At 39.2% G+C, this 141,892-nt stretch overlaps 14 protein-coding genes, 1 long non-coding RNA gene, 3 other non-coding genes and 4 pseudogenes across 31 annotated transcripts; 10 read left to right on the top strand and 12 right to left on the bottom strand.

Moving 5' to 3' along the window:
• The first annotated feature begins 4,766 nt into the window (after positions 1-4,766).
• On the top strand, positions 4,767-5,706 carry LOC116201214. Its single transcript, XR_004155841.1, has 2 exons — positions 4,767-4,892; positions 5,388-5,706. It is a non-coding gene; the product is annotated as an uncharacterized LOC116201214 (long non-coding RNA).
• Positions 5,531-8,810, bottom strand: LOC116201213 (protein RETICULATA-RELATED 4, chloroplastic-like). The gene is given in 9 exon segments (XM_031532354.1): positions 5,531-5,947; positions 6,046-6,171; positions 6,417-6,556; positions 7,040-7,084; positions 7,184-7,237; positions 7,331-7,431; positions 7,508-7,565; positions 7,949-8,017; positions 8,101-8,810. Coding segments are annotated over 9 exon segments (1,332 nt in total). The 5' UTR covers positions 8,803-8,810; the 3' UTR covers positions 5,531-5,910.
• Positions 8,811-24,887: 16,077 nt separating this feature from the next.
• Positions 24,888-26,664, bottom strand: LOC116201824 (phospholipase A1-Igamma3, chloroplastic-like). The gene has a single exon (XM_031533240.1). It carries the CDS (start codon positions 26,584-26,586, stop codon positions 25,018-25,020), a length of 1,569 nt encoding a protein of 522 aa, XP_031389100.1. The 5' UTR covers positions 26,587-26,664; the 3' UTR covers positions 24,888-25,017.
• An 8,075-nt stretch (positions 26,665-34,739) lies between these two features.
• Positions 34,740-39,303, top strand: LOC116201848 (cinnamoyl-CoA reductase 1-like). Its single transcript, XM_031533277.1, has 6 exons — positions 34,740-34,970; positions 36,366-36,535; positions 37,922-38,113; positions 38,203-38,365; positions 38,481-38,667; positions 38,967-39,303. Exons 1-6 carry the CDS (start codon positions 34,847-34,849, stop codon positions 39,109-39,111), a joined length of 981 nt encoding a protein of 326 aa, XP_031389137.1. The 5' UTR covers positions 34,740-34,846; the 3' UTR covers positions 39,112-39,303.
• Positions 39,304-39,872: 569 nt separating this feature from the next.
• Positions 39,873-40,414, top strand: LOC116201849 (photosystem II 5 kDa protein, chloroplastic-like). Its single transcript, XM_031533278.1, has one exon. The coding sequence runs from the start codon at positions 39,873-39,875 to the stop codon at positions 40,197-40,199; it is 327 nt and encodes a 108-aa protein (XP_031389138.1). The 3' UTR covers positions 40,200-40,414.
• Positions 40,331-44,668, bottom strand: LOC116201847 (sulfite reductase 1 [ferredoxin], chloroplastic). 2 transcript variants are annotated; one of them, XR_004155955.1, is made up of 9 exons: positions 44,342-44,668; positions 43,058-43,840; positions 42,686-42,982; positions 42,318-42,515; positions 41,969-42,103; positions 41,763-41,879; positions 41,511-41,669; positions 41,089-41,404; positions 40,331-40,465 (listed from the first exon to the last, which is right to left on the bottom strand). XR_004155955.1 is itself a non-coding variant. In XM_031533276.1 (8 exons), the coding sequence occupies exons 1-8, from the start codon at positions 44,510-44,512 to the stop codon at positions 41,198-41,200; spliced, it is 2,067 nt and encodes a 688-aa protein (XP_031389136.1). In that variant the 5' UTR covers positions 44,513-44,668; the 3' UTR covers positions 40,856-41,197. The 2 variants fall into 2 exon arrangements, 1 of the variants encoding a protein (XP_031389136.1); XM_031533276.1 differs by lacking the exon at positions 40,331-40,465 and having other exon boundaries at positions 40,856-41,404.
• A 3,117-nt stretch (positions 44,669-47,785) lies between these two features.
• Positions 47,786-49,003, bottom strand: LOC116198896. The gene is made up of 2 exons (XM_031529164.1): positions 48,642-49,003; positions 47,786-48,304 (listed from the first exon to the last, which is right to left on the bottom strand). The coding sequence occupies exons 1-2, from the start codon at positions 48,952-48,954 to the stop codon at positions 48,045-48,047; spliced, it is 573 nt and encodes a 190-aa protein (XP_031385024.1). The 5' UTR covers positions 48,955-49,003; the 3' UTR covers positions 47,786-48,044.
• An 863-nt stretch (positions 49,004-49,866) lies between these two features.
• Positions 49,867-53,636, bottom strand: LOC116198905 (annotated as a pseudogene).
• An 11,720-nt stretch (positions 53,637-65,356) lies between these two features.
• Positions 65,357-66,922, bottom strand: LOC116199029 (cyclin-dependent protein kinase inhibitor SMR13). Its single transcript, XM_031529317.1, has one exon. The coding sequence runs from the start codon at positions 66,283-66,285 to the stop codon at positions 65,887-65,889; it is 399 nt and encodes a 132-aa protein (XP_031385177.1). The 5' UTR covers positions 66,286-66,922; the 3' UTR covers positions 65,357-65,886.
• A 5,329-nt stretch (positions 66,923-72,251) lies between these two features.
• LOC116201257 lies at positions 72,252-74,267 on the top strand (annotated as a pseudogene).
• Positions 74,268-74,282: 15 nt separating this feature from the next.
• On the bottom strand, positions 74,283-76,229 carry LOC116201258 (heterogeneous nuclear ribonucleoprotein F). Of its 4 annotated transcripts, none has more exons than XM_031532415.1 (3): positions 76,037-76,229; positions 75,609-75,682; positions 74,283-75,452 (listed from the first exon to the last, which is right to left on the bottom strand). In XM_031532415.1, the coding sequence occupies exon 3, from the start codon at positions 75,437-75,439 to the stop codon at positions 74,678-74,680; it is 762 nt and encodes a 253-aa protein (XP_031388275.1). In that variant the 5' UTR covers positions 75,440-75,452; positions 75,609-75,682; positions 76,037-76,229; the 3' UTR covers positions 74,283-74,677. The 4 variants fall into 4 exon arrangements, with proteins under 4 accessions (XP_031388275.1, XP_031388276.1, XP_031388273.1 ...); XM_031532416.1 differs by having other exon boundaries at positions 75,641-75,682; positions 76,037-76,228; XM_031532413.1 differs by lacking the exons at positions 75,609-75,682; positions 76,037-76,229 and adding an exon at positions 75,540-75,564.
• A 10,952-nt stretch (positions 76,230-87,181) lies between these two features.
• On the top strand, positions 87,182-89,513 carry LOC116201047 (extensin-2-like). The gene has a single exon (XM_031532119.1). It carries the CDS (start codon positions 87,257-87,259, stop codon positions 89,270-89,272), a length of 2,016 nt encoding a protein of 671 aa, XP_031387979.1. The 5' UTR covers positions 87,182-87,256; the 3' UTR covers positions 89,273-89,513.
• A 9,388-nt stretch (positions 89,514-98,901) lies between these two features.
• LOC116200549 lies at positions 98,902-106,957 on the top strand (annotated as a pseudogene).
• A 1,547-nt stretch (positions 106,958-108,504) lies between these two features.
• TRNAL-CAA lies at positions 108,505-108,588 on the bottom strand. The gene has a single exon. It is a non-coding gene; the product is annotated as a tRNA-Leu (tRNA).
• Positions 108,589-109,893: 1,305 nt separating this feature from the next.
• Positions 109,894-113,526, bottom strand: LOC116198524 (aldehyde dehydrogenase family 3 member F1-like). Of its 2 annotated transcripts, XM_031528689.1 has the most exons (10): positions 113,216-113,525; positions 112,819-112,887; positions 112,512-112,608; positions 112,194-112,400; positions 111,938-112,062; positions 111,511-111,615; positions 111,182-111,354; positions 110,732-110,822; positions 110,480-110,629; positions 109,894-110,347 (listed from the first exon to the last, which is right to left on the bottom strand). In XM_031528689.1, exons 1-10 carry the CDS (start codon positions 113,411-113,413, stop codon positions 110,105-110,107), a joined length of 1,458 nt encoding a protein of 485 aa, XP_031384549.1. In that variant the 5' UTR covers positions 113,414-113,525; the 3' UTR covers positions 109,894-110,104. The 2 variants fall into 2 exon arrangements, with proteins under 2 accessions (XP_031384549.1, XP_031384550.1); XM_031528690.1 differs by lacking the exon at positions 111,511-111,615 and having other exon boundaries at positions 113,216-113,526.
• A 3,134-nt stretch (positions 113,527-116,660) lies between these two features.
• Positions 116,661-120,276, bottom strand: LOC116201992 (tRNA-specific 2-thiouridylase MnmA). Its single transcript, XM_031533491.1, has 11 exons — positions 119,843-120,276; positions 119,645-119,719; positions 119,407-119,460; positions 119,165-119,243; positions 118,958-119,085; positions 118,546-118,629; positions 118,373-118,456; positions 117,971-118,122; positions 117,694-117,841; positions 117,067-117,336; positions 116,661-116,970 (listed from the first exon to the last, which is right to left on the bottom strand). The coding sequence occupies exons 1-11, from the start codon at positions 120,182-120,184 to the stop codon at positions 116,920-116,922; spliced, it is 1,467 nt and encodes a 488-aa protein (XP_031389351.1). The 5' UTR covers positions 120,185-120,276; the 3' UTR covers positions 116,661-116,919.
• Positions 120,277-120,371: 95 nt separating this feature from the next.
• Positions 120,372-120,453, top strand: TRNAS-CGA. The gene has a single exon. It is a non-coding gene; the product is annotated as a tRNA-Ser (tRNA).
• An 838-nt stretch (positions 120,454-121,291) lies between these two features.
• LOC116198981 lies at positions 121,292-123,254 on the top strand (annotated as a pseudogene).
• A 3,089-nt stretch (positions 123,255-126,343) lies between these two features.
• On the top strand, positions 126,344-129,046 carry LOC116198768 (transcription factor MYB83-like). The gene is made up of 2 exons (XM_031529000.1): positions 126,344-126,846; positions 127,879-129,046. The coding sequence occupies exons 1-2, from the start codon at positions 126,560-126,562 to the stop codon at positions 128,468-128,470; spliced, it is 879 nt and encodes a 292-aa protein (XP_031384860.1). The 5' UTR covers positions 126,344-126,559; the 3' UTR covers positions 128,471-129,046.
• A 1,923-nt stretch (positions 129,047-130,969) lies between these two features.
• Positions 130,970-131,051, bottom strand: TRNAS-GCU. The gene has a single exon. It is a non-coding gene; the product is annotated as a tRNA-Ser (tRNA).
• A 129-nt stretch (positions 131,052-131,180) lies between these two features.
• LOC116201288 (pentatricopeptide repeat-containing protein At5g27110-like) lies at positions 131,181-135,974 on the top strand. 9 transcript variants are annotated; one of them, XM_031532466.1, is made up of 4 exons: positions 131,181-134,043; positions 134,381-134,561; positions 135,010-135,726; positions 135,834-135,974. In XM_031532466.1, exon 1 carries the CDS (start codon positions 131,245-131,247, stop codon positions 133,834-133,836), a length of 2,592 nt encoding a protein of 863 aa, XP_031388326.1. In that variant the 5' UTR covers positions 131,181-131,244; the 3' UTR covers positions 133,837-134,043; positions 134,381-134,561; positions 135,010-135,726; positions 135,834-135,974. The 9 variants fall into 9 exon arrangements, with proteins under 9 accessions (XP_031388326.1, XP_031388329.1, XP_031388324.1 ...); XM_031532469.1 differs by having other exon boundaries at positions 131,181-134,007; XM_031532464.1 differs by having other exon boundaries at positions 131,181-133,999.
• Positions 135,975-136,017: 43 nt separating this feature from the next.
• On the bottom strand, positions 136,018-138,129 carry LOC116201290 (chaperonin-like RbcX protein 2, chloroplastic). Its single transcript, XM_031532473.1, has 5 exons — positions 137,457-138,129; positions 136,945-137,036; positions 136,595-136,652; positions 136,447-136,512; positions 136,018-136,351 (listed from the first exon to the last, which is right to left on the bottom strand). The coding sequence occupies exons 1-5, from the start codon at positions 137,823-137,825 to the stop codon at positions 136,229-136,231; spliced, it is 708 nt and encodes a 235-aa protein (XP_031388333.1). The 5' UTR covers positions 137,826-138,129; the 3' UTR covers positions 136,018-136,228.
• Between the last annotated feature and the right edge of the window lie 3,763 nt (positions 138,130-141,892).

Genomic DNA, 141,892 nt, shown 5'->3' on the forward strand with positions numbered 1-141,892 from the left:
AAAAAAGAATTCTTGGGTTTTTTCAAGAATTAGTTTTCGTTAGAATTTTTTTTAATACACTTTAGTATTCGGAAGCCCAATGGACTACGACTAATTCAGTCGAGTCGGGTTGATCCACTAAGGGATAAAACTCTTATAAAGTATATTTTCTCAATTTACAAGACTCGGACTTGAGATTTTATTTAAGAAGAATAAATATCAAACCTTTTAAATTAACTCATATTGGTTTATAATTGAAATTTCAAAACATGGTCTGCTTCACGAGTGTAATAACCGAATTTAACCCCAAGAAACTAGCCTACGTTTACTAGTATGAGTTATATATTTATTAACATATATAGATAAACATGGTATTTGTTACATAGCACAAATTAATAAGAAAATATCCCTCTTGGTCGGGCTTGGTAGACTTCCCAACCAACCACCACCCGCCAGTTGAGGTCCGCAGCAAGGGAGCTTCTCATTTTTCTCTTTCAAAATTTTTTTTTAGGTGGGGGTCAAATTTATAAAAGAAAAAATTATCAAAATTGAATTTTTCACTAGTAAGGTATCTCCGAATTGTTTTATGATATCTACAATATTTTATCCATCGAAAAGAAAAATACTTATGATATTTTCTGAGGAACTATTTTTTAATATAATTAATCTATGACTAGAGCTATTTTCACCCCAATTTTGGCCAATCTGCTCCATTTATTATCCACGGTACCAAATTGCCCTTGTCTTACATTAATTGCTCCAACAAAAAATGGATAAACCCCTTAAATCACCATCCAAGTTCTCATTCCTTTCTTAATCTAAGTATTCAACTTATCATTTTAAAATTTTTTCTCTCTTTTACTATAGCCTACTTACCCATAATATTACTTAAAAAATTTCTTTATTCTTGTGGAATGAATGAAAAATAATGATATTATCACTAAATACCAAATGTCTTTTCTCTAGTATCCTATTGATGCAAGGAAAAAAAAAAGAGACATGATCAATATTTATATCTACAAAACTAAATTTTTACTTGAAAAACAAAAAAAAAATCTAGAACATGTGTGCCCTTTACGAGACGGTGTCCTGACTCCTTAGATAATTTCTCCAAGAGAGATAATTTTTAAATGGATTATTAACTAAAGATGATTATTGAATGTTGTATTTTCCATCCTTTATTTTGATTGTTTTCTAATAGGAAGGATAATATTAATTTTTTTATATAATATAACTAATTTAGTATACACTAATTATAAGAATTAGAAATTTATGATTAGTACTTCAATCGATATTGAACAAGTTAAAAGATCATAGTGTAACTAAACGAAAATCAAAGAAATTGAAAAACATGAGTACAACTACATAAATCTATTATTTGGAAAAATATGAATACATTATCTATAGGCATTCTGAAAAAGTAAACATAACTGAAAATAAAAATACAATTAATATTAAAAGTAATAAGTTGAATTAAAATTTTTTAATTAACTTATGTGATCTTGATTTTAATATCTGTGATGAAATTCATTTTATTTAAATTTGAAAATTTGGCTCTTTTTTTTTCTTTCCGATTAAGATTAGAGCAATGGAACACTAATAAATGGGATTTCATTTTGCTAGCGTTTGGTAACGAAATTAACTTTAATTTAATTTAATTTAACTTGATTTTAGGAGACTGAGACAAAAGTAGCTTGGAAAAGTATATGAGAGAATTTGAAAAAAAAAAGATAAAAAAAATAATAATTGTATTGTTAAATTGAGTAAAGTGTTAAATAGTTGAGAGAATTTAGTATTAAAAAATTAATGGTAATAATAGATAAAAAAAAATATGAGAGAGAATTTAAAGGAAAAGATAAAACGGTAATGATTTTGTTATTGAATTGAGGGAAAAGCAAAGTAAAGTTAAGTTAAGTTAAACTTATTTTCGTAAACAAACAAACAAACCAATTTTTGCTCATTTAGTATACAAAGGTTAAAAAATAGTATTTTAAATTATTTTGAGTAGCGGATACATAGAGTAAACAGAGATAATATGTTCAAATGGAAAGTAATCTAGAGAGTAATTTAAGGATTCTACCATATTAGTTAAAGTAATTAATATATATATTGCGGGTATTTTGATAAGATGAACAAAGAAGGGGATGGATTAGCCAATAAGGGGTAAAAAATAGCCCCAGCCATAATATATAAATATAGTTGCATTGTATATGATATTGAAGTATTGCCTATAAATGTTATATTGTATGAATATAATTTCTTATGGAAATTGGGTTTACTACTATTCCCTTACCTAAAACAACATTTGGCCAATTGCTAAAATGTGTAATATATATATATATATATGTGTGTGTGTGCGCGCGTGCGCATGTGTATATAACATAATCAGCTGCCTACACTGTCCTTCATATCGCAAATCATCGAGATGACTAGGGCCAGTGCCATGCCGCCTTGCGGAGCATCAAGTACATGGAAAGTTATTGTTCGATTTAAATTTTATAGCAAGAGCTGTGCTGTTTCTATTCTGTTCCATTTCCATTCCGTTATACCAAAGACCACATCACAGACCATAAAATTGAATGCGATGGTTCGGGCCTTTGTCGAGGTTTGACCAATGGATGAAAAAAATTCATGCACAGTGAAAGAAAAAACAGATGAGGAATGGGAATGCTCTTATAACGCAGGAATGTCTTACAATGCAAGGATCCAAATGAAAAATGAAAAAAGTTCGGGGCCAAAGATGCAATAGAATGCATGCACATGCTCCAATCCAGAGACATCCAAGACAGACGTGCATGATAAGCCAAAATCACAAAATAGTAAAGTGAACCAAAATTGTAAATGTACCCCGTGATTTGGGTAACCTTGGTGGCCATGCTATATAAATGCAGTCTAAGCATCCTAATCAATGATCTACATGAGTCAATTCTGCCCGATTCTATAAAACGCCATCCATTTCTATTCAGGAAAAATTGCGCGTTAGAGACAACGTGGAAATCCACCAGAACATTTTAATCTCTTCATTCAACGTCACAGTTAATTTGTATATGGTGTGGCCTTAATAAACTAGGAAAAATTTCCTAAAAAAAGATGAAGAGATATATGCCCTAAACTACGTTAAGCAAATATGATACATGGGATGGTTTACATATTTACAAGATTTTCCCTTAACGAAGAAAATCTTCCCATAATAATTTTTTCTTAATAAAATCATTAAAATGGCTTATAGAAATGATACTTGTTTCATTTCACGTGATAAGTATACTTCTCGAAAATGATTTAGGACTTGATTACATTAAATTCCCAGAAACCGTAAAGGGGTCGTTACATGCAAAGTTGATCCCTTCGGCCGTATCTTTCATATACTTCAAAGCTTTCATCAGTAACTCCCATCTCTCCCTGCGCTACGCTCGCATTCGGTCTCTCCTTTGCGTTACGACACTACGATGTCGCCGGATGGTGGGTCCCTCCCCAGTGCAGTGAAGCAGAGATTCGGCCATCTGTTGCCAGGAGGCCCGCGCAGTGCATTGGCTGTTTCGGGCCTGTTGCTTCTGTTCTACGTATCCTCCTTCAACTATAGGTATAGCCAGGACTCTTCCGATCTCCACCGGTCCGTTGCACTCAATTGGCGGGCCCTGTGGCCGCTTTCATGCAGCCCCATGGCTAGTGCTCCAACCAACCTCAGCCACATCGTGTTCGGGATCGTCGGTTCCTTGAATACGTGGAAAGGCAGGAAGGCTTATTTGGAATCCTGGTGGAGGCCGAACGTAAGCCGGGGGTACCTCTTCCTGGATGGGCCTCCGGAGAATGAGTCCCTTCTATGTCCTTTCACGTGCCCCGCTCTCCGGATTAACGAGAACATCACACACTGGGACATTTATCCGAAGATCAAGTATCCGATACAGATCCGCATGGTCCGGAGCATTGTCGAGGCGTTCAGGCAGGGGGACCAAGACATCAGATGGTTCGTGATGGCAGATGATGACTCGTTGCTCTTTGTGGACAACATAGTAGAAGTGCTATCGAAGTACGACCACACCAAGTACTTCTACCTTGGTGCCAGCTCGGAGACGATTCTCTCAAACGCTGTGTTTACGTTCGAGATGGGCTTCGGGGGAGCCGGGTTTGCCCTAAGCTACCCATTGGTCGCAGCAATGGCTAAGAAATTGGATGGCTGTATTAAGAGATATCCACACTCGCGGTCTGCTGATTATCTCACTTATATCTGCATACTTGACCTAGGAGTTGCTATATCTCCGCAAAAAGGGTTTCACCAGGTATGAAAACGGTTTCCGAGTTTTCCGATTTTTACATTTCCGATTTTTCTATCTTCTCTAATACTATGATCTATGAACTTATATCCCTGACAGATCGATCTTCGTGGCAATATAGCTGGCCTATTGTCATCCCACCCGCAGTCTCCCTTCCTTTCCCTCCACCACATCAACATTGTTGACCCGATTTTTCCGTCTATGAACCGGTCCGAGTCGATCAGTCACCTCATGAAGTCCGCGAGAGTCGATCAATCCCGACTCGCACAGCAAACCATATGCTACCAGAGGGAGATGAATTGGTCCGTCTCCGTCTCCTGGGGCTACTCAGCCCACATTTACGAGAGCATACTGCCTCGATACATTCTTCGGAAGCCCATTGAGACTTTCAGCCCTTGGAAAGAGAAAGCAAAGTGGCCCATGTTTATGTTCAACACAAGACCCGGCAACAGTACTAACCCATGCGAGGTCCCACACTGGTTCTTCTTCGAGTCCATCGAACGCCAGAATGAAGATGACATTGTTACGACTTACAGTAGAGCAGCCAAGCATGGGCTCGGCCCTTGCTCACTCGGCGGGAGCCATTCTGCAGATCATATCAACAGACTTCAGGTTTTCTCTCCCGCAAAAACACGCCTTGAGGTAAACTAGCAATCGCTGAATTCATCTCTCCATGAAATCAAAATTCTTTTATGCCAATCGTTAATACGAGTTTGGTTTCGAGGATCAATATGAAGCGACTATGAAAGGTGGGGTGGGACCTGGTTCTCGAAACCAAGGATGATATACCGATCCAATCCCAGCTCTATATTTCGATCCGCTTCACAAATTTTAGTCGAAACAACTTCAACCTTAAGTGCGTTAGCCCCAGCTTAATCTTTTGAGTTTTCTGTTAACCCCGTTTAATGTACCTTCCTATTAAAGGAGATCCAAAACTGGACTTTGCAGACAGCAATTTTCCGCTATCTCCCCACTCATAACATGAGGCTCCGACGAAACTGATCCTATACATAGAGGAGGTTACCGATACCAGAGGCTATGATAATATAACTTAAGTGTTTGATATAATTGTAGATCGATCATTATTATGTTAATGACAGGCATTTGTTTTCTGGTTCATGCATATCATTTTCACAGGCAGGAAGAACAGAGTGCTGTGATGTATTATCAATAGCAGAGAAGAATACCACAACGGTCAGAATCAGGCCTTGCATGGAAGCTGAAGAGATTGCATAGCACCATATCTATACATATACAGATAGAGATAAACAGTAGAGATATTTGCTCTTTTATGTCTCTTTTTTATTTTTTTTCTTTTTTGCTGGGCAAAAGTAATCATAGCAATACAATCAATTAAGAGTAGAGGCTTCCAAAATCTATCTAAATCAAATTGCAAGGGAGCGGTAGTTTCTAATCTGAAATGAAATTTCTCCCAATAGTGCTCCAAAATCCTCTTAAAAGTCAGACAATGAAGACAAAGACAACACAAATTCCAGTTGAACAGTTCCATTCAAGTCGACGAATCAAAGCCTATAGTGATCCCGGACTACCTGAGGGAACACAAACTGTGTCTATTCATTCAATGTATAAATACCTGCTGTGTCTTCCAGGGTGAAACTGATTTTGACTTTCCTAACTGCAGCCGGTCACTTTTGGGTCTCTATTGGACTCCGATCCAGCGAGCATAATCAACCCATCTGCAATAGTTACGACGATGTCAATGGCTAGCCACTAGAATAGGGCAAGCTAGAATACACTATTAACAATATCTCAAAGGTTTTATGGAGGGTCTCACAGAAGAGAGCCAAGGAATGTATTTCCAGTCCGAACGGCAAAACAAAGAGCACTCAGCATAAGCTTGTGCTGGTGCAGCAATGGCTCCAGAACTCGCTGCTCGATTACACCAGCTACCACTTGGTACCTACACAAACACGACAGTCATATATTTTCTTAGATAAGCTTGGCCATAAAATTAAGTTCTAAAGGAAGCCTGGATTTCTATGTATCTACTAAAAATTGACAAATAAGATGAATGAAAACTTTATCAGGAAATGGAAAGAGTGTGCATGTACTACCAGAAGGGGAGATGGACAATGCTTCGTAGGAAAAGTGGTTAATATGAATCAAAGAAACGAGGACTGGTGGCCATAAAAGAAGAATAGATACCTGAGGTTACTGGAAACAGCCATGTACACACCATAGGCTGCACTGGTGGATAGTATGGGAACATTTTCCACTTCACCTGCTGAAGATTTATCGACAACCTTCCTTGCATTAATTAAGGCATTTGTCACTGCCGTCCCAACCTGAACCAGAAGAAAATAGAACAGTGTCATAAACAGCACGACGCCGATTCAGAGGTGATTGTAGGAAAGCAAACACATGCAAACTGTTTGCCATCTTATATGGTACCAAACAACCAGAACATTTACTCGGTAGAGTTCACTGCTATTAAACCTATCCAGGTAGATACAGATAATACTTGCATTCATTCATCCCATTAATCTGCAACATTGTTCTGAACCAGTATCATGTGTTAGTTCATCCAGAAACCTTGTAGAGAATAATTGATGCTGCTTCAAAGAGAGGACACGGTTTTCAATCTTAAGGAGAGACTTCTAATGCTGATCTTATTCATGCATCCTTAACAAGAACACTACTAAAGGAGTTATAATTTGGCATGGATGGGGATGAGTCCGCCGACAAAAATGGAGCAGGATTAGAGCAGTGCTAAAATCTACTGCAAACATCTAAGTAGAGGATCTCTGGGAAAAGAAATGGAAACTTACCAATGATGAGGTGGTCCCAACAGCAAAAAGCTTTGCTCCATTACGCTACATAAAACCAACAGATATAATGTGAGACGTGTATCTATATCTTCTGATTTGGAGTAAAATGTAAAGTGCCCACGAAGAACAAGCAGAGAAACTCACCGCTATAGCACCCAGCCTCTGTGCAAGTGAATACGAGGTTCCACGGAGAGCAATCTGCAAAAAACCTGAGATACATCAGTATCCGTGGGCCGGAGGAATTCAAAACCTCTAAAGAATATTCAAATTACTGCAACGAAAGAAATTAACCTGAAATGCATTGTCAGGGCAGTTATGGAAGAACTTTGCAATGGATCCAGCATTCTAGAGCAATCAGCAAAAGAGAAATAAAGTAAGTGACTCGGAGGAATCTCAACGGCAAACCGAAGCAACAAAAGATGACGGAATGATAGAAGAAAAGAAGAATGCAAGCCTAGGAAGATCAACGGTAGGGAGACGGTAGAAGGAGATAAACAAGCATGAAATCTGCAATTACCGCCATTACCTGAGAAAAGAAAAACCCAAGTAAATGTATCACTGGAAAGTGAAGATGCCAAAGCTAAATCCCATGGATCTTCTAGTTGCACTCCGCAGAAGAAAGGCGATCTTCTCCTGATGAAGCACTTTCATAACATTCAAAATAAACCAACCATATATTTATCCACACACTGAAACCTGAAGATCTCAACCCCCTTAATGGATTCCAATGCAGAATGCCATTTCGCAAAGTAACATTTAGCACATGGACATTAATAATTTACGAATGGGTGCAGGGCATTTCGATGATGATATGCGTATCACACGAGTTGAGCTGACAGGCAGGCAACAATGGCTAGAATACATCAGGACCATGCTAATGCACGCATTAAAGAAAACCATAGACCGTACCACATCTGCGAACACGATCTCCAGCTCCTTGAAGAAATTCTCTCGGCGGCGCTCATACTCTGCAGCAGTCTACAGTCAAACCAGAAATGTACATTATGATATGAACCGGAGACGATTAATTCACCCAACAGTTGACAGAGGAGCTAACAGACCTTCGTGAAGATCCCAACGCCACATTCCATGGCGACCTTTGCTAAGAACAGATCATCAGCGAGCAGCCTCTCTTTGAATCCGCCGAACTGCATCAGCCACCGGAGCATCGGGGACTTCTCCAGCTCGAAGAACCTCGAAACCACCGATCCGGGGATCCTCCCGGCCTGGATCGCGGCCGCCAGGTCCTTCGGCAGGCTCTCCAGAGGCCGATCGGCCTCCGCGAGCACCATGAGCGCCTCCTTCCTGTTATTATCGGCGCCGCCGTCATGATCTCCGCCGCCTCCGCCACCGGAGGAGCCGCGGTTGCCGTTCCCGCCGCCGCCTGCGGTAGCGTATGGCACGACCAGCGATTGGAGGTTGCGAGTGCTGCACAGAATCAAAGGAGCAGCTGAGGAGAAAACAGAGGTGGCGGTTGGGGACAGAGAGAGCCGGAGGTGGGACGAGAGAGGCGGCGGGGCCGACGCGGAGGCTCCGGGGAGGCAGAGAAGGGTAACGGAGGGAACGTGTAGAGAGAAGGAAGGGGCGAGGAAGCAGGTGGCGAGAGCCATTTTCGGTGTCGGGAGCTTGGCAACTCGCGGCAGCGTACGGTGGCGAGTGCTAAATACGCGCTCCCCCTCGCTCTCTGTCGGACGGGTCGAGCTGGGGAGTGCGAGTCCGATACTCTCTGCCACGTCGACTGGTGCACCCGGGTGGATCCACATTGACTTCTCTTTATATACTTGACGAACACCACCAGCTTCAACCTTAATAAGTGGCTGCCACGCGCCGCTGATGAAAGAAAATCTATGGGCGATTAAGGGATAATTTTATCGTATAACATGTTATTTTAAAATTTTTCATCACATAGCATATATCATTATAATTATACTAAATTGCACGATATTTTAAAGTTTTTTCTCGACATAGCATGAAATACAATAATTTCATCGTATGGCACAAAATTTCAAAAATAATTTCATAGCATAGCACGATATTAGTTTTCCGTCAATGACCTAACGGAGATCTGACGTGACCGTGTATGGCTGGGAGGAACGAAGGTGGGCCAAAAATGTTGGTCATGTCAGATCTCCGCTAGGTCATTGACGAAAAATTAACATCATACTATGCCATGAATTTTTTTGATATTTTACATTACAAGACAAATGATCTATAGAAATAAAAATTAGATATATTTAATTATTTTATTTCTTAATCTATACTTTTAAAAATAAATAAGATATATTTCTCTATATATTTTGTTATTTATCTCTAAATCATTGCTTTCCAAGACAAATAAAATTGTCTCGCTATATTATAGTATTTATCTCTAATACAATTAATTAAAATAATTATTAACGTAGGTATGAGAAGTGGAGACTAATTTATATGCTTTTAAAATGTATCAACATATAAAGACTAATATAGAGTTGCTAAATTGAATTTGAAAATTTTATTTTTTGAAGGTAAAAATTTTATTGGTTAAAAATAAAATAATAATGTAATTCGTGAATTTTACTTTATTTATTTCAATTTTCACTCTTTCATTCTCTTTTTTTTCCTAAGAACCATTTCTCGTGTGCGTGTATATATATATTCTTTATTCTGTCTTTTCTTTAGTGCAAGTATTTTTTTGTCATGCTTTTCTTCTTGATTCTTTATGCTCCTCATCATATCTCTCTTCTCATTCTCTACTTAAATTCGACAACCACTTACCCAATAAATTTCAGCGACCATTAGAATTTCTAGTTTTTTCGCTCGACCAACAAATTATTTACAAAAATTATATCCGAAATTATCCGATATAATTTCAAATAGAAGTCTATAAAAAATTTGTCTTTAAAAAGATAAACTCTCATAAAATAATTTATTGGAATAAATATTATTATTTTATAGGTTACCTATATATAAAACTTAAAAATACAAAATATTAATGATCTATTTAGAATAGAAATTTTATCACTAAAGTATAATAAATAATAAAAGTCGTAAATTTAGACAAGTAAGGAATATTGGTGCATTGGATTTAAGAAATACTTTCATTTATTTTTAGAGGCAAATCATTTGTTTCTAATTGAACTAATTAGAAGCAAATAAAAATTTGTTTAAATTTTGTATCTAAAGATCTATAGAAACAACACTGATCAATTAATTTATTTGTCTCCAAAGGTTATAGAGGCGTATAAATGGCCTATAGAGACATGTAATGCCGTTTCAATAGCTCATTTGTGTCATATAGTGAAATTATTGCGTTTCGTATTGTGTCGTGAAAAAATTAAAAAAATATCGTGCAATTTAATTAAATTATGACGATATTTTCCATGTGGTGAAAATTTTCAAAATATCGTGTTGTACGGTGAAATTAACCTGGCGATGAATACGATCGTTTTTTTTTAATTAGTAGTAGAATTTTATTGAAAATCAAACATAATATAAATACGGCAATCCAATGTAAATACGATCATTTTAAGTATGGCTGTTGGTTATGTAACAAAAAATAAATATAAATATATATATCTATACATTATAAAGAGAGCGATCCCCCTGGCGTAACTTTTATTTTTCTAAATTACCCATAACACATTGTGTTTAATTAATTATAACACTAGGATAAAATGATATTTTTATTAGTTAACTACCTACCCCATTATCTCACTTTTTTTTTCTCGTTTTCTTTTCTCAAAAAATACTCTAAATCATCTTATCTTCAAAAAAAAAAAGTCCATTCCTTAATGAAGCCGTTACTACTTTCATTTTTCATTTCATCAATTTTCATTATTCTAAAATTTTTATTTAAATTCATTATATTTGTACCGAACAAATTTAAACAATTTTTTGTTTGAACTTAAAATTATATAATTCTATACAATTTCTTCTGAGGTAATTATGCTATAAACATATTGTGTGAACATAAAATGATGACATAACCGTATATAACACGAGCATGAATTACGTGCAGCATTACATGAAGTAAAAACATCAACTTTAAATATAGAGTATTCTATCATATTATTATTATTATTTCATTAATTATCACCTTTTAAATAATATTATAACTCTCTATGACAATATAAATTAAAAAAAATTAAAAGTATGTACACTCTCGTGAATAGTAAGGACACAACATCTACTACATAAATAAATATATATATATTCATCAGGGGAAAAATAACCATTGAAAAAAGAATTTATAGTAGATTATCAAATTAATAACACGTATTTTGTCATAAAACAATCACTTTTCTGTGTATATGAGATAATTCTTTCTTATTATCGTGGATAACCAAACGTGATCCGAGAGAGTGTATAGACAACCAAACTTTAGTATGGGTCTTTCGGTTTATTTTTCGGTTACAAATTTAATAATTGTTATTTTATATTTCCTTTTTAGCTTCTTGAGATGTAAAGATAAGAATCAAATTTTCATAATCAATTTCACCTAACATTTCCTCAAATGATGATACAATTATTAATCAACCTAAACTATTGTGAGTCATCCTTAGATTTTAGTAAATTACCAATTTTTAAAACGTCATTCGGCCGGAGCAAATATTGACTTTTCCAACGAAGAGAAAAGAGAACTTAAAGGAGAAACAAAAAGGATACAGAAGTTGATTTGTTCCCCAAAAAGAAAAGGGGTGATGATCAAATAATATAATATATGACTTTATGAATTGGTGCGAGAATAAGGAGGAACAAGAATCTGTTGACGAACTTCATATTCACAGAATACATTATATATTTATATTCTTCTAAAAAGAATTATTTGAATAATAAAAAACAAAAATCTAAAAAATATATAAACTAATGGTGGGAGAAAATTTGGGAGAGAAATATTTGGGAATCGAAAAGAATTAATAGGAGAGGAATCCAAGAAAGAAGAGTAAAAAATGACTCAATGGAAGAGAGAATAAATTTAATATAATAGGTAGTTTACGTGACAGATTCTCCTCGCACGAAAAAGCTCGTGAGGCAGCTCCTCCTTGCTTGAACGAAAAACTTTCATGAGAGTAATCTGAATTACATAATATATGGATATATGTTAGGGTATTAATTAATAGAGACTATGGCGAATAATTGGGATTTGTGAAAAAAGCGAGGGAAAAAAAAGAGAACTATTTTGGGTTGGTGAAGAGAAAAAAAAAAGAAAAGATTGACAAAAAATTAGAAAAATTGTTTTTTGCTAGGGAAATTCATTTTCCATTGAATATCTCTATTTTTAAAATTGTCCCTTTTTTCCTGCGGAAAAGAAAATTTGTTCCTGTTTTTTTTTTGAATAATTATGTAACTACACTATTTGATAGAGAATTCGACCAAGCCGATCTGGATGGTCTAGCATAGTCAATTATTATAAGGGCTTTAAATTTATACATGTACTTTTTCTTTCTAAATTCTATCCACTGAATCTTGCAAAAGTAGAGATGTTATATAACTAACTAGATATTTCACAAACAACGTCTTACAAAATTGTCACTTCTATCTACTTTCACATTATGTGAATCGGAGGATTTAGCATAGCTCTAAATTACAAACTAACTTTTTCACACTATAATAGTAGATTATCGAACTAATGAGGTATACAAGACTCTTCTTGTAACATGGGTATATTCTAGTATATATAAAAGAGATTTCTTTCTCATATTCATAAAAAAAAAAGTTTTCTTTCTTATTATTATCATTATTTTAAGTGCAACCCAACAGATCGTGGGACCTAAAATCAATTTTTAATAGTTTATTTAGCAAAGTTAAAATATTTGAGTTGATCGAAGGTTTCACCATTTTTCCAAATAAAAAAAAAACTTGAAATAAATTTTTGCTTAAAATTCCTCTTGCAAGCTTTATGTAAAGTTACATTATAATTAATTTTATTAAGATATCTTTTTTTAAATAATTATCTAGCTAATCTATTTTATTTTTTTTGTGATATCTTGGATTTGCAATAAATTAAATCAATTCTGAAAAATCGTTTTTTGGGCCTAATCAAGCTGAATTTTCTAAAGAAGAAAGAAAATTAACTTAGGTAACAAAAAGCTTTAGGGGCCTCGAGCAAAAGCTTTAGCCACCTTGTGGTTGAGCAGCTCATGTGGGTATCAAGTAAACAAAGATACTCGAGACATAAAAATTATACTAGTAAATAATAACTTATAAAAAAAGACCTTTTTATTTAACTTTCGTTTACCCATATTGTGCATACTAAATATATTTCAAGTAATAAAAACCATTGAGTTAAAATTTAAATTATAATATATTAATATTAATCAAAACTATCAATTAACCTCTCATTTTGACCCTCCTAACTCTCTCACATCTCTTCTTTTCCACACCTTTCTTTTTTTCTCTGTTCTCTTTCATCTGTAATTCTTTTTTTCTTTTTGCTCGTTCCTACTTTTCCCATGAAGTATTTGTATTTGATTTATTTATTTTCACATAAGTAATGTTTTTATAGTTGAATATCAATTTCATGTATTATCTAAGTAAACTGATAAAAGTCATTACCGCATGTACTGCGTGTAAAACTCTAGTTATTATAGTGATAAGGAAAATAGTTTGTCCAATTTACCCCTCAAAGAATGATAAAATTAAGTGTAAAATGTAAAGATTTCCCTTTAAATTCAGTGAAATGGTACTCCACCCTATTTGTTTGAAAAATGCGCATTTAATCAGAGTTGACCAGTTTGATCAAATCTATATCTTTTGTAAAAATTACAAATTAAGTCATAACTTTTAGATTTATTTTTTTAAGGCCCTACAATTACTTATTATTGAATGAAGCTGCCAATTTACATAAAAGTTTTCTATAAGGCCCTTCATATATTTTAAATATTTTCTTTAGTTTAAGAAATTAAAAAAGAATAAGAAATAGTTACCAAAAAAAAAATTGAATGCATCAAACAAAGAAGAGAAATAAAGGAGCAAAGGGCGGCGGAGGTCCGCTACCGTCCATCAGAGGGTGTCGGAGACCTCGTCAAGCAGGTCGTGGCTCATGCAACACTGTCGAGGCTCTCTCTCTCTCTCTCTTTCTCTCCTCAACTATTTTTACTATATTTTTGTTTTATTTTTTTCATTTTTCATATGTCAAGTTAAAGGATTTTTTTAATAAAAATAAGAAGGGCCTGATATGAAAAATTTATGTGAACTGTTGCCCTTATTAAGTAATATATATAACATGGCCTTAAGAAGAAGAAACCAAAATATTATGACCTAACTGTTATTTTTGCAAAAAATTAAAGATTTGGTCAAACCGGTCAATTTAGGTGAAGTGCATATTTTTCAAATAAATAGGATTAAGTGCCATTTCACCAAACCTCAATGAGGTTTTTGTATTTTTATCCTAAAATTAATTAATAGCATTAGATTAAAGAACGAAATAGTAATTTAGATTTTTGTATACCTATCCACTTCTCAACTCCATCAATTCTTTTTCCATTCTCTTTTCTCTCTACCTTGCCGTTAATTCTTTCTTCATTCTCTTATTTCTTTATCCCATCTATTAATTTCTTCTCTTTTTCTTTTGATGACCTAGGTCTAATCCCGAGGCTCTATGAACCCTCAACCTCACATGGAACTGGATGTGTACTGTGCACAACAGTACTCGTATAGGGGGTGGCCTCCAAAGGTTGTATTCATTACTGGATGGGATTAACCATGCGGCCTCCTGGGAGGCAAGTTATACTCAACCACCTATGCTAATAAACAATCATTTTTTATTTCTCTATGGAAAATCTTTATATATTCGAAAATGATGAAAAAATAATTAATTATATCATAGCATTTCAAGGAGAGTGAGAATTTCTATTTTTGTAGTGATCATCTCATTTATGTTTTTTTTTTATGTATATTCGGAAGCCCATCAAGTTCCAATCCAATTCGAGTCAGGTCAGCCCATTAAAAGGGTAAAACTTTCATAGCATTGATTTTTTTTATTCACAATACTCGAATTTGAAATATTACTTAAGGTAAACAAATGTCGAACCCCTTAAACTAATTCATATTGGTATTTCTGTTCTTTGCAATATTATGATAAGTTCTACTCTAATGAATAAAGGAATTCGCTACACTTCCATTTTTAGCTTTGCCCGCAGGAAAGAAACTGGAATCGTTTATGGGCCAATTCCTTTGGAGCGACATGATCGATTTCGGGTGAAAATCGTCTTGAAGTTTAGCTCAGGAGAGCAGTGTGGGACACGCGCTCAGTCAGTCGCGTGAAAATTGTTTACAAGCCCTGTTGGGATCCGAGTGGGGCTTCAATCGTTAGATGATGCCGTCAGTCAACCTTGCTTTTGGAAAATTTACATATTCAACCCCCATTTTCTTAGGTTCTTCCATTTTGACCCTCGAAAGATTTAATTTAAAATTCATACTCGATCAGAAGGGTAGACGCATCACGATCACCCCCCCAATCAGATGTGAAAGGTGTTGGGAATTGGTGTATGCCCTAGAGGCAATCTATAATCAGTTTTGTAATATGATATCTATTTCATTATAAAACGAGGCATATCTGTTATTGTGTAGATTGCGCTAAATATGATTTTACACAATAATGTCCTTGGAATAGTAGGTTCAATAGGCATCAAGTGTGACTTGATTGTGAGATCCTATAATTACTGAACATTATTCCTAAATGTCCATAGTCAAAGTATTATCGTTAATTAGGACAACGGTAATACGGTTAGACTAGTGTGAGTGTTGATTGATGACCAAATCTCATAGGTCATGGATATGGAGATATCAAATCACACCACATGTATACATTAAGAGTAATGTGTATTGGACTGACCCGCCATGAGATTGCTACATGGGTTGTTACGTGACTGTCATTAGCATATCTCAAAGTAACTATAGTGTAATGGTCCTTTGACTTGAGGTCACCATGGATTCCTACGTGTAATGTCGTATATTTTGATACTGTCAAACGCCACCGTAACTGGTTGGTTATAAAGATAGTTATTGGGTATGCCACAAAGCATGGAAAAGAATGTGAGTGACCAAGATAGGATTTGTCCCTCCTACGAAACGGGAGCGATATCTCACGGCCACTTGGTGGTTAAGTCTAAAAGTGTATGCATACCCAAATGAGTCGATATAATGATATCGAGCTCATTTGCTCTGATAGACTTACCCGGTAAATCAAGAAAGAGAGATATTAAGCCATACAAGGATGTCATCGACCATGCCTTGGGCTCAATGGAGATATAGATGACAATGGATTATATTACACGGTAATATAGGTCACGATGTTCGTCGAGAAATTGACTTTCCGATTACTTGAGTAACAGTGATGCATTGCTAGATGCCGCTCACTGTTTGTAATATTAAAATAGAGATTTCGATATTACTATCAACGTAATTGGGAACCTACAGGGTCACACACTACGACTAACTTGACGAGATATTTTGAAACAACAAAATTGTCTAATAAAGATTAGATGATTTATGGTGCGACCGATTAATCGGATATTTAATGAGATTAAATTTGCCGATTAATTAGACCCGATTTATTAGATTTAATGGTGTGCTAAGTGGTTATTTTTATGGAACCACTTGGAGCCAATTATAGAAAGAAACATGGGCCAATTGTATGATAACACTTAGCTATACACATGGACTAATTAAATGATGTCACCTAGACTTACACATGTCACTTGGAGCCTTGATTCTCCTTAATCCCACATCGGTGGGGCTTTGAATTTGTCTTCCCCATATTGCTTATAAAAGGGGCAGCATGCATGTTTAGATATAAGAGATATATATACATGTATATGGGTGTACGTGTATAAGTGTAAGGAAATTCAAGTTGAATTGTTCAATTTGAATTAATCCTACTAGTCTAATAAATTTCGGGTGTCGCATCGGGGTGTTTCTTTCGAGTGTTGGTCGCTAGCACCGCCGATCTCGAAAACTCGTCGACAAAGTCGGTGTGGATACCAGTAGAGGCGTCACGCGTGGGGCGCTCGGTCGACAACTTTAAATATTCCAGGTACGCTTTTATTTACTCTTACTCTTCTAGTAGGTCTTGGAATTAGTTTCACGGGTAAGAAATTTTGAATTTCTGTTCCTTTTTACGCTTCCGTTAGCCCCGTGGAACTAGCAATTGGTATCAGAGCCTAGCTAGTTAGAATCTGAGTAGATAATAGCATAAAATATGATTTTATGCTTGGTACTGGTATGATTATGTTTGATATTTGCGGTGCATGACTGTTAGACATGGACTATGTCCTAGTTGTGTTAGTATAATAGTTATGCGTTTGGACTATTATGTAATTGTTACATAATAGTGTATGGTGAGATCGATTAAATGTTAATCAAATCCCTCAAAATATTAAGTCCATATCCTTCCACCGTGTAACGCTCGTCAAGACCAAGATCGATGAGTGTGTAGACCTTGCCTTCGCAGGATGCCCTTATCTATCCTAGTAAGACGTTGTGTTTACCAGTGGGTCGGACTTAACTGAGCAAGCCTAATAGGATTAGGAGTTCAGAGGCATGTAGTTGGGCATCGATCTATAAGATAGATTTGAATAAGGAATTATTCACTCAACTAATCAAGAGTTGCATGTGATGCAATTGGGAAAGTGAGTTCCCTACCTAAATAGCCAGTTCTGGGTGAATCAGCCCTCGCTGACTCAGAGCTTGGTGAGATATGGATCTTGAGCTACTATGAGAATGATATTCTCTGAATCAATGTTGAGGGTCATTGATTTGATATAAATAGTGGGAGCAATATTTATAAAGTCCTCATTAAATATTGATGTGTCATAATACTTATTTTGTATATTTCTATGGTAGTTACCATGGCAGGGAGCACTTCTAGTACTTTCTGTTTGCGATCCGTCCTTGATAAGGACAAACTGTCAGGGAATAATTTCCTTGGTTGGTATCGAAACTTGAGAATTGTTCTCACCCAAGAAAAGAAACTATATGTCTTAGAGCAACCTCTTCTTGCGCCACCACCTGACGATGCCCCCCAAGCTGAGAAAGATGCTTATAGTAAGCATCATGATGATGCCGTAAACGTCGGATGTCTCATGTTAGTCACCATGGACTCGGAGCTTCAGAAGCAACATGAGAACATGAAGGCGTACGATATGATCGTGCATCTCAGGCAGCTCTATCAAGAGCAGGCCCGACATGAGAGATTCGAGATCTCTAAAGCACTTTTTCAGGCAAGGTTGACTGAGGGTAGCCCGGTGGGTCTTCATGTACTCAAGATGATTGGGTACGTCGAGACTCTGGGAAGACTGGGATTTCCTCTGGGTCAAGAGTTGGCCACAGATTTAGTCCTACAGTCGCTGCCCAGCAGTTATAGTCAGTTCATCATGAGCTATAATATAAATGACTACAATAAACCATTGCCTGAACTGCTTAACATGTTGAGAACAGCTGAGCATGATATCAGTAAGGGGACGTCTGTTCTAATGGTCCAGGGGACCAAAAGAAAGGGCAAGGGCAAGAGTAAAGGCCAGAGGGCTAAAGGTGCATCCAAGTATGACTTGGGTGCGTTGAAGCCTAAAGCCAAGGTGGCAAAGAATGATTACTGCTTCCATTGTGGCAACACTGGACATTGGAAGCGGAATTGTAAGGTATACCTAGAGGAGTTGAAGAAGAAGAAGGGAAGTGAGACTTCTACTTCAGGTATCCATGTTATAGAGATCAATGTATCTACTACTTCTACATCTTGGGTATTAGATACCGGGTGTGGTGCTCATATTTGTGGAAATATGCAGGACCTAAAGAACAGTAGATCGTTGGCAAAGGGCGAGGTGGACCTACGAGTTGGAAATGGAGCAAGAGTTGCTACATTAACTGTAGGGACTTATCACTTAGTTTTGCCTACTGGGCTAGTATTAGATCTTAACGACTGTTATTATGTACCTGCTATTAGTAGAAACATAATATCTGTTTCTTGTTTGGACAAGAAGGGATTTTGTTTCACTATCAAGAACAAGTGTTGTTCTATGTACATGAATGATGTATATTATGGTAGTGCACATTTAAGTAATGGTCTGTATGTTCTTGATCTAGATACGCCTATTTATAATGTGGAAACCAAACGGCTCAAATCTAATGATTCGAACCCGACTTACCTCTGGCATTGTCGTTTAGGCCATATTAGCGAGAATCGCATCTCTAGACTCCATAAGGATGGATTACTGGACTCGTTTGATTTAGAATCGATCGAGACATGCGAACCTTGCTTAATGGGGAAAATGACTAAGGCCCCTTTTACCGGAAAAGGTGAGCGAGCTAGTGATCATCTGGCTCTCATACATACTGATGTATGTGGACCAGTGAACAAGCTTGCTAGAGGTGGGTATCTCTACTTCATTACATTTACTGATGATTTCAGTAGATTTGGATATGTGTATTTGATGAAACACAAATCTGAATCCTTTGAAAAGTTCAAAGAATTTAAGAATGAAGTGGAGAATCAGTTAGGTAAGAGCATTAAAGTTCTTCGATCAGATCGAGGAGGTGAATATTTGAGCTATGAGTTTGCTGACTATCTTAAACAGTGTGGGATTTTATCTCAACTGACTCCACCTGGAACACCACAGTGGAATGGTGTAGCTGAGAGGAGGAATCGAACTTTATTAGATATGGTTCGATCTTTGATGAGTCATGCAAACTTACCTGACTCCTTCTGGGGATATGCTCTACAGACAGCTGCTCTCATATTAAACAATGCTCCGTCGAAATCAGTTGAAAGGACACCATATGAGATGTGGTATGGGAAGCGTCCCAAGATGTCTTTTCTAAAAATATGGGGTTGCGAAGCTTATGTGAAGAGATTGTCTTCGGATAAGCTTGGCCCTAAATCGGACAAATGTTACTTTGTGGGGTATCCTAAGGAAACTCGAGGATACTATTTCTATAATCCCATCGAGGGCAAAGTGTTTGTCGCTCGAACTGCGGTATTCCTTGAGAAAGAGTTTCTCTTCAAAGGAACTAGTGGGAGGAAATTAGAACTTGGGGAAGTTCTACCACAAAATGACATTGACCAATCGACGGGCGATGTTGCAGAACAAGTACCACAAGTTGTTGTGGCACAATCTTCTACACAGGTGACACGGGAGCCTCGTTGGTCTAGTAGGATACGTCATGAGCCCGAGAGATATGGATTTCTCGTGACTCAAGACAATGACGTATTGCTCATAGATAATGATGAGCCTACAACCTATGCGGAAGCCGTAATAGGCCCTGACTCTGAGAAATGGCTGGAGGCCATGAGATCTGAGATGGAGTCCATGTACACTAACCAAGTATGGACTTTGGTTGATCCACCTGAATGGGCAAAACCCATTGGGTGTAAGTGGGTCTTCAAGAAGAAGACTGATATGGACGGTAATGTGATTACCTTTAAGGGCCGACTTGTGGCAAAAGGTTTCAAACAAGTTCATGGTGTTAACTATGACGAAACTTTTTCCCCGGTGGCTATGCTTAAATCCATAAGGATCTTGCTTGCAATTGCAGCTTATTATGATTATGAGATCTGGCAAATGGATGTCAAAACTGCTTTCCTGAACGGGAAGCTCCTCGAGGATGTGTATATGACACAACCTGAGGGTTTTGTCGATCCACATAGTGCCGGAAAGGTTTGTAAGCTACAACGGTCTATTTATGGGCTGAAGCAAGCTTCCAGGAGCTGGAATCTTCGTTTTGATGATGCAATCAAAGAGTTTGGTTTCATTAAGAATGAAGATGAACCCTGTGTTTACAAGAAGGTTAGTGGGAGCGTAGTGATCTTCTTGGTGTTGTATGTAGACGACATACTTCTGATCGGAAATGACATTCCTTCCTTACAGTCTGTGAAGACTTGGTTGGGAAGGTGTTTCTCTATGAAGGACTTAGGCGAAGCTACCTATCAAGATCTATAGAGATAGATCTAGGAGACTCAAGATCTATAGAGATAGTGCATACATAGATAACTGCTTGGCCTAAGTCAGAGTGCATACATAGATAAAGTGCTTCGGCGTTTTAGCATGCATGATTCTAAGAAAGGGTCGCTGCCTATGTTACATGGCATAAGCCTTTCGAAGGCTCAGAGTCCTTCTACTCGAGAGGAGAGGGACCGCATGAATAGGATTCCATATGCGTCAGCTATTGGATCCATCATGTATGCTATGTTATGCACTCGATCAGATGTCTCGTATGCTTTGAGTATGACGAGTCGATACCAATCAGATCCAGGTGAAAGACACTGGATTGCAGTAAAGAACATCCTTAAGTACTTACGAAGGACTAAGGAGATGTTTTTGGTATATGGAGGCGAAGAAGAGCTCGTTGTAAGAGGTTACACCGATGCTAGCTTCCAGACCGATAAGGACGACAGTAGATCGCAGTCAGGGTATGTGTTCTGCCTGAATGGAGGTGCTGTGAGTTGGAAGAGTTCCAAACAGGAGACAGTAGCCGATTCTACCACAGAGGCCGAGTATATTGCTGCCTCTAACGCTGCAAAAGAGGCCGTTTGGATCAAGAAGTTCGTGACAGAACTTGTTGTGGTTCCTAGCATCGCAGACCCAGTGGATCTCTATTGTGACAACAATGGAGCCATTGCGCAACCTAAGGAACCCAGGTCTCACCAGCGATCCAAACATATACTCAGGCGCTTCCATCTCATTCGCGAGATCATCGACAGAGGAGATGTGAAGATATGCAGAATACCAACAGATGAGAATCTCGCAGATCCACTTACGAAGCCTCTTGTGCAGCGCAAGCACGAGGCTCACACTAGATCTATTGGCATAAGACATGTGCCAGATTGGCTCTAGTGCAAGTGGGAGATTGTTGGGAATTGGTGTATGCCCTAGAGGCAATCTATAATCAGTTTTGTAATATGATATCTATTTCATTATAAAACGAGGCATATCTGTTATTGTGTAGATTGCGCTAAATATGATTTTACACAATAATGTCCTTGGAATAGTAGGTTCAATAGGCATCAAGTGTGACTTGATTGTGAGATCCTATAATTACTGAACATTATTCCTAAATGTCCATAGTCAAAGTATTATCGTCAATTAGGACAACGGTAATACGGTTAGACTAGTGTGAGTGTTGATTGATGACCAAATCTCATAGGTCATGGATATGGAGATATCAAATCACACCACATGTATACATTAAGAGTAATGTGTATTGGACTGACCCGCCATGAGATTGCTACATGGGTTGTTACGTGACTGTCATTAGCATATCTCAAAGTAACTATAGTGTAATGGTCCTTTGACTTGAGGTCACCATGGATTCCTACGTGTAATGTCGTATATTTTGATACTGTCAAATGCCACCGTAACTGGTTGGTTATAAAGATAGTTATTGGGTATGCCACAAAGCATGGAAAAGAATGTGAGTGACCAAGATAGGATTTGTCCCTCCTACGAAACGGGAGCGATATCTCACGGCCACTTGGTGGTTAAGTCTAAAAGTGTATGCATACCCAAATGAGTCGATATAATGATATCGAGCTCATTTGCTCTGATAGACTTACCCGGTAAATCAAGAAAGAGAGATATTAAGCCATACAAGGATGTCATCGACCATGCCTTGGGCTCAATGGAGATATAGAGGACAATGGATTATATTACACGGTAATATAGGTCACGAGGTTCGTCGAGAAATTGACTTTCCGATTACTTGAGTAACAGTGATGCATTGCTAGATGCCGCTCACTGTTTGTAATATTAAAATAGAGATTTCGATATTACTATCAACGTAATTGGGAACCTACAGGGTCACACACTACGACTAACTTGACGAGATATTTTGAAACAACAAAATTGTCTAATAAAGATTAGATGATTTATGGTGCGACCGATTAATCGGATATTTAATGAGATTAAATTTGCCGATTAATTAGACCCGATTTATTAGATTTAATGGTGTGCTAAGTGGTTATTTTTATGGAACCACTTGGAGCCAATTATAGAAAGAAACATGGGCCAATTGTATGATAACACTTAGCTATACACATGGACTAATTAAATGATGTCACCTAGACTTACACATGTCACTTGGAGCCTTGATTCTCCTTAATCCCACATCGGTGGGGCTTTGAATTTGTCTTCCCCATATTGCTTATAAAAGGGGCAGCATGCATGTTTAGATATAAGAGATATATATACATGTATATGGGTGTACGTGTATAAGTGTAAGGAAATTCAAGTTGAATTGTTCAATTTGAATTAATCCTACTAGTCTAATAAATTTCGGGTGTCGCATCGGGGTGTTTCTTTCGAGTGTTGGTCGCTAGCACCGCCGATCTCGAAAACTCGTCGACAAAGTCGGTGTGGATACCAGTAGAGGCGTCACGCGTGGGACGCTCGGTCGACAACTTTAAATATTCCAGGTACGCTTTTATTTACTCTTACTCTTCTAGTAGGTCTTGGAATTAGTTTTACGGGTAAGAAATTTTGAATTTCTGTTCCTTTTTACGCTTCCGTTAGCCCCGTGGAACTAGCAAAAGGTTGTTCTAATATATCATATAGTGAAAAAGCAAATCTCTCAAAAAATGATTTGACGGTTGGAGTAGATTTTTCAAACTCGTACGTAGCTCTTAATTTCAATTAAGACTCACATTTGTTCTAGTGTATCGCTCCAACCATGTAAGATTTATATTTTGACTACCTAAGCCAACTCGTTATTTTGATATTTTGAAATGTGTATCCATGTGTTATTATTCATGCACGTAACATGTGGAAATATTGAAAAATCGAAGAAAGTTTGGGTAGAAAAAAATGCATGCAGCAACATTCCTCATCGATTTAGAATCAAGAGATTTTGGATTTAATTTTCATTGTTGAGACTTTTCGCTCTTTATTTTCCCTTCTAGAGGTCTATCAATTAGGTCGGTAAGCTCCTCTTATAAAATAAAATAAAATAAAATAAAATGAAGATATTGTCTTCTTTTTTTTTTTTAATCTTTGAGGTATATGTATAGCATGTCTACTATTAATTGGAGAAGAATTTTGGTTTGTTACTTTGATATGAGGCATTCTATAAATAATTAAGGGGGCATGTTATTTTGCGTCACGACATCTCAGAATCATTCTATCAATACTTTGATATTGATGTAACTAGGTGTCATCATCCTATCATTCAATTTATGAATCTATTATTGATTATTAATTTGGTGACATGCAGATAAAGAATTGATTTTATGTTTTGCACGAACAAGTTCCATAAATATAGCGTGATGGAGACATTCGATATATATTTAGGAATCTGCTGGAAGACATCATAAAATCGTCCCCTTAGCTCTTTTAGAAACTCATCTGCAAACGGCCTTACTCACCGCATCATTCCTCGATCTATCATGGCGTAAATATGTTTGCACATGTGCATGTTCTTCCTCGCCAGTCGTCTGGACCATGACCAACCACGACCAACCACGACCTAATTCGTGTTTCCAATTTTCTCTCGTTTTAAATTTCATATTATTTTCCCATTGTGGACAGGGATTAAAAAAAAAAACAGAGAGAGAGCTGCTTTTGTCGTGACAAAATATCGCCCATGCCTTTCAAATACGCAAAATTATTAAGGCAGGGTCAACCTGTCTCCTTTAGATCAGTTTGTGGTCGGTTTGAAAGGAATGTTATGAAGTGACCCGAGTAGTGGAGTCTTCAGCCAAAGCGAAAAGGTGGTGTCGGTTTGGTGATCCATCGTGAAAAAACGAGTGATATAGTCCAAAGGTGTTTTTTTTTTTTTTTAGACAAAAAGGTGAAAATTTATTATGCATCATAAAATCTTTTTCAAGTCAAATTTTCATTTGGGAAGATAGAATTTCGAAACATTTTCTTATTTAGAAGCGTGCTGACACATTATAAATATTATTAGGAATTTCGTATAGACAAAAGTTGTGACATAGGTTTTAGAGACATTTATATGTCGCATTTACATGGCCTGGACTGCCCGGAACTATAATTCCATCACGTACCAATTAATCAAAATTCATGAACAACAAGCATGCTACATATACACGGATCGACTGGCTTCTGCGGAAAGACTTGCTCGAGGTAGCGCGCTGTATCTGGTGGATGGGCATCTATCATCGGCCTCTCGGGCACTACCCACCGGCCGTCTTTGCTCCTGACCATCCCTTTGTTCTCGACCTGCCACCAGTTTGGCGGTATGTCATACTTGGTTTTCAGGAAATCGCAGCTCTTATTAACGAGCGCGATGTCCCTTTTGGTTGCCAGATGAAATTTCCATCCCTTCCCGTGGTAGCCATCGACCAAATGTAAGAGCGCCTCGAGGTTGTGTACGCAAACAGGGTCATTGGTGGGCTTCAGGAACGGCGAATGCCTGTGGTCTAGGGCGAGCTCCAACCCAACGTGAGCGTAGCTCCATGGAAACGAGATCATGTTCTCTAATTGCCTCTGGAGTTCCGCATTCTTCTCATTCGCGAAGAGACCTGGTACTGTCGGGACCTTGTCATGCACGTTGATCACCCTGAGCACCTTTATCCCGAGCTCATCGCACCGCTCTTTGAACCTGAGGTTGCCCACTCGAGGGCCGGATAATGAAAAGACCGTGATCGGGATTCTTCTAGCTGAGTCCCCGTCCTGAACAATGTTCAGTCCCATCTCTGCTATATCATAGGCACTCAATAGTGCAAGGGCTGCTCCCAGGCTATGACCGGTGATCGTGATGCTGATCTCTTCTCCTCTATAGTATTCGATGAGCCTCCTTATTTCGGCCAATACTTGTTCGCGAGCCGAGAACGAGCAATACTGGCAACTCTTCTCCTTCTTGGTGTAAAGGTCGTAGAACCCGGCCTCGATCTTGACTGTTGGATCGTCCCTAAAGTGCGCGGGATGGAGGATGTCTTTAAGATCGCAGAGCCATTCGAGGTACGTCACGGTGCCTCTCCACGCAATCACGATATCTCGCCTTCCAAGCCGCCTAATCTCCTCCTCATTGGTCGCGACGGCTATATAGCCCATCCAATTCGCGTGCTTGCTCCACACTTTGCTCAGCCTCGAGTGCTGGAAAAAGTTGGGCAGGTTAATGTTTGAGGTGGCGTAGAGGTACCGGCTCACCTGATATCCTCGATCCGCCATGCCGAGCTTCTCAAAGAACTGTGCTCCACGGTGCTTGCACGTGCCACAGTATTTAGAGTGCGGGTCGAAGTCGAAGGAGTCGTAACATGCCTGCGCGAATTCCCCATAGCGGATGATCTCCCGCCGGAGATGGGAGTTCATCGGGTCAAGAAGGCCATCCCAATTATCAGATCCGTGAATCTGTCTCCACACTTCACATAGGGGGCGTTCATCTTCATGAACAAAGGCGGCAGCGTCGTCGTGGTCCTCTAAGTTGAGAACACGATCACTAAGGTGAACATATGAGCATTTGATGGGAAGAGATATGGACTTGGATGGAAAGGGTGTGTGCCTAAGAAGTGGGAATTTGATTGTTGATGAATTTTGATTGTGCTGCCTAGGCAATGGAAATTGGGCTAACGCGGTGCTCTTAGAGTTGATGTTTGGAGAATATAGTAGCATAGAAGCCATAGGAGGGTTCGAGAATACTTGATCAGTACGCACAATGGCAATCTGCGTGTGTGTAGCTTTATAGCGAAAGTAATGTGTAAGTGAAAGTAAAAGGTTGAAATTAATTGCGTATTCCACGAAAGGGAATTTATTGTACGAATTGGCTTGCTCAACGGGTAATCTCGCTCCCACTTGGTGTCCGTGTTTTAAATTCAGTTCTTAACTGTTTAGAGTTTTTGTTATTAGGCGATATTTCCGGAATTTCTATGTCCCACCTTATTGCTCTTTAATTTTCTTGGTTCTTTGGCCCCGTTAACTTTAAAAAAAAAAAAAGTAAAAAGTTGAAATGAAAATTCACATTTTGGGTAATTTCTAGTTGCTTCTTCCCATTAAAAACTCGAAAAAGAAAATGTCCATTTGCTTTCTCTGGTTTCTCAGTAAATAGAAGAAGCTACAAACGGAGATTTCATTTATTCATTGGGTTTGAAATGTGGCAGTTTTTTTCTCAGTGGCAGTTAGGATAGTTCTTTTGCCTGCTGACGGTTAAGTATGGACGTTGAACTGGAACCACCCGCCCCGGCGGGTGGTGACCGGCCTTCTGCTGCCTCCGATGACTCTTCTTCTTTTGGAGAAAGTGGAATGACTCTCTCCAGAAGACGCTTGTCGGACGAAGAAGCGTCCCAAGATGGATGGTTCTCGGATCCCTTTTGAGGGAGAAGCACTGTTTGGGAAGACTGTGATTCACACCAAGGAAATTCCAAACCCTTCTCAGGGGAGGGTCTATTAAGGCAATCAGATGGCACTGACGTGGAGGTTAATGGGGGACTGGCTCCAACCAAACGGTCATATAGGGAAGCTAACTTTTGTGCGGATTGAATATAGGGAAGCTAACTTTTGTGCGGATTGAACGGCGAGAAGGACTCTGTAGATACCCCTTCGTCTTCATTTCTGTTGGCATCCACCTTTTGCATTAGGATTGCTGCTTTTCGGCGATATTGTTGGACTTCCATACCCCGCCTTTATTATTCGTAATTTGTTCGCGTGGAAGAATAGAGAAGAGGATTATGCAAGTCTGTCCGTCAGCCTCTTATTTTGTATGTAACGTAAGGAAATATATTATTGGACTTTTCTTGATATTGACATCTCTCCTCCATTTTTTATACCTTAGTTCTTACGAGGAATTTGTGAGAGAAAATATTATTGGGACATTATTAGGCATGATTCATGTCCGTACGCGACAAATAACATGTATGTAATGCGGATGTATATAGACATATGTACACTATATATTATGCAATTTCTCTCTTGATTTCAGAGTCGCGTAGTGGCATATTTCGACCTTATTAGGAACATCCGCAGCTAATTCAAACGCTTGAACAAGGGTCCCGAAATCTGCTAGAAATGATAAAATAGATTGATGTTGAGCGGTTGTTCCCGCTTCGTAAATATCACGATTAATCTCGATTACCTTAGTCGTATATTTTCCTTCGATTGTCGGGAATGAATCGAATATCTGAGCGCGATTGGAATGTATACCTTCCTTGCCGTCATCCCGTTCCCACCGGCAAAAAAAAAAATAAAGGAGCCTTTTTTTCCGAATAGATTAGAAAGTTTCACACACAAGGGAATAATAATGGTGTGGGTCTCTCATGTTGCGGCCTATATGAATGCTAATTTGATGATGCCTCAACTAATACTTTTGCTTTTGACATCATATGGGTAAACGCTGTGGACATCTCTTATCCCCGTGATCTCACTGACATGCCGAAAGAGAGAGCATAAAGTCATCAACCAACCTCTGTGATATTGTGATGTCGTCTTTCGAGACAAGATAGTGTATCGTGTCGCTGTACGCTTTTACTTTATAATCAAAAAAATTTTAAATTCGATTTTCGTATTAAAAATATCTATATATAAAATTTTTATTTCATTGCATTATTAATTATTTTCCATGTCGGTCGTTTTTTGTGATCGGTGCAATAAAATACTTCAGACAATGATTCGGCCACCGCCTGCATTTAAGATATTTTGTCGCCAACTGGCACTCTTTTTCCCCTTCTGATTAATAATTATAAAAGTTTTTCTTTTTCAAAAGATTTTCGTATGGATGGGGCCTTGCCCTTATCAAGAATGGTCGATCGATCTTCTCGCGTGGATGGGTCCGGCTGGGGCCCAAGCCCTCCAAAAGTGTCCATTAGGCCTCTTCATGGGAGACCCAAGACTTGGTGCAAGCGTCTATATGGATGCAGTGAAATATATCCTTATTATAAAAATCAAAAGATTCATGTTCGATTATCGCTAGCGAAACTTTTCTTGTTCCTTCATTTACCTTTCATGTATCCATCTGGAGGATGGTAGTGTTGCAGTTAAAAAACTATAGGCATAGACAACTACACGGTTGTTTACAAAGCATAACCGCACGTGAATCGTTATGATGTGGATGCGGTTTTTAAGCGTGCCACGGACACGGTTTTAAATACAAAACCACGGATAAAAAACCGCAATGCATTCTTTATATATCTTTACATTTAATTTAGATTCATTTCCTAATTCCTTGTTTAAATCCAATGGAAAGCTACCTTGATTTCTTAGCTTATTCAATAAAAAAAATCCATATATTAGGGAGATAAGATTTAGATTTAGGAAAAATTTTCGCCTGATTCTTTAGATTTCATGTGGCTATGGATTTTTAGGATAAATTTGCTTATTATAAATATAATTCACGGAGTCGTACGCTGCAGTGTGAATAATGACAATTTCTTAGTATGAACCATGATATCCATAAAATTCAATTGAGCCTCATTAATCCGGTCGAGCTGGGTCCAATCATTATCACTTTTAAAAAGTGCTGTGAAAATTGGGGGAATACTGGGGGTGATTTTATAACATTGAGAAAATATGATTCTCATAGTATATTTGCATCGTATTTGCACAAGTTGCCATCCCTATTTTAACCGGGCCATTATTGTTATTATAATAATTAATACTAGGGAACATGCCCACGCTTCGCCATGGATACACTAATTCCCTCGAATAATTTATTAGATAGATGCAATATTAAGAAATTATTATTTTTATGGCCGCTTATTTATATATGATTATAATACTTTAAAACAATAGGTTTGAAATGTTTATAGGTCTTCTCGTGCAAATAAAGGTATAAAATTATTACTTGTAATTCAAAAGGCAAGTGTATGATATCTCATTATGCTTTGCCTAAATTTATATTTATATTTATAAAGCTATGTTCTATATTATTAGATCATTTTCTTAATGGATATTATTAGGATATTGAAATATATAAAAATAATATGTCTAATAAAATACTTGTGATATATCAACCATTATTATATAATAAGGATGCATATTGAAAAGTATATGGTACTCAAAATAACTTTCAAACATCAATTACTATAACAAAAGTATCAAATGAACTAAAAAAAACCTCCACTATATTTAAAAAATCTTATTAACTCTCAAGAAACCACATATATAATCACTTATTAATTCATTGAAAAAGAAATAAAAAAGTCCCTCTCTCTTAATATCTTAAACTTAGATTAGCCTAGAACATATATTTCGGTAAGAAAAGGAAAAAAGACTTGAAGTTACCCTTATCGAACCACTTCCCTTTTTATAAACACATATATCATTATAATTTTATTTATGACATTAAATCAATCGTTATTTTTTGTCATTATTATTATGATATATTCTTTAATGATTTTTTATATTACCACGCATTGCACATAGAGCGTCGGTTGTGAGTCCTATGATTGGAGATTCATGATTATGAGAGATTTATTCCTTAGTGGGTTGACCTTGTTGGAAATCTAAATTAATCGGATCTAGGACGTTTGAATATTAAATGGTACACACCAAGAAAAAAATCACAAATAAAAAGAGACTATATAAATTGGTGAGTAATTGTTGAACCTAAAAATTGGTGGGGAATTGAAATAGACTTTTTTATCAACATGGGTTGGTTTTAGGTGACTCGGTGCTTGTTATCTTTAGGTAAGACATCGGATACAACTTTTATGAATGAAGAAAATTCACGATCAAGAAAGGTTTATGCCTTAGTGGATCGATTTTACTCGAATCTAGATTAATTGGGCATATTAAATTTCGGAATATGATGTGGTACGTACTAATGTAGTACAAGACGTACCAAATCAGTACCTTGAGAAAAACAGATTCTGACGACCCTGTCTCGAGGGAAACGGTCTCTAAAACACAACTCATTGCCTTAGGCTATGAAAAGACGTAATTTAGGCCGAATTCGATCATTTAGGCTCTCAAGCGGATAATTTTATGTTATTTGGATGTTTTTGCAATTTTAGAAAAAAATTATTTCTTTTGTGTAATTTAGGCATTTTTAATCCTATTTAAGCGATGTAAATCCTAGGGCTAAAAAAATATTTTGATCATTCAATAAAGTTTGGAGTTACCGTGCTCTTTCGCCCATTCTCGGATTCGATTTGAGTTGAATGCCAATTTCCTAGGAATTCGAAGAATCAATAGGGGATTGAAGGTCGTAGTTTTGGTATTCTATAGAATCAACGAATCTATGACAAGTTGTTCGCGCATATGCTATGTCACGTACACACCGGGAAAAAAAGGGATATGTATAATTAAATTTAATAAAAATTGAGATTTATAAAAAGAAGAGGATGGGGGTGCAGATGGGAAAAACCCACACACTCTCCCCATGGGTTCGAAAGGGACCTGTTATATATATATATATATAGAAGATAGATAGATAGATAGAAGATTGTACATGCATTAAAATTAGTTTTCTGCTTGTGCCGTTGCACGACTTTATCTTCGTGTGTCTCATCTCTAATATTAAAAGGTGCATTGTAGATGTTAATATGAATATGGTTACTTATTTATGTGCTGTTTTGCGGGTTCGCAGAAGAAAATCGGATTTATACATATGTTTCAACTATAATTAAGAAGCATTATCTTGTAGTGAGGCATTAAGAATTAACAGCCTAAATTTTATTTCGAATATATACATATGTTTCCTTCCACGTAGAATTTTAAGCTCCTCATATAATTTTTATCTCTTTATATAATTTCCATTTTTTAAAATTACTTAGCTTAATTAATTTAAGTAGCTACTAACTCATTTCATTTTCATTTTTTTCATATTAATTATTTCTAAACAATTAAATATTATCGGTCTCTCATAAAAAATTAAAATGGATTGACAAATAAAATAATCAATTATTATATATATATATATATATATTAATCGACGAGGGATAAAATTTTATGTTCTTCTTTCTAAATATTTTCCCTCTCATGCGTTAAATAAAGAATCTCAATCCAAGAAAACATATACGTTCCTTTGTTTTTGGCGATAAGAGGGGAGAAAGATGAATACACCTTATCCTACTATGGAAAGCCAACTGGAATTTTGGATATTTACCCCATATTGAGTTGGATCGGCTCGACTGAATTAGTCAGAACCCAATTGAATTTTTGAATATCAAGATGCATACAAAAAAAAAGTAATAATATGAGATAAAATTACAAAAACAACGAGATTCTCTTTAAATTGTGTGATTACTTTGAGTTATCTTATAAAAGTTAATTTTGATTAAATCATATAAAATAAGAAATCGCCCCCCCCCTTTTGTCTATATGTTTGAGCTTTTCCTTGTCTGTACATTAATTTTTTTTATAAAGAAAGTTACGTATCGTTTTTTTTTTAAATAAAGATATATTACATCAACTATTACGAATCCTCTAACATACAGCATATCTATATGCATGTGTACAGAAAAGAAATAATTTTATATTCCAGGAGATATAGACAAAGACAATGGAACGATATAATATTATTAATTCATCAAAATTCCTCATGGATTTATAAAATTTTCACAAATCTATTAGTTAATATTATTTCTTACTGTTGTCATTTTCCAAAAGTTGTTCAAAAATCTTTGAACTTACCATATATATGCACTCATTAATGGCCGAATCTCAAGGATCGAGGACTACTAAATTTCCAAGTTAATATTTCAACTACATTTTTTTCTTATATTTTTTCCGTATCTGTTGGGAATTTAAGTTAATTAATAGCAGTAACACTTATTTGTTGAAAGTTTACTCCTATTTATGCTAATTTTCATTGACATTGAATTAATTAAGTGCATTTATTGTCTCCTAAATGCAATTATACTGAATATATACTAGCCTATTACTAGTGCGATGCACCGGTTTCTTGATAAATATATGCCAAAATATTGCTAAAAGATGAGTATTATGATTGAAATTTTTACTTTTTTATAGTTTCGTATTCCAATAACTTTAATAAAATTATGGTCATAAATTAAATTTATAAAAATAATTTCAGACCATAAATAAACTCATGGAGAACACAATTAGAAACAATCTACTTTTAGTTCTTTTACCAAGTAATTTTCTAATAGAAATTAGACATGTTTGCATAACAAATTGGTTACTTTATAAATTATTTAATTTGTTTTTATACAAATATCATAATAAATAAATAAATATACATAATAATTTTTTTTTGGAATTAATCACTTCCAATTGACGTTTACATTATAATAATCTTTATAGATACGTAATTTTTATAAATTTAGAGATACCTACCAAATATTATAATACAAAGTACAATCAATATTTAAATAACCTTTCATATGTAAATTGGTAACTAAAACAGTTATTAATATTTTAAATTTCTATAATAAACTATATGAACAAATTTAAAGAAATTATTTCTTCGTTATTACATTATCGATGCAAAATCTATATATACATATATGTATTGAATTTGCTACAATATTAATAAGAACAAAGAAGCTACATATAAGACCTCTTTAAAATATTTTAGAGTTTAAACTTCTATGATAAAAATTTATATTTATTTGGGGCATGAAAATTTCAATAATTTCCTAGGGAACAAAATTTAAATTGATTAACTTTTCATAGAAAATAATATTAATTATCTATATTAATACATTTAAAGCGTAATTAATGTACAAATTCTATTTTGCGTTATGTATTATAGATGGATTTGCGTGATAAGGACAATTCACAATTTAGTCCCTTTTTTTTTTTTAGTTTTTAACTAGGTAACCCGTGTGTTACCCAAGAAACTTGTATAAATATAAAGTCAAATTATATTTTTAAAATTATAGGAATATTAATAAGATTGCATGAGTAAAGATAATATATTATATTGTCTTATAATTAGAATGGAAAATTTTAATTTTAAAAAAAATATATTTAAAGCATATATGGTATTTAAATTAATATTAAATATATAACGATGATAAAAGATGATTGCATCTAACATATATAAACTAAAAGTAATCTACTTAATTAAATATAAATTAACTTCAAAATAATAAATTACACTCCATCTAAGCAAACGTATTAAGATAACAGTATTCATATAATTAAACATTTAACATATACAAACATTTATATATACATAATTATACTCATATGTGCATTGAGACTAACATATTAAGGAAATGAAAGGGTTGGATTGCTGACGGGAAGGATGAGAAGTTTTTTAGGGACAAAAAAAAGTGGTCGACAAATCTTAATTTTCCTATACCTAACTTGTGAATGATAAAATTTTATAGATTTTTAATAGTTGGACAATTAAATTATATAAAAAGAATTTCATATCTTGATATGTCACTTATAATTATCGAGTAATTTTTTTACTTTTAAAAATAATCTTAATAATTAATTAGTATGTATTAATAATGTAAACCAATTGGAAACGATTCATCAAACTTGATTAAATTACAAAATGCGATAAATTCATTTAATGGAATTGTAAGAACACTCATTATTGAATTAAGAGTTTACTCATTATAATTAGATAGCGAGTTTATGTTGAAAACTTCAATTTTTATATATTATAATTGATGACAGCGCAAACTGCAAATGAGCATCAAGTGCATTTACAGTGACTCGGTATCACCGCCTTGCACATCCATCGAGTCGGATGCGGGAAAAGCTGTCACCGTAACTCAATATGGATTTCGCCTTCCCTGGGACAGAAAAAGCACTCAAATTTATTGCGTCACATTCCCTTCTATGTGACTTATAGGGTGACGCAATCTTATAAAATATTAATAAATATTGAATAAATTACGCATTTATTAACGGGGGATCATGCCGGGAGGGAATCCCAATCCACCTCACAGGGTCAGTCACTGCTCACCAGGCAGAGCAGAGCGAAGCCGAAGGTTGAAGAAAGAAGTAGAACGAGGAGGAGGAGAAAATGAGCGTCACCGGAGCTGGGAAGATCGTGTGCGTGACCGGAGCTTCAGGGTACATAGCTTCATGGCTTGTCAAGCTCCTCCTCCAGCGCGGCTACACCGTCAAGGCCTCCGTTCGCGACCCAAGTCCGTAACAATCATCCTCTCACCTACCCCACCACACCTCTCTTCCTGTTTCCGGCCATAAATGTTTAAGCTTTAGCGTGTGATCGATTGCCCCGGGGGGGTTGCGGCGGTGGGCACGATTCCTCCAGTTTGCCACCCGATCGCCGACTCTTTCGATCATCCGGTTGCTGTGAATGAAATTCGGTCGATGTTCGGCTGCATTGCGTTGGGCTAAGAGCTTGCTCAAGCTCAGAACTTTTGCTTTTTCTTTGATCGATTTTGCTGATGTTGAACGTTAATGAACTGATTGTCGGTTCCGATTCTCTGATGCTGTGTTGTTGTTTTGATCCATCGTTTTCCCGATTCCCTGATCAGTTTCAATTTGTATCTGCGCTTGAACCTCAGTGTTGCTCCATGATTAGGTGCATACAATACGATGAAGACTTCGTATTATGTTTTTATGCCTGTGTGCTTTTGTACTAGCTGCCTAAAAGACTAGTGAGCCTCGGTTTATCTCGGGGGTTGATAGCGGTCATGTCTATATGGCAATGTTCTGCCCTATATGAGCGAGGAAGATAAAGTAATTGCAAAATAATTTATAACAGACATGTTTGCAGAATATTGCAGTTTGTGATTCCATTGCCATTGATTGACATGGCAAGAGTTGTAATAGGCAATGGGGTTCAATTATTCCTTTATAGCTAGCTAGCGGTGCTTTGTTCTTGCATAGGTAGCTAAGGGTATAATTGAATTGTTTCTACTATCGCAATCTTTTTCTGTTGTCATTTTTCCCTGGGTTTGGACTTCAAGTATACTAAATAGCCGTACTTCTAGCATCTCAATACATGCTGACATTACCTCTGTTGTCTCTCCTTAAGAGGGTCTACTGATGCCTTCGATTTTTACATTTGTTTTTGCCATATCTTATGCTGCATTGCCTCATATTCACTTTTAGCTGACATCATTTCTCGAGCGTTGCATCTTTTAATTGATACCTTGCTCCTAGTCCTTGTAGATGGTCGTTGGCCTTATCATGTGGCTATACATTCTCAGAGTTTTTCTAGGATGATTTGAAATTGAGGGAAGTTCCATGTTTCTTTGTGCAGCATGAACCCATGCGGTTTGGTTTTTAGTGTGCATAGACATTAAGGTTATCCAAGAAATCAGGGGGAGGAGATGCAGCAAATTTTAGTTATCTTTGTGCATATCACATTGCATGATGGATTTATTTTAGAAATGAAAAGTTTGTTATATGTGTTGAAGTAGTTCTTAGAGATTATAAATTCCTTCCTTGCGTATCTTGAATCCCGATATCCCATGCTTTTCTGTATTACATAGTATTCTGTGCTATTATCATGGCTAACCTGTAAATTCTTTTATGATATCCCTAATATGGTCTCTTGATCACATGAACAGATGATCCACGAAAAACTGAGCATCTATTTTCTCTTGACGGGGCTAAGGAGAGACTTCAACTATATAAAGCAAACCTGTTGGAGGAAGGCTCTTTTGATCCTATCGTTGATGGGTGCGCCGGTGTTTTCCATACTGCCTCTCCCTTTTATCATGATGTCAAGGATCCAGAGGTTTGATATCATTATCTCATTTGCTTTAGTTGGATTCTTCTTGGTGCTTATTTGTGTTTAAGTTATTGGAACTGACAGAATTAGATGTTGAGTCACTAGTAAAATATTACTTGCGTTAAGCTCTTGATATTTGGGATTCATATTCTTTTGGAGTAATTATGTATATGTGGACCAAAAAGAGATTAAGAAGTGGTCAACTACCGCCATTGGGGTCTAAGCAACTATTTACCAGTCACCATCATCTTATTTTGTCCTTCAGTCGGTCAGGATTTAAATCCAGTCTATCATTCATTCTTCATGATTCAAGCAAATAATTGTCAGCCTTTGAAGAAATGCTTACTGAACTCATGCATTCTAAGTTATAACTAGTTGCATTTGAAATCTTCTCAATCCTGACCTTCCAAAAGAATTTGAGCTTATGGTTTCTTAACCATCCGTTTGAAGCAAATGATTCTCTAACCTAGCTTGGAATAGATAATTTTTTGGGAATGAAGATACATCATCAGATGTTCTGTCAGTATTAAAATGTTCGTCATTTTAAATCCTCAACATTTGGGATTTGTATATCTTTTGGAGAAATTATGGTAGTACATTTACATAGAAGACTACATGTTGACCCAAAAGAGATCAAGAACTGGTCAGCTACCATATTTGGGGGCTAAGCAGCTATTTACCAGTCACCATTATCTTTTATTCTTCTATTGGTCAATATATTTACCGCCCTTTTTCATTATTCATTGAACAAACTCCTAGTGAGCTCATACATTTTAAGTCAAACTTGTTGCATATGAAATCATTATATACCTGATCTTGTAAAAGCATTATTGTTTAAGTTTCCTTAACCCACCGTTTGAAGCAAATGGCTGTCTGACCAAACTTGGACTAAATAATTTTATCGGGAATGAAGAAAATACATCTGCTGATGTATGCTTACTGACACTCATGAGTGGTGAATTTACTTTGTAACTTTCTTGCTTCTGCTATTGAAATGATAATTCTATACCCAACAAATAATGCTGTCTAGACTTAGTTGAAATGATATATATATATATGCATAGATTATCAGCCTTCAATAGTTGGAAACGTAATTCCTAGCGACGACTTTTTGAGTTTGAATGTTCATTATTTACTCCAGCAGCTGCAGAAGAGAGAATAATTTCTTTTGATCCTCGTTATTGATTTTACATAGACTTTCATTTCGTCAAACTCTGCTGTTTTTTGGTCTTCTTGGCATACTATAATTGAAAGGCACATGTGCCGTTATTTCAACAATTTTGCACTGGCAAGAACAGATTTATGTCACTGATGAAATGGAAATGTCCTTTATTGCCTGAGCTAATATGACATAAGCATCTTGATCGTTGCTAAATTGTTTCATCTTTTCAGGCAGAATTGATTGATCCTGCTCTGAAGGGAACTCTCAATGTGCTAAAGTCGTGTGCAAAAGTGTCTTCCATCCAGCGAGTGGTCTTAACTTCATCAGTTGCTGCAGTAGCATACAATGGAAAACCTCGAACACCTGATGTTGTGGTGGATGAGACTTGGTTTTCTTCTCCAGAATTTTGCAGGGAAAACAAGGTAAATATGTGCTCTTCAATTTCTTTCAGACAGCGTAATATTGTGCTCTAATCCATCTGGCTTGTTCTTACCCTTTCTTTTGGAAATAGATGTGGTATGTCCTCTCAAAGACTTTAGCTGAGGATGCTGCCTGGAAATTCGTTAAAGAGAAGGGCATTGACATGGTTGCGATTAACCCTGCTATGGTGATCGGTCCTCTTCTACAGCCAACGCTGAACACAAGTGCTGCTGCGATCCTGAATATAATCAATGGTAACGTTTTGTAATTGCTTCTATTGCTAATAAAAGGGTCAATTCTACTCATGTAACTTTTATAGTTTAATGGTCAAAGAGACGGTTAATTTGTTCAATTTATTTTTAATTACAGGAGCAGAAACTTTCCCGAACGCAAGTTTTGGATGGGTCAATGTGAAAGATGTTGCTAATGCTCATGTTCAGGCATTTGAGATCCCATCTGCAAGTGGAAGGCACTGCTTAGTTGAGAGAGTCGCCCACTACTCTGAAGTTGTGAAGATCCTTCGCGAACTATACCCTCAAATCAAGCTCCCAGAAAAGTAAGCAATGGTTACAGAACAGTTGGTTTAGTATGATCTGCTTGGCTGACTAAAGGTAGCAAACACAGCTGCTACATGCCATCGGGTATATGACTTCTAATACGGTTTTTCGAACCACCAGCATCAATTAATAACTCCCAGGAGTTGTGTTGATGGTGTAACTTAGATAAGTTACCCGGACAAACCTAGTCACTGTCCAACCTGACTATAAGCTCGCTGTACCCAACTTCTTCTGTGGCACTTGCTTCTGTAAGATGTTTTACACGTTACGATAATTTCTTTTCCATAACTTCTTACAGGTGTGCGGATGATAAGCCTTTCGTCCCGACCTATCAGGTCTCCAAGGAAAAGGCGAAAAGTCTGGGGATAGATTACATCCCATTGGAACAGGGTATCAAGGAGACTGTCGAAAGCTTGAAGGAGAAGGGCTTTGCAACTTTTTGAGAGACTGAAGAGAGAGTCTCCTGAACGTGTGCTTATCTCCCTAAATAATAAACGCAAGACACGCTGTTCCTTCCAGTCGTGTTTGTGCCGTTCGTTACCTATTTTGAAGGGTCAGATTATCCGGCTTCTCTATTCTCAGTTCGAAACATTATCATATTAATGGCATGGTTATTTATTAATATTGTTCCTCCAGTTGCTTTTGTTGTTTGAATCCGTAATTTGAGCCTAATATTGGAGGATAAAGGAGTGCATGTTACGATAGCTCAAAGAAGTCTCAGTTTGCCACATCAACCGAACTGGTGATATCTTCTTAACCACTTCCACCAAATAACAATCTTGAATGGCTAAACCGTAACCGCGAACACGTAATGGGTGAATCTCTTCTCGTACTGTTGTTATGAATCTCATGGATCTGAAGCAGATGAAAGTACGTATGTCGATGCTAACGGTCCGACTCGTACCATGTGGTGAAGCTGCTATAGGAAGTGAGTGAATCCTATAGAGGTGTCGGAATTGTGCAAGCTGCCACTCCCTTGAGGGGATCTCCCGACCACGAATCTCTGTCCAGATAAAAAGTGCCACGTGGCAAGAACCCATTAGGGAAGAAATCACTCCTCAGGATAAGGAAATGGATCATGGCCATTTCCTTCAATTCCCGTTTTGCACTTTTAACCCACAAAACTAACTCTCCCTCCATCCACAACGTTGGAGTCATCAGAACACGCAGCCAGCCAGCCAGCCACATCACAAGCTCTCCGACAATGGCCTCGATGACCATGACAGCCTCGTTCTTGGCGGCTTCCGCACAGCCCGTCTTGGCTCCTCGCCGGGGCCTGATAGTGGCCAAGGCCACCAGGGTAGCCGCCGAGGGAGAGAAAGCTGGAGTTGAGCTCAAGAGCATTGCCAAGGCCGAGGAGAGGGTCAACGGACGACGGGACTTGGTCTTTGCTGCCGCCACCACGGCTGTTGCTGCCATTGCTGGAGCAGCGCTGGCCGACGACGAGCCGAAGCGTGGCACTCCTGAAGCCAAGAAGAAGTATGCCCCCATTTGCGTCACGATGCCCACCGCCAGGGTCTGCCGCAACTGAGGAAAGGGAACTCTGCTGTCTCTCTCACGAATCTTTGTTGTTGAGTCAATGCTGATCGGTGTGAGATGATTTGGTGAAAATCTGTAATGAACAAATTGTATTCTATGATCGGACAGCTCCTCCTCCATCTTGTTTCTTCCTTCTCTTCTGCTTCTTAATTTCTACTATTTTGATAAGATGACTTTCAGTGGCCAGTCGGTCGTTCTAATGTTTTATCGGGTTTCTTGCATCTCGAACTGAAACTCGCACTGCAGACATTCTTCATACTGCACATCAAGGTAAGGTATTTGAACCGAATTAGTTTAAGGTTCAAGCAATGGGATTCAGAAGGTTCATAGACGATAGCAATGGCCAAACTAGTTTCGGTTTAAGACATTTGATGCAAATATAACTGGCAGACGAGCAGAGGAACCTATCAGAAGGATCAGAAAACAGCCTGAATATTCGAGTTTCGAACTTTATGAGATTTGATGGACCATGCCGATTAGGTTCTTGTTGAGAGAGTTTCTATAGGGAACTCTTTTCCTCGGCAAGGAATATCCAGTTTCCCAGTAACCGATTCACAGGATACACCCTCAATAAAGTATAATACGCAGACATAAGTTGGTTCGGATTTATCTTCTGCGTCAGTTGCGATTCTACATTAGACACAAACAAGTTGAAATTTGTTTTTCCACATTCTGTCATACAAAGACATGTTGGATTAATCATCTGCCAATGTCTCCAAACATAGCCAAACATATCAAGTAATACACAGACCAACGATCTAAATATAGAACGACCAGATAAATTGTTTAGCTCAGAAAAATCAAAACGCAAGCAAAACAATTACACCAATTTCGTGGATGAAGAACCAAAATTTCAAATCTAGTCGAAGGTTAGCTGTTACCATGCAGTAACAGCTAGAAGTGCCGGGTCATCCTTTTATTTAACCTTTGACTCCGAGCAGCAGCCTGCATCTTAGAGAACTACAACTCGCTGGAATCTTCTTCATTTGCTCATTCACTCTTCCCATTCTGTTGAGAGGCAACAAAGTTGCGGACAACCTCAATGGCCAGTTGATGAGCACTCTTGTTCTGCAGAAGTGCAAGCTCCTCCATTGCCTCGTAAGTCCCCTTATCAGCAAAAAGCTTGAGATTGTATCGTGCTGGCATCTTCACTACTCCATCCCATTTGTCAACCCAATCCTGAAGTTTCTCGAATCCCTGGAGAAATAACAAAATAAACTCATTCATAATGACAGCCAGAGAATGCTTGAAAGGAACATAGAGTAATTGCTCGCCAAAATTAAAATATTGAGTTGGATCATACCATGCGGTTTGTGAAATCGCCGAATGATTCTTTCGCTTGTCTCTTTCGTTTCCAGTAATAGAAAAGAGGCTCAAAAACTTTTTCGAGCTCCTGAACCTTAACCTTGTTCATAAATGTTCTGGCCAAAGTCGTTTGGTTGGGGGTTCCACCAAGCCAAATCTGTTCCATCCACGAAGAAGGATTAGGCATCTCTTTCATTCCAGAGGTTTCAGAGACAACAATTTTACCACGAGATCCAAGTGGAAGAAGTACCTGATAGCTGTTGGGACCATCACCAACAAGTCCGAGTTCAGCCATGTAAGGTCGGGCACAGCCATTAGGGCAACCAGTCACTCTAATTACTACAGACTCATTGTACTTAAGACCAACCTACAACAAAAATAGGTATAAATTAGCACATAATTTCATTACCAATAAAATGCGCAAAACAGTTCTTGCTTTAGATGATGGTCATATACCTTCTCGAATACAGCTCGGACCCTCTTGAGAATATCAGGTATTCCCCGTTCAGCCTCAGTTATTGCGAGTGGGCATAAAGGCAATGCTGGGCAAGCCATGGCAGTTAAATTGAGGGAGTCCACATATTTAGGTTCCTACCGACAAGAAACAAAAGAAAGAATTGTGTAAAATATCAGATATTCAGATCCTTTTTGTTCAAATAATATTAGGCTGACAGGTAGACGAATCAAAGAAAAGCAAATTTAAGCAATCCATGCAAATCATTCACTGGAAGCAGCTGACTTCCTGAGCAAACTGATAAAATATAAGCACGCTCGAGAATTTTCAAGAGACTTAGACTCATCTTACCAGAAGACCACCCTGAGCAAGAGCCTTGGTGATTGGACGCTTCCATGCACTGCGTATATCACACAGGATGAGGTTCTGGTTCGGTGTTAGACGCACATTGAGATTATACTTCTCAATAACCTCCCTCAATGTCTTCTTCATCTTCCCTCCAATACGGCCATTATCAACATGAAGCCCATAAAACCAACCACTATCACCCTGCCAAATACACTTCAATACTTAGAAAATAGGAGTAATTGTGCAAAGAAGAAAATAAAACTGAATTCAACTTAGGACCCAGGGGAACTGCGCTGCCTTTGCATTGACATCGCAAAATTGTGATCAAGCAAAATGAATGCAAACAGTAAACCCGGCTCAGTGAAAGCAACCTGCTTTTGCCATCCCAGATAGCTTTTGAATTCCCATTCTGGCAAGTCACGTATTGGCTCAAACTTCTTTCCATAGAACTGTTCAACCACGCTTCTAAACTTCTCGATTCCCCAGGAGTCAACCAAGTATTTCATTCTGCTATACTTACGATCATCTCTTCTCCCATTATCTCTCTGGGTAACAACGATAGCCTTAATTGCGTACAAGATATCCTCTTTTGGTACATATCCCAAGGGTGTTGAAAGACGAGGGAAAGTAGTCTCCTGCCTATGTGTTCTTCCCATACCACCACCAACCTGCAAATGGAACAACTTTTGAGATACTTCAACGGCCAAAAAAGAGTAAAGCACACTAGGAATGTTTCATCTTACGTATAAGTTGAAGCCTTGAGGCTCTCCATTGTCATCTGAGATGACAACAACGCCAATGTCATTAGTGAAGATATCTACTGAGTTATCTGTCGGCACAGTGACAGCAATTTTGAATTTCCTTGGCAAGAATTGAGTCCCGTATATTGGCTCAGGAGAATCAGGGAAGTTTGTTCCATGGGAATTGTCATTACGAGCCTTCACCACCTCCGGGGGATCTTCCAGCCCGACTTTCTCTCCATTCACCCACATGTCGAAGTAGAAACCTGACTGGGGAGTGAGAAGAGCAGCAACATTCTCTGCAGTCTGCTGAGCAAACACGTATTCCTTAGTTGTGTAGGGTGCGGCGGGAGCAAGAACATTGCGATTGAGATCACCACATGCACCAAGGGTCGAACCCATGTTTTTTATTATGGTGCTCATCACAGTCTTGAGGTTCTGCTTCAAGATGCCATGGAGCTGAAACGTTTGCCTGGTAGTCAAGCGAAGTGTTCCGCTTCCAAACTGGTCTGCAAGATCATCCATGACAAGATAGAGCTGATTGGGGACATTCCCAAAGGGATTCTTCGTACGAATCATGAACGAGTAGCTCTTTGCGCCACGCTCATCTCTGTTGTACTGCTGATAGCTCCCGTGAAATTTAATAATCTGGGTAGCAGACTCATTTATGTTGGGGGCATCCGTCAACAACTCCTCATTGAGAGGGTATCTTATGAAATTGCTATGTTCCTTAATTATCTCAACCTTGCTCCGCTTCGGCTCAGCTGCAGTCTCAGGCTTTATTGGCTGCATTTAACAGCAAAAGCTATAAAAAAACAAACACCATACACCAACCGGCAACCATAATCACTGAAGGCACGCTAGCCAGATCTCCAACACGAGAAAATTACAAACAAGCTCTGTTTTTACTGTCCCTTATATTCCTCAAACTGCCAGAAAACGTGACAAAAGACAATTCAACAAGCTGTGAGGAGTCGAAATCGACATGAGGAGTCGAAATCGACATGAGGGTACATTCCATGCAGAAAGCAACTCCAACGGTCTTAAAGCGAGGAATTTTTTCTTAGGTCAAAGGAATATATCCAAAAAAACGAAAAACAGGACAAAAAAAAATGCTCAAAGCTTCTTCATTTCTCCCTCCACTTTTCAAATTGAGGAAAATTAACGCAGCTCAGATTAAACGTAGCATGCAGAACAGCAGAAAGAACACATTCCCCACATAGATCTCAAAATTCAGATAAAAAAAAATGACAAACAAAAATTCCGGGGTCAGTGGACAAAGCTCACCGTGGACACAGCCCGGACGACCGACTTCCCGGAAGCAGAGGGGACCGACAGGACATTCAGCTGCCGGCCAAGAGCGACCGAACCCGAGGCCTTCAGCCCGTTGAAACTGTGAATCCTGAGCTTGGGATCGCTCGGCACCACGGTGTTAGCAGCTCCAAGCGACGCCGCCATAAGGTCTCGTAGCTCCGAATCAGCAACACCGTCCGGACAGCGAGAGAGAGAGAGAGAGAGCTAGGGTTTTACAAACAAACTGCCCGGCTAGTAAAGGACGAAGAAGAACTGCAATTTCTCCACGCACAGATATTTTTTTGATATATATATATATATATATATATATATATCTGTAGAATTTGTTTGTTCGTGCGATTTGAGTGGCAGCGGCTGAAAAGTGTTGGATTATGATACGAAAAAATTTCAGCTTTTTTTTGTCTATTTATTCTGAATTTCTCTGATTTTTTTATATTTTTATTTGTCGTTCTAACGTGCGCTGTCACGTGCCTGACACACTGTTGTCTTTCCCCTGTTCAGCCTGTTCGGGGTGGTAATTCCACTCGAATGTCGTCGCGCGTGGTGGCCACCGCAGAGGAACCGGGTCAAATGAGGAACCGGAGGCGCGTGGGCTGAGTGGGTGGCCGGAGATGCAAAAGGGAACCTGAAGTTGGCCACTTAGGTACATTGAACCTGGACGGGGTTTGCGACGGACCGCGATCAACTTGGTCTGCGGCTGCTAATTAAATTAATCGCTTCCATTGAGGACATTATGTTTTTATTAATTTATTATGGCACATATTATGCCGATTCCTACTAAATTCATGGAATCAAAGGAAAAGAGAAAGTTTGACATGAACTCTAAATATGCCAATTCAGTCATGTTGTATTCTTATCTATCACGGGGGATTATTACGAATGGTCCTTTCTCACAGTGACCGTCTCCATTATTTAGTAAGAGAGATAAAGCCGGCCAAAAATTTATATGTTGCATTCGTCCATCGAACGAGTTTTCTAATGAAGTTATGGAACATCTCATAATTTGTAATCATGCTTTTATCTTCTTGCTCATATCTTAACAATAAGCACAAAAGTTACAAGTTATTCATCATTAAAGTGAATCCTCTACGTGTTCGCGTCGATTAACTCGCTAGTATGACTTGCAGATGCAATTTCCAGATTTAGTTCATGTAGTGTGGGGACCATCCTAATGTTGATTTCTTTTTTTTTTAAAGAAATGACAGAAAAGGCAAAAAGACAAGATGTTGCGGGGCGAATGGAGGAAAATATATAACAAGAAATAAGTCCAACAATCAATATGAATTAGTGTAAATAGTTCCGCTGTTATTCGTTTCGATTAAGATTTTGAATTAGAATTTTATGAATGGATAAAATTTATATTAGATGAATTTTATCCTCTTAGTGGATCGACTTGACTCAAACTGATTAGTTCCGAATATCATGATATACAAAAAAATAATAATAATTCAACGAATATCAAAGAGTTTGAGTGCCTATTAAGGGTATATGAACTTTGAGCCTCATGCTTTCATTATTAAGGGCCATGAAAAAGAGGAATCTCTTTTTCCTTTTCCTTCTTCTTTTTTTTGTCCCCTCTATAAATTAATTTTCCCGTTTGTTGTTTTTTTTTTGTGCTGGAAGGATTATATAATATGCAATTAATTTCCACTCAACTGTCTATTGCACTAGGTTTTTTTATCCGTGCATCACACGAGACTTTTACTACAAATATAATTGAATTTATCTAATTCAAGCTATACTATTTCAAAAATTTCATAAACATTATTTCTTTTTCCTATGGTATATAATATCTATTAATTATATCAAAATATCTTAAGGAATTATGACTAATTAATATATTACTATTATATTGAAGAAGGAAAGTAGTCGAACAACTTTTTCAAAATTATTATGTTTTAGAAATTTGATCAAAAATCAATAAACATGAGTTTTGAAGATAATTTTGTAATAATATTATTTATGCATAAGTTGTGATGATATATTAAAGTATTTCATGCCTCAAATATTTATACATATATAAATTAAAATATTTATAAACTTTTAATTTATATGCATGTACTAATTTAATCCAAATTATATATATTCACAATTATGCCACTATTTATTACACTGTTTTCAAGTTTATTTATTATATAGATTAAGCAAATTGTATAAGCTAGCTATGCTTAATTTTGAAAAGGAATTTGGAGTCGCCTATAATCATATATCTGAACCCTGCACTGTGCGTGTCAGAGTAACATGACATATTCGTTGGTCCCGTTTTGCACAAATAAATAAAATGAATTTTCCTTTTTTAAAAAAATTATTTTCTCATATGTTGCTTCTTTTTTTTTTTTGAACTCTAATATCTTGAAACTTAATTGGGTCATGACTAATCCAGTCGAGCTGAGTCGGCTCACTAAATGGTAAAATCCTTCCAACATAGATTTTCTGCATTCATAGGGATTCGAACCTGAGACTTTACTTAAATGAAACAAGTGCCGAACTATTTGGACCAACCCACGTTGGTATATGGTGCTCCTTTTATGAGTTAAAAAATAGTATTTTTACACCTTCCTTTTAACTTCAATTTGATGGAATGATCTTTTTTCAAAAAACTTAAATAATATTTATTTTTTCATTTCTACTAAAATTTGCTATATATTTTTTTTAAGGGATAATTGCGCCATATAACCTAACGTTTGAAGGAATTCTTAGTTCTAGCCCAAACTTAATTTTTTACTTGAGATATCCTAATATTGACGTGTTGGTTTCACATTTATCCCGACGCTAACTTCCCGTAAAAAAATGACGAAATTACACATGTTGCACGTTAATTTTGTAATATTGCTTACATGTGTTACAAAATTAACGTGTCACATGTGCAATTCCGTCAATTTTAGATGGGAAATTAGCGTCGAGATACATGTAAAACCAATGTGTCAATGTTAAGATATCTCAAGTAAAAAATCAAGTTTGGACTAGAATTAAGAATTCCTTCAAACGTTATGATATATGACGCAATTAATCATTTTTTTTTAATAATTTCTTCTATGTAAATATATTTGTATACAATGATATCATGGTAAATAAATTCGTTTATATAAGTAAACTCTTTTATACTCTCAAGTTGAACAAAAAAATCACTACTTTTCGTGATACATAATAAATAAGTTCGTTTGTATAAATATACTCTTTCATATTCTCAAGTTGAACCCAAAAACCACTATTTTTTCATAATACAATTATGTTTTGCTATACGAAAATTCATTCATTCCTGTCCATTATTTATGTGTACCAAACGTAGTCTTTGGGTAAATGAACTACTTACTACTCCAATTGGATTGTTTTAGTCTATTGTCTCAAGAAGCCAAAAATGAGATCGAACTCACTGAATTTTGAACTGTTGTATTTCTTGCTAAAATGGTTCGCTTCTTACATCGACCAACCTCACCGTTTCTTTTTTCTTGTTAAACTCAAAAAAACATATTTCTGATAGTCACAGTGTCTCCAAAACCACGTAGGCGTCATCAAACTTCCGGTTGAACCTATTGCACCAGCAGTCCGATGTATGGTCCACTCTTGAAAAATGGACATTATGGTAATACTAGAAGTAGTAGCTTGATTACACAATATAATAAGGTGAACTCTATTCATTAGTACTCACACCAAAAATGGCCCTTCAACTCAGTTGCTAGCTTCCTCCATTGAAATCTTCAGCTGGCAAAGAGCTTGAGGTGATGGAGCTGGCTAGAGCTTCCGAACTTACTAATGGAATCTCGGGGGTGTATTCAGGTCCGTCGATGGAGGGCTTTATGACGGTATAAAATAGCACATTATAGAAGATGGTGAACACCAGAAGGGCAACCGTTAAATATGCCAGGAAGGATCCTGAGAGCTCGGTTGCGTCTTCTTCTGTTGCAGTCCGATCCCTTGACAGCTTAACATCCGAAGCTGAAATTCCATGGAATGAGCAAAAATCACATCTAAAGCTAGGTCCATGAAGTATACAATAGAATGGCATGATTCCGAAATGGAATTCGCACATGATATGTATCCTAGATGCTCGCCTTTAAACTAACTAGTTATACCGATGATCTTTTACATGATCAGAAACATTAAAGAAATCTCTGCAGAAAATCACATATATTGAAACTTGAATGGCTGGGATCATCCGACCGATACAATATGACACGAAAAGACAGCAGGAGATAACAAATTTAAAATGCTAAGTACCCAACTAACTAAACAGCGAGCATGAAAATCCGAGCTATATCACAAATCAGTTTACCTCTGATTTTAGGTGAGGGGATTGGTTTCTTGGAGAGGCTTTCGAGCTGCTGGTCGAGCTTCGAGAGGGCTTCCCGAGCCTTGTCCTGGTCTATCTCATACTGCTGCTGCGACTGCGACTCACTCTTCTCAGCCGCCCGTGCAGTGACAGATGAAGAACGGAGTCCCCGCCTTGCTCTTCTCGTCTTAAAAGTAACAATCTCGCTACCATGCTGGTTGGTTTCGGGATTCACCCGAGACTTGCCGGTGACGAGAAGAGAAGGTGATGACGATAAGAGATTTCCGCGAAGAGGGGGGACTTGCAGAGACAGCATCTGAAGGAGCTGTGCCTTGTGGATATGGTTGGACAAGACAAACAAGTCCCAACCTTAGCTCACAAAGACATAGGATTAGATTGGGGTGTGCAGATTCAGAGTAATTTTTTTTTTTTGCACAGATTCTAAGATTTTGAAACTGGTCTCTACGAATCTGGAACCGCAATCTATTTGGAACCTGAATTATACTATAGATTTCGGATATCTAGTTGGAAACTGTAATTTTTTTTTCTCTTCAAGCACAATAAATGAAATAAATAACTACAAAAAAAATCTCATTCACAATCACAAAAAATAAATAAATGTCGATATAGATTAATCGGATCACATCTATCCACAAAAATAAAGGATTATGTAGTTCTCTTTAGAGTTATATAATAGATAAAGCAAATACGCAACCAAGAGATTATGTAACTATTTAGCACAAAAAAAAAGGATGATGTAGCTCTTCTCAGCAGACAAAGTAAATAAGCTCTCCTTAAAATTCTGTAATTACTATCTCGCACATATATGTAAATATAAAATAACTTTTTCAGAAAAAATATAAGTCCCATCGAATCCATAGGTACTCTACATGTTGAAATCGGAACCAAAACCTATTTTCACTGATTCCTTAAATTACTACATGAACCCTACCATATTTTCCATTGGAGTTACTGTGACCCTATTCTAACCGGTAGATTTTCAATCTGTTTCGGATATATCCTGTATCTATCCACACCCTGGGATTAGAGACAGAATTTCTCTGCTGAGAGGAGAAATTCATTGACACTTCCCTCAGGCCCAAATCCATCAGTGAATATAACAGGCCTGGGCCAGTTCTCAATCTTACCACGCGATTATGAAAGAGGATGAAATTCTGTTCCGAGATGAGGAAAACGAACCCCAAATCTGAATATAACCGATATGAAATTACTTCGAAGGAAAATATTATCGGGATACCATGTAATGGAGAAGGTGGTATTGCGTAATGGGAGAGGAAAATGGCACATTAATAAACATCCCATTATAGATTTTTCTTTGATTGAACGATGGTATAGCTCCCTAACTTCCATACCATAGCTCGGTCCATTTGATCACAATTGTCTGTCCTCACGAGAGAGTTATATCCCAGGCAGCGGAAACTGGGCAGTCAGGACCTCGACTTTTCTTCGGAGATCTGAGACCTTTTCCTTTAAGGGAAAGTCAGGAGATGCCACATACTTCATGAAGTCCCAGAGCTTCTATCCCGGGGCAGACTCGTTAGCTTCGAGAGTGATCTGGATGCCCTCATGAATGAATTCAGCTGTCGCCTCAATCTCGTTCTTGGAAAATCCCTGTGCTGTCATCGCAGGTGAGTCGATATGAATGCCACCAGGAAGGGTCGGCACTAGGGTACTCACATCATCTTTAGATTGAAAGAACAAAAAAATTATCAGATCATTTGGATCACTGGAGAACAGTACATTATTCAAAAGATTCTAATCTAGACCTTAGGTATAAATATACTTCCAGACCGAGGTCAATCATAGAAGTCGATAGCCGAAGTTGATGGGCCCCACTATGACAAGTGACTGATCGGCGCAACCCGAAGATTCTTTCTCTAACTGGCTCTATGTAATAATTTCCCATATTACAGGTGGAAACTCGTAGAACTTTACCTGGAACAGAATTCTTGTTGAGAGTGATAGAGGCCATGTCAAGAATCTTCTCCACCCGATCACCATCTAAACCCTGTTCATGTAATTCATCGAGATGGTCAAAGAATAACTTCTTTAAATAGATAGATATTTCACCAGTTTTATTATGTTTTTTCTTGCCAGATCAATCTTATTAAGCAGAGGGCAAGAAATTTACAAGTGGCCTAAGATCTACAAGAACGAGGTGATTGTCACTGCCTCCTAAGACCAGTGAGTATCCCAATCGATCAATCCTGCAGCAAGAGCTCTGCAATTAGATATGACCTGAAAGAAATACCGAGCCGAGATATCATCAGATAAGATTAAGGAAAATGCTCTAATCACGGGTAGACAGTTTCAAATACCTTGTTCTGGTAAGCCTTAAACTCCGGTGACTCAGCGAATTTTAAACAAACTGCAACCTCCCAATTATGTGATTATGAGGACCACCCTGCACATAAAAGGTTCGCAGATAAGATTAAAATTATATATCAACTCTTAAACCAAGGAACGTGAAAATAATTTACGAATCTGATATTTTGAAAGTAGACCTTTAAGCTTGGAAAGACATTATTGATAGCAGACTCAAGATCAACTCCAAGAACTCGATCCTTCCTGAAAAAGATCACGCCACCTCTCGCCCCCCTTAAGGACTAGAAAAAGGGAAATTCATCGGATACAATTTTAATTGCAGAAAGTTCGGCAAGAGAATATAAACCAGAACAAAGTAAAAAAGGAAAGATTTTGAATTAGCACCTTGTGTGTTGTCGTTGTCACAAATTCACAGTACTCAAAGAGATCAGCAACTACGGAAGCAGCAACAAGTCCACTTATGTGAGCCATATCCATCATGAGAAATGCCCCAACAGCATCAGTAATCTGCCAATGAAAACAAATTATGGTTAACGAGTCACAAAAAGAAAAACGAGGTTCTCATATTAATTCATGTCAGCAAATAGTAATAACAAATAATTATCTTGACATATTCCTTTAACTTCCTGAAGCGAGGATAATCAAAATCACGAGGGTATGCACTTGCACCAACAATAATGAGTTTTGGCCTGAAGAGGGTTGCCATTTTCTCGAGCATGTCATAATCAATGAGGCCTGTTATAGATATCAAACTGAACTCAGAAGAAAGAACCCCAAAAGACTAGTGCTTCATCATGACAGAACTAGAATAAGAGCCCATCACCGGTTGATCTGTCAAGTCCATAAGTCATGGACTCAAGTGCCGGAAACCCGCCTCTTAGGGGTCATGAAGCCACGAGACAAGTTTCCTACATGAGACAAATCCAAACCCTGCGTTGATTAAAGACACATAAATTACTAAACTTTGCCGAGCGAAATAATTTCAAATGATAAAATCGTGGAAAAAGAGGAAGGCAGATGGTACGGTCATCTGGGTTGAGAATTGCGGTGTAGGCCTCGAAATTGGCAGGGGAGCCAGATAATGGCTGAACGTTGACACCCCACTTCTTTGTATCCAAGTGAAATGCCGCCAAAGTCCTTATCTGGCATAGGATCTCAAGCTCATCAATATACTCATTTCCACCATAATACCTGAATAGGGAAAAGAAAAAAAATAAAGGAAGAAAGCAGAATATCTTACAACGATCATCAGTGAACAATTGGCAAAATCAGAGGAAAACAGAGTTTCAGATCAGGTAACTCACCTGGCAATCCTTCAGAATACTCGTTTGTGAGACAAGGGCCCAGTGCCTCCATCACTGCCCGAGATGTAAAATTTTCGGAAGCAATAAGTTCGAGACTTTTGAACTGCCGATTTTTTCCTTGTGGATTATTGCACGCACTTCGGGATCAGCTTCAGACAGGCCATCATCTATGAAGCTGTATCCATTGCCTGAAGAAATGCAGGAACAACTAATTTGTTCAATAAATACAACCTGTAAGTATGCCAAAGCAGCACAATCCTCCTAAACCTTATTATTATTGTTGTATTGGTGGAAAGTGTGACAACAGAATAGAGATCAACATGCAGCAGCGTAAGGTTCATATAGGATGAGACATTTACATTCAAGCTCGGTTATGGGCGGAGAGACTGAAGAGGCTGCCCGAGCAATGACTAAGCTTCCTTGGGTGAAAGAGGAGTGAAGTGGCTTAACTGAACAGAGATTTAACTGACGAGGGAATCCATTTAAATTGGGCCCTTTTGGAGGGAAAGGTGATGCCTTGGCCAATATGGGCTGTTGCAGAGAACCTGTCACTGCAGCTCCACCACAAGCCTGCATCTTGGCTTCGAAAACTATATGTCTGCAAAAGATAATGCAAATCCCTTTCAGTAAAAATTCTTTATTATAAAAAATATCTGAACTAATTGCACATGAGCATCCGGAAAAAAAAAAAAAAAAAAAGATGCACCAGGGTCCATCACATTTTAGCTGGGACTTGATTTCTGAAGAGTTAAGACCGGCCAAATTCATTCGAAACCCAAAGTTCATAGCTTCACCAAAATCCATAAGAAAGCCGAGCAGCCGATGCCAACATGATCCTTCATCATATGCACTGAGCAATTTGAGGGTGCTCCAAACATTCTCCTGATTTCCAGTCGAAACATGGGCTTCTAACAGGTACGCCGATCAAATGGAGTTCACGAGCCAAAAAAAAAAAAAAAAAAAACACAGATGCTCCAACTGATTAGAAACAATGGCCAAGTAAGTAATATTCTCCCCTACCGAGGACAATTGCAAATGAGATACCAGATAAAGGCAGTAGTCCGGATTGAAAATTAGCACCTTGCAGACGGTAACATCTCAGCCGTCGCAGAGATGATGAAGCCGCAGATATCACCGGAAGAGGTGGAGGAGCGACAAGCCTCCGGGATGAGCTGCCAAGCTGCAGAGTGTGTGAAGGAGGAAGAAGAAGACGGGGTTCAATTTTTTATTTTTTAAATTTTTTATCTTCTTTTTCATTTTTGTGCGGCGCGAAAATATTTGTGGTTGATTGATTAAAGATCCAATGGACTGTTCGGCCCAAAACGTTTGGGCTGGGCCTTGGAAAAAGTCCAAAGATGGGGAGAAGAATTGAGGGGGGCACACGTCGGACGACATGTATATTCAGTTAAGTTCGGTTTAGTCGACCGTTATGCTCTCCGAAAATCGGAATCGCGGATATACTATGATGCAACTATGTAGGTGCGTCGCGCCATGTTCGAGCTCACCTCTTGAAGTTCATGGCATGCCCTGAATTCTTCGGAAGTCGATGGCAAGCATGAATTTGGTTGAAGTTGGAAACTTTGAGCTTGAGTGTTTGATTTGATCATGGTTTTGTTCATGTTGCTCATAAATGTTTTCAATATATATATATATATATATATCCTTGGCTGTCTTTCTCTCAAGAACCGCTGTGCTCGCGGGTATAAGTGCGATTGGCATGTATGTCTTTTCCATGTATGCTGTTAGCTTACCTAACTTTTTTTTTTTTGGTTATAAAATAAGTATATGAACTAATACAGGGAAATAGAAACGAAAGCTAAATAAAAAGGTACGAGTACAATTGCTAATAAAAATTAAAATCGAAACCTTTAAATAGTTAATAAACGAAAATGAGTGCTATTGCATTAACCTCCATTATTATGCTCACGTAACTTTGCTGCAGTATACAAGGATTCTTGCAGGTTAAGCTACGGAAGAGGGTCCACTATACAAGCACACCCACAACAAAGCCTTCCCTTGTTTCATGCCATATGACTACTAACCGTATGGGATAGTGTCCACCTTGGGCTTAACCAGTCGGAGGTAAGAGCGTTCGGTTCCGGGTATCCTTTTTTTTTCACGATACCCGGACCCTACCCTATAAGGAGCAGGTTCTAAGATTTTGGAACCGGACCATATCCTATTGAGTCATGAAACCGAAACCTACCCAGAATTTGTATTATCCCACAAGTTCCGGGTACCTTGTTGGAACCTGTAAATTTTTTTTGTCTCACTAAATAAAATCGAAAATGTCTCATCAATAATCAATAATTACGCATAATAAAATGTCAACATAAATTTAGATTAAATCCACAATATATCTATAACAAAGAGTAATATATCTCATAAATCAATCCACAAAACTAAACATCTGTAAGGTATCACCGATGATACATCTATCATCGTCAAACCAAGACTACCAACGATAAAGAATGCGAAATTTCCATCAAGTGAAGAGAGAGACCGAGAGGGGAATAAAGAAAAGTAAAAGGGAGAGATATATCTGAATATAACTAGAGAAATTATTATCTGGTTACCCTATATGTAAGAACCGAAATCGGAACTTGTTTTCACCGGTCCTAATTTTAATACACGGACTTTACCATATTTTTAATACGAACTATCCAGAACATATCCTAACGGGTAGGTTTCGACCGGTTACGGATATACTCGGTATCCGTGCACGGGTCGGAGATGTCTTATTTCCTCGTACAGGTTGATGATTGCTTCGCTAAATCTAATGTCTGTCAGCTCCTCAACACGTAAAACCGAAGCCGAATTTTGGGTTGGGGAGGGGGGGTGTTTAAGAACTGATTCGACCTTACAGGTTCCTAGAGCAGACAATCATCTAGAGAAATCGAAATAGATTATAGAAAGTGAAATGCTTCAAATTGAAAAAGTTGTCAGATTGAAGATCGCCAATCGATTGAGCACTAGCTCTACCATGATACTGATACACCCATTGAGCGAAGCCTTTAGCATGTGCTAACCACATGTCAATCGGTCCGTGGACCTAGCTAGCCGCTCCATGTGATATAGTTAGTGTTGTCGCTTGTCAGCCTCCACTATACATTTTTTTTTCTTTTTAATTACAAAAGAGGTCCCAGGATCATTTGAGCTTAAGGAAGAAAGGAGGTGAGAAAAGGGGAAAAAATTTGCAATTATTATCAGTAAATGATTTCTGATCAAGTGAGTGAACAGTCGGATATGAAAACTCACGACTATAGTTTTTAAAACCAGATTAGGAGCATAACCTGCCAAGGTATGGATTTCTGGTTTTATGGGTTCAATTACCAATGGATTGAATCGGATTTGTAGAAAAATAATTAAATAAAGGGCAAATTACGCTATATATTCTATGATTTCACTATTTTTTAAAATTTATACTATGCCTTTAAAATTATAAAAAAATATTCCATAGTTTACATTTTTTTTTTCAAATCTATCCCGCCGTTATATCTTCCGTCAACATTTAACGATCTTGCTACTGTGGCCATTTATTTGGGATAGATTTAAGAAAAAAATTAAAACAATGGGATATACATGGAGCCTACTTACGTTTCATAAATGAAAAATATAACGTTGGGATAGATTTGAAAAAAACCTATAAAATTATGAGATATTTTTTATCATTTTAAAAATATATAATAGATTTGAAAAAAATGTGAAATCATGATATATATGGAGTAAAAATCATTAAATAAATTATAAAACATATAAGTATTCTAATATAAATAAAATATATAAGTGTGATAGATTGTGTCAAAGTCCAGCCCATAAATTAGGAAGATAATGGTCCGATACCCAAGATGTCATTTTTGGAAATATTAGATGGACAAAGTATGGAATTCAGTAAAACCTTTCCTGAAACCTGAACCGTATTATCGGGTCATTCCGTTTTGAACAGAAAAACCGAATTAATCGGCTTCGGAGAATATTCAATACGAAATTTCCATACACATTTCGGTTTCGAAATAGTTACGGTTTTCCAAATTAAAAATTATGGCTAACAATTCGGTCTCGAATTTATATATTTATATATAATTGCTTAGATATTTGCATTATTATGTATAAAATGGAAATTAGAATTTCCAGAAGAATTCAAAAGGGGTAAAACAAAATCTTCCTCGGTTAGAAACAAAATCCGTTCCTCAATTTAATGCCTCAAACGTTTCGGAAATTTTATATTGTAATTGTAGTTGCAAAGCCCCATTTTCTTCTCTAGACGAACTCCTCTCCAACAGTCGTCAAGAATTAAAGAGGAAAAGAAAACTATCATCCGTCAAGAGAGCTAAAGAAGCATCGATGATCTAGAATAAGAGTCCATGACCCGTCAAATTGTCGAGTCGATGAGGGTGATTGCTCAGTTCCCGGTCGAACCGGTTCGACTTCTATTATTGTACCCTAGAAATTATTATTTTTCAATATTTATATAGAGACATGCACGTCTGAATTTTTCAACGGTACTCAATGTAGAAATGCCTCGGATTCGTTTAGGTGAGGGAACAACTTATTAATATATAATTAACAATGTGTATTTACTTTTAAGCACACCAAACCCTCGCATTAAAAGGAGAGGCGACCACTTTCCAGATAAAAGCGGAATACGATGGACGCAATTACGTTCAACTTGGATATATATTCTATGATAGATTTTCGTGTGATAAATCGATCAATAGTAAGATTACTTTAAACATAATTAATGTCTCGTCAAACATGCTGTAAATGTAGCAATCAACAATGTATTTAGCGGTTCGATGCGTGAGGAGCTGATATAGTATGAATATGTGAGTCGTGCTATTATAAGGGTACTATATGCTACTTCCTAATAATCAAATGATGTTGATCTCTCAACTGTTATAAGTTGAACAAAGGCATTCCTATTTGCACGAATGGCTTACACGTAAGACCTTTTCACACACAAATATACGTACAACTAGGAATCAATGTCAAAACAATTTGAGAGAGAATTGATGATAATATGCGTCAATGTGTCTGACCATTTCGTTTAAGCTCTTTTTTTTTTTTGGGGGGGGGGGATTTGAAAAAGGAGGCTGATAACCTCGTTTAAGCTCATTTCTTAATTATTGAGCAAAACTGATACAGTTTGTATACTAAGTCCATGAACATCCCTCGTAACCAAACAAAAAAATTGATATTGCTTGTGTGACTTAATAAACAATCAGTTAACACGACTTTGTGAAAATGGCATGAAATTATCCGATATATCTCATGCATATATGCAAACCGGTTGTAACACGAATTAAAATGAATGATGTGGGCATGAAGAATATGATTGTTAAAATTGACTAGTAAGGCCTGCAGTAACCATATATAGGCATTTTTGATTGAGGTTAATTTGACCCAAAAGACATAAAGGAAGGATTGATGGGCACAATTAGGATTTGTTGAAAGATGAGAGAGGGGGAGGCAACCTCGGATTCTAGAAAAGTTGGCAAAATGCGTCGATCTCAACAAATCTTACAAGCAAAGTAAGCGAACTGTTTTTGGTATTTTAGGATTTTCAACATATTTGGGAATTTTGATTGTCGACAAAAAGGAGATTACTTTGGGGACAAACCCAAGTGGATCAACTAGCAAATCGATCTCTTTAGCTAATTATTTTATCCTGTATCAACCCTCATTCCGAAGCAATTATGTACGGATATTAACTGCTTATACATATATAAAATTAGAATATCTATCCATGCACACGTTTGCACAGTATTAGTTAAATTTCTTTTATAGGTAAAAGGGGACGGGGACGACCGGTGTAATAATCCCAACAGGACGTAATAATATGGGTTCGAATCTCATCACAGAATGTCCGATTTAAGCCATAGCTATGTCAGGATCCAAGGGCCTAGGTTTGTTACCGTGACCCGAATGAGGTATCAGAAAAACACTACTCATCCTCAAATCTAACTACTACCGAAAGCGGATTAGACAACAAATAAGGGGATCTTCCATCCCTTATTTCCTCCTAGGTCTCTAAAGAGACTTCAACCCCTGACCTAATACTGGGAACGCTAGCGCGTTACTAACTGAGGTACATCTCATTGGTCAATATTTGTTAATTTACTTTATCTTCTCTTATACTATTTTAATTTTACTAGAAATTCTAACATGACATTAAGTCACGAAAACACATTCGGTGCTTTCTATTTAAGTGTTTAGTACTTTAATTTTTAGTACTACTATTATTCGTGATGAAAAGTACATAAAATACTAATTTTTTTTAATTGAAATACTAAATAGTTAAACTAAAAAGGGATTTTTACTTAAAATGACCCATGATTTACTTGTTTTGTCAAATCTATCATATGCTTTTTTTTTGTCAAATCTATTCATGGTTTACGTTTTGCATCAAATCTATCCCGGCGTTATCTTTTCCGTCGACATCTAACGGCCGTGCTGATGTGGCACGTGGAGAGATAGTGGGCCACATTGCCATGTGGGCGCCACGTCAGCACGACCGTTAGATGTCGACGGAAAAGGTGACACCGGGATAGATTTGATGCAAAAAATATATCATGGGATAGATTTGACAAAAAAAAAGCATATGATAGATTTGACAAAACGGGTAAACCATTGGCCATTTTAGGTAAATTCCCCAACTAAAAATACTATATACTTAAACTTATGAAAGTATCAACATATCACCGGGATCTAATGTCATTGTAAATGGACCGTTCAAATGTCCTCTACTTGGACTTGCATTGATCAATCCCAAATTTAGATTAGGTAATATTGGATACATAATTCAAATATATTTTAACATTTCTAAATGCCTTCCCATAAAAAGGCAAAAATTTTATCTTGTTTGGTACATGGAAATGGAATGTGAATGAATAGAATAAATTTTGTATAGTGAAATGTGATCATATTGAGAAAAGCAATGATTTATAGGTTGAACTATCAAATATGAAGGAATTGATGTACTTGAATGAACTTATTTTGTAAATATAATGCTATACATTTTAATTTTAAAGTTATTAACTTAAAATATATATGATGCTGAAAAAACTTATTAGAAATGATAGAATGGACATTTTTTAAGTTTTTTTTTAAGGAATGATCATTCAATCAAGTTGAAAGTACATCTTTCAATGGAATGATCATTCTAACTCATGAAAATATTGCCATATATATAAGCAATTAGAGTGAAAGAATGGGATATTCATCCTATTCCATTTTATTTCCCATAGACCAAACGGAAGTTAATTAGATTGCTGGTAATTTTAACTACATATGTATCGTACCAAAATTCAGATAAATAAAATATCTTGTAACATATCATTCATCCTCCAATAAAAAATTATTGTATTCATTTCTGTTATTAAGACATAAAAGATGCCAATGAATATAGTAGGAGATTAAAGGAAAAAGTAAAGAGATATGAAAAGTTTTTACAAATAATAAGAAAAAATAAATTTCTTAGTTATAAGGCTGAGAGCTACTTAACTTCCTTATTATAACAAATCATTTAGATTAGTGGTTTTCTTTGATCTTTAATTTTCACCCTTTTTGTATAAGTAATTGAATAACTCTTGTTTTTCCATGTAAAACGATAACTCTAGCTATATATATATATATATATATATATGAAAATGGAATGAAGATCTGTATATATATACGTTTTTTGGTAGTCATTTCATGTATGTGATCATGCATGCCAACAAAATTGGACCAGAGTAAGGTGCGCAAAATTCTTTTTCGGAAGGGGAAAAGGGATCGCTAATGATTGAAGAAGAGGGCACTTCTAATGAATGGAACTATCCCTTCACATTACCCTTTTTCCTTAAATTATATATTGTTATTATTATCATACATTTCATATTAAATAAAAAAGAAAAAAAGAGTTGAGATAAAAATGGATGTTTATGTTCAAAAACTAGCTTTTGCAGCCCACTAGGATATGTTTCGGACGGTTGAAAGTTAAAGCTTTTAGCCAACACCCCATCTTCATCTATCATTTCTTTGGCACAAAAAGCTAAAAATTCGGGATATATTTCATTTTGCTGGGGGATCAAGATAATTATGATCTTTTGTAGTCAAGCACATCAATGCTAATTAATAACAACTATATATTTTCCAAGAGTTTTGAGAATTAATTAAAGTTAGTCATGATAAGCGGATATTAAGGCTACAAAAATGGTGGAAGAGGGTTTATTAAAATGACATATGTCGCCATTTGAAACTATGAAGTTCCGGATTCGACCTTCTCAATAGAGGTTTGATGTTCATATATTTATCTCCTACTATTCTTATATTAAGTCTTAAGTCTCTTTTATAATCGAAAAAAGGATAGTTGTAAAACTTAAAATATCAAATTAGATGGAGCCTTTACCAACCCAAAAAAGGGAACTCTTCTTTTTTTCTCACAATTTAAATTAGACGAAAGGCTTGTGCATATGTATGAGCTAGAGTTGTCGCCTATATGTATTAAAAAGATTGAATGGTAATTGGACGGATATATAAGTAGTATTAAATTTAGTCGTGATGAATATTTGTCTATGAAGAAGTTAATTTTCATTTTCTATTGTGACAATTTATTTAATTAAAGTGTATTTTTTTCATTATCACCCAAAAAAAGGTTTTTTTTCATTAGTCATACTTTGATTAAAATTTTTTCTATTTTTGTTGTGAGACTAACTTTCACAACAACTACACAGTTTTAGAGAAAGAGTGTTTTCGTTTTTTTCTTGCAAAGATACTAAGGGCATATATCCATCTTAATGTTTTAAACACTATGTATAATGTATAATATATATGTCTATATATATAAATATAAAGAAACTTTTCGACTTTTATAGCTGATAATTTTTGGAGTTTCGTTGATAGTGTGGCACGCTAATAGCACACCATTTCTCATACGGTAATTGATGAAAATTTTAAAAGCCACTCAATTATAAGCTTTTTATGTCCTATATGGCACCATCCTATTAGTTATTTTATCTTTTATAATTGTATATAGATATAGATGTATACATGTAGAGTATCCTCATTTTCACTATAAATTAAACAATTATGATGGAAGAAATTAACTCTTCTCTATTTTCTGGTGGAAATGATATATATTTCATTAATCAGCACACATGATATACATTAAATGACCACATAATATTGTGGGCGCCTAACCCAGCCACGACGTTGCCTGAGTCTATCCCGGTCATGACACTGCTGGTGTTTGTCCCGACCATAGAACTACTGGGCAACAACATACCCTTTATTACAAAACCAACAAGGAAAACAAACTGCACATTGTATAGAAATTGATCACAACCACATGATTCAGGGCAGATCGGTCCCGATAACAGATCTTCAAAGAATAACCAAGCATATACACAACCTAAACAAATCAGAAGCTCTTCTAAATGGACACCAGGGGGGAAACAAAAGCAAACACAACCATAACATCGGACTATGTCGATAAATTGTCAACGGTGAACATCTAAGAGGCCAAAGTTTCTAACTTAGGGTAGAGAAAAGAAAAACGTGACCGTCAAGGGCTCTAGAAGAGTCGCGCTTAAGTCAACCTGGTACATCAAGGCGTGAACTGAATTAATGCTGAGCTGCGGGGGAATCAGACAGTAGAAGATCGTGGTGGGTTGCACCTCTGCGCGACGATGGACCGACGGTGGCTTGGTGAAAAGATCGGGATGGGGTCAACAAGATGTGGCGAGTGTAGAGTACAGGGAAGTAGATTCGGCTTTGAGGAATGGTGGAGGAAAGATGAAGCCAAAGACATAGAAAGAAGAGATAATAGAGTCTTCGGGGCACGAAAAAGACCTTAGTCGCCCGACGCGCTCATTCTGGGTTAAGGGCGGCGGTGGCAGCGGTGGGAACAGAGGGGTGGGTTACTAGTTCTAAGGTTTGGGGGGAGAGAACATAGGTGATTTTCAATTTTTTTTTTCGACAAATCAATAAATGTCCATTGATAACAAAAACGAGTACAAGAGGAAAATGTTCAATAGGATGCATTATGGAGCTAAAAAAAACAACAAATCCACCTAAATCTCCACAAATGGAGATACAAGTGATTAGAGCACATCAAATAATCATAGATATAGTTGTAGAGATCATTCTAATTGCTATATTTCGTTCTCAACTTCTTGCGACTAAACTCTATATGGATCCCAGTAAAAACCGAGAAGCAGATCATATCGCAACCCAATAAAAACTACTTCACGGGGAAGTAGATCCAAGAGGAGTCTTGAATTGGTACTCAGCGCTGGAGCCTTCCACAGATCAAACCTCTGAATCAATTCGATCTATCAAATCCTAAACAGCCCGATCCCTAAACATTCAAATCAATTCAACTAGATGCCTTTGATCGTTTTAAACCAGCGGCATCTTAACTAATCAAAATTAACTAAACTATCAAACCAAAGTACCAAGTTTCATTGATTGGTTTATATCAATGAATGTTGTCGGGAGCTAAAACATGCAAAACCAACAAAAAAAATAGCAGAGCCACGAAAAGTTAATTGTGTAGGTGGTGGATATGATCAGTTGTGCTAGAGGTCTGATCCTTTATAGCGGAGGGCGGGGATTCTATCCCAAGTAGGATGGCGAAAGTCCTTAGAAATAGAAGCTGCCATCGAACGGAGGGTCAAATAGGCAAGGAGGTAGGGAAGGACGCCGCCACTGTGTAGGTGCCACAAGTCAGGTCGGGTTGAATGGGAAAATTGGTCAAGACTCTAGATCGAGTTGGGCTGCAAGTCGGGTTGGGCAACATGTCTTTCCATCAGGTCGCAACAAAGGCATATCCGGTAGGGTCAAGGCATGACTGATTGGTTGTGGGTTGGCTCAGGATGAAGATCGGAGGCAACTGGCCTACTTCGGGGTGGTGGAACCTCTGTTGATCCTCATTGACGACCGAGGAAATGAAGGTTGTCTTCCTTTACCATAACAAATCTGGTTGGTGGTGGAGAAATCATGACCTCGCTGGGGAGCGGGAGGCTGCTCCATCAGAGGATAACTTAATGCACCATTGGAAACAAAGAGGAGGAGGAGGAGGGCCTTTGCAACCTCTAAAGGTGTCGTCAACACAACCTTCGATACAGATCTGAGGGCCATCAATTAAGGAAAACTAGCGATTCGCAGCTAACGTGGTGGATCTTCCACCCCAACCCCATACCTAGCCTCCTCAAAGAAGGTGTTTTAACCAAGACCTGGCTTTTGTAAAGAGAATGACCCATCGTCGAGATCCGCCGCAAAGATCCCCCACCGTGGAGGAGCTCTGAGTAGAGGCACTGCGACTCGCGCTGTGCTAGGTAGAAGACCACTGAGCGAAAGGGCACCGTGACCCTTGACTGGATTGGAGGACGACCGGCTAAAGGGACCATCGTCCCGACCATGGCGTGTTGAAAGCGATGCCGTCACTTCCATCGGCCTCCCTCAACCATCCAAGGAGTGGAAGAGTAGGGAGGGGAGGAGAAAAGGAAAGGACCTACCGGGATTGAGGATATCTGATAGATAAAGGGTAATGCCAGCTTCCCGATCCCAGTGGTAGTGTAACTGAACGTGTCTGGCCTAAGCCGAACGCGCCGGTGAAGTCGGCTCAATTAGAGTTTGTTGTAAGGGAGGAGTTGGGGGAAGAGAGGTCAGAGTCACTCGTGTATATTTTGTTCGACTTCCAGTTTAAATTAACTCTTCTGATTAATAGCAATTTTGATGCGACCAAAATAAACACATGTCTTGTAAATAAGGCATATAATATTTTTTTTTGTTTACCATGCATGATACGTAGAGTATATGACATTTATGTATGTTATAGTGTATATATATATATATATGTATGTATATTAGGCAAAAAAAAAAAAACGTACTGGTAGAAAACAAAGAAAAGAAAGAGGGTGATTGGGTTCCATGCATGTGCATTTGCATTTGCAATTTCACATGCACGGGGCACGAGGAAGCATCGGGCGTAGTGAAAAATGCTATACATGATTGAGCAAAATTGGATCGACTATATATAAAAGAAATAAAATTAAAGTGAAAAAGGAAAAAAGAAATCGATATATATCGAGATTCTCCAACATGAAACTGACAATGATCACAACCCGCACGAATTCCTCTTCATTGGATTCCCCTTCCTTCTATCAGACACGACCAGACACCCACCTTGCGAACAACATTCATCCCATATACCACCTTTGAATTTACCACAGAGAATTACAGAAATAAATAAATATCATCTTTCAATTTTCTTTTTAGATAATTAATTATTATATTCAACTTATTTATTGAGACTAATTTCCACTCAAATGTCAGTTTTACTATAATTATGTTTTCAATGAGTTTTAACCCTTACGTTATAAGTAAATTTATTCACAACACGCAGTTTGTTATCGCACTATGCCTTGATTTGAAATTTACACATATATGTTGTCATTCCTTCAAAAGAAGATGTGTGATATTGATATTCTTAAACCTTATTCCTTTTCGAAAAAAGAAAAGAAACTTGAAAGATGTCAGAATAACGCGAATATTCATGAATTCTTGCCGCTTCCATCCCAAGGTAGTCCTTGGGGACTTGCATCTCTTCTCACATCTTTCAAAGAGACAGACCAAAAAAAGTTACCGATATATATATATATATATATATATATTTCATATGTAAATCGGGAGCACATGAGCATCATGTTTACTTGGTCTCTCTCACTCGAGAATGAAATTAAAGATCGAAACTTGTTGGTATTAAATCTTGACGGGGAAGCGACATGAAACTCGTATCTCCTTTATCCATGATATATCTCAAGTCCCACTACTTGTTCATACAAGGGTCTATGCACGTGGCTGATACTGGCACATTCGACATGACGATAATTGGGTTTTCATATATAGCCACACAATATGGAAAGAATACTGGGGGTACAAACTATATGAAGAATACTGGGGGTACAAACTCACTTGCTTTGAATTTACGAATAGCTGTCGACGGTCGTTGGCATTCATGCTAATAGTTCGATGTGATTTGTGGTACCACTATAACGATTATCGCACATATAAATGAGAAGAGAATAAACATAATCAAATCGATTGATCAAAAGTCATATCCTTTACTTTCTCAGGTTGACTTGACAAACAAAAGCCGATAAATTACAAGCACAAAAGCTAATTACGTATAATCACAAACCCACAGACATCTAACCAACCCACTACATTTTGCACTCTCACAAATCCCCACAACATAGTCAGCAAAGGGGGAAAAAAAACTAAATATTAATTTTGGAGTTTTATTAACTCCAAAAATTAATTTAGCTGGACCTCCCAGCTAAATTTTAATCTAATTAATGACTATATAGTGTCATCTCCTAGCAAACCCTAGCCCTAACTACATGGCTCATCAATCCAATCTTAGTACTAATTATCATATCGGTTATTCGATTTCGCCCGAGCCGTGCATGATGAGAAGGCTGCACATGTCTCGAGCATCGGCCGAGGCCGAGAAAAGCCTCGCGGGGTCATCACGTTAACCGAAGCGATGACCATTAGGTCAAAAAAGGAAAAAAGAAAAAAAGAAAAAAAAATGGAAATAGAAAGAAGACCCTTCAAACCGAAATACCGCGAAAGGCGAAGTTGAAGAAGAGCTCGATATCCGGGTGAGCGAAGAAGGCGATAGGCCTCCTCTGCAAGAAGCAGTTCTTGGACACGACCCTCTGCTTCTTCGGAGCGGGCGGGCAGGTCTCGATCGCTGGTATCCGGTATCTCCGAGCCTTCGGGGTGGAGCAGCTGATGCCCCCAGTTCCAGCGGGGTTGCTACCGGAGGAGCTCGTGCAGGAGGAAGACATCGAGGTCGATGGGGAATCTGCGGGAACTTCTTGGTTCTTCGGCTTCCCGAGCCTCTTCTTGCGACGGTTCCGTCTCGGTTTAGCAGCCGATGGTGCTGAGGTGGTCCTTGAACTTCTCGGGGACCTTCTTCTGCTGATTCTGCAGCCCTTTGGTGCCATTAGAGGATGCTGCTCTGCTCTGAACTGAAGAACTGACTCTGCTAAAACTGAGTACAGAAAAGCAGAGATCTTTGCTAGATGCAGGGGCAAAGAAGGGGTTAGCAATCATCAATGGCAACTACCCACCGCCATTATATATGTATATATCTTCTGGGGGGTATATATATAGATAGATGCGTTAAAGCTGCTGGCGATGGATGTATTTGACTGGGAAAAGTGGTAAAAAGACAGGTGACAGGTTCTTTGGAAACAAACCTTTTTGAGGGTTGGAGAGAAGAAAGCAGAAAGAGAACTCCCCTGTGGTTTCTGCTAAAGAAGGGAAAAGAAAAGAACCCCACTAAGGAACAGAGCAATCGCTCATAAGCAAAGAAGGCAGAGCTTTCATCAGGGGTGCGAGATTAGAGACCAGAGACTACATCATCATCACCATCACCACCATGGCCAATGTGAGCTATGTGCTGTAAGAGCAGAGCAACGGAGGTTTTAGTTGTTGTTTGGCTTTGGATAATGAAGGCAGAGAGGTTAATGGGTGGTTTTAGGGAGGTGAATGGTGATGCCAGGGAACGAGAGGCAAAACGGAGTGAGAGAGAGGTGGAAAAGGTCGTTTAACCTTTTGTGTGTCTTCTTTATTTTAAGGTTTTTAGGACTTTGGTGGTGATGGAGGCGGTGGGCGAGGTGCAATAATTTGGGTAGCCCTGCCCGCTGCCCGAAATAATCTGGGTATAGTATGGAGTGGATTTCAAATTATTATTATTATAAAATCTTTGTATGAGGTGTGAAGTTAAGAAGAATCAGGGTAAATCAAATTTATCTTAACTTTTACTTAATTCCATTTATTTTGAATTCAACAATATAATTATTATTTTTTCATATTTTTTCAATTTTTTTAAAATTTCAATTCATTTTTTAATATTGAATTCTCTCAACTATTCATTACTTTTTTTCACAATTTAACAACACAATCATTATTTTCTCTCAACTAATCATTATTTTTTCTACAATTTAAAAATACATCCATTACTTTATCTCAACTAGTCATTACTTTTTCTACATTTTTTCTCATAATTCAACAATATAATCATTACAAACCAATTAAAACCAAAATTCAACTTTAAAACCAAACACAACATCAATTTCGTTGAATCACCCCTTCCTCTTTCTTTCTCCCACACTTCAAAGAAAAGAGGAGAAAAAACTCTAGAAGCCATGTTGCTAGAGTGTCCTGCGCCACGTCACTGGGATTAGGAAGCCGTCGCCATCCTCTACCTCCCAGTTGCCTTTGATCTCGGTGGCTCTCCTTCCCTTCCCCGTTCCTCCCCCTTTTTCTCTTTCTCCTGAACAGTGACGGAGGTTTATTGGGCTGCCTGTGTCGTCGGCATCACTGTCATGGTCTCTTGGTGGCGGATCCCATCACCGATGTGCGATGGGCCTTAAATCTTGCACGATTGATCTCTACCTCAGCCTCAGTTTCCTCATTTGCGACGGGTCGATTTCTCCCTCTCGGCTCCTAGAGGAGGCCTAAAGTCTTCTCTACCACAAATCGTTGTCTCCGTCGCGCAGTCCTGTGTCGGGGGCGGTGAAGAGGATATCCTAGAGGTTGCAGCGGCTCTACCCCTTCCTCTCCGTCTTGGAGTCATGTGGCGATGGTTTTGTCCTCTCTCCTCCGGTGACCCACGCCCTCTCCCTCTTCGGCCTTCCTGTGATGGAGAGCGATGGCGTTAGGCTTGCTCCTTGTGGTGGTGGTACTCTGGAATGGTGGCGAGCACTACAGCTGTATGGCCACTCTCTCGTTTGGTTTACGGAGCCACAGGCCTGGTCCGACTGACAGGTACGACCCGACTTGCAACAAACCCGACTAGCCCCTGAATCACCGACCTTACTATTTGGAACTCTTTCTCACCCCGGTGGTGGCTTCTCGTCTACGGCTTCTTCGTTTACTTGCGACAGTATCCTCGCCTTCCACGTCAAAAGATTATAGCTTTAATTTGATTGCTCGAACTGCTGCTTGAAAAAATCGGCCTTTTATGGCTTGTTTTATGCCAATTTTCCATATGTCTTGGCTTCCCTGTGATAGTCGGTTGTTTGAACCGATCATGCATCCTGACCGATTTGATTTGATTATCTTGGTTGATAATCACTGCTTTGAACTTATCAAATATGTTTGGTTGCTTGGTTTGAATATCTAGGGATTTGGTTTTTTAGGAATTGGTTTAACTTATTAGATCTAGAATTGTGATATATGAAGGGTTCTTACACTGAGTACTAGTTCGAGAGCCCTCTTAGCTTTGCTTCTCTGTTTCCACATAGTAGCAGCTTTATATGGATTGCACTTGACTCCGCTTTCCAACACTGTCTGGGTTCATATAGAGTTTAGTTCTAAGAGGTCAGAAATGGACATATAGCACATGGAAGGATTTTTGCAACTGTATTTATGCTCATTGTATTATGCTTTGTCACATTGTCTTTCTCTTACAATTATCTTGGTGATCTGCTTTATTTTTCTGTCTTTATAATTTTCTCTAGAACATTTTACCATGTACTCGTTTTGGTTATTAATGGACAATCATTGATTGTCGAGCAAAAAAAAAAGTGAGGTGTGAAGTTAGTAACTTTGGACAAAGTTCGAAATGTAATATTATCATACGATACATATATGATCATTTAAAATTTTCTTTCGGAGCATATAGACATAAGCTCAACTTTCTTCAATCATAGCCAGGTGATAAAAAGACTCAAAAACTAACGTGTACAACAGCTATACAATATACGCTAACATTTGCATAATCACAACCTTATGTAAGGGCTATTGTTAGAGAACATTAAGGCTATGTTTGGTTCGCGGGAGTTCTTAATCCTTTTCGGATCTATTTTGGACGGAATAAAAATATCCATGTTTGGTTGCATCGGAATCGAAATAGGATTCTGGATGAGGCCTTCCATCCTCCATAGGGGGAGAATGGTCATAACTTACTCCACCCTCTTCCATAGCTATTCCCATTGGAAATAGAGAGCATAATCACTATCTTGTCCTCTACCACCGACGCCGCTCCATTGTCATTGCTTCTCGAGCTCTACCTCCGATGAAGGCTTCCATCATTCTTGGCCGGTCTCAAAGCACGAAGCTAGATCCAAACTCAGGAAGCCAGATTTGACCTAAGAGAACAAGATCGGGGGGGATAGTCCGCAATAAACCCAGGTCTCGCAATCCCAGACCTGATGAGAAGCTGGCTAACGTAGAAAGGGAGGGTGCAATTTGGAGCTCGAGGGAGAGGGACGAGAGGCGACGGCGGAGGTCGCCATTGGCGGAGAAGGAAGGTTGGGATCTGAGTGGGAGAAGGGGAGAGACTGACAGTGGCGGTGGAGAGGAGGGAGAAGGCGAAGAGGAAAATGAGGTAGAGGAACTTGAAGGTGAGGAGGAGGGTCCAATTGTGGCGAGTCTGGATGGGGTTGGAGGAAGGGGGTTGGAGCTGGGTGAAGAGGGAATAGTCGAGAAGGGGACAGGAGAGGGGAAGACTAAGGTTAGGGTTATGAGGTAGAAGGGTATTTTCATCTTTTTATTTTATTTCTGTTCATTCCATTCCTTATTTAAGCCAACCAAATTTTAGAATTATAATTCTCAGTTTTGTTATTTTTTCCAACCAAATAAATAAAATTTCATTAGAATTTTTATTATATTTTCTGTTTATTCTAATCCATGTCTATTTTGTTCCGTATCAATTTCATTTCAGCGAACCAAACGTAGCCTAAAAGCAATTGAGCCCAAAAGCAGCTTATCAATTGGTGCTTCTCTCTTTTCTCCCTCTCTTAACTCTCTCGCTCTCCATGAAAAGAAAAATAGTAATGCTATCTCATTCGATAAATTCTGCTGAATTCATCCTGCGAATAGAAACAATGGTAGGTGATTTAATTTATGGCATCTTTATGGGCGATTTTCTTGCCACTCCCATTTTGGCAAATTTGGAGGATTGAATTTCGTAAGAAGAAGCATTTTCCAAAGAAAAAACCCTTTGCTTGAGCCGACGTCGCCGGTGCGTCTAGCCCCGACTGGGCCCATCCGGTAGCCTTTCCTCTTCCCTTCCTTCCCTTGTAGTTAGTTTCTCCCTCTCCTGCTCTCGCATCGACGGGCGTGACTTCGGTGTCGTCTCGGTAGAGCATCATTGTCCCCAACGGTCTCCGTCCATTATCCCTAGTGAACTTCCATGTTACCGAGCATCCTTTTTGCTGATGCAAGCTCTGGTCGGTAGCCCCGTTGCCCCCTACTGTGGTCTATTGCAGCTCCGTCCTTCCCACCAGTGGTCCATGACGCTGCATCTCTCCTCCCTCCCCTTCCCATCGCAAGACTCCGGCTAGATCATGCTCATCCCGACCAGAAATGGTCGAATCTTGGTCAGATCCAACCAAAACTGTGCAAATTGAGCAAGATCTAAGCTGATCGAGCTTGATCCGACCATTTACGATCGGCTCTTGCTCGATTTGACTAGAGCCGCGCGCAGTTCTGATTAGCCCCATTAATCAGTCGGGTCGGATCAACAAGTACAGATCGAGTCGGGTAAAGCTATTCGGAACGGAGGAAGCCAAGACTATTTGTTTCGGAGTCGTGCTGATAGTGTCTCGGCGGTCACAGGGCCCCCCTCCTCCTCTCAATATTCGAAGGGTGCATGTGGTGGAGACCTCCTTTCCCCATCGGAGCCGCACCCGATCCTTCTCTAGTATCTCTAATCCCGTACAGTGCGAATAGTGGTCAGGTTTATTATTTTTCGATGGCGGCAATGTAACGGCTATGGCGAATCTAGGAATATTGGTTTGAATTGATCTAGGAATCTTTGATGCTTTGCTTTGGGTTCTTTGGTTTGACAATCTGTCTGATTGGATTAATTGTCACTGGTTTGAACCGATCTAGGAATTTTTACTGTTTTGGTTTGATTGTCTCGAGATTGCGTTGTTCATTGTGATCTGCGAAGGGTTCTTGCGTTGAGTACCGATTCTAGACCCCTCTTGTCTCTACTTCTCTATTTTACATAGTAGCACCTCTGTATGGATCGCATCTGACTCCACTTCCCAACATCAACTGGGTCCATATAGAGTTTAATTGTAAGATTGGGAACAAATATACAACAATTATAAAGATTTCTATCATGAATCTGTTTTATTTTTCTATCATTGTAATATTCTGTTAAATATTTTTACCTTGTACTCGTTTTTATGTTATTAAAAACGGACATTCATTGATTTGCTAATTCAAAAAAAAAAAAAAGCCCAAAAGCAGCTTCAATGATTCCACAGATAAAAAATCTGTGTACTCAAGTAATTCAAAGAGAGGTTGAATTCATCAAAGGGATCAAGATACTTAAATAATGTAGGACTTAATATTGTTAGGGAGAATTCCACATCGACATCGATGCTACGCGAAGGTGCGTGTTAAGAATTCTAAGGTTTCTATTCAAAAAAATAAAATGCAATCCTTGGATTTATATGAGGATTAGATATCACCATCTATAAACTTAACCTTTTTAGTGGGACATAAATCCAATCACTTATAAGTTGACTGCAATTTAAGAATTTCAATTATCCAAATCTTTTATGCTCAATCACCGTGAAGAAACGACTTGCACTTTTAGTGGGCCAAATTTGCGATTTATTCAGGAAGCACAAAATTAGGGCACTAATAATTAGTGATACTGATTAAACTGAATGAACACAATCAACATAAGACAAGGTACATAGTAGTTTAGCTATTGATCCTTTTAATTGATCTTCTCAGTCATGCCTTCGCATATCTTGCCAAAGAGTTTACCGTGAGAGAGAGGAAGACCAAATTTCGCATTGTAAAACATCATCCATCTCCCTCTATTATAATATGCATCTTTGGCACGAAATCCTCGTTCTAAATGCAATGCCGAAATAACATATACAAACTCGATGATCACACGTACGCACATACCGGTCCAAGTTACCCGAATCCAATGAGTTGAGACTTGAGACTAAATATCAGTTGAATAGGACTGGCACTAAGCCGAATCGTGCGTGCGGACGATTATACTATTATGTTCCACGTTCACTCCCTACTGGTCTCATCACCATTGCCGACCGCTACGTCCTTCCCCCTGACCATATCCGCCACCGCTTCATCGGACCCTCTGAAGACCCGCAGAGCCCTCGGCTCCGCCCTCAGGTCCCTCTCCAAGCAGGGCAGGCTCGACGAGGCTCTTCGCCTGATCGAGTCCTCGCCCTCTGCCAACGCCGAGGCCTGCTCCGCCTTCCTCCACAGCTGCATCTCCAGTAGGTCCCTCGACCACGGCCACAGGCTGCTCTCTCACCTCCTGCTCATGAGACACGACCTCGCGTATGACCCGACATTGAGGGCTAAGCTTGTCACTCTTTGCTCTGTCTGCGGCCGGGTGGACGAGGCCCGCCGCGTCTTTGAGGACAGCCTCGGCAATGGATGTGGCAAAGAATCCCTGTGGGTGGCGATGGCCGTCGGATTATCGAGAAACGGGCGGCCCGACGAGGCCCTGGTTCTGTACTGTGACATGGTGTCCCTTTTCGGGGTCCCAGGTCAGTTTTGGCTGTCGGTGGCCTTGAAGGCCTGCACCAGCCTGTTGGACTTGCGCGTTGGTAAGGCGGTCCATGCCCAGATAGTCAAGTCGAGGGAAGAACCTGATCAGGTTTTTAACAATGCTCTGTTCAGCCTGTATGCCAAGTGCGGGTGCTTTGACGATGCCAACTGCGAGTATTCGAGAGATTGCCCGGAGGAATCTGGTTACCGAGTCGTTTGATGCTTTCAGGAGGATGCAGAGGGAGGGAATCGGGTTCAGCTGGGTCACTCTGACGACGATCTTGGCGCTCTGTGCCACGGCAACAGCGCTTCTCAGCAGTAAGGAGGTACACGCCCAGATCATGAAATCCTGGAAATCGACACCCGATGTTCTGGTACTGAACTCGCTTATAGACATGTATGCGAAATGTGGGGCGGTCAATTACTGCAGAGATGTCTTCGATGGGATGCAGGAGAAGGATTTGACATCTTGGAATACTATGTTAAATGGCTACTCAATTAATGGACGCATGGCTGATGCGTTCGAGCTGTTTGATGCTATGGTCATACAGTCCGGGTTTAAGCCTGATGGTGTGACCTTCATTGCGTTGTTGTCGGGATGTAGCGACACAGGGCTTGTCAACGAGGGAATAAGGCTGTTCGATGAGATGAAGGCAGCTTATGGGATCTCACCGACCTGGGAGCACTATGCTTGCCTGGTAGATTTGCTGGGCAGAGCCGGGAGGATCGAAGAAGCACTCGATGTTGCCAACAAAATGCCAATGGCCCCGACCGGCTCTATCTGGGGATCTCTCCTTAATTCATGCAGGCTCCATAGCAGGGTCTCTATTGTGCAGGAAATTGCAAGTCGACTGTTCGAGCTTGAACCTGACAACCCTGGGAATTACGTGATGCTGTCCAACATTTATGCAGATGCAGGGATGTGGTAGGATGCCCGGAAGGTTAGGCAGATGATGGATTGAAGAGGGATCAACAAGGAGGTCGGATGCAGTTGGATCCGACTTAAGAACAGGGTCCATGTCTTTGTAGCCAGCTGGAGCGTCGAGTTTCGGAATTCTCCTGAGTACAGTGACGTGCGGAACTACTTAACTGAAGCTATGAAAGAAGCAGGATATCTGCCTGACACGAAAATCGTGCTCCATGACGTGAATGAGGACACATGGGCGAGCTGGGTCTTTGAGCACAGCGAGCGCATAGCTACGATGTTTGCACTCATCCACACTGCACATAGCATGCCGATAAGGATCACAAAGAACCTCCGGAGTCTGTTCGGACTGTCACTCTTGGATGAAGTTTGTTTCCCAAGTTACGGAGAGATTAATCGTATTACGAGACACAAATCGCTTCCACCATTTCCGGGAGGGTGCATGCTCTTGTAAGGATTTCTGGTAGCTGTCAGCCTAGGCCAATTTCGTATTTATCAGTACAGTACAAAGAATCAAACCATCAAAACCATTGCTTCTGGTTTCTTGGATGCACAAACAAAATAAGTTTTACAGGTGATGTGGTGGATGCAGCGAACTAGAAGGTGCAGAATGTACAGCTGCAGCCCGAGCCCCTCACCTTCCAAAGGAATCGAATATTAGGCCTGTTCATCTGTTTCATAGTCCGAAAAATCGTACTTCGGCCAAATGACTATAATACTATTCTATTACAGTATGGATAAACATAAGATACTACTGATCCTCCAAGGAGTATCTCAGCCTATAAAAACAGAGCCCCAGTTTTGGCTCAAACGGAGGCACGCCGAAGAAAATTCAAATTCACTACAGAGCAGAACAGTCAGCTTTTTAAATTCAGAACAAGGATTTGAGGCTAAAACACGCTACAAGATAGTCATCTTCCCCTCGAGATCGCTTCATCCAACTCTTCATGGGAGGAGACGAACAGTTCAATATACCGACTTCCAAGGGTCATCCTATCTTTAGTCATCGCCGCCTTGGAATCCTCTGTATTTGCAAACTCCACGTAAGCTTCCCCTGAAGGCCTTCCTTCGGAGTTGAAGACGATATGCACCGAATCCTCGGATAGATTGAAATCCCTAAAGAATTCGAGAATGTCATCCTTGCTAGCGGAGTAAGGCAATCCTCTCAGTCTCAGTATCCCTGTGTGTTCGACTGAGTCCTTCTCCTCATCGTGGGACCTTGCCCGTGGTGCCCTCCTGTGAGGAGATGCTCCACCACGGTTTTCTGAGACCTCATTGGCGATTGCCTTGTAATAGTCCTGCCTCCGACTCCTAAAGACCTCCACATACCTCCTTCCCATGCTAAACCTGTTCTTCTGGAGGGCGAAATCGACCTGCAGAGGGTATCCTAACACACAGAAGGCTTCTCCACTAAACTTCCCATCCTTGCGGACAAAGAGAACATCCACTATGTCCAACCCATGGAAGAATTCAGCAACATCAGCCTCCGTGCAGTCGAAAGGAAGGCCTCGGAGCCGAACAACAGGGAAAGGTGGAGGAGGCTGCTGCTCCACGTACCCATAAGGTGAAGGATTGTACATGAAGCTTGAACCTGGAGATGGCCCGTAGAAAGAAGATCCCTGATCGAAACGCTGCCGTTTCGGGCCAGTCTCGCGCCCGTCCAGCTCGGCCATCCTACCGTAGTTCCTAAGGCAACAGAAACGGTAGAACATCAGTACCAAAAATAAAAATTAATACTTCGGATACGGTTTCGATTTCCATTTGCTCAACGACCTCATTGACAACACATCAAAATATATCTCATGAACAAAGACAATTTCATCCGCAACGGGATTCATTTACAAATGATGCAAGGATTTGGTCGAGAAACATGCAATTGAGCTCAGTCCGGTCTAGATTCCATCAGCACATTCGCTCTGCAGTAAGAGAGCGACAGAAAAGAGAACTTTCAGTACAGGGAACCTACATAACTCATATCAGAATAATAAATCTCAACCAGAAACAGTGACAAAAATATAAAGAAAGCATCAATGGCGGCTCTAGGGCACAGAACAGGGGGAGCAGAAAGAAGGGTATATCGGGATGGTGGAAAGGGATCATAAAGGGCTGCCAATACAACAATCATGAAATGTCCAGAAGCTGAAAATTATCAATCCAGATAAAGGAATTTCACAAGAGAATGGAAAGGAGAGGGGATCTTGAATCATCGAAGAGGAGGAGAAACACAAGTGCCCAGCAATGGAAGGGAAGGAAGAGCGAAGCGTTCTAACCCGCGGTAGAACATCCTCTTTGCCTGCCTGTCTCGGTTCAACTTCTCCGACTCGATCAGTGCCGGCAGCTGCAGAGCGGAAGTGGCTGAATGAATCCTGAGAGGGGAAAGGAGAAGCGGAGAGACGACGATGGTGGCAGTGAGTCTCCTCCTCGTCTCAAGCTTCCATTATCGGCGAAACATCGAGAAGAGGAGGAGCGTCGGCTCAACGGACGCTTATGAGACGGTGCCGTTTCAAGGAAGTGGGCTTTGATGGTGTCCACCTCTTATTTTGGGCTGGGCTTTGTCAATGCGCAGCCCAATAGGCCTGTTATCTGTGACATGGTCATACATGACTACCAATTACAGTTTGTTCGGTCGTCAAATTGTGGAGTTATAAACGAGAATTGGAAACGCAAAATTGTATCCTCATTCGCTTTGCGTTTCGCGGTTTTAGGGAGAGTCATAGCGTCCAGCTGCTGTGTACATCTTGTTGAGGAATAAAATGTGATAAATCCCACATCGGAAAAGAAAAGGAAAATCCATAGGGTTAATATATGCCTTGGGTATCATCACTTATCAATTTAAGCTTTTAAGTGGATATGGGCCCGATCCCGTATAAGCCCAATGAAAATTTAATATGGTATCAGAGCTTAGCTTACGCGTATGCATGCTTACGCGCGTGTATGCACCCACACCACGCCAGACCCAGTATGTCGAGAGCAGCCAAGAGTGCGCCTCGTGTTAGTGTCCCCCCTTGCCCGATCACGGAAGATGAACCCGGCTCGAAGTCAATTGTTGAGGGCGAGTGTTTAAAGTCCCCGTTTCTTATAAATAGCCCTTCACGTTAGGTTCACATTTGATTCCTATCATATCCGAAAGTTGGAACGATATGACCTACTACTCCAAGAGTTCCAGATCCATAACACGGAGATGGAGAAGTTGCAGGCCGCTCCACCATACATATAAGGCAGCAGTGCGAACTTCTACCACTCTAGAAGATAATTTTGATGATCGCGACGATCAAACGGTCGATGAAATAAGTAATGTCGAGGAAACTATTAGAGGGAGATATCAGATTATTCCAACGGGGGGAGGTCTATGAAAGTGGTGGGAATTAAGCTAGCTAGCCATGAATGCCAACTTTTTAATTTGTTATTGTCCTAGTCGTGGCTTGGGCTTTGGCGGCAGACTGCTAATACATATAATTATACTTAATTTGTTGCTAGTGTTTTACCCATATATTGCACAGAATTTTTGACACGAGTTGCTGGAAGAATAATTTTTTAAATATTACATATTTACATTGTATATTTATTTATACTTACTTATAAAATTATTTTTACAAATATTTTAATAGTTATACATGTTTTATTCATTCTTTTATTATATTGCATAATTCTATGTTATAAGTGTGTAACGAAATATATGTCTTTTTTGTCATATTTAATGTTACAAAAGTTCTACATATCGGGAGTTTCTTTAAAATGATTGGTAAGACATGTATATTCATATTGGTAGCACAACAAGGTGTTTAGTTGCTCATATTTGAAAGTCAAGTGAACTGATATGAGTAAAGTTTTAATAGTACATATACCATTGAGTTCTTTTTTCCATTTTATAGCTATAATATTGATAACTACTTCACTTTTTTATAGTATGCCCAAGTTACAACTTATTTGGCTTACTTGATAATTGATAAAATAGAACACAAAACAAAATATTAAACTTGTATATCTAGATTTGAGCGGTTTAGCTGTTTTGACTTTCAGTTACCTAAGCAACTATTTTTTTATTAGTTAAATGATCAAAATTGTCCTTTCGGATATTCGTACTTAATTTTTTTTTTCAGATTTGAGATGCTTGTGTGCTGGAGGCCCGCGAAGGCCACGACCATCACATGAGGGGAATAGCTTCATTTATTAGATAATAATTTTTTTTGGGGTTACGATGAAATCGAAATCGTAATAACTAATAAAGAAGCGCAAATAGCCCTACTGAATATCGAATTTAGAACCTTTTAGTTATCATATTAGGACGTACGCTACTATACTACATCCCTTTTGATATTAGATAATAATCTTAAGGAAACGGAAAAAATGATATAAGAAAAGAAATTATAAAATTTATAAGGCATTTGCATGTCTCACACATAATATCGAGGAAAATTCGATATATCGTGCATAATAAATATGAATTAATTATTATAATTTTTATTTAATTGTATTAAGCTCATGAGCCTCTTGAAAAAATTGAGGAGCGAGTCAAATAAAGACCCATCCTCGAAAAATTGATTACAAAATTAAAAAATATCCATGTTTTACTTTGTTTAATTTCTTCGTGAGAAAAAAGCTATAGTACAGGTTCACGAAATAGATACACAAAGCAGAAGATGCCACCAGAGCTTAATGGACCGACAGTTGCCAGGCTCTCTTGTTCATGGGCCAGTAAAGCCCACAACTCTGGTAGGCCTGGGCTGAAAAATATAGGCCCAAATCTAATTAGAACTATTATTGGTATAATTATTTAAACCATAATACTGCACAATCCTAAAGTTGAGGTATATGATAAAAGATTTTAGCTATGGTGCTTACATTATCTGTAATCTTCTAAAGGGGAAAAGGAGGTAGTTTGTGTTACTTTCTTAATCCCAAAACTGCATATCAAAAAATAAAACAGCAAATATGTGAACCATAGCATATGGTAAAAAAGTAAACTTATATAATTTTTTTTATTACAAGGGAAGCCCATGAACTAATACAATGATATATAAATCTTAATATTGCATTTGGTAATAAAGTTAAATTTGATTTAATATGATTTATTTTGATTTGAGGAGATGGAGACAAAAGTAGTTGAGAAAAATATGTGAGAGAATTTGAAGAAAAAAATAAAAAATAATTATTATTTTGTTGAATTGAGAAAAAAAGTGTTGAAATTGAGGAAAAATGTTGAATAGTTGAGAGAATTTAGTATTAAAAATTAATTGTAATTGTGCGCACCCGAATTTCATCTCGTCGGGGCACGCATGCGCGCGCCTAAGCAAACGCGGCTTGGGAGTGTCCACCTTCCCGGGGACGCGCGACGGACGCACGTGAGAAGGAGTCGCCACTTGCCATTTTACGACCTGAGGGTCGAGGGCCGGCAAGTTACCCGGGTCTAGGGGTACGGGGTACACCTAAATGCTAAGGCAATGGTCGTACGGAACCGAAAATTCCGAATTCGGGGGTTCTATTACGTGCGGGCCTATATCCCGCACGCCCTCTCGGTACTCTAGCTTGCTAGGCTTGCCATTTTGTTTATTTACCGCGTGATTTAGAGTTGCGCTCGACTCGCCCGTTTTGACACCGTAAATTCGATGAATTGATCAAATTGGACCAAGAGTCCGAAAGATGAGTAGGCTTGTGCATCGAGGAGTCGGTTCACTATCTTAGCGTTACAGTTCATCGAACCGTGATGGTTGATTCCCTGCGTGAACCGAAACCACGAGTATCCAAGCTTACTCACCCTTTGGTGGCGATAGACCAACTTAACCGATCCAGCACTCGGACCTCTCGCTCACCGATCGGGGATCCTTATAAGGAGATGAATGAACATACAAATAGAATCCTCACAATGTTCTCTCGAACAATTACAAAGTATAACCGAATAAGTAAATGGATCCCGATCGGTTTGCATTGGGCCACTATTCCGCTCCTGCTCACCGTGTATTTTGAATAACCGATAAATAAATTAAGGCAACGCGGGCTCAAAGAGCCGGGGGTCGGGTCTGATCGAACCGTCGGTTTGCAGAAAAGCGACTTGTTTCCACTGTAACCGTTGGATCGATCGAGCTCCCGGGTGATATCTAAACACGTTTCACGCGCTCAATCCAAATCCGCCTTCCACATAGGCCGTATTCGGAGTGTGATGGTGAATCGAGGCTAGATCCCATTCCGCACTCGGGTTGCACGCGCTCGGTGAGTTAAGAGGCGTTGGACCTCGTGTTCGGTGATTTGGGGCGTTGGACCCCATGCAACACGTGACTTATGGGTTCGGGCCCGAACCGCAATAAATCATCAAAAGCAAGAATAAAACGGAAGAAAACTGATGTAACTGACACGATACAGAAAGCAACTGACAATTGTCGGTGAATACAGACAAGTGGTGTATTAAGTCGAATGTACGTGATTTAATCAGTTATTACCCGTGGTTGATTGGCAAAGAATGCATCTAACCTAGGCAAACATAGAGGGCGGGCTAGGATAAGGTTCTAAGCCGATTACATGTGTGTGTTTGTTTTATGACTCTTATTCAGTTAAGTGTCACTGCGGTTTCACTGAATTAGCCAAACTCGTGTTTTGACTCTAGATTGGAATCTAATATTCCACCTATCCATTATCTAATGTTTATTTAAGTCAAGTACATGATTAATCCGGTTCTTCGTCTTTTTCAACTGAAATAAAAAGGTTCACCACCGAATCTACGATAGGAAGATAGAAACACCGAAAGTGAACGGAATGGGCCGTACGCATGAAACTCGCACCCGAACGGGCCGTCCCTTTCCGTCCATAGATCGAGGTGTTTCCGACTCCCTAAAGCCTAGGATATCGATGAATCACGGAATGACGACTATGCCCTTGAGTGGTAAAACATGTGATGTTCATATATAAATTAAAGATCGTGTGACACGAAGAGGTCTATAGAGGACTCGCGCATCTCGACTCGAGCCGCCTCAAATTGGGCCCGGACTCGAGTCATAGTACGCGAGTACTTGCTAGACACAATTCTATTCGTGTTACACGTCTCGATGTTTTGAAATTATGAGCTTTTAAGGAAAATGGCATTTCCGCCGTTCCATGAACCATTGATACGTTTACGAATTAATATTCAATTTGTCCAATTATTTAGTCCGAGTGATTTAATTAATCAAATGATGCGTCCCATTTCTCGTTTGTGGAATGGTTTAGTGATTGAGGAGTTAAACCTTGATTATTATGGGCTAATGAGATGATTGTTCGGGGTTAATGCGCCTAACATGTAAATTAACCGTGAAGCTAATGATTTAAACAAAAAATATAATTGCAATCAATTACAAGAATCGGTTTTAATCGTTTCTTGCATGCGTAAGACGCCAAACATAATAAGAACACACACATTTACAAAGTCGATGCCACCATGGTCTTGGAATCACAAATAAACATGTAATACAAACACAAACATGATATATAATGGAATCAATAAAATGGCATCGGCACGAAAAACGAGGTAAATCGTAAATGTAATAAACATGAAAACAGAGTCGGATCAGGGTCAAGGGGTCTATTTTGGATCTAGATTCAGTTTGGAGAGGGCTAAATTAGACCCAAAAAAAAAAACAGTGTGATCTGATTTGTCGAATATACGAAAAGTTCGGTAAATAATTTTTATTTGGAGTTTCAGCGCCCATAAAAATATGAAATTTTGTGTGGAACCTTAAAATAACATCAGGAATGTGTGGTAAAAATTTCAGTTCATTTTGAAGTCGGATGGTTCGCGAGATCTATCAAAATCAGACCGGAAACACCGAAATAACGGGTAAACATTTTTAATCCGGAGATCCAGTGCACAGAAAAATCTGAAATTTTGTATGGGGACTTAAAATAACATCAAGTGTCTGTGGTAAAAATTTCAGCTCATTTCGAACTCGGATGGTTCACGAGACATATCAAAATCTGGCCGAGAATACCGAAATAACGGGTAAACATTTTTTATCCGGAGATCCAGTGCACAGAAAAATCTGAAATTTTGTATGGGGACTTAAAATAACATCAAGTGTCTGTGGTAAAAATTTCAGCTCATTTCGAACTTGGATGGTTCACGAGACACATCAAAATCTGGCCGAGAATACCGAAATAACGGGTAAACATTTTTTATCCAGAGATCCAGCGCCCAGAAAAATCTGAAATTTTATGTGGGGACTTAAAATAACATCAAGAGTCTGTGGTAAAAATTTCAGCTCATTTCGAAGTCGGATGGTTCACGAAGTTGCTCAAGGGCCAAACCCGGGATCTAAGGAAAATCATGCGAAATGAGCCCCTAACACCCCATATCAAACAAATATCGAAGAACCTAGCTTCTCTAAGTCATAGAGGAGTCTTACCTAGTCTCGGAACACGAGGAAGGAGTCGGAGAAGTGGCCGTGGGAGTCGCAAGACTCGGCTTGAAGTCGCGGAAGTGAGCAATCCGAGAGAAAACAGCCGCGGCTAGTCTCGGGAGAACGGCTTGGCACGCGAGCTCCGGGCACGGCACGGTGCAAGGTCGGGCTCGTTGGACTCCTAAGAGGTAGATCTAGACGAGCACGGGCAGACCCGAGCGTGCCGAGCCCTAGACAAGCTCGAAAAACGTGAGAGAAGTTCGGGTATGAACACGGAAAACCCGGTAAGTGAAAAACAATGAAACGGAGGTTGTGCACGGTGGATCGGCCCTCGGATCGTGACCACCTCTTCACGAAAGAGGGTGAGGGTCGTGAGGAACCCTTTGAACGTGATGGCACGACTCTCCGAAGTCGCGGGAGAAAATGGCACGCGGCTTGGAGACTCGGGACCCGATTACAACTTTGGCTGGAAAGTGATGTTAGGGACCTCAAATGGAAAATCTAAGCCCGGAAATGGACTTAGGGGATGGAAAATAGGTAGGCTAGGGAGTTTGGTGATTTTTGGTTTAAGTCGGGTCGGGTGGTTACCGGAATACCGGGTGATTTTCCGACGGTTTTGGCCGGTTTCGGCCTTGGCAAGGAGTGGTACGAGCTGTGGGAGTGGGCTGAAAGTTGAGAGGATTTTAGAGGGAGATTGGCTTGAGAGAGAAGGAGAATGAAGAAGTGATTAAAGTTATGATGGAAGGGGACTTATAGGGATGGCTAATGGCTCGATTAGAGGAAGTTAATTGCGGTTTTGATGCCTAAACTAGGGCTGCCGAAATTTGGAGGGGATTAGGATGGGGAAATAGTCATGTGGAGTGTAGGGGAAGCAAGAGGGAAGTGATGGATAGGTGATGGATGTGTAAGGATGTGATAGGAAGTGAAAGATGTGAGGGAAAATTCAAATTTGTGGATGGGGAGGCTTGGAGCCGACGGGTGAGCCGCCGGTGAGGGAATTAGCCGCGGCTTGGGGGCTGTCATGTCGAGCCGAGGGTTGAGCCGTGGCTTGGGGTTGAGCCGCGGCTCAATGGCTTGGCTTGGCTAGGCTGTGGGTCCCATCCGATTAGGAGAAAAGTCGGCAAACACTTGAGACTTGATTGAGCTCGCGTCCGACCTCCGATGTCCGATTAATTTGAAGATTTGGAAAGCTTGAAAGACGAAGATTTGGATGAATCTAATATCGCCATGCGTCGCGTGAACGGACGTTCGGGCGATTCGGCGCCTCGGGAGTCGGTTTTGCCCTGTTCGGACGTTTGGAGTGGAGTTTAGTGTCCCTTGATCCCCGATGATCTTTGTGCATTCTTGCATTCGTTTCGGCGACCCTTTTGCCCCGCGGGTGATTGTTGGCTCGTCGTCCTCGGTCGGGGACCGTTGGCCCGGGAAGACCTAGGGACTTTGACCGGGATTCTCTCAATGTGCCCCGAATGCCTTGAGGTGCTTGGAGGTTATCGTGAGGTACTCAGAGATCGTTGTGGTCTCTGCTTTCCGTGGAAATACCCGAAGGTTCACCGGGAGGCGTTCGTGATCACTGAAGCGTACTTCGGGAGATCGAGCCGAGTTCCAGAAGGTTGTCTGAAACTTGTTCCCCGGCCCTGGTGGTCCCTGGGCGACTGTAGACCCGTTTTGAGGGGCCGTTTGCTTGTCAGTGGAGCGAACCCCGGGAGCTCTGTCAGAAAAGGCGTCCGTGGGGGATCGGGGTGTCCCGGCTTAAGCAGGATGTCCCGGAAATGCGCCCGGACGTGTCATTGGTCATTTTGGCACTGGGAGAGATTTTTGGAGCCCCATATTGGGCACCTTTCGGTGCTTCGGTGACTCAGTGATGAATAGTGCCACAGTGCCAGCTCCGTTGTTTTCAGGATTCCTCGTTCGTCTGTTCTTCTGACTGCTTTCTTCCGCCTTTCTCAGTGGACCGTGTTTTTCTTTATTGTTCATGACCCCGTGCCCGCCTATTTGCCTCCGATTGCCGGGCGATGAATAGTGTCCCGAGTTTCAGTCGGGAATCCTTGTGCGGGAAGCCGGTGGGCCAAAATGGGGTGCTGACAGTAATAATAGATAAGAAGTTTGAGAGACAGAGAGAGTTTGAAGGAAAAAAAAAGAAAAATAATGATTGTGTTGTCGAATTGAAGGAAAAGTAAAATAAAGTTAAGTTAAGGTAAATTTGATTTCGTTACCAAGCAAACCGTTATCTAATAAATGGTTATGGATAATCTCACTTAAGTATCAAATTTGAAACCTTTTAATTATCATGCGAGAATATATGTCACTGCATTGAATCCTATTTAATAAACTTATATAATTTCTAACTATCTTTCACATCGCTCTCTTATTATCTCTCCCCATTCTATTTCTTCTCTCTCCGCCTTATCCCTATTTTTCCCCTCTCTCTTTCCTTTAGCCTCCCGGGGGTTAGAACAAAATATACCCTATTTTCTATAATTTTTTTCCTCTTTATTATTGCTATTTAAATTCAATTACTCTTAATTAAAAGTCTTTTTAATCCTTATAAAGAAAACAATAAATTTCATGCGTAAAACTTAAAGCGAGCACATACCAAGAATTCAAGTATAAAATGAAATTACGTTTTGATACCATATGCGTAGCACGGATCTTTCTCTAGTCTAATCAATTGTTCATGGAAATGAGCTATGTACGTAAATATTTCCGTAGAGCCGTGGCCGATAACTTGCTGGAAAAATACTATTCGTACAAAGAGTGTGCGAAGCTCCCTCTCCCTCTATACATAATATATCTGCTGTCAACGCCTAATAATTTACGGGCTTACAGCAACCATGGTTTGGTATACCTATTGAATTATGTGCATTGAATAACCCTACCAACGTCAATGACCTAAAGTTCAGCCCACTTTCCACGAAGAGGACCAAGTCTATATCTATATTAAAACCTGGAATTTCAAGCAAAGAACTTGATTTCAAGCATGTTTACATGTATAGGCACGTGGATCGAAATGTTCCTAGCTCTACGATGCCAATCTTCATGTCTCATCTATCGGTTGTAGTGTGTCTGAGGTTGATGATGAGCCTCGTTTCCCTACTCCTTGATCATATGTTACCCTCTAACCGTAAATGAAATATATACATACAATATATATATAGTTGAATGTCTGCCAGTTAAGATAAACAATTCACGTCATGCTGAGCACCAACAATGTGAAAAATTGTTTAAACTATGCGATATGGGCTTCACAATGAGAGGATCGATATATAAGAATCTAGAAAGAGTGCAAATATATCTTTTTGAATATCAGGAAAATCAGGATCGACTTTCGATATCTTAGCACGGGACAATCTTTCCATTTCAAATTGGACTTAACCTAAACTATTTATTATAGCTCATTAGTGGTGCGTTATATATATATATATATATATATATATATATCATATCTCCTTTTTCTTTTTTGGGGGTGTGAAATGCAGTTCTCATTTCTCTATCAATATCAAAGTTGGCAACCCTAGCTTTTATATATACGTACTTTATCTGATGAGTTTTTGTCTCCTTTAGCTTACTTTGACTTTTGGCACCCTTGGAGATGTTCAAAAGCCTTGGATAATATTTTGTTATTTAGCTGTCAGGAATTACATAGAAAATTCTAACAGTGACGTGGAAAATCGAGATTTCCCAGTTGACAATAATAATCTATATATCCTCTCAAATTTGCCGACGGTTGGGAAGTGATTTTCGCATCTCCAAATGGTACATTCTTGCAATTTTTATGTTTATAATTGAATTAGAGTCTATATAAAATTTACTTTCAGTTAGTCATTCACATCAAAAAATCTCATCATCTCGACACATGGCAATTTAAATTAGAAAATATGACATTTATAGAATGATTAGTTAATTTTGTCAAGTTTGTACCGCTTGATATTGACGTACACATCATTAATTATCGTTTTGGAATCTTCTTTCTAGGTCATATTCGAGAAGGCGTCGGCATCTCTATGCACTAAGTCCAATATAGCTAAATAGCACACGACGAGGTCTACTGATCTTACCGTTTGTCATTCATATATGAAGAATCTCTTATTAATTCACTGAAATTACTATTGCATAGATTTCTGATGTTGGGTGATAGATTTCTCTTTGGGACTTGAGTTCGATTTTGTGGACATTACTCCAAAATTTTTGTAGTTCCGGATGGTTTGATCAGTAGAAATGCACGTAGAATTGCGATTTTTTAAGGTGTGAATGCTCTTCATACACGAGATCCGGGAACCAATTTTGAGTTATTGCACACATGAAATAACTACTAGGGAATAATCAGGTAGACCTAACTTAGAATCTGTCATGAAATTCAATCACTCATCTTCCATACATGTGAAAGCGAAATTATTATGGAAGATGAGTGTTAATCAGGAAGTCGACTTCCGTACTTCATTTATAGGAAATTTGCTAAAAACTTACCTGAACTCCTTAATCAATCCAGCTGTAGAACAGCAAAAAAGAGGTCCTCGGCATGAATGGTTCGCAATAGTTGGTTTCGTTAACGACGACTATCGGACTGCGCAGGTATGAAACATAGCCGAGAATTACTACGAACAAAGGCATCTATCAGCAGCAATACCGTGTCATCCTTAAGACAAACTCTTGTACAACTAGTAACAACAATATTTAAAAACAAATTATAAATTAAGAATTTTTGTGTCATTTTTCTGGTTTTCTTTAGGGTCATTATAGAAAATTAAATAATAAAACGCGTTTGCACTTGCAAATATAGAAACTCCCAAAATTTCCAGCCGTACTGCACATCTCCTTCCCTCCACCTACTCTGCTTCTTTGACTCGCTCATCTACCAATATAACACTGAGATCCTTCGTGGGAAACCACCCTGCAAGCATTTTGGATTTCTTCAAAATCTACAAGCAATAATAATAATAATAATTCATAATTTTAATCAATTATACAGCCTGTTTATTCTTATTATTAATAAATCAATAAACTATAAGCAAAATTATTGGATGGCTCACTATATAAAGGACCATCTCTCAGACTTCCCAACTCACCAATTCACTTACGATTCTTCCTTCTTCAGCAGTAAAGTAGTACCTTGAGCAGCAAGAAAGGTTCATGGGAGGCATCGGTCGGTCGGGGCAATGGCCTCGACTCGCAGTTTACGCGGTGGCAGTTTGCCTCTTAGCCACCAGCGTAGCTGCCAGTTATGATCCTTACTCCCACCATCCTCCACTGCCGTTTAAGCCCAAGAAGTACCCACCGTACTTCTTCAAGCCCCCGCCCAAGCATGAAGGCCACCTGCCCTACAAGTATGCGTCGCCGCCTCCGCCGAAGAAATCTCCTCCACCCGTTTACTACTACAAGTCGCCGCCTCCCCCGAAGAAGTCTCCTCCGCCGCCTTACTACTACAAGTCCCCGCCTCCGCCGAAGAAGTCTCCTCCACCACATTACTACTACAAGTCTCCACCACCACCCTCTCCTTCACCACCCCCGCCCTATGTTTACAAGTCGCCGCCCCCACCATCACCTTCACCACCTCCTCCCTATGTTTATAAATCGCCACCTCCACCATCTCCATCACCGCCTCCTCCATATGTTTACAAGTCCCCTCCACCACCTTCACCATCTCCTCCTCCTCCCTACATCTACAAATCACCACCGCCACCCTCACCATCCCCACCCCCACCATATGTCTATAAGTCACCACCACCACCTTCACCATCTCCTCCTCCCCCATACGTTTACAAGTCACCACCTCCACCATCGCCGTCTCCTCCACCTCCATACATGTACAAGTCTCCACCTCCCCCATCACCTTCACCGCCTCCTCCCTACATTTACAAGTCTCCTCCTCCACCATCTCCATCACCGCCGCCACCTTATGTTTACAAGTCACCACCACCACCATCGCCATCTCCACCACCTCCTTACATCTACAAGTCACCACCACCTCCATCACCCTCGCCACCACCTCCATATGTCTACAAGTCTCCCCCGCCACCTTCTCCATCACCGCCACCTCCATACATCTATAAATCTCCGCCACCACCATCACCATCCCCACCGCCTCCATATATCTACAAATCTCCTCCACCTCCTTCTCCATCTCCCCCTCCTCCTTACATCTATAAGTCTCCACCCCCGCCATCTCCATCACCTCCACCTCCCTACATCTACAAGTCACCACCACCTCCGGTGAAGTCACCACCACCTCCCTACATTTACAAGTCGCCACCACCTCCGAAGAAGTCACCGCCCCCTCCTTATGTTTACAAGTCTCCCCCACCACCACCTCCATCGCCGCCACCTCCTTACATTTACAAGTCACCACCACCTCCTAAGAAGTCACCCCCTCCTCCCTATGTCTACAAGTCTCCACCGCCACCTTCTCCGTCCCCGCCACCTCCATACATTTATAAGTCACCACCACCTCCTAAAAAGTCACCACCTCCTCCTTATGTTTACAAGTCTCCACCTCCGCCTTCCCTATCGCCGCCTCCTCCGTATGTCTACAAGTCACCACCGCCACCTAAAAAGTCACCACCGCCACCATATGTTTACAAGTCTCCACCTCCGCCTTCCCTATCGCCACCTCCTCCGTATGTCTACAAGTCACCACCACCACCTAAAAAGTCACCACCACCACCATACATTTACAAGTCCCCACCGCCGCCTTCCCCACCGCCACCTCCTCCGTATGTCTACAAGTCACCACCACCTCCTAAGAAGTCACCGCCACCTCCCTATGTTTACAAGTCTCCACCACCACCTTCACCATCGCCGCCGCCTCCATATGTCTACAAGTCACCACCACCTCCTAAGAAGTCACCGCCACCTCCCTATGTCTACAAGTCCCCGCCGCCACCTTCACCATCTCCACCACCTCCTTACGTTTATAAGTCACCACCACCTCCAAAGAAATCACCGCCTCCTCCCTATGTGTACAAGTCTCCACCACCGCCATCTCCCTCACCGCCGCCTCCTTACATCTACAAGTCGCCGCCACCTCCGAAGAAGTCACCACCTGCACCCTATGTCTACAAGTCACCGCCGCCTCCGGTTAAGTCACCGCCTCCTCCAGCATACTACTACAAGTCTCCGCCTCCACCACCACCGAAGAGCTACTACTAAGCTAATGCCGCCTCTTGAAATGGTGAACTAAGGATCAAGAACGCAATATCTTTGGTTAATTATTTGATTGGCGCTGTTTTGAGCTTTTCTTTCTCATTCTTATTTCAAATAATAATGCAATTTGTATTGAAGGTGGTTCTTGTAAAGCTCTGTAAATCATTGATTCATGTGTTTCGAATCCTTCGAATTATCACGTGGTGTATACTTCATTATCAATAAAAGCTCTCAAATTCATAAGTTCTGATTCCTATTTTCAATATCACTCTATTTTTATAACATCTTTGATATATCCCAAAATTTTCCAGTTACAATTTTTAATACTTAGACAAAGGGAGCAGCGTTGAAATTTTTTTCCTTAGTTATCCATTACACGGATTACGTTTCTTGTTTATATTTGCTTATTTCGAAATAATTAATTCGCCTGCAAGAGCATATGGACAGCATTTTGAGTTATTATCACTATTAAAATAAAATAATTATTTGAATATCAATCAGATGTATCGCATGGACTCAGTCTATATCAGTATATATCGAAGCATCATTCCTGACCTACACTTTTAGGAAATTTAGCTTGTCGTGTTCAACGAATTCTCTCCTATGCCAACCAATTCATACTAACAGTACTGACTACACCTTTTTATGTTTTCAAAATATTACAAGCAGGATCTCCATTTTCCAAATTCCGGCCAGAATTCGTGATTTCAGTGTTTGATAACGGCACCAAGCTAGAATTAACACAGCCTGACGCGATAGATCTATAGTATTTACATATACATATATCTGTGTGTTATAACAGAAAACAAAGTATTTATTTTCGGTAATTGAAAAACAAAGTATTTAATCATAGGTTTGGTTTGTAATTAAATCTTTGATGAGGTTTGGGGAATCAGAATCTTAATCATAAATCGGTATCGGGTACTAAATTATTCCTGACATTTTGTAACCCAACTAATTGGATATACATGATTTTTATTTTTATTTTCTATTAAGTTGACTGTATAATAGAGGCCCAAATTATTCATTTAATTATTTCCTTCCCCGTGAAAATAAACTGCAACTACATATGCATATTGATATGTACCAAAAGAATGATTAAAAAAAGTCTATTTCTATAACGAGAATTCTATCTCTATAGTCACCAAATAATAAATTCCCTATATATATATATAATCGAACAAAAATTCGCAATGCACAAAAAAAAAAGTGAGGCTCCAATACGCTCTTCTTGTATTATATGTCCGAAAAGTGTAAGAGCATGTCCAATGCTAGTGATCGCCTGAGCAAGTGCCTAGTGAATCGGAGCAAGCCGCTTGGCCAACTTTTTCCAATAAAGAAAAAAGCATTTAATAAAAAATTAATAATGTATTTAATTTAGAAGAACAGAAAATAATGTAATTAATTAAAAATAGAAAAATATTTTTTAAAAATAATTCGATTAATTAAATTAATAAAATTAATCTAATTAAAAAAATTATTTCATTAATTAAATTTGATGAAAATAATTAAATTAAATTAATTATTTATTTAATTATTTTCATTAGATTTAAATTTATGTTTGATTATTTTAGGTAATTATTAGTATTATTATTTATATTATATATTATATATTTATTCATTTCTTTAATTTAAGAGCTGTGCTTCCTAATCAATGAGGAGTGGCATTTTGTACTAATCATGAAATGCATGGCCACTTTAATTGACTAAGGGGTTCGGACTTCGGAGGATATTCCCACGTTTTGGAAGAATAATAATTACTGATAATTTAAATAGTATGTGAGCCCTTTATAGGCATCAAAATGGATTATTGCATTGTACTGAAAGTTTTGGGATGATTGCCCTCATGGAGTAAGTGGCTTCCTTTATGACGTGGTGCTGATGTGGCATCAAGTGGGGCCTCTTTTGGCACCCAAAGGCATTGGCATTGGACATACTCAAATGTATAACGTTAAACAAAAATACATTATCTTCATATATATATATATATACACATGTACATAATATATATATATATATATATATATCAATTAAAGGAGAGTCAAAATAGACGTCCCATCCTCTAAAAATTCATCACAATATGACAAAATCTCTCAAGCTTTTCACCTACAGATTTTTTTTCTTTTTTTAAAAAAGGAAAAAATCCAAAAAAATTAAAGAATACAAAGTCAGGAAAATTCAAAAAAGATCACCTAACAGAAGATAACCTAACCATTAGGTGTTGTATCTAAAACATGAAAACTAAAAGGCCAAGTGATAGCACTCCGAGCAAGCCAATCCTAGTTTTCTTGCCGAAACTCATTCTGGATAATAACTTCTCAATCCTTATTTGTCCTGATAGCATGAACTAGAGTGCGATGAAATGGACTGCAAGAATCAGTCTTCAAGAACCGGCATGGAGTCCACTTCTAGAATGAGACGACGGCAGCCCCAGGGACCTTGCAACATTGAGACTAGAAAGAACTCCCCACAACTCAGCAGCCACAGAAGAAGCAAAGTCATTGTTATGCATAAAACCGCTCACCCAGTTACCATGCTCATCACGAATAATACCGCTTGCCCCTGCTGGACCCGGGGTTACCACGATCTGGTCCATCTGAATTTAATTTAAACCAACCAGCGATGGTTTGTTTCATTTAATAAACTTCCAATTACGTACCAGATATAATATATATATATATATGTATATCTGTGTGTGTTTTCTTAATCGAAAAACATTGGTATGTTATATATATGAATTATATCATATCACGTCAAATAACTAATTACGGAGTTATTTACTATAGTCTCATTTGTTTGCTTTTTTCGGTGAGCTATTTCCGTCTTAATTTAGTCTTTCAAGTTGAACTCCTTCGAGGTTTCGAATAAGGCTTTATTTTAAATTATTCTTTTGGAAATTGTCCATAGAAAAGTATTCCTGACGGTGCCTGCAAAATTTCAGACCATTCACAAGGTAAAACACCGAGCCGTGCAAGAAGCAAGAACTTAATCAATAGATGCTTCGACATTGACTTTATCAAATAATAAAATATATCACAAAGTCTTTCTTGTATTATTTAAAAATAAGAGTAAATTGTACTGGTGGTCAGAAAAATTTTATAAATGTTATGGTACAATTTTTTTTCTATTTAATGGTACAAAATGTTTCAAAGTTATTTCAGTATAGTACAAACCGTCATCTCGCCATTAACGCCGTCAAGCCATCCTTTACAAGACTATAAATTTTATACTATCATATAATTTACGTAAAACATTTTGTACTATTAAGTTACAACTTCAAAACATTTTGCACCATCATATAACGTCCCACAAAAATCGATTTTGCACAATCAGCGTCGATTTGACGGCATCCATAGCGAGATGATGGTTTACAATACTGAAACAACTTTGAAATATTTTATATCATCACATAGCGAGAATTTTTTTTTGTACCATAACATTTATAAAATTTTATACCATAAATTGTACTAGTTGAAAATGACGATAACAAATTAAATTATTGCATATTTCCTCTTAGATGTTGAACGAGCAACATAATTTTCTATTTTTCCCATAAAGAAAAGCAGCTTCTCATTTTTATTAAAATTGAATAAATAAATGAAAACATTCAGTGATGGGGTCCCCATATAAAACGCCAGCATTCATGCCCTCTCCGTATCCATCAGACACGAATTGCTATTCCTAGTAATACGATCTAGTGACTACTGCTAAGGAAATTATGGGAAATCTCGGGCAGTCGAGGCACTGGCCACGGCCGGTCTATCTCGCGACTTTCTGCCTTGTGGCCACCAGTGTAGTTGCCGATCATAATCCTTATACATATAAGCTACGTTTGGTTCATTGGAATGAAATAGACAGGAAATATAATAGACATGGAGTAGAATAGATAGGGAATATAATAAAAATTATGATGAAATTTTTTTGTTTGGTTTGGAAAGAATAGCAAAACTGAGAATTATAATTCTGATGTTTGGTTGATCGGAATACAAGAGGATTATGACATGTTTCAAAGCCAAAAGACATATATACCCTTGATGTAAAAAAAGAAAAAAATAAATGGGCTACTGTTCATCTTCTTCTCCGAAGATGAACAACAGCACACCTAACGCAGCGAGGATCGGTAGAACTCAGCTCGAACACGTTGAGACCAAGCAAAAGAAGGATAGAACAAACACTAAGCAGAGCTCAGCAATATGAAAAGGAAATAGAAAGTAATTCATTACCTCAAATTCGTCCAACCCTCGTACATATATGCTTACAACTACCCAACTCCAGCACAATAAGTCAAACAAGCAATAAATGCCCCTTACAATACCAAAGTACCAATGGGGACTCTAAAACACACCAAATGAACAACTTCTGACAACTAGATTCAATTAACTAAGCCTTGGAAACATTCTCAATGCATGATTTGAATAAAATGACTAAACCACTTGACATTTATGAGGGCTCCTTCAGTTTGGACGAATTTTAACTTGAGTTGTCCTTGGCCTTCGATGATGGGCTTGAGCTTGATTTCTCACTTCCTAGACTTCCCTTGACCTTGGACAAATTCCCCTTCTTATTGGACTTCTTCCCGGGCTTATAAAGCTTGCGGTTGGCGCCATCGAACTTCTCCATAAATTCAGCCCCTGGGGCCTCCACATCAATCTCCCCCATTTGAGAAAAGCTCGACCTTGAGCTTGGTAGCTCCGGATACAATGGCTCCTGTGAATCAAATTATGGGAAAATATCCGCGACATTAAAAGTGCGGGAAATGTTCATGGACGCTGGAGGTCGATGACGTAGGCATTATCATTGATTTTCTTCAGCACCTTATAAGGACCATACTTCTTCGGGTTGAGCTTGTTGTAGTTCCCAATCGGTAACCTCTCCTTCCGAAGAAACACCATAACCATATCACCCTCCCAAAAGAGCTTTTCTTGTCGATGCTGATCTGCCGCCTTCTTATACTTTGCATTAGCTTCCTCGAGCTTCTCCTTATCTTTCACCCTTGTCTATTGGATGTGCTCGGCAAGTGACTCAGCTGCAGCACTAGAATGGGCACCCTTGGGTAGTTTGAGCAAATCCACAGCATGTCGAGGGACCTTTTGGTAGACAATAGAAAATGGGGACCTTCCCGTTGCAATATGGACAGCGCTGTTATAAACAAACTCGGCTTGTGAGATAACAAAGTCCTACTGTTTTGGCTTGTCTCCACAAATGCACCTAATCATGTTACCCAAGGTCCGATTCATGGACTCAGTTTGGCCGTCCGTTTGAGGATGGGCGGTGCCGCTGAACTTGAGAGTTGCGTTGAACATACGCCACAGAGTAAGCCAAAAGTGACTAAGAAACCGCGAATCTCGATCCGACACAATAGACTTAGGCACGCCATGCAAGCGAACTACCTCCTTGAAGAACAACCGGGCCACACTCGATGCATCGGTAGTCTTGCGGCATGGGATGAAATGTGCCATCTTGGAAAACCTATCCACCATAATGAAAATAGAGTCCATACCTCGCTGAGTTCGAGGAAGGCCCAACACGAAATCCATGGACAAGTCCTCCCAAGCATCCTCGGGAACAGGCAGCGGCATATACAACCCGGTATTTTGCGAATGCCCTTTAGAAGTCTGGCACGTGCTGCACCTTTGGACGTACTTCTCCACATCACGCCTCAACTTTGGCCAATAGAAACTCTCCGATATCGCTGCGAGTGTCTTATCCCGCCCAAAATGTGCTCCAAGACCTCCTCCATGCAAGTCCTGAATCAACTTCTCGCGGAGAGACGTTCGAGGGATACATAGCTGATTTCCTCGCATTAGATACCCTTTGAAAATATGGAAATCACTAGCTGCTTCGTGCCTTTCAAGCTTGGACCATGTGGCAACGAAGTCCTCATCTTGCGCATATTCGCCCTTTAACTCTTTGAACCCAACCAACTTAGCCCGCATTTCGACTAGAAGAGCAGCCAAGCGGCTTAATGCATCAGCCACTCGATTGTTTACTCTCGACTTATGCACTAACTTGAATGGAAACTTCTGGATGAAAGCCGACCAGAGAGCATGCATGTCACTAGACAACCTCTTTTGGGTGCTCAAGTATTTCAAGGCCTGATGATCGGAGTATAATATGAACTCCTTCCCAATAAGATAGTGCTCCCAATGCTTCAAAGATCGGAAGACCGCGTAAAACTCCTTATCATAAGTTGACCACTTCCGGCGAGCATCATTCAGTTTTTCACTAAAGAAGGCCACGGGTCTCTTTTCTTGCGAAAGCATAGCCCCAATGCCCACACCACTAGCATTGCACTCAACTTCAAATAGCTTATCAAAACTCGACAAAGCAAGCACGAGAGCTGAACATTACTTCTCCTTAATAAATTCAAAGCTCTCCTCAGCTTCTTTTCCCCAATGAAACCTACCCTTCTTCAAACATGCAGTAATTGGGGACATAATAGAGCTGAAATCACGAATAAATTGCCTATAAAATGTAGCCAAGCCATGGAAACTCCGAACCTCCCCTACTGACTTCGGCGTAGGCCAATCATGAATCGCCCAAACCTTCTCCTCATCTACCCGATACCATCAGCACTCACAATATATCCGAGGAACAACAACTCAGATTTAATGAAACTACACTTCTTCATGTTTACATAAAACTTGTTCTCACGCAGCACAAGCAAAACCTCATGTAAGTGCTCTAAATGCTCCTTAGCTGATTTGCTATATATTAAGATATCATCAAAGTATACCACCACAAAACGCTCAATGAAAGACTTGAGTACCTGATTCATAAGCCTCATAAAGGTGCTCGGGGCGTTGGAAAGGCCGAATGGCATGACAAGCCACTCATAGAGGCCATCCTTTATTTTAAACGCGATTTTCCATTCATCTCCTGGTCGAATACGAATCTGGTGGTATCCACTCCGCAAGTCGATCTTTGAAAACACCGCTGACCCATGGAGCTGATCCAGCATATCATTGAGCCGAGGAATAAGAAACTTGTAAACCACCGTGATTTTGTTGATTGCATGGCTGTCCACGCACATACGCCAACTCCCATCTTTCTTTGGCACTAGTAGAGCTGGAACCGCACATGGGCTAAAGCTTTCTCGAATATATGCCCCTTTCGCAGCAACTCCTCAATCTTCTCCTTCAATATCGCATTCTCCTTTGGGCTCATCCGATAATGTGGTAAGTTTGGCAAACTTTCTCCCGGGATCAAGTCTATTTGGTGCTGAATATCACGCATCGGAGGTAACTCATCAGGAATAATCTCCTCAAACTCAGCTAGTAGAGCTTGCACTTCTTTGGGACTCTTCTCTTCTTGCTGAGTAGTGGGCAGCTCCTTTACGATCAATATATGCATCTCTCCCGACTCCTTGAACTTTGCATCCATCTCCCGCTCCGAATGTGACTCAATTAGGAAAGCCGTACTATCTCCCTTCACATCAGCTTTGGGCTCAACTTCTTAGACATAGGCAACAAAGTGTATCGCACCCCTTCCTTCACCAATTGATAGGTGTTGTCATGCCCCAAGTGCTTTGCCAAGGATGCCCGAATAAAAGATGGCACGCTTCCATATCCACAACGTCGCAATACACTTCATCTCGGTAGCGGCCAATAGAAAACGGCACCTTGCAGCGTTCATTCACTCGAATCTCTCCCACGGCTTTAATCCAACTAATAGAGTATGGATTGGGAGGCTTTTCCACAGGCAGCTTTAGCTTCTCCACCATTGCCTTCCCGATAATGTTCTCTTGGCTGCCACTATCAATGATAACAATAAATGTACGAGACTTGATCAAGCAACGAGTTTGAAATAGCTTGTTTCGCTGAGACTCATCTTCTTGCTTCGGGGCCAGCATCAGCTTCCTTATTACGAGAGCTTGCGAATAATCATCCTCATCATATACTCCTACGTCTTGCTCGTCATATGGATCACAAAGCACGTCTTCAACATCATCTTCTGCTTCTACTACAACCAACGTCTTTCTACGGGGGCAATCGCTCGAACGGTGCCTCAGTTGATTGCATTTGTTACACTTGAAATCCGATTGTTGTTTGGAGGAATTCGAATTCTGTACACTATCGGAAATCGGTGCAGCCCGCCTTCCGGCCACCTTATCCTTCATCCCTTGTTCGGATTTGCTTGTAGATCCTCGAAAGAAAGTTCGCCCCTTGTCGTCTTGTGACTGAGTCGAATCAGCAAAATTCTTCCGAAAAGTACTCCCCCTCTCTAACGACAACAACTCAGCCTTTGAGGCTAAGCTTCGTGCCTGATCGATGGTGGTAACCATTTGAACCTCTATCTTGTCTCGAAAGACGGGTTTCAACCCATCCAAGTACCTTGCCACTTGCTGCCCTTGCGACTCACTCAACGCATTCCTTTCAGCCAGCCGCAAGAACTCCGTCGTGTAGTCGTCGACGGATCGTTGCCCTTGAACACACCTTTGGTATTTCAAGAAGAGGTGTTGCTCATAATCAGGGGGCAAAAATCGAGCCCTTAACATCTGCTTTATACGTCGCTAGCACCTCACGGGCCCTCTCCCTTCAAGAGCTCAGTTTCCTTGCATTCGATCCCACCAAGCTGAGGCACCCCCTTTCCACAGGTAGGCCACTAACTTCACACGCTTCTCCTCAAGGACCTCTGTGAATTCGAAGAACCGCTTCACCTCCGACAACCAATCGAGGAAATCCTCAATGCTAAGGCACCCATTGAACACCGGAATGTCCACTTTCAACTTGAAATCATCAGCTTCGCGCCGGTCCCTGTGATGCCGATTCCGAGGTGCTCGCTCGAACAAGAGTTCCTCATCGTCATCCGAGTCATCGATCACCTGCATCCTCCGAGGAAGACGCTGAGGTGCACGGGGAGCAACTCTCTCCGCCCGACCATCATTCGCATCGCCTCGATCACGCAGCCCAAGAGCATTAAGTCGGTTGAGGATCTCGTGGAGTGTTTGCTCCACTTGCTCGACTCGTTGACCAAGAGCTGCTACGTCAGCCGCCTCCCGCTCATCGGCGTTAACACGGTTCCGACCAGCTTCGTTAGCCATGGACAAACCTAGGCGAGTTCCCAAGCTCTGATTCCATCTAATGCAGCGATGATTGGTAGAACTCAGCCCGAACACGTCAAGACCAAGCAAAAAAAGGATAGAACAAACACTAAGCAGAGCTCAGCAATATGAAAAGGAAATAGAAAGTAATTCATTACCTCAAATTCGTCCAACCCCCATACATATATGCTTACAACTACCCAACTCCAGCACAATAAGTCAAACAAGCAATAAATGCCCCTTACAATACCAAAGTGCCAATGGGGACTCTAAAACACACTAAATGAACAATTTCTAACAACTAGACTCAATTAACTAAGCCTTGGAAACATTCTCAAGGCATTATTTGAATAAAATGACTCAACCACTTGACATTTATGAGGGCTCCTTCAGTTTGGACGAATTTTAGCTTGAGTTGTCCTTGGCCTTCGATGATGGGCTTGAGCTTGATTTCTCACCTCCTGGACTTCACTTGACCTTGGACAAATTCCCCTTCTCATTGGACTTCTTCCCGGGCTTATAAAGTTTGGGCTTGGTGCCATCGAACTTCTCCATAAATTTAGCCCCTAGGGCCTCCACATCAACAACAACCATGGATAAGATCTCGAGCCCAGATTATACGGCCGAACTCCATCTCAGGCGAGGAAACAGGCTGCGCGACAGAGCCTTCAAGGACCAGCCTGCCCAATATGAACTTTGTTCTTCGAAGGATTCGCGGTGTACTTCTGCATCGGTCGGAGCACATAGGCTTTGGTCAAAGCCTCTCGACCTTGAATCAAAGCTCTAGGCTTTGGTCGAAGGCTCTCGACCTCGAATCGATCAAAGCCTTTGCGTGATTCGATTAATAGGTTAGAGGCTTCAAACGAAACCTGCGGTCTCAACATAAGGAGAAGAGAAGAAAGAAGAAGAAGAAGAAGAAGAAGAAGAAAACGGGAGGAATCAAAGACGTGATGCCGCTCAATCTCGACAGAGAAAGCTCTGCTAGGGTTTCGTAAGCCTGCCGAAAGGAAATGTCAATTTTCAGCAGAATATATGGGATAGCATGGGTTTGTAATTAGTGAAATAAGATGAGGGTATTTTTGTCCTTTCGCGTATATTTTTGGATCCGGAAATGCCAATCCGGACTGTGGAGGGAGGCACCCGTATTCCGCATCTAAACCAGATAAGTCTTCCGGGTCGGAATAACTATTCCGCATTCCGTTCAACCAAACGATGGAACACTTATTCCGTACGGAATAGTTATTATGTTCCCTATGAAAACATGTGAACCAAACGTAGCCATAGTTCTCCACTACCACCATTGACATCTCGTCCACCTCCTTACATTTACAAATTGCCACCACCACCATCACCAGCACCACCTCTTCTATATGCCCACAGGTCTCCTCCTCCATCGTCACCCTCCCCGCCTCCCCCATACATCTACAATTCTCCCCCACCATCTTCTCCATCACCACTAGATCCGTATATCTATAAGTCACTGCCACCACCTTCACCTTCCCCACCACCTCCATATATCTATAAATCTCCTCCCCCACCATCGCCATAACCATCTCCACCACCACCACCACCACCACCACCTTATATTTACAAATCTCCACCACCTCCTTCTCCATCTCCTTCACCTCCCTACATCTATAAGTCTCCACCTCCCCACCACCACCTTATATTTACAAATCTCCACCACCTCCTTCTCCATCTCCTCCACCTCCCTACATCTATAAGTCTCCACCTCCCCTTTCTCCATCACCTCCACAGCCCTATGTCTATAAGTTGCCACCACCTCCTGTGAAGTCTCCACCTCTTCCATATATCTATAAGCCTCCTCCACCCCCATCACCCTCACCGCCACCTCCCTATATTTATAAGTCTCCACCACCACCATCGCCATCACCTTCACCATTATATATTTACAACTCACCTCCACTTTCGAAGGAGTCACTATCTCCTCCTTATTTTATAAGTCTCCACCACCACCTTCCCCATCTCCACCTCCTCCATATGTTTATAATTTGCCACTACCTCAAAAGAAGTCGCTACCACTGCCCTATGTTTACAAGTCTCCACCACCCCCTTCGCCATCGTCACCACCTCTATACATTTACAAGTCTCCATCACTGCCTTCACCATCTCCGCCACCTCCATACGTTTACGAATCAGCATTACCTTTGAAGCAGTCACCACCTCCTCCCATGTTTACAAGTCTCCGCCACCTCCTCCGTACGTCTACAAGTCACCTCTACCTCCAAAGACATTACCACCTCCTCTCTATATATACAAGTCTCTACCACCCCCTTCACTATCGCCACCACCTCTATACTTCAACAAGGCACCTCCACCTCCAAAGAAGTCACCTCCTAGCATCGCCTTCGCCTCCACCTCTGTACGTTTACAAGTCACCACCACTTCCAAAGAAGTCACCACCATCCTTTGTTTACAAGTCTCAGTCGCCACCATCACCATCCTTGCTGCCTCCCTACATTTACAATTCACCACCACCTCCAAAAAAATCACTGCCTCCTCCCTACATTTACAATTCACCACCACCTCCGGTAAAGTCGCCTCCTCCTCCTTCTTTAGCATACTAGCTATTACAGTTCTCCCCCTCCACCTCCACGAACCTACTACTAAGCCAACATCCCCTCCTGAAATGCTGGAGTAATTAACGATCAAGGACGCAATATCTTCCTCGTTTTCAATTTAGTTTCTTAATTAATTACCACTATATTTTTAGTTGTTGCTCATTGTCCTTCCAATTTATAATAATGCACTTAATTAGTATTGAACGGAAGCCCCTGGAAAGCTCGGTAAATCATCAATTGAAGTGTTTCGGTTCCTTACATCTTTATACTTCTGTAATAATTCAAGCAATCAAATGCATCAGATTGGGTATAAAACTTTCTGTATTGAATGATAATATCTCTATCGTTATATACATTCTATTATATATAGCACTATTTTAGGTTATATTTGGTAGTTTGGTACATTTGGATAGAGCATTATTTGCAAGCATCAAATAGAGTAAATCAAACTAATTAAGAGAATAGATTTCCTCGGACTTTCAAGGACCATGTACAATATAGACTTAAAGTTACAAAGTCGGCATGATCCAGGAAGAACATATATGTACCATGGTCCCGAGCTTCATGAATTCAATACGTTTGTGAAAATGAGATGGCCCAAGGAGTGTTTTTATGCTTATGGTTATATTAAGCACGTGGTATATATATATATATATATATATATAGGGACGGAGATGGCCCGGTGGGTTATCCCGGGACTTCATATTTTTTTCCTAATTATTTGTACTTTTTATTTACAAAATTATACACGCATCTATGTCATATTATTCTCAATTTTTTTTTATTATAAATGAGGCCGTAAGTTTAGTACAATAAAAGAGAAATCCTGATAGTTTATAACAAGACACAAGTAGTTCTACTGAGTATCGAATTTGAAATCTCTTGATTACCAGGTAAAAGCGTGCGCCACCATATTACATTTTCTTTCTCAAATTTTCATTATCCACATCAGTTGCCATGTAAGCCAGCCATAACGGTACTTGCAACAAAATTGTTGGCTGGTCCTTTTGTATAATGAAATCAGAAAAATTAGGACGATTCCGTAGGGGGAAAAAAAAAGGAACTAAAGTGATAGACCGAAAAAATTTCAAGGGTTAAATTGATGGATTATTCTAATGATATATTAAGCAGGGAGATATACCAAGTCAAAGGGAACAGTTTTGTGTTTTCCAACAAAAAAAAAATTAGTGGGATGCTGAAAATTTATGTTGGGATAGCATTATTCATCAATAGGCCGATTGAGCTCGACTGAATTAGTCGGTACTCAATCGACTATCACGGTTCACACTAAAGGAAAAAAAAAAAGATCAGTGTTGAGTATTACCCAAAAAAGGGCAATAATGTTGAAACTTGAAATTTCCTCACTCTCATCACCTAACCATATATTAATTATTGTACGGCTACTTAGATTCTCTCGCGGCATTATTATTCTGCTTTATGATTAAAATGGGTTAATTATATTGATAATCATGCCATATGAAAAGCATTTTGCTTTATTGCCAATTTGCCATATTATTAAAATTTTTCTCATTATTCGATATTAATTAGAGCTATGTCAGTATGAACTCTGTCTATTTATTATACAAGGAACCATTAATAATGTTATATTTTTTCGGCGGAAAAAGCATTTACTTAGTTTTCGTTTCGGCGGTGGAAAAAGTATTAGTGATGTTACAAATTTACAATTACATATACGTCGGCGATCTAAAATTTAGGAAATTCATTGTGTTGCCTCCAATAATAAAAACCCTCCTACCAAGTAATTTATACCCAAAGCACAATACATTTGGTTCACCAGGTAAAACACAATACATTTGTAGTTCATACCCACATGGTGCACTATTAGGTGATGGGACTAGAGTAAACTTAACTCTAAACCATAATTAATTCTAAGTCAGTAAGTTGAGGAAATTTCCTATGCCTTTTTATTTTTTTTTTTGTAAATTGGGGGCCGAAATTTAAGTCATATTAAAGACAAGATATTACATAGGTGAGGCATGTTAATCCCCACAATATCTCCAAACAAAAGAAAGTCTAGCCCAAAAGACAACATTCTAATCTATGCACACTTAAAGAAAACTTGAGCGCATAATTCGTTAATCAATCTGCACACATGTTCCCTTCCCAATATACATGTTCAGTGGCAATGGTCCATTTCCGAGAAAATAAGGGACAAATATCCTTAACCAAAGCTTCATTTCCCCAGCTTGACCTCGATTCGATCGTAATAAGTTGCAAATTACCTCAGAGTTGACTTCAAAAATAACCTTCCTTGTACCCATGTCCCAAGCAAGCTCAAGACCGAATTCAACACCCCAGAGTTTAGCTACAATAAACGTAGGTGGTGTTTGATAAATTAAGTGTTTAAAAATTAAAAACTTAATTAGTTGAGGGATGAAATGTATACGAGTTGGGGAGAAACGATGAGGATGAGAAAAATTTTGTGAGGAGTAAAGAGTATTAATATGACTTATTTCATTTAGTCAATTTTTATTTATTTATTTCATTAAGTGATTTTCTACTTAATGATTAAGTAGTTTGGGTCTTCATCTCTCATCTTTCTCTAATTCTTCTATTCACTTTCTCTTATAACTAACTTTTCAACATTTATTTAAATAAGTTGAAACAGACACACACTCGTAGCTAGCGACCCAACTCATCTCTAAGGATACCTCAGCTGTCGCTTGCTAGTCCCAGGTTTCCTTTTGCCGCACTGTCCGTTTTAAGCTTGTGCCATCCATTTGGATCAAAATACGCTACCTTTTTTATATTCTCCACAAGTATTATCCAAATGTAGTAGATTTCTAGTGTTGAAACATTGGATTCATGGATGTATAGCTTAAAGGATATCTAACAAAGATAGAAAAGGTTTATGATCGTGGGTCTCGCTTCTAATAAAACCTGTGACATGGTTTACAAAATCAGCATATGGAATGACGATCGAGTGAACTGTTCCTGACCTTCTGTAACCCAACAAATTGGATATCTATGTATTTTATATTAAGTTGACCACAGGCTCATATTTTTTTATTTAATGTCCGTCCTGAGAACGGATGAACTACCTTTTATAGTAATACCATTTATAGTTTATTTATTTTTTTGGCCGGATGTATAGTTTAATTAGGGGAAAAAGATTTTTTTTTGGATCCTATAAATTTCACATTCAATCACTTTTGATCCTATAAGATTCAAAACTACTGAATAAATTCTATACATTTACTTCTTAAGACAATTTCGATCCGATAAGTGTTAAAAAAGACATTTTTGGTCATATAAATTGACTTTCAATTAAAATGTGATCCTATAAATTTTAAAAAAGAAAGACATTTTTGGTCATATAAATCACAAAATGGACAAAAATTGCCATACGAAGCAAGCGTATAGGACTATTTCAGCACTTTTAAAATTTAGATGATCAAAATTGATTGAGGGCTAAACTTATCGGATAAAAAACGTCTTCTGTTTAATTAATTTAAAAAAAAATGCAATTTGCAGTTTGTCGGCTAGGCCTACCCTGACTGACATATACATTATGTTATAGAACATGATATATGCTATTAATATCTAACAAATAAGTCATGATGAGATGAATGGTACAAAGAGGGAAATGATATTTCAAAAAAAAAAACCTGAAATTTGTATATTTTTGGAGTATAATTTAGTATGAACACTTGTTGTTTAGATCGATGTTAAAATGCAAGAATCTGGAGTAATCTTCATAATCGGGAAAAAATAAACTTGGGCGCTATTTATCAACTTATTATTATCAGCAACAAATGAAAATATTTCGCACCAAGACGCGTTTTTCTTTAGTGAATATTGACTGGAATTTATGTGAATATAATTAAATAGTGAAATAATTTATAATATAATATAATATAATATAATATAATATAATAATATATAAATACATAAAAAAAATGTATATTTAGCTTTTTTTTTTGTGTGAATAATATCATTATATTGATGCAAACTTAACTTGTAACGGATAACCGACATGACCATCGGCGGACACAGACACTGGGCTGCCAATCATAGGATCAGCCACTTGACTACCAACTAAGAAAATAAACACACCAACAAAGATCGGGTCCGATTGAACAAGATCCGACCTACCCTTGTCGGGGTAATCACGAATCTTGGAGCGCGTTATAGCAAGGATGGGGCGTGAGAGTAGCATAGTGGAGAAGCGGCGGAGGATCGGTGAAACAACGGTGGAGTGTTGGTGGCGGAGCGGTCTCCGAGAAGTATCGGTAGGATGCTAGGTTTCAGAGGGGAAGGGGTTTGGGTAAGGATGATGATATTACCAACTCCGTTTGTTGACTTGTTCTGGGCCCTATCTTCCTTAGCCGCTCTGCGATCCTTCATGGGAGACCACCATGTACCAACTACTAGTTGAAAACTAAGAGCTATACAAGAAAATTACATTTTGAACGACCAATAGCCATATTTTTTTAATTTTCCCATGAAGCCGTCTCAATTTTTTTTAGTAATATTGCATAAATAAATAAAAATAATCTGTGAAGAGATCCCTATATAAAGCGCTAGCACCTAGCCCTTTCCGTATCCATCATACGTACAACTCGCCCTTCCTAGCTAATAATACAAGTTATTTAGTAGCAAAGAAAATCATGGGAAGTATCGGGCAGTCGAGGCACTGGCCTCGACTAGTCTATCTTGCGGCATTTTGCCTCATAGCCACCACCGTAGCTGCGGAGCAGAATCCTTACACCTATGGTTCCCCATACGTCTCGCCATCCTCCTCACCACCGCCACCATATGTTCATAAATCTTCTTCACCTCCTTCTCCATCCCCTCTTCCTCCTTACATCTATAAGTCTCCACCGCCGCCATCTCCATCACCTCCACCTCCGTACCTCTACAAGTCACCTCCACCTCCGTACCTCTACAAGTCACCACCACCTCCGGTGAAGTCTCCTCCTCCTGCCTACATTTACAAGTCACCACCACCTCCTAAGAAATCACGGCCTCCACCCTACGTTTACAAGTCTCCCCCACCACCTTCTCCATCACCTCCACCTCCACATATTTATAAGTCACCACCACCTCCTAAGAAGTCACCGCCTCCTCCCTATGTTTATAAGTCTCCACCGCTGCCTTCCCCATCGCCGACTCCCCCATATGTTTACATGTCACCAACACCTCCAAAGAGTTCACCACCGCCTCCTTATGTTTACAAGTCTCCACCATTGCCGTCTCCTCCCTACATTTACAAGTCACCACCACCACCTTCGCCATCTCCGCCTCCTCCATACATTTATAAGTCACCACCACCTCCTAAGAAGTCAGCACCTCCTCCGTATGTTTACAAGTCTCCCCCTCCACCTTCACCATCACCACCCCCTCCATACATTTATAAGTCACCTCCACCTCCTAAGAAGTCACCACCTCCTCCTTATGTTTATAAGTCTCCCCCACCCCCTTCACCATCACCACCTCCTCCCTATGTTTACAAGTCTCCGCTGCCACCTTCCCCATCGCCGCCGCCTCCCTACATTTATAAATCACCAACACCTCCTAAAAAGTCGCCACCTCCTCCATATGTATACAAGTCTCCACCACCACCATCCCTATCACCACCACCTCCATATATTTACAAATCAACAGCACCTCCGAAGAATTCACCGCCTCCTCTTTATGTTTACAAGTCTCCACCTCCACCCTCGCCATCGCCACTGCCGCCATATGTTTACAAGTCTCCGCCGCCGCCATCGCCTTCACCACCACCTCGTCATATTTACAAATCATCACCGCTTCAAGTGAAGTCGCCAACTCCTCCGGCATACTATTATAAGTCTCCGCCTCCACCACCACCGAAGCGCTCCTACTAGACCAGTGTCGCCTCTTCAAAGGCTGTAGTAATTACTTCAAAGGCTGAAGTAATTAACAATCAAGAGCACAATATCTTCCTCGTTTTCATCAATTATTATTAATTTATTGCCACTGTTTTAACTTTTTTTTAATTCTCATTTTAAATAATAATGCGTTTTTTCAGTACCCAAAAATAAAATAATATACACTTCGTAATGAAGGGGTCCCTATATATGTAAAGCTTGTTTTTTTTTTTCGCTGAATATATGTAAAGCTTGTTATATCATCACTTCAAGTGTTCGGAATCCTTCTCATAAATAAATAAATAAATATATATATATATATGGTGTATTCTATAATTTTCGGTTACTGAGCATAATTTTGAATCTAATATAATGAAATAAAAATTCTAACAACTAATAAATGGGTACATATAGTCCTACAACGAATATCAAATATGGAACTTTTTTATTATCACTTATCAAATAAGAACATACACCACTGCGCTACTCTGTATTTGATTCATATCGTGTATTCTTTTTTGTTAATACAAGCAAACAAATTTCGTAAATTCTGAATTCAATTTTACGCTGTTCTCTTGTTCCATTAAGCCACATGATACTTCTCAAGAAATAATGTTTCCTAAAAACTGCTTCGTATCGAGTGTAATAATATATGGGGAGCTGCCAGATGATATAGGGAATGGAGTTATGATAATCAAGAACATGTTTGCCATGAAAGTGTTATTAATTTGAAACCTCGATATGAAGTATAGCATGGACATACGATATAGTATTCCTGAATATATTTTCGATATATGTTCGTGATAATTGATCAGTACGAGCTTATATCTCACAATTAGGAACTTAGAATTAGTCACAACGATTACTTCAAATGGATCGAGAGGTGTTTCTATGCTTATAATTAATGAAAAACTAATTAAGCACAAAGGTACAAATTTCTAGCTCCAAAAATTCACCGAAAAAGAAAATTCCCAAAAATTTGTGCAAGTAGCAGAACATGCGTATTCTTCGTAGATGGTTCATGAGATCGACAACGGTAGCCGAGTCAAAGAGATTAGTCTTGAAATTTCCTCCCTTACCTAATCATAGGCGGCTAATTAGATTGCCTCTTTCTTTCTCTCTCTGCGTATTATGTTTTTCTGCTTTATTTTAAGCAAAAAGAAAAAGAAGAGAAGTCGCGTAAAGATGCTAGACGGGGTGCAGTTTGAATTATTGTCACTATTTACAAGGCATTACCATGACAAATTAATCAGGACTTACCAGTCCAAATTGACCGGAGTTATCACATGGATTACTACAACAAAGCATTCAGTTTTTTCACGTACGTTGCAGATACCATCTTGAGCATAACCTTCTTTCTGTGTTACATGGAGTCATGTGGTACTTCCCGAAGGATTGAACGTGGCAAATGAAACTAATGAAATCTATAATGCAATACGCATTGTGCTGTGTTATTGTCTATACTAAAAGGTAGTAGTACTGATGAAAACTGAGTTGTCTACATAATCCATATTTTTATGATGGATTGAGGATTTAAAGAGCTCTTAATTAATTCTCCGAAGCATAAAATATTTTCCATTTCGCATTCTAGTTCCTGTTTACGCCTGATTCAAATCATTCAATATATATTAATTACCGATTGATTTGGAGGAAGAACATTATGCAGACGTTGAAATACATGTGCGTGGTTGTATTGATTAATTGGACGTGAATAAATAGAAAGAAATAATAGTTGGAAAAAAAAAGGGTAAAATAAATTGTCAGAAGTGGGATTTGAACCCACGCCCTCTCTCGAGGACCAGAACTTGAGTCTGGCGCCTTAGACCACTCGGCCATCCTGACTGGTTGTTGACCAACTCTTATGATTTAATTATCTATCCTTAAATATACGGTTCTCTCTTGTCGCCACATGGCACGGGCTGCAAAGATATGCCACGATTCATGACTAAAACATAATTTACGATTAATTGGTTAAGTCGAACTCTAAATTTCGTGCTAGTTATTGAGTCTAGAAAAAGATGATAAATAAGTTCTTTCTTGATCTGTTTCAATACCTCATGAACATACGGAGATCATACATTCTTAGGCAAAAAGGAAACATCGTTCTTTACAAATTGGGAGAGGATGACAATATATATGAATATCTTGGACGACTTAGAAAAAATGACATAAATTCGTCCAATAATTATCTTAATCGGCATTCTAAATCCTATTTTGGCCATGAAAGCAAAATAAGGTATTACATGCATGAATGTGAGATATTGACGGCAGTAATGTACCTTTTTTTCCCCCCTTTAATGGATCGTCTTAACATACTACGAAGCATAGCCAGAAAACGATTGCATCAATAACATGGAAAGAAAAAACAATTATGGGGGCGATCGCTCAAACTTCTAAAAGGATGTTCTAGAAATATTCTTTTTACTGAGATAACTTTTATTATGCTAGTTTTTTGTAATTATATTATTCTAAATCATGAGCCCAATATAAATACATGACCTTTTTTTTTGGCCATATACTTTCTTGGACCAATTAAAATTAATCTATTTGGTGAGAAGAGGTCGAAGCAAATTTCAGATGATTTTCTTTCTCCTCAATTTTATTAATGGTTAGTCCACTAGAGATTTAGATGGTTTAAATACATGATATAAGCACGAATAAGAAATTCCAAGCCAAAAAAAAATGCACGAATAAGAAATATCAGACTCATTTGTTTAGAAAATTGATTTAATACAGGTTTGGATTCAAATACAACATTCACATGCTTAATATTTAACAAAAAAATAAGATTGCGTGAGAAAAGATGATTTAGTACATAACTGTTTTCGATGGGAAACTAATAAATTTCGAATTCAATTTTTCTTGAAAATGAATTTCTCGTGTACTAGTTTATTTCTCAATTTTCTACCCAAAACGGGAAAAGCTAAATATGTTAACGTTACATAAGGTATGCAAACATATGCAACATAAAAAATTGTATTAAATATCTTAACTTACCAAAAGAATTGGGTAAATTAAAAAGATTATTATCTTCTATTTTAAATTATGTTGCTATATCAAAACTATTTTCGTTTTAATACAATTATTAATACCGAAAAAAAAAACTATGTTTGTTTCGTTTGTCTTTTTCTCTGTTAAATGCAAGTATCATGGAAAGGAAAGTATGAAATGATTACACCTTATTGCACGGTTCTATCACATTAACATTATCAATATTTGGCCATAATTGTAATCATGGACACAGACCTCTAAGCATATTCACCATGTATATGTGTATTAAGACACGGTTAATGCAGATGATAGATGACCTTTTTATCAGACAACAAAGATATACAGATCGATATGGTGGTACATGTCACTATTTGGATCGCTTCAGTCCCAGAGTGATGAGGAGGAGGAGGAGATAGTTGAAGCCATACATTGCCCGGAATAGCTGCAATTTGTAGTCGTTCCAAGGGGGAAACCGGAACCAGAAATCAATGAGAAAGCTTCTTCGAAGAACCGCCTTCTGGTGACTAAATGTGTCGAACGAGAACTTCCCGTGGTACTTGCCCATCCCGCTCTCTCCAATTCCGCCAAACGGTAAGGTATCCGCCGCATACTAACAAAAATGGGAATTAATTACGTACGAGAGTGAACAGGTAGATTTATGAAACGACTTCTCATGTGTGATTTATATTGATATATTAAAGTTATGGATTATGTGATGATTTAGAATATAGCGCTTAATTACCTGAATTACGGCATCATTGAATGTTAAGCTTCCCGATGATGTTTGGGATATCATCCTCGTCTTCAGGGACTCGTTGTTGGTGAAACCGTAGATTGCGAGGGGCTTAGGCCTCGAGTTTATGAAGTTGATGCTATCTTCGATTTTATTCAACTATTACAAATGGATTAAATGTAATTTAGCAGCTAGAATTATGTGTGATAAGTTGATAACAACATATTTCTAAGGTATATAGATCAAGTAAGAATTTCTTACCGTTATGATCGGAAGCAGTGGGCCAAAAATCTCATCCACCATGATTGCTGCTTTAGTTGGGGGGTCCAGCAAAATCGTGGGCTCAATGTACCTGCAGAAATTAAATCATTCAGTTAACTTTTGCGTGCAGTCCGTTGTTAAATTATAGCCTAATCCAATGATAAACGGGTGAATTTCACCGAAAATTTTCATTTACATTCAATATGAAAAACTTAGCCATGTCAATAACTATACATATGACTTAGCCAGTCTCTTTTAAAGGAGTGTCCTTTTCCCCGTCACATTAATCTTTTGTGGTAAAACCCACATTAAAAAAAAAAATTGATCTGACAGCTTATAGAATGATAGAATAGTCTCTGAAAAGATTGAGAATTTTCCAGTCACCTACGCTACTCGCATTAAAATGTCTACATAAGTGCAGAGAGAGAGAGAGAGAGAGAGAGAAATTACAAGCTATCTTCATCCATGGAACCGCCATGGACGATGGAAGCTTTGACCAGTGGATCATCTAACAGAGACTTCAATCGCTGTAAATGGCGTTTGTTCACTATTCTTGCTATGCTTCCCGATTCCTTTGGGTTCTCCCCAAACATCTTCTTCATCATTCCCTTCATCAATTCCACCTGACCATTAAAATCAAACATCGTCAAGTAGGCACATTTCCAACTTCAATTATGATCGAAAAGCTCGATTTATCGTGAGTTCTTAATTTGATCATAACAAAAACCAATGGAATATTAGTCGATGCGTGAGAACCGATAAATGAATTGAATGCATACTAAAGTGGGACTGAATTTCTCTTCCACGAGGACATAGTCGATGGCAATGCATGCTTGTCCTGCACAGGGACTGAATTTCGTCCCTAGAACCCTCTGAACTGCCACCTTCATTAGCACCATGAACGTGTAAATCAGCACGAGAAAATTAACATGAAACCCTAAAAACTCTAAAACAATTTGAGTGCATAAGGCACGATGTGTTATAATGATATTATGTACCAAGAGACAGTCGTGGCAGAAACTTTATCATGACCCACCAATAAAATAAATCGTATTATTATGCCGGTGGTGATATCAACGGCCATACGGTCATATATATATATATGGGCCAGGGCATATCCTTTAATTGATTTGTGACAATAAGTACCATGTGTCATCGGTGTGATATTATGTTGTAGTACCTTAAAATACTTTGTCAATTACTTACCTCTCGGTCTAGTGACCTGGTGAGGGAATCAATGACCGCGGGGCATTTCCCCCCCAGCTCTAGGGTCACGGGGGTCAGGTTCTCCGACGCTGCAGCCATAACAGCTCGCCCGATCTTCGTGCTTCCTACAAGGTTTGCCGAATTAATGTTGATAGCATTAACTAAACCGAACCCCGGGATTGTCTTACAGCATAGAACAAAATGTTATCAATTGGATGAGGAGAAGATAAGTAGCAAGGGAGGAATTAAGAATTACCTGTGAAGAAAATCTTGTCCCATTTTTTGTGTAAAAGTTGCTGGCCGACGTCAGGACCACCTTCAACAACGTTGACGGCTTTATTGTCCAAATAAACGGGGATGAGATTGGCCAAAAGGGATGAGGACGCCGGAGCCGACTCCGAAGGCTTCAAGACCGCCACGTTGCCGGCGGCTAGGGCTCCGATCAGGGGTTCCAGGGACAGTCCTAAATAGTAAAAGGTCACAAGTTAAATCAATGGCATATATATATATATATATATATATATATATTATTAGCGACTACACGATCATTAGTAAAATAAATATGCATGATTACCGAAAGGGAAATTCCACGACGATATTATCAGGACAAGACCGAGAGGCTCGGGAATGATCTCCGCACTTGTTAGCAGGGCAGCTCGGGGCAATTTGGCCTTTCAAATTGATCGTCAAGTATTTGTTAAAACATATGAAGTTAACATCAACCGAACAAAAAATGATGTTAAAAAAGGAAATGAACTTAATATAAAAAATGTGCGAATAATAGCTAGAATTTTAAAATATATTAAAGATATAACTAAATAGATAACTTTTAGTCTGGGAGATTAGCAAATCATTGAGTAAAATGATGAAGCCTCACTCACCTTCCGGCCTGACATCCATTGGGACAAGCAATCGAGGGCATAATTTACTGATTTTATCAGGCATCCTATCTGCAATAATAATTAGACCAGACAAAGTGAATATATATTAAGCATTCTAAATACTGAAATGCATGCAATTATCATAGTACCAAATCTCGTAAAGTACTCATTATCAATATATATCCACTTGCTTCGACGCGACCATTTTTCGAATATAATTTTTAACTTATATGCAACAGATATCTCCCTCTACTTGAACTAATCAGTCTTGTCGAATAATAAACTATATTATGTATCTGATAAATTAATTGTTTTAGTAACTTGCAGTTTTTCTATTTATTATCTTGGAAATTTTGTAATTAAAAACAGATATTTGAAAAGAAGAATGATCAATTACCTCATCCCTATAAGCCTCAACAGGATGCTTTCCAAGATCTTGATGGAGAGCCCTAAAGAGCTCGTCTTCCCTCTCCTTCAAGAGGGAAAGGATTCCTTTGAGCTGAGACCTCCTCCACGACGCATCTCTCGTCTTCCCGGAGTAGTAGTACTCCCTCAGCATCCCGAGCTGCAAGTCCAAATCGTCTATAGCCTCCATACGTACGGTTCAAGCTGCAAGCAACCAGAACTCACCTGATCAAAGACCGATCGGGACTGTTATATACATACATAGAAAAGGCAGCAATCTGCTAGGAAAGAGAGAGACTATATGCCGAGACCGACGGATAGCAGTCTACTTTATATCCAGTCGAATATGTACCGTTCAGAAGCCTTTTTTTGTTTTTTTGTTTTTTACCTTTTTTGTCTTTTTTTTTCCTTTTCTAGTTGGTTAATTGCTGCAGTTGTCATGTTGCCATTTATTTCCTCTCCTCCTGGTTAGTTGGGAGAATTCATATAATGAAGAAATTCTAATATGATTTCGAGTTATGGCGACACCTTTAGTATATCAATTCAAGTGTTTAATTCTTTTACTATTTGTGATGAATTATACCAAATACTAAATTTTGAACTAAAAATTCTAACATGTAAAATTAATAAACACTCGTATTATTCACGAGTGTTAGAAGTACTAAACACTTGAACTGAAGTACTAAACTCTTGAACTGAAAGTATTAATACGTATTACAATGACTTTGAGTCATGCTAGAAAGGCCTTCATAAAATGTTTTCCCATAGTGGCGTTTAATTCGTGTGGTACCACATAAACTACTACATCAGATGACATTGATTAGCTCCAAAAGAATTTCAGCAATAAAATAATAAAAATAAAAAACAATCACTGTTGAATTTACAGTTATGGGACTCGTCAGGATGGATTGGAGATTGGAGATATGTATATCCCCGAAAGCAAGATCAACGAGGGGGGAAAAAAACAGAGAGAGCATGTGATGTTTTGGTAATATCATGTTCTACAATTCTCAATGTAAACTTACGTGATTTTTTTAGTTTCAACCTCCTAATTCAACTAGGAACAATTTACGTGATTTCTTTTTCATTTTAATTCTATGACTGTCCTCAGCCTCCATTATTTTTGTTATTAAGTGCTAACATACAAGTGTGATAGACACTCGTTCGCACGTAGGACCACTCATTTAGCAGCCACATCATCAAAGAGGCCCAAATTCTTAAAAGATTGCTTAAGGGGGAAAAAAAAAAAAACACCTGGTGGTTGGGCAGCCAAGAGCGACTGCGACCGGGTGCTCGGGGACCCAGTGATGTCGCCTAGGGCCGTCGGTTGAGGCCGGAGATGCCTCCGCGTGAGGTTACATGCATCTTGCAGGGTAGCGAAGACTCCACCATGCTTAGAAGCTTTTCCAACTCAATGGGCGGCGGCCTGGACAACGACTATCGCCAGTTTCGTTACACAATTCGATTCATAAATTTCTCTCGTAATAAGAAATATATAATATATATTGATCCACTGCACTGACATGAAAATATATGGGATAGCTGGCTGCCAGATCCATGCGGGACATTAACATTGCTGTTTTGTCAGTGCAAGAACAACCCACGACCAGCAAATAGCAGTAACTTCCCAGCACATGCGACACGGGAAACCTCCAAAGAAGATGAATTGTGCAATGATTGTATTTGTGGTAGATCCCAAAAAGATTGCAGACTGGTTCAGGTCGATCAGCGATACCATTTATTAACGAGATCCATAACTTTCATGCTGGAATCGGTAAAAAAATATGACCAAACTCGTTTGTGTTTGAGGGCATCTATCCCTCTCCAAACCTGCCCCATGTTTGTCTTAGTAACGTAGCTGAATTCTTCTCTTGTCTTGCACTTTCATCTTCATCAGCACGAACATCTATCATGGTGGGCTGGTTGCCCCCTCCTGAGAGATGGGCAAAACTCAATACAAATGATTCCGCCTTAGGATCTCCAGGTCGTGCAGGAGGAGGAGGAATCTTACGAAATCATCCTGGCGGCTGGATCAAGGGGGTCAGTCGATTTCTTGGCTCATGCCACAGTTTTATAGCTGAATGTTGGGCATTGAGGGATGCGTTTAATCATGGCTCAAAGCATGGACATCCAATCTCTAGTAGTAGCGTTAGATGCCAAGGTCATCTTCCAACTGATTGAGAGTAGCACTCATGACAATCAATCTCTTGTGCCATTTATCCTTGATTGCAGGTATCACATAGAGCTTTTCGCCAACTTTAGGATTCAGCACATCTATCGGGAAGCTAACATGGTGGCAGATGCGTTAGCTAAGCTTGCTATAACGGACTCTTATCGATCTGAGGACATTGTGTTTTTTAAATCCCCTCCTCCTGAGGTGGCGGATAGTTTTTTCCTGACTTGGTAGGGGTTCAATACCCCGTGATATCTGTAATAGCTCCAGCTCTTCTACTGGTTTGGACAGTGATTACTGATTTATAATATATTTTCTTTATTAGTCAAAAAAAAATACGACCAAAAAAATTCTTATGATATACGAGGCTACAAAATACACGCTTCACGAGTCCCGACAAAAAACACGAGCCTTGACAAGTTTTCTGGTGAAAATTATAAGAAGATTGAGTGAGTTCATCACTTTTCTTTACATTTCCGAATCAGTTAGAACGATTCGAGGGCCAAATGAACGATCTTACCTCGAGCAGATGAACTCATAACGAGCCTGGAGTTGAAATTTTATTTGGTGAACGTAACAAATTGTTCACTCCTCATCTTTCGTGCACCTTCAATATTATGGTCATACAAAAATCAGAGAGGTCTGCTTCAATGAGAGACGAGAAAATTTGGCAAGTGGCCATATAATAATTGTGACTTGGGGAATTTGGACGTGCGAGGAGATCGTTTCGTACCGCACTTTCCAATTGTCTATCTACTCATATCTGATCTCGGATTTTCAATTTTTCACGATACCAAAATTTCATTAAAAGATTGATAGTATAGAAAATGTCAATCGCAATGACAAAGATCTAACTCAATCCTCTTAATTTTAAATCTAGAATAAACATCATTTCGCGATACGCACTTTAATCATGAACAAATAAATGGATGATGATTAATAGCATTTCCCCTTGTCTAACTAATTTTCATCCCCAAAGAAAAATAATGAAAATGGAAGAGGCAAGACCGGAGACACCATCATCATCAGGCATGCAAACTTTATTTCTAATATTTATTCTGATGAGGGTAATTTTTTTTTAAAAATATAAGAAGACAAGTTTGGATTTCGTCTAATTATGACTCGAACTTAAATCTTAATAATCTCGTCATTATAATTTCACTGCCATTTTATCACTATTACTAATACGTACTTATCCAAGTATTACACTGTATTATATTACAAAAAGAATGTAGAAGGTATTTTTTGTTGCAAGTCAAAAAAAGAAAAAGGAAAAAAAGAGACAGATGTAAATATGATTAATTAATCAGCTGTGATGGAATATACAATTCCTAACAATTATCTTCTGTCGAAAATAATTGTGGTAATAAGAAAATACAACGAAAAATTTACTGAGTACAAAATTTCATCTCCTCAACTCGGTGCTGGAAACCAGGTAAAAGATCCGTCCATGCCATCCACTCAACCTTTACTGCATGATTTCAGTGATTTTTTTTTTAAATTGAGAATTTATCTACAAAATTTCATATCGTTTCAACTACCTGAAGATCTGTTCTCGTCCGGGATTCGACGTTCTGCAAAATTAATACAAATTTCTCGTAATGCCAGAGCTATTAATTTTTCTTACAACTTGAATATTTTAAGAGGGAGCACTGGAATTTACACTTTACCTTTATCTTGACTGGCTTTCCAAGCTTCGACTTGTCTTCCATTCGTGCAATCTCGAGAGCCTTCTCACAGACAGGGAATCCCCGATCATCCCATGACTCCAAAATGACACCAGAGCCAACGCAAGTTCTCCCGTCATAGAAAGCTCCGAATTGACCAGCTGCAAGACCCTGGTCATCCTCGGACAATTGAACGACTCCAACATCTTCCCCTCCATCTTTTCCTGATTCGATTGTCAAGTTGCAATCGTAGAAGCTGGGGCCGTGTCTTACCTGTTCCAAAGCGAATTTGCACGCGTAACTACTAGATAAAAGCATTGTCTTAAAAATCTCACAGTACCAGCCATTCAGACATGTTCAACCCCGAGTCAGACCCTCCTTTTAGTACGGCCTTGGGGAAAAAGGATACCTGGGTGAACCCCTGGAAATGGCTGGCTCAAATCAATTTTCTTAGTTAATCAGCATCTTGTTTTAAAAAGATTTAGAACCCGGTTGGACCTATTGAACCTCAGGTTGAAAGATACATACAGGTTCAATGGCTGGTGCAGTTATGAGAACTATGTGAAAGACTGCTCACGGGATAGTGCGTCCATTGTACATGCAAACAAGAACTTCCATAATAAACCTTACCTTGCATTGGAGCTGACTGGAGTGCGGAGGGACTCCACTAAGCCATTTCATGGAGCCGACCCGAAAGAGCCGTCTTTTTTTATCTAAGGAGTAGTAATTTCTCGATACAAACACGACATTGTTTCTAACGTCCTTCTCAACAACATACCTGCATCAAAGATCAGTGCTTGAGATCCTGCAATAAACATGGAACACAATGGAACGTGACTAAAAATTTTGTATCTGTTCCTGCTCTTTTCCTTCCTTCGTATTATGTCAGTTAGCATATAGATCATACCATGGGCCTCCAGGTAGATTTAAACCTTGACGCTGACCGATCGTGTAAAACCAAAAGCCTCGATGATTTCCCAAATAGTCTCCACTCTCCGCTTCTAAAATGACACCTTCCTTCTCCCCAATGTGTCTCGCCACGAAGTCACTAAACTTAATCTGGTGTAAAAAAATATATGCAGCATTAACCTACCTCCCTACCAAACAAAACCAGCTCAAACATTTTTAAGAATTTATATCGTAAGCAACTTCTTGATTATCTTAACTGTAACTGATGAAACATCTGCCTGAGAAAATCAGTTTGATAAACATGGTCAGTAGATGTGCATCTTCTAGAGATGTATATAATGCTAGGGTTTTGATTTGCAGTTCATAGCAAGTATAACAGCGGAAGCTACTTCAACAACACCTTTCCAAGGAAGCATATTCCCTGTGAATCCTTCCTTTCCTTGTTTGGCAAGTTGAATTTTACAGCAAGCTTGCGAACTTCATCCTGCAGGTGAGAAGATTTTGGAGATTTGTTCGAAGGAATCATAAAGATGAAAATAGAAATGGACGATGACTGGCACCATAACTTGATACCTTTGGCATACAACCAAGTGGGAAAACAAGTCGTTTGAGCTGAGTCTGTGAAAGATGAGAGAGGAAGTAGGTCTGATCCTTGATCTGAAAGATCACGACGACTGACATCAGAATAGTGCAATATCATGTGTTACAATTTTATTACATTACACCATATACATGCATGCCACAGGATTGCTGCATGGAAAGTTAGAAACTAGATAACTCCGCGTGTTTGAATTTGATTATACATCAAAACAGAGATCCAAGCACTAACAAACTCGTAATATGTCTAGACCCTACACATTTACACTGCCATGCAGTTCAGCCATGCCCCTTGGGAATTAAATGAGAAATGGTAGCTTTCTAAGTTAAGATTTAACGGTGATGCATGTCCTCTCTAAAGAACTATAGATAACGATTAGAAATGTACCACGTCCTTCGATAGCTCCAATACAGAAGGGCAATCCGCTTCATCTGCCGATGGGTGAATAACATTGGCATAATGTCCCGAAGCAACGTAATCATACTCCCTACTGCTAATTGCATCCATGAATGCACCTGAAATTTAGAATAAGTTGTAAATGAAACATCAAACATAAACAATTCTTGATCTGTCGATCGAAGACATATTACATACCGAACTTTATTCTTGTATTGCACAATACATCAGGATTAGGAGTACGACCACATCTATACTCATCAATGATGTAGGATACCTGAACCATGGACAAATAAATCGGATGACTTCCTCTTGTTAGCCAAAAAAAGGGCAGCAGAAGCAGAGCTAAGAAAACAATATAACAAACTATTTGTTCTAATTAACAGGGTAAATTTTAAAACAGAGTCCAAATGAGTACTAGTTTAGAGGATAATATTTACCACATTCTTCCAATAGTCATCCGTCAAATGAACGACCTCCAAAGGCACGTCTACCTGTAGGAAGTATGCCAGACAAGGAGCCCGTTAGAAACTCCCTCCATTGATGTTCTTTATCGACATTATAATTACCGAACTACATAGTTCGAACAGATATACGACAACACCCTGACTTTGGATCAAAATCCGTAGATACGAATCATCGCTAATTGGATTGTCACTCATATTAATAATGGCTGACCTGCTCGCAGACAGCTTTGGCATACTTCAGATCCTCCTCCCATGGGCATTCAGACCAGAAGTTCTCAAAATCTTCCTGCAGAAATCTCAGCATTAACACTCGCTGCTTATTAAACTAGGAAGAGCCAGATAGAAGATGAAACAATATTGGAGCTTTTATTCGAGGAAAGGCACTACTTTGTCCAAAAAGGGAACGTACTTGGAACCATATCTTGAGGTAGAAGGCAGTGCAGGAGTGGCCGGCGGCGTGGAGGAGGCGGAGGGCGACGCTGCTGTCAACTCCGCCGCTGACAAGTACGGCGATTTTGAGACGCCGGGCACCAGGCATGGAGCAGGACAGGTAGGGCTCGAGCTCGCCATGAGAGAACCGGTCTGAAGGAATCGAAAATTCAGGAGCGGTGGAGAGGGGCCGGAGGAGGATTCTGGAGGCTGGAGAGGGCAGTGAAGGTTTGGGGGAGAAACTGGAGAGGAGAAGTGAAGGCCTGAGGGATTTAGGGGAAAGACGGTGGGGGAGATGGAAAGAGGATATCAGCTTCAGCATTGGCGACGATCTAGGGTTTTGCAGAGTGATCCGAGCTCAGCCGAGCTGAGTTGAGCGGGAAAGAGCAGAGCTTGGAGCTGCGAAAGGGATAAGGAAGACGATCCAAGGTTGAAGACGGGGGGTAATGTGGTAAAATTAGCTTTAGTAGAATGTTGATATAAAATCATGCACCCAAGAAAGCCAACCTGTCGATATGTCCGAGTGGTTAAGGAGACAGACTCGAAATCTGTTGGGCTTTGCCTGCGCAGGTTCGAATCCTGCTGTCGACGTTATTCTGTTTTCCCTTTTACTTTTTATTTTTTTTTATTTTTCTTTTATATTTTCACCAAAAAAAAATGAACAAATATTTTTTTTAAGCATGGGCCGCACCGGTTGAGATTATTTTTTATATCCTTTTGAGGGAATAAAATGATAAAATAAAGGGGTAAAATTAACGAGTATGATAATGGGTACTTTACCAATGCAAGAATCCTGATGGTTCCTGACGATCAACTTAATAGGAAAGAGAAAACAAAACCAAAACCAAACCAAACCGATCGATCCGAGAAGCACCAAAATTATTGTTTCATGGACCTGTCTCAACATTTTTTAGGCTCGTATTCTCGTCTCCCTTAAACACTCAAGCTTAATTTGGGAGTTGTGTTGATAACCAAAAAAAAAACTGAAATATAATTGGAAGTAACAATTGTAATTGCTGAAATTAAAATTATTATTTCAAATAAAAAATTAAATTGAAGTAGTTTTTATAAGTACCTACTATACGAGAGTAAATAACGTTTTCGACCACTGAAATTAACCAAACGAAACAGAACTTTTTATTTTTTTTAATTTATTATTTTGTTTTTATTTTTAATGAGAGTAACAGAGAGAGGGGAGCTCCGTGGCGCCTCCGACGACTTCTACTGGGGGGTAGGTGGCCAGCGAGAGCTCCCCCATTCTCTGTTCCATGAAATTTTCGTGGAGAATTAACGATGGCTTACGGAGAGACTTAATTGATGTATGTGATTGACCAAATTGACATACACATGACCAAAATGATGCATATAAAAACTCACTCGATTTATACAAGGATTCAACTGATGGAAAAAAGAAAAAGAAAAGACGGGATTGGCGCTCGATTGATGAAATTGTTATTTACTTACGTAGGATTGGACCTGACAGTTGACACTGCTTTGCCCCTGGCCTTTCCTCTCCCTCCCCTCTCTGTATGTATCATTCATTCTCGTCGACGTCTGCAGCTGCAGCTGCAGCTCCTCCTGCTTCAGCCGCCGCCCCATCACTCCCTAGGTGAAGTGAAAACAGTTCCTCACTTTTCGGTTTTTGTAAGCCTGTCCTGCCCTACTGCTGAGAGCGAGTGATTTCATGGCTTTGCAATTTAGTTGTTCCCCTGATTGTGGGAGATGTATAGGATACTGTCCTCGGAAGTAAATTGCAATCGTGATGGCTATTTTATTGAAATGTGCGATTTTGGCTCTGTTTATCGTGCTGCTGAATCGATTAAAGATGGTGCAGTACAATTTTAAGAAGATCACCGTGGTCCCCATTGGGAAAGACTCCGTCGATATTATCCTCTCTCGCCCCCAGAGGCAGACTACTGCCGTCGTTCATAAGGGATATGCTTGTCGGTTCTACTTCTACATGCATAAGGTCAAGTTCACTCAGCGGAATTTTCGACAAGAAGCTGGCTACCTTCGTCATTGAGTTCCCTAGCCTGGACGACATCCGTCCTTTCTACGGTGACCTCCTTCATGTGCTGTATAAAAAGGATCACTACGAACTTGCTCTTGGAAAAGTTAATACCGCAAGGAACCTTATTACCGAGATTGCCAAAGACTATATGAAACTGCTGAATTATGGTGATTCTGTGTATAGGTGCAAGTCCCTGAAAGTCGCAGCTCTTGGAGGGTATATCGGAGGAAGATATGAGGTTGGTTGCGGAAATGAAGGCTGAAGCCATGAAAACTGTCTTGGGTAAGGATGGAGCGCTCACAAATGATGAGGGGGTCCTCCTCACCATGAGCCCCTTGACAGAGGTGAAGAATGCAGCCTGGGAAAAAGGTTGTTGAATCGAAGGGTTGAAATAAAGATGAAATCCAAGAAGATCAACGACTGTCCGAATCGGTTTCACATTGAGATACCAAAGTCACGTGAAGAGAAGGAGAGGCAGCCTTGAATTCCTCAAGCTGTCTTGGAAGCTAGATCCGAGGAAGCAGCAGAGAAGGAATAGAGGGAGACCGAGAAGGACTTAGAGAACGAGAATCGTGGTGCCGATGTATAGTCTGCTGGTCTGAAGAAGCGGTGTACCCTGGCGAATGATGAGCGGAAGGAGGATATTATGCCTGAGATTCTCGATGGGCATATCATAGCTGACTTCATTGATCCTGACATTCTCCGTTGAGGCTGGAAGAGCTGAAAAGGTAAGAAGAAGGGCTGAGGCAGGCGGAGGAGGAAGATGATGATTTTGAGATGGATGGGAAGGAATTGACAACAAAGGAGCGAGAAGCACTGGCTGAGATTTGAAAGAAGAAGAGCACTCATGCAGAAGCACGGGATCAAGAAGAGTGTAGCTGAAAGCAGGCTCGTTGTACCAAAGAAGTTCGACAAGAACAAGGAGTTCACAACAGAGAAAATGGGAAGACAGCTCTCTGCTTTGGGACTCGATCGCAGCCGGCAGTAGGCCTCTCTCTGGGAACGGGCATAAGAGGGAGAGGTCCCCTGCCAATGATGGTGGTGATGCTGTAGATGTAGATATGAAAACACCCAGCAAGAAGCTGCGCGAGGTCCAGGTCTTTGGCTCGGTTAGGTCAAGGTTGAGCCCACCAAGTGAAGTCGCCCCAGGAGAGGGCTTCAAGGGCTCCTGCTCAGGAGATCAAGGCAATCAAACTTGGCAACATATTCATCAAGAATAGGAACAAGGATGCACGCTGGGGAGAGGCTGACAGGGTCGTCCCATTTCTCAAGCCTAAGCACTTAATTCTCTGGGAAGCGCTCCATTAGGAAAAACCAGAGACGTTAGAGCATTACAGGGACAATTTTTATTTGAACCTCAACCTCTGAATTTCTATACAGTCGGTAAGTTCTTCGAGATGCTGAATCATTAAGGTTCGTATAATCTGGTCACAATGTCACGGTTGTTAAGTCGTGTGAATCAATTCTTGTAACTGTCTTTTTCAGGGAAAGGTGCGCGGTGATTAATTCATATGGAGTATGGTGCTCTTTGACGGGAGATACATGGCTGTAGCTTCAAATGAGGCTGGGAATGCATTTTTTTTTTTATTTGCGAAATCATGTTTATTGGTTTCAGATTGGCTGAATATGATCTTGTTCAGTGTTCTGGCAGTTTCGATAGCAGTGTTGTTTATCTTGTTTCTGTTTTATGATCTGGGAGCCACTTTGGTCCATTTAAGGAGATAAAGTCCTCTCTATGAGGATATAGTTCATCTGACTAGCTACTGTACTCGGCACAATGCAGATCCTTACTTATTGGTTTTTTGGGGAATTTTAAAGGTTCATTCATTGGAGTATGAGTCTCGTAATGTCTTCGATGGAAACCTCTACCGGCCACATAATACTTGGTTGTCCCAATACTTCAGTTCGTGATCCTTTTCTTGAGCTGATTCTGGGCAAGTTCGACTTTTCCATGATGCATGGATCAGCCCCATGATTCGTGTTTCTAGCCCCTGACATGGCCGTCCAGGACGACTGAGATTTACGACAAATCTCGAGTCGCCACATTGAAGACAGCCATATGTGCAATAACAGTTCATCATCAATATCTCAGGGGAAGAAGATTCTCCTGGCTTTTCTAATCTTTTTCATTATGACATTGCAAAACTTTCTCAGGGCATCTTTTCTACTTTTGGATATGGGTGTTTGTATCCATCCATGTTTGTAAAAATGGATGAATTTTGATAGGGAAAATCACCCAAGCCAAAGTGAGAAAAAAGGAAGAATGATGGAATGGATGGGGGGAAGAGCAATGATATGATAGTAATAATAACAAGAATAGTTATTATAATGATAAATCGAAGAAAGAGCTAATGTTCTGAGAAAGAGACACACATAACATAAAGATTCATATGGGCAGCTGTCGAATGTCCATTCATCATCATCTCAACTTTAACTTTCTATGTGTCCCAATTTTCATTTTTCTGCATGTGATTTTGCTTCTAGAAATCAAAGATAGGACAAAAGAGAGCCTTCGCTACCTGTTGGGAAGTATTGTGTAAGGACAAAATCATTATCAGATCCTCCCTAATAGACCAAAGCATGGGTTTAATTAACCTTATAGGCTAGATAATTATTGTATAGTTCATCATTTATTACTTAGAAATGATATCTATAGTATAAAAGAGGGTTTGGAATTAATCCGTAGCATTTGGTTGATGAATGTTACTCTTGTTTCAAGCTATTCCTTGCGATTTGAAGAAATATTAACAACAGGTTGAAGGGGCCAACTATATTCCGTTTTCTGCTGCAAACAGTACAACACATCGACTGCACCTCGACTATGGATCCAACCCACTAGTTGTCTCGTGACCACCAGACTCAACTCTTCAGATCCGTCTAGCTAACCCAGCCTCCCACCTCAGTCGTGTTCGACTGATCTCTCTTATAAACACCCCTAGATTCTCTTCCCACATGAGAAAAGATTCTAATTTAAGCTTTACATTTAAGAGTGCAAGGGACGCTGATCGTCGACGCTGGCACCTCAACGTCATCGGGGGGGTAAGCTAGGCCAGATAGTTTCTTATGAGGACATGTCAGGGCAAAGGGAATGTCCGATAATTGGCATATTGCGTTCCACCTACCTTATCGTACTTATAATTCCACATTTTTTTTTCGTTATATTGATTAATTTAAATCAAGAGATTTCCTGTCATTTTCTTTTGCATTGATCCCATGTGTTCCATGCAAATATTGAGATAACCAGTTTGCAAATATGAATGACAGAATCGTGGAATTAAATTTCTTTGTTGAGGGGGCCAGGGGAGAGAAAATTTCATATTAGTCAATGATTTTGATCTACGCACATCCCATCAAACAACCATTTGTTCATCTTTTCCTCATGGCAGTGATATCCTGCAGGGTTACTTCTAAATGAAATAATGTCATAGAAAAAGAAAACCTTGCCAATATATATATATTTGTTCTTTATCCATTACTTGAACTTCAATCCATTAATTTAAATCTCAGTAGTAATAAATTAAATCCCATCTCTCTTGCTTGTAGTTTACATAAATGAAGAGATGCATGGCACCCACGGCACTCATAGTCGATCTCACATATATTTTGCCACATATATATTTGTAATGAATTCATCCACACAATTCTCTCTATAGAAACTATATATATTTTCCGATATGCTATATGGCCCGAGAGGGGATTGATATCAATCGGTCCAATGATCCATAGCAATACTATCTTCAAATGTAGATTATGTACTATATCATGTACAGGCTCTTCTATCAGTATATTGCTGACAAAATAATTTACATCAAATCATGAGAAATTTATGTAAGTTACATCAAGTCGTCCTTTATGTAGTGGATCAATATAATATATATACCCATGCTTATATGTATCGATGAAAAACTAAAACTAACAACATTCATAGAGGCCAGCTAGAAACTCCACCACGGATTCATATTCTATGGAGGCATAATATCCATTAACCCACATTTATTGTGTACTTTCATTGGACTATGTCTAGTGTGTATTATACGTACACAAACACACATATATGTATATGTATATATATATAACTTGTGTTTTTGTGTTTGTATGTGTGTGTGAGAGAGAGAGGGGGGGTAAGATTATGTGAATTGGAAGCAAAAATCTTGGCTTGGTTAGAAAACAAACTCCCTATATTTTCACCCTCCCTATCATACAAGACCCACCCATGATGATTAACTATCTTGGGAGTGAAGAAAAATGCATAAAAAAACAAAAAACCACACATCTACACACACCCCCAAAAAAAAAAAGGAAAACCAAAAAGCAATGGAAGCCATTGCATTGCATTGCCTCCTTGTCCTTGGAGTCAAACGCAAGAACAGCATTAAAAACAATATATATGCCTCTCTCTTTCTTTCTTGTCCCTCTCCAAACCGTTTGTCTACTCAGACACCTTAACCACTCTCTCTCTCTTCCCTATGTTCTACGCAAAAACCCCACGACCCATGATGATGGGCTCCATCCATATTCATTGAAGCACTCCATATATCTATATATATATTTGTATATATAAACATATATATAAAAACCTACTTGAATGACAAGAGAAGATACCACAAGCCTTTTGCCCTCCTCCTCCTCCTTCTTCCTCTGACCACTCAGGCCCAAGTGGATCAATCAATTACCACCACAGCGGCCATGAGAAAGCCCGAGAAAAAGAACGGCGGCGGCAATGGCAAGAACGGTGATGTCAAGCTTAGGAAGGGCCTGTGGTCCCCCGAGGAAGACGAGAAGCTCATGCGGTACATGCTCAGCAATGGGCAGGGATGTTGGAGCGACGTGGCGAGGAACGCTGGGCTGCAGCGGTGTGGGAAGAGCTGCCGGCTCCGGTGGATAAACTACCTCCGGCCCGACCTCAAGAGAGGCGCCTTCTCTCCCCAGGAGGAGGAGCTCATCATCCACCTCCATTCGCTTCTCGGAAACAGGTCCTTTTCTTTAACCTTAACTATATCTAACTATAAAACAATTGTCGATACGTTACTAAGAAGTTCGAATTAATGGATCGTCTCCTTATAAGTAATGCGATAAACCTCAGCACTTTCCCATTTTGATTTCCGCCTTTTGTTTATCAATGACGGTGCATGTTTATGCCTGTATGCTAGGCAATATTCAATAAATCCTCTATGTTTGGTGTATATGTTCTTGCCTCAATGCGTCCTTTTAGGCATATGACAATGTCAATCGGACTATTTGGTATGCTTTTGCTTTTCCATTATAAAAAAGAGGTGTATGGATTTAGTGTAAAAAAATAGAAAGCTAAATAGAGGGATATAAACAATCCCAAGTGATGGCATATGTCACTACACTATACCATTTTTTATCGGTATTTAAAAGATAAGATAGGATATTCACCCACTTATATAACTCAAAATTGTCAACAAATTATTGAGTGAAAAACCCTTTTAGAACCTTTCTCACTGTTACTTGAGTATATCTATTGTAGACAAACATATACTTGAAGGAAGAAAAAGAAATTGATTGAATTTTTAACGAAGTTGTGCTAACATAAATTACTCTTACTCGTCATATCATTGAAAACTATTTCTCTAATTTCATTAACAAAACCTTCACATATGCCTCATAAATCTAGTTTCCATCATCAACTTTTCCTGATAGAATCCTTATTATATACACGTGTGTGTGTTAATTTTTAAATAATTGTCGCCCTATATAGGGAAAGAAATAATTGTACTATATTACTTATAGTAAGGGTTAACTAGTCCTCATGCATTGCTTAGCGGAGAAAAAATGAAATAAAAAATTCATTCATAAACAAGTACATTGAATAAACATATTTAGTAAGCATCTCGTATTTAGGGTCAAGCCGACAGAAGAATTAGTCTCAGTCCGTAGACTAACGATTGTGATCTCTACCGTGAAGGAAAAAAAAAAATAGTCCATGCCAAAAAATGAAGTTTGTTGACCTTTCCTTTTCTTTCTTTGTTTCTTCTTCGCAGGTGGTCTCAAATAGCTGCCCGCTTACCAGGACGTACAGATAATGAAATAAAAAATTTCTGGAACTCGACCATCAAAAAACGGCTCCGGACTTCTTCGTCTGAGCCAAAAGAAGTGATGGAAGCTGGTGGAGGACTCATCTTCTTGCAGGAGCAAGGCATTAATCACAGCATGCCTCTCATGTACATGGAATCCCTGTTGTCTTCTTCGTCCTCCTCGACTTCTTCTCTGCAACACATCGACGGCCCCAACTATCAGATGGTCCTCGATCCGAAGTTAGAAATCCCCTTTATGGCACAAGCAGCTGGCAACTTCGAAGGGATTGAAAGGGACCAACTATTTGTTCCTCTTCCTCAGCTAGAGAGTACCATAAACAGTTTCATCGAAGAAAACGCCAAGGCCGAGAATACGACCTCCGACAGCAACATTAGCAGTGACAACGTCCTTTTCAACAACATCAACAGCTTCAGTGTAACAGACAACTTGAACAACTACGTCGGAAATCCGGAGGAGACAAAAACAGTAGGCGAATGGGACCTCGAGGAGTTACTGAAAGACGTTTCCAACTTTCCCAGCTTCATCGATTTCCAATGAGCTCTAGACGACAAATCATTTTCCTCCTTGCAAATACGTTTTCAACCTTCTGGGTTTTTCTTAACACGTTCGATGAAAACTTTTACGTGTTTTTAAACAGTCCTACACATAAAATTTCGAACTTAAAACTATAACTCTGTTCAACTAACCCCTTCTTTCCAAAAATTGCATATACATACAAACACTAGTAACCTTTCCCTTTCTAGCCCTTCTCCATATGTCTAGCTCACCCCGATAGCATTTTTACGTTTTCGATCGCTTCTTCTATTGACAATCCGAAAGCTTCAATAATGGTCTCTTGAAAAGGAAATGTGCATGCACATATTGAATAAGATCAGGTACATATGTTGGTCTTCCATTGTATACGACACAGACTATGTACGTAGTTAGAATTTGGCGGGGAAAAAGATTGTGTTTGTTGTTGGGAACGCATATGTTATGTTAAATGTAGTGATTACTCGGAATTAGACAGAAGTAGAATAATGGAGTTGTACGTAAGACATTGAAAAGTTGTAAGCGATGTATCAATTCGAGGAAACATATTATAAAATCTCTCCTATCTCTTTCTCTCCCCCATGGTTCTTTGCGTATATCTATCAATGATTTAGACAAAGATTTTTCTATATGGTACCCAGCCGGCTAAAAATAGTGGTCATGTGGAACAACTTCAGCCACGTAATTCAAACCCCTGTATCTGACGAAAATTCTATGGTGGAATCATTAGAAGTGATGGTAGAACTATAAACAAATATATGTATTACTAAAAATGTAAGTAAAATTCCTTCAAATTCTATATAATTTACTGACAGTATAAGTAAAAATTATCCAACATCCACGTAATTTACTTGAATCATAAGTAATTTTTTTTTTCGGTTGGAAAATCATAACTAATATATTAAGAATATACGTAATATATTCCAATTAATTTTCTTAATATATGCGTAATTTACTCAAAATACGAATAATTTACTTAATTAATAATGAGCTACTTTTTTTCGATAGATAAAATGAACTATACTACAATTTTAGATAATTTACCTTAATTTTACCCTGAAAGAAAATAATTTATTTATTGCATGTATTGTATAATCATTTTAAAGTGATTGCACTTTAAACATTTTCTGGATTGACTTGCGAAGAAATACTGTAGGATTAAATAAGAGACCCCATGAGTCTTCTAACCGGATCGTGTAATGAGGAAATAAAAGAGTACATAAATCCGTGGATGTATATTATAAACCCAATCCTCTTAATTGAAGACGAGTGCATATCCTAATGAATCTTCCTTATATTTTTCTTCATCTTGAATTGAATTTGTCCCTGGAAAAAGGACTTTGGTGGAACTCATTAATTGTTTCTTCCAAATGGGGTTAGATCAATCAGTTGAGCTGTCCACTTCCGAGCATAGTTATCGAACAGATTTTGGTCATCTTGCTTCTCATTGCAACGCAATATATATATATATATATATATATATATGTCGGTTTCTTTTCTTTTTTTCTTTTTAATTATTTATTTTGTTAGTTACCACTGAATTAGGTTAACTTCAGTCAGTGCAGTACTAATTGTTATCGATCAGGCGAAAAATGGCCATTTCTAATTAATTGATCAATTAATAAAGAGGAAAACCTGCAAGATATTATTATTATGTTCATATAATTATCCGAGAAGGGCTTCCTTATGTCAAGCTTCCCGTATCACGATGGACCATTTGTGTAGAACTTGGAGCACGGAAAGTGAAAATACGAGTAAATATTAGAAATTATAGGTATTTTCTTTCTTATTACAACTCAAACGTTAGAATAGATTTAGAACAGACTAATTTTCTATGCAAGTAATTCTAAAATGGTGTATAGGAGATACATACTACCTAGTGAACTGTGACACGTACCACTAGTCATCAAATAAGTGCATTAGCTAATGATACCCCATTACGACGAGACCAGACTTGATTTACATCTATCAGTCGATGATACCCTCCATGGATGGCTAGGTCCAAATACACGACATAATTAAGCGATCTTTATCCGATTTTGTAATGTGTGTGCTCAATGTGTATCCATCTATACCTGGAATAGGACAAGGTAAAAGCTTATATTGATTGAGGCAAGATCTTGAGAGAGATTTGAAGTAAGATCACATTGTCCTTATATAAACCGATTTTTTTCCTCTAATGCTAAGGGAAACACTTTGCTTGATCAATTGAGATATTTTGGACTGTTTATATATTTAATTCATAGATACATGCAAGTCAATTGTCACCATGACGTTAATGCCTTCTTCTTAAAGGGAATAATCATGTGGAAGACATATAATGCTCCATGAGAAAGGTCCAGATCAATAGATAAGAATAAATAAATTAATCTACATGTAACTTCCATAAAATGGAATATCTATTAACAAGAAAGAAGCAAAGCAAGAGTTGAACTTTGACGAATCAAAACAATAAAAAAGATTAAAAATAAAAAGGATACATATATTTGAGGAAAAAGTAAATTGCGTCGCCTGAGAGATTCGAACTCTCGCGGGGAAACCCCATGTACTTAGCAGGCACACGCCTTAACCACTCGGCCAAAGCGACACTTGTTGCTTGTAAGGGACCAACAAAATATATTAACAGAGAACCGGCCCATTAGTAGGCCCATGACAGCCGAACTCAGACTGCTAATGAGCCGTCGAAGGAACGGTTGGGGCCCAGAGGCGGCGGCACAGTAACTCGAAAGTGTTTAACGGTCAAATAACTGTCTTGATTTGCCTGCCGCCATTGCATTCCAATGGAGGCACTTTTAGCTTCAAACTGCACACTTCCTCGGTTGCCCGCCCAAAAGAGCCAGACAATCAAGGACCCGAAGGACTGGAACTCGCTCATCAAGTACCATGCCAAGCTCAAGAACGACAATGCCATCCTCTCCACGTACACCCACATGGAATCCCTACGAATCGTGCCCGATAACACCGCCCTGCCCCTCGTCCTCAAGGCTTGCTCGGCCTTGAACTCTGTAGAAATTGGAAAGAGGATCCACTCTTCAGTTTTGGGCACGGAGTTGTCCGAGGACGTTCGGGTGGCTACGGCCCTCATTGATTTCTACTGCAAAGCGGGGCTCCTGGATCATGCTAAATGCGTGTTTGATGAAATGTTCGAGAGAGACATAATTGCGTGGAATGCAATATTATATGGGTATGTGGGTGCAGGTCAATATGAGGAGGCGATCAGTTTGTTCTCGGGAATGGTTGAAGAGGGCTGGAAGCCCAATTCTCGTACTATAGTGGCGTTGCTTTTGGCCTGTAAAGAAGCGGGAAAGCTGAAACTTGGACGGGAGATACATGGGTATTGCTTGAGACACGGGGTGTTCGACATGAACCTTCATGTAGGGACCACTCTGATCGGATTCTATGCAAAGTTTGACTGGAAGGCTTCTTGTTCGGTGTTTGACATGATGGTTGTGAAGAATGTGGTTTGTTGGAACGCGATGATTACTGGATACTTTGAAGTCGGGGATTATGAAAGAGCATTGGAGGTCTTTGTTCAGCTTCTTTGGGAAGGCTTTGAGTTTGATTCCATTACGATTTTACTTGTGGCTCAAGCATGTGCAGAGTGCGGCTCTCTTGAACTCGCGATGCAGAGTCATCAAGTTGCAGTGAAGTTTGGATTTCTGGATGATCTATGCATAGTAGATGCACTGCTAAACATGTACAAAGCGCTAGGGAGATTGGATTTTGCTTGTCGGCTATTTGAAGCTAATATGAGTCCTGATGTGGCCTTTTGGAATTCCATGATATCTGTATATATTGAATTTGGCAAACCTGAAGAAGCTTTGGGTCTCTTCTTGCAAATGAATGATCAAGGAGTGAGAGCAAATGAACGAACTATTGTGATTGTGTTGTCGTCATGTTCAGATTTTGATGGTGGGTTGGGAATAGGTAAAAGCTTACATGCTCATGCAATCAAGGTGGGGATGAAGATGGACCCTTATCTAGGAAATGAAATCTTACATATGTATGGCGAGCTGAATTGTATTGAAGCTGCTAAGAAGGTTTTTGATCGACTGAAGAATCATGCTGATGTAGTTTCCTGGAACATATTAATTGCAGGTGTGGCCAAAAGTGAAAAGATGAAGCATGTAGTGTGGGAAATCTTTTTAAAGATGCAAAGTTCTGTGATCAAACCCAACTCACACACCATTATACCACTGCTAGCTTCTTGTCAGGATGATACTGATCTTAACATGGGCCGGGCACTCCATGGTTATGCAATAAAGGATGGTATTCAAATCGATACACCACTGAGCACGGCATTGACTGAGATGTACATGAACTGTGGTGATGAAGTGACTGCAAGAAGCTTATTCAACTGCTGTCCTTCTCGAGATATAATCTCATGGAACTCTCTGATTGCGAGCTACATTAAGAACAATCAGACCCACAAAGCCCTGCTGCTCTTTCAACGCATGTGTTCAGAAGTTGAGCCCAACTCAGTCACGTTAATAAATATTCTCTCCTCATGTATACATCTAGCAGATCTTTCCCTAGGCCGATGTATACATGCTTACATAACAAGAAAGGAGTCTTCATTTGGATTAGACTTATCTCTCATGAATTCACTATTAACAATGTATGCAAGGTGCGGAAGCCTTGAAAATGCCAGAAAGATCTTTTTATCTCTATCAAGGAGAGATGTTATCTCATGGAATGCCTTGATAACGGGATATGGTATGCATGGGAGAGGACATGATGCAATTTTCTCCTTTAACCAAATGTTAGAAGATGGTTTTCGACCAAATAAGGTGACTTTTGTATCGGTTCTATCAGCATGTAGTCATTCCGGATTAATAGATGAAGGGTTGCAGCTTTTTAGTTCCATGTCTCGCAATTTTAATGTAAGCCCCGAGCTTATTCACTATGGATGTGTAGTGGATCTACTAGGCCGAGGGGGGCACTTAAATGAAGCTCTGCACTTTATACATTCAATGCCCATTGAACCAGATGCTTCATTATGGAGAGCTTTGCTTAGTGCCTGTCAGGTTTATTCTGACACCAAATTAGTGGAGCCTGTATTTGAGAAACTCATTGAATTGGAGCCCATGAATGAGGGGAACTATGTTCTGCTCTCAAATATCTATGCTTCAGCAGGGCTCTGGTCAGAGGTCAGACGTGTGAGAAAGACGATCAAAGAGAAAGGACTAAGGAAGCCTCCTGGAATCAGTTGGATTGTTATAAGGAATGTGGCTGACTTCTTCACTGCAGGAGATCGATCTCATATGAAATCTGATATGATTTATGAAGTGTTGAGATCTCTATTATGCTTGATCAAGGATGCGGGGTATGTTCCTGAGTTTCAATGGGCATTGCTCAATGAAGAGAACTAGAAGAATATTCAGGGAATGTTTCTGCTTTCACATATGTACATCTGGAAATATAGGATATAGTAAAACTTGTTCGGCAATGCTATGTATAAGGCGCTTCTGAGGCAGTCCGGAAATTAACGCAGGATATTGGCAAAGGATGGCACATGATCTGTTCGTCAAGCAGGTGACGAGGTTCACAGCTCCAAGCTTGATTTTACACTAAAACTAGTATGTGTGTGCAACAGTAAATCACATGATTTTTTGGATTAACTGTACATGCCCATGCAATTATGAACTGAAAACAATGCCAGTGTTTGAGATAGAAAAGATGCTTAATTGCTCACCAACCAATGTAATTTCTGCTAATCTGTCCTCGTGCCAAGTTTCCTCTTGTTGAGATATTTTCTCCAGTTTTCGAAATCCCAACATAATAGCCGGTTATATACATACTATGATTCAGCTATTTGTGGGTGATCTGAGTTCTCGGATTAAAAAATTGAGGGTCACCACTTTTGTCTGTCAAATGCATTCCCTTCTAATAGTTCTGCATCTCATTTTTGTGCAGAATGAATACGTCTTCTTGTCTCTTTGAAGGTCCAGAGTGGCAAAGAATATTTCACAGAAATGGTCATAAAGAGCTTCCAGCTGCTTTGCTTTTGAAGACTACTTTTTACTGAGGAAAAGGTATAGATACCTCTGCACAGGAAATAACTATTAGCGGGATGCACACAACATAATTCGGGATGGTACGATCTTCACCATCAGACAATTTTGATATTTTGGATTAGAGTAAAATCACAAACGCATCAGTGTCTTGTCACATTCAGGTTTTTCTCGGACATGGCTTTCAATTTTTGAAGAGAATGCGAAGCAAAAGCTCTATCTACTTGAGTGACTGAGCAAATATCATCAAAAGATTGTCAACAAATCATCCTTAGATATTCCATAGTGGATGCTAAAGTAGAGTGGTCATTGTTGTTCCAGTAGGATCTGTCAAAAGGACAAGGTCTTTCTTTTCTTTTGCTGTGATCGCCTGATCAGATTGTTTCAATTTATTCATTTCTTATTAAAACGTTAAGTGTAATTACCAGAATAAGCGCAATTATTAGAATAAAAGATTCTGTATATTACGTGATTAGCTAATAAAATTTCATTTTCATTATTATGCATTCTCTTCTTCTTGCCATTTTGAAGGTTGACGACAACATGCCTCCGTGGTTGTGGATTCTCGTGCTAGCCCGCTTAGAGTAGTTAATCAGTCCAAGCTGGCTCTGAATGTGTGATATTCTTCTCCATTGAAATGTGACATGTCTTCTTTCATTGTTAACTAGTGAGAATGAGAACGTCAGTGGGCTTGATGCCATGTCATCATCGTCGCGCATGCATGTGAGACACAGACGGAGCAGAGGGCGCTGTCCAAAGCCGGCGCTTTGAAGAAGCTTATAGGATTTCTTCAGGGTTCTCCGAATTGGAAAAATTCGAGCTTGGATTGAATAGTGGTGATAATCAAGAACACTTTCCTAAAATTGTTTCCAAGGTCGTAGAGCCTGAAAATGGGGGAAAACAATTGAACGTTGTAGCAGAATGTGCAAAGGACCACAACAACTCTTCCCCCTATCTGCAACATGTTGGTAACATTACAAAGTCTACTTTCTATGTACTTGAACTTCTGGAGGAGCCTGGTCAAGTCGGAGCAAAGCTTCATTTGCCTTCTCGAGTTTAGTAGAGAGAGGGAAAAGGAGGATCTGCAGAAATCAGCATGTGAGGCAAGTGCTACAGACAGGCTTTTCCAGCATTTACAAAATGGAACAATACCGTCCCAAACGTTTACAAGGAATATTGCTGCTGCTGGCACCAGCTAACTTACACCCCAAGGTGGAGATTTGCCAGTCTAAATTGCTATCTTCACAGGTCAGTCATTCAATAGTCGTATGGAGACTGATTTCTCTTTAATATTATCATCTGCAGTAATTAATTTTTGCTAATTTCCCGTGTTTCCTTTTCTTAATTTCTAGCAGCTTCTGCAAAAAGGGTGCTGCGGAACCGTATGACCTCTGTGACGGCTCCACGAGATCACTGTTGTTACATGACTGAAATACGATGCAAAGAAACTGGTGCTCTTCTGCGGCTCTACAGTTCTATCTATCTGCTGTCTGAAGGGAAAGGTTCGGGTTTGCTGGATGTAAGAGAGCCCGCGAAGCGGATGAAATATTTCATTGACTTGTGATTTCAAATGCTACTTCAGTAAATATGTACAACATGCAGATATAAAGAATAATAGTCTAAACTTTGATTGTTTAAACACTATAAGGAGGACCCTGAAATTGAAATCCTACTGATAGCATCAAGAGCAAGGACCTAACAACTAATTAGAACAAGAGGAAAATATTAGGAATAGAGGAGCTGCGACGTCTCAGCCAATCTTCTCCGAATTTGTGTCATCAGAGGGCCATATCACCGTCTCCATCAACCGTTCCCGCATCAACTCCAAGTTCTCGTCCGATATCTCTTTGTATATTTGTGCATGATCACATTTCTACTCGACAGGCCACAGAAAAACGAGACATGGGGTCCTGATTACTCTGGTGTATATAACTGGAAAAATCTCGAGTAGAAATGAGGAATTATTACCTTGACCCACTTCCCGTAAAGATGAAGACGCGTTATCATCACTCTCTCGGCGAGATCTTGCTTCTCCTGAGGAAAGTAGAACGATTAAGTTCGAATCATATATTTAACTTGCATTTCCTCTACTGGGTTTGGTGGTAAAAGGATTTACCTTCACTAGTACTTGAATGAAACGCTTCCCATCTCCAGGCTTATTCGATACGACAAAACTGACCAAGTGATAGAAGAGGAAGTCGTTAGAGATTAAAATACGCTCATAAGATTAACAGCACAAGCTTTCGGAGGTCGAGAGGCAATGCTTATAGCCCCCATCGCAAATTATAAATACAGAACATAACAATCTGCATTCCAAGTACTGGTTGTCGGACCCGAAAAGATCAGGCCCATGCTTGGCTTAAATCTTGAAGATTTGTGCGACTGTATTATGATGAGCCGATAATCCACTGTTAACAGTGATGAGATGAGAACTATTCCCAGTGTGAGGAGAGGTTCGAGGCTTACTCGTAAAACCACCGATACTGTGTTGGGTTCATCTCATACAGCTGGTTCAGAACAGTCCTCACAGCTTTGTAAGTGAAGTAGTTAAGCATTTGCTGCAAAACAGGACAACAAATTATTACCAACAAAATCAATCTTTGATGATTGCTTGCGCCACAATCATCCATCTTCTTCAATTCAATCGAAGCAAATCAGATGATCCAAAATGACCGTCGAATGGTCTCGGGTCAAGGCTGACTAGGCCACCTCGGGTTTGATGGTCTAGGTGGTTCAATGCGGGAACATGATTCTAGGATCGATCGATCTGAAATTCTATTAAACAAACAGCTTCAAACCAGGGACGGAGCCAGGATTTTCAATCCAAGGGGGGTAATGCTTCTTTCCGGAGGGGCAAAATACTAATTTTGCATGGACAAAATCTTGAATGAATATAACTTTTGGGATAAAAATTTTAAAACTCAAACTTCGCCCATGTGGCTCCGTCCCTGCTTCAAGCCAAAGGTATCGTTACTTACAGTCTTCACATCTTCGAAGCTATCCTCGTACTGTCCCCCAAGCTCGTTCTTGAGAACGAGGCTGCCTAGGCCCTTACTCAGCCTCTTCTGCCGCCGACTGGCTCCCCCCGAGATCGCCCAGGCCTCGAGACGCCAATCATGCCACCGTGATCCAATGAATGAGCTCCCCAGCTCCAATGATCCGGGCCGCCTCGGCAATTTCTTCCACCTGCTCGGAAAGCTCTTGCAAGAGGCGAAATACTCTCCGCCACCGCCTCCTCCTCCACTCCTGAGGCTTGTCATGGCCGCCGGGGGCGAATCCAAGCAGAGGCACGGGCCCGTATGGGAGTCCACCGCCGGCGAACCCACAACGGACAGAGCACCCACCATAGCCAGACGTTAGAATCTACCACAGACAACAGAATCAAGAACAATGATATCGTAGTCCGGAGTCGAAAAACAAGAGCTGCCCAGGAGAGAGGTCGGGGAATCTTCAAAAGGGTGCGGGAGAATCTACGAGATTAAATAAAAACCGGCGGTCAAAGATTCATAGGGGGATAGTTTGGAGAATGAGAATGGAGAAAATGGGGGCTTGGTTCTTGTTGTGGGGTGAGCGTCAATGGCGGATTGAGTGGGAAACGTAAACCAAACAATTTTTTGAGGTCGAAAACACTCCAAACAGACAAAGAGACTGATGAAATCAAAATGGTCTTTTTGGTTTTCCCATTAAGGGCGCACGTAATGTATGTTTGGAGCTTGGACGGTTCCTGCGCCGTTTTCATGGCGGGCTTGCGCCACGTGGAAGGTCTGGATTTGCATTTTGATTATTATGAAACGTGTTGAAATTCGTTTACGTTGTTGGAAAAGTCTTGAACACTGTTTCATCCGTTGTAGGAAAAGTGTCTTGAACACTGTTTCATTCCTTTTGCACGCACCGACCGTTGTGGTCAGAGTGGTTACTCAGAAAGAAAAAAAGAAAAAGAAAAAAGAAGTGATCGAAGTAGCAAGTCCATCTTTCTTCAATTCGTTTTTCTGTTATCGGATCGTTTGCAGTTGAGTTAGTGAGTGATGATGTTACGAGTATCATATCAAAGTTAAACATCAAAAAGTTGTCAAACAATTAATTCAGCTAATTGATACTCGAATGAAGATATTTCACTATTTAAGGGTTAGGTCTCATGGATTATTACGATATATTAAACCTATATTTGCAGTTCATTTCTGATTAATTTGTTTTGGGCTTTGGCCCCGTTTTTCGATCAAAAGAGAAAGTTTGTAGTTCACTACCGATTAATATATATATATATGTAATAATCTATAAGTAATACATATAGTAAAAGAGGATTGATATATTAATTATACATTAATTAATTTTTAATGTTTCATAGAGATTTTGCTCGTAAATTATTGTTTCAAAAATCATGTATTCCGACGCCGGCCGTGTTTCGAATTTTCGCTCTACAATAATTTTCCGAAAGATTTGTATATATTCTTTTTCGGTGGGGATTTGTATATATATTTACGATCGCGACAACTTCATGTCCAGTAATATTTTGTAATACGATTCTAATTATTCCCACATATGACCTTGCAGATTCATTCCATTTGTTGTGGTCTCTCGGAAACACAAGCTCTCGCGAAGTAGTTCGGGTTTGGACCTCGTGAATTCGATTAATGCTTAAATTAACGCGCGCGCCACATAAGAAGGACTTAGAAAATTTGAATCATTGATCCATGCATTGAACTCTCCAGTCACAACCTTTATTGGAAAATGCATTATTATTTCAAGTAAGAATAAGAAAGAAGGTAAATCGGGCTGATCAGTAGTAGTGCGCCATTGAAGAAACGTAGTACTATGCCGGAGGAGACAGCTTCTTCAGCTGAGGCCGAGGTGATGGCGGCTGCCAGCTATTTGAAGTGATGTGCAAGAATATGTGACATCATCGGAGGTGGTGGTGGTGAATTATAGATGTGCGGAGGAGGAGGAGGGGGCAACCGCGATGGTAATGGTGGTGATTTGTAAATGTATGGAGGGGGTCGTATAAACAGAGACGGTGATGGAGGTGATTACTAAACATAGCCATAGGGCGGAGGATACTTCGTTGGGGGAGGCGGCGAGTTATGGAAGTAAGGTGGTGAACGAGGGGACTTCGTCGGTGGAGGTGGCAACTTGCCCTATTGAGGTGGTGGAGGAGACTTATAACTCTGAGGAGGGGGCGAATTGTACTAGTAAGGAGGCGGAACAAACTTCTTTGGTGGAGGCAGTGGTGGTGATTTATAAGGCGGTGGAGGAGACTTCCTCAGGAGAGGCGGCGAGTTATAGTAGTAAGGTGGAGACTTCATCGGTGGAGGAGACTTCCTTGGAGGAGGGGGCGAATTAGGTGGCGGAGGGGACTTACTTGGGGCCGATAGAGGCGGTGAATTGTAATAGTAGGGTAGGGACAATTCGTAGCTCTCCTGCCATAGGTGCTTCATCCTATTAAATAGCTTAGAGCACCCACAATGGTTGTCCCGTTGTTGACGTATCAGCAATAGAGACGACCCCATTAAATTTCCCCTCGTAATCAGCAACTAGGCCCGCTGCAGCAAGCTTCAATTGGAGCTTGTCGTGTGGCAGTGGTGGTAGACAATGTATGCCACCATCTGCCTTTTTTTTTTTTTGTAGAAAAAACAAATAAAGGGGAAAGAGCCTTCCCCATGCCTTCGGCTACTGCTGCGTGGCAGCAGCGGGCTCACAAGGCCAACCGATGCCAATGACAGTACATATTAATATACATATATATATATATATGTATATGTATATATATTTGAAGGTTTTAAATATATGTGAGGCGTATATGAAACGGGGATGAGACTTCCAATTTATTTTGGATCCCTATTTTTTTGTTCATGTGGTTCAAAAGTGGGTTTCAAAAAAAGAAATGGGGACTTGTCCATTGTAGATGCTTTTAGGTTGGGAAGAATAGGTATATCGGCCGTCGTCACCAGCCATGGCAATGGCTATGAGGCAAGACGCCATCTTGTAAACCACCAACCGAGGTCATTGGCCTGATCGCCCTAGGCTTGCCATTATAGATAATAAGGAATAAATTATATATTATATTGATATTCACCTTGTTATTATAGTCCGTTTGGTTTTTAAAAGTTTTTTAATTTTACTCCACTTATCTTCAATTCAACAATATAATTATTACTTTTTTATTTAATTTTTTTAATCATTCAATTTAATTTTTAATACTAAATTATCTTAACTATTCATTACTTTTTTCATAATTCAACAACACAATTATTACTTTTTCTCAACTATTTATTACTTTTTCACACTTTTTTTTTATAATTCAACAACACAATCATTACAAACTAAATAAAACCGAAATTCAACTCTAAAACCAAACACAACATAATATTCTTGTTCTAGAGATCATCGGTTTCCCCAACATTCTAGCCAAATTATCATTCGACGTCTTATATTTTGCCACAAAGTGATCTCAATAGATATTGAATCCTACACCACTTAATGTCTGTCCGCTAGCAATATAGTTTGTTCGCTAAAGAACACTGAATATGTAGTTAAGGTCATAACAACATCTAAATGAAATTATGGACCATTAGGAGAGGATATCCTTGGTTAATCAGGAAAAAGAAAAAAATGAATATAATAGTTTTTTCAGTGAATTTATTTGGGGCTGTGGGGGTTCAAGTGACTATAATTTTTATGTTATCCGGAACCTACCCAATATAGAATCGATTCCTAACTTCTAACCTTAGAGCCTACCCAATTTTAGTGTGAAGCCGGATCTTACCAATAACCAATATTATACCGTAGGTTCCGGATAACCATTTGAAACCTGTTGCTCTTGCTTTTGTTTTGTTTTTCTTTTTTATCCTCTCTTTTCATATAGGTAATTATTCAGAATTTTTTTCCTAGAAGAATTGCAATCTCTTAATTGTATTGAAGTATCTCACGATCAATGGTAAAACTATGACAGTGTCAAAGCATGAGGCGCCAAATCATCTTCAAATTATCAATTTTCGATATTCTAAATAGAGTTTAACTTGCGTTTGGTTTTCAAGTTGGATAATGATCCTACTTAACTTCATTTTGTGCAATGATTACAAGTATTGACAATATATTAATATGTGAGAATATATATATATATATATGTATATATATATAGATGTAAAAGTATATGAGAAATTTATTATTAAAAAATTGATTAAAAAAAGTATCTGAGAAATTTATTATTAAATTAGAGAAAAAGATAATGAAGTAATAATTTTGTTATTGAATTTGTGAAGAACATAGTTAAATTGGGTTAAATAAGTTGTTTTACTCAAAAACCAAATAAAGCCAGAATCATTGTTTCAATTTCAAATTTGATCGAAGATAGTAGTGCAGTTTGACATGACCAAGATAGCATTGTTATCTGACATGTTTTCCTTCATAACTAATTTGA

This window comes from Punica granatum, chromosome 3, assembly GCF_007655135.1.
Source record: "Punica granatum isolate Tunisia-2019 chromosome 3, ASM765513v2, whole genome shotgun sequence".
Lineage (NCBI taxonomy): Eukaryota > Viridiplantae > Streptophyta > Magnoliopsida > Myrtales > Lythraceae > Punica > Punica granatum.

What these genes read in the sequence shown, in the direction of transcription:
- LOC116201824 (XM_031533240.1), bottom strand. Translation starts at nt 26,586, where the DNA reads ATGGCTTCTATGCTACTATATTCTCCAAACATCAACTCTAAGAGCACC.
- LOC116201848 (XM_031533277.1), top strand. Translation starts at nt 34,847, where the DNA reads ATGAGCGTCACCGGAGCTGGGAAGATCGTGTGCGTGACCGGAGCTTCA. An exon ending in ATGATGTCAAGGATCCAGAG is followed by an intron (nt 36,536 to 37,921) that starts GTTTGATATCAT and finishes TCATCTTTTCAG; the next exon opens with GCAGAATTGATTGATCCTGC. An exon ending in GATCCTGAATATAATCAATG is followed by an intron (nt 38,366 to 38,480) that starts GTAACGTTTTGT and finishes TTTTAATTACAG; the next exon opens with GAGCAGAAACTTTCCCGAAC.
- LOC116201849 (XM_031533278.1), top strand. Translation starts at nt 39,873, where the DNA reads ATGGCCTCGATGACCATGACAGCCTCGTTCTTGGCGGCTTCCGCACAG.
- LOC116201847 (XM_031533276.1), bottom strand. Translation starts at nt 44,512, where the DNA reads ATGGCGGCGTCGCTTGGAGCTGCTAACACCGTGGTGCCGAGCGATCCC. An exon ending in ATCTGGGATGGCAAAAGCAG is followed by an intron (nt 42,516 to 42,685) that starts GTTGCTTTCACT and finishes TGTATTTGGCAG; the next exon opens with GGTGATAGTGGTTGGTTTTA. An exon ending in TTGCTCAGGGTGGTCTTCTG is followed by an intron (nt 42,104 to 42,317) that starts GTAAGATGAGTC and finishes TCTTGTCGGTAG; the next exon opens with GAACCTAAATATGTGGACTC.
- LOC116198896 (XM_031529164.1), bottom strand. Translation starts at nt 48,954, where the DNA reads ATGCTGTCTCTGCAAGTCCCCCCTCTTCGCGGAAATCTCTTATCGTCA. An exon ending in CCCCTCACCTAAAATCAGAG is followed by an intron (nt 48,305 to 48,641) that starts GTAAACTGATTT and finishes ATGGAATTTCAG; the next exon opens with CTTCGGATGTTAAGCTGTCA.
- LOC116199029 (XM_031529317.1), bottom strand. Translation starts at nt 66,285, where the DNA reads ATGGCACCAAAGGGCTGCAGAATCAGCAGAAGAAGGTCCCCGAGAAGT.
- LOC116201047 (XM_031532119.1), top strand. Translation starts at nt 87,257, where the DNA reads ATGGGAGGCATCGGTCGGTCGGGGCAATGGCCTCGACTCGCAGTTTAC.
- LOC116198524 (XM_031528689.1), bottom strand. Translation starts at nt 113,413, where the DNA reads ATGGAGGCTATAGACGATTTGGACTTGCAGCTCGGGATGCTGAGGGAG. An exon ending in TTGAGGCTTATAGGGATGAG is followed by an intron (nt 112,888 to 113,215) that starts GTAATTGATCAT and finishes TTATTATTGCAG; the next exon opens with ATAGGATGCCTGATAAAATC. An exon ending in AGAAATTCAGTCCCACTTTA is followed by an intron (nt 111,355 to 111,510) that starts GTATGCATTCAA and finishes TTTAATGGTCAG; the next exon opens with GTGGAATTGATGAAGGGAAT.
- LOC116201992 (XM_031533491.1), bottom strand. Translation starts at nt 120,184, where the DNA reads ATGCTGAAGCTGATATCCTCTTTCCATCTCCCCCACCGTCTTTCCCCT. An exon ending in AATCTACCTGGAGGCCCATG is followed by an intron (nt 117,842 to 117,970) that starts GTATGATCTATA and finishes TCTTTGATGCAG; the next exon opens with GTATGTTGTTGAGAAGGACG. An exon ending in CCAGTCAGCTCCAATGCAAG is followed by an intron (nt 117,337 to 117,693) that starts GTAAGGTTTATT and finishes GCTTTGGAACAG; the next exon opens with GTAAGACACGGCCCCAGCTT.
- LOC116198768 (XM_031529000.1), top strand. Translation starts at nt 126,560, where the DNA reads ATGAGAAAGCCCGAGAAAAAGAACGGCGGCGGCAATGGCAAGAACGGT. An exon ending in CATTCGCTTCTCGGAAACAG is followed by an intron (nt 126,847 to 127,878) that starts GTCCTTTTCTTT and finishes TCTTCTTCGCAG; the next exon opens with GTGGTCTCAAATAGCTGCCC.
- LOC116201288 (XM_031532466.1), top strand. Translation starts at nt 131,245, where the DNA reads ATGGAGGCACTTTTAGCTTCAAACTGCACACTTCCTCGGTTGCCCGCC.
- LOC116201290 (XM_031532473.1), bottom strand. Translation starts at nt 137,825, where the DNA reads ATGGTGGGTGCTCTGTCCGTTGTGGGTTCGCCGGCGGTGGACTCCCAT. An exon ending in CAGTATCGGTGGTTTTACGA is followed by an intron (nt 136,653 to 136,944) that starts GTAAGCCTCGAA and finishes TCACTTGGTCAG; the next exon opens with TTTTGTCGTATCGAATAAGC. An exon ending in TCATTCAAGTACTAGTGAAG is followed by an intron (nt 136,513 to 136,594) that starts GTAAATCCTTTT and finishes TACTTTCCTCAG; the next exon opens with GAGAAGCAAGATCTCGCCGA.